This window comes from Chiloscyllium plagiosum, unplaced genomic scaffold (assembly GCF_037043375.1).
Source record: "Chiloscyllium plagiosum isolate Xiang-an unplaced genomic scaffold, Cpla_swu_hap1 HiC_scaffold_6, whole genome shotgun sequence".
In the NCBI taxonomy this organism is placed as follows: domain Eukaryota; kingdom Metazoa; phylum Chordata; class Chondrichthyes; order Orectolobiformes; family Hemiscylliidae; genus Chiloscyllium; species Chiloscyllium plagiosum.
Genome location: NW_028270144.1, coordinates 106987047 through 107131225, shown reverse-complemented (window position 1 = coordinate 107131225; position 144179 = coordinate 106987047). Strand labels below are relative to the sequence as shown.

Below are 144179 nucleotides of genomic sequence, written 5' to 3'. Positions count from 1 at the left end.
AACAACTTGTCGTAATGATTCCTTCTTTTCTTGTAAGATAGCTAAAAGAGAGTTGCCATGGAAAATATTTAACCACAACACTTTCCATTACAACTGATAAATGCAAGAAAAAGAACCATTACAGCATCTGCCATCTGCTTTGTGGAACTATTTCACTTCTTTCACTATATTTATGAGATGAATTCAACTTCTATTTTGTGTGGGAAGATGCTCACTGTGTTGCAAAAATGAGGATTATAGACATATGTTTTGGAATGGTATCTTTAATTTTTGAGGATATGAAGTAGGTCACGTGACCTGTTCCACAGGCTGCCTAACAACCGGTTTAGAGATGTGTCTGTTACTGACTAAATGGAAGTTCAGGTTGGTTCACTGGAAAGAAGGTGTAAGTGTTCCCAATGGGAGACAATTGCAGCAGCATTTATGATAACAATAGTTAAACTATTAATCTCCAAAGTTGCAGGAAGGTGTTGAGAATGCCAAGTTATAAAATTATATTTTAAACTGGCCATTTACTTCCAAATGAAAGAGGAATAGGGATTCTCATTGGTGGTTAATCAATATTTTTGTCTGGATATAAGGTTTACGTCATTCACATTACCATAGAGATGAATAGAGGAGTGGGGTTCCAAGAGTTACCTGAAATTCATGGACAAATTCATCTGCTGTGGTTCTGGACAGAGAGCAATGAGAAGCTGAAAGTCTCTAAAGTTCGCTGCACAACAGTATGGGTGGGACCTCACGTTGGGTTGAAAAAGCAAAATTCATGATGATTGAAGAGAAGGCTTGAAAATTCACCGAGCTTAGTCTCGAGTGAGGATTGCTAGGAAAAATCCTAACTGTGAAGTGAATTCTGGGCTTAAAAGTTATTAGACTGGGAAAGGAAATAAATTATTTCTATTCTGGTTAGATGTATTCTAAACTTAAAATTAATGTAGAAAGTTAAAGGATTCAACAACTATACTGAGGGAATTATCATAACTTACAAATGATCATTTCTGCTAATATTTTCCAAATGGATTGATTTTGGCTGTAGACAGATTGGCAATAAATGTGATTTACGTGAAAAATGCTTCATAGGTGAATTGAATTTTTAGCATCAAGCTAAGAGAATATGTAACTAAATGAAGTGAATGTTTCCTGACAGTCATTCTACTTTAAGCATTACTGAACAAAGACAAATTTTGTTAACATCTTTAGTCTTGCACTCATTAGGACAATTCACAGAATTTCAACTAAAGAAAAAAACCCATGTATAAAAGGAGAGTGTAATACGTAATATGGAATATGAAAGGAGAATCTGGTCTCTGACTGGTAGAGGTATTGCCATCGAGAATACACCAGGTAATAATGTTTCACTGTGAATTGTGAAGCTTTGTTTAAATTTTAATTCAGGTAAGTTGCCTTTGAGTGGTCAAGACATTGCCCTGAGAAATAAACTAATGAATAGCTGTCACTTACTTTGATGAGTTGCAACAGTTATAATGCACACACATTCTTCCTGCTACAACAACAGACCCCTGTATATTAACATATTTTTGCAGATGGCAGAGCATTTCAAACAACATAGCCCTTTAGCTGCTCTTAACAAACATGGTATTGACCATATCTAATCAGCCTACACATGTAAAACTCACAACACGGTGTCGAACGTTAGATGTGATTCTGCAATTGGACAACATTTGCTGGAAAATCCCAAGAATGCAAAGAAATATGCTGATAACCAATCTAGGAATATCAGTCAGGCCCACAGTGTGGTGCACTGCAAGTTACACATGCTTTTACACAAAGTCCTATTTAAACATGTAGACATACTGTGTCTGTGTCAACTAGGTGACAACCATTTAGAATCATAGAGATGTACAGCAGAGATGCAAACCCTTTGGTCCAACCCGTCCATGACGACCAGATATCCTAAATTAATCTAGTCCCATATGCCAGCATTTGGTCCATATTCCTCTAACCTTCCTATTAATATACACATTCAGATGCCTTTTTAAATATAATTGTATCAGCCTCCACCACTTTATTTGGCAGCTTGTTCCATACATGCACTAGCCTTGAAAAAGTTGCCTCTTAGGACCGTTTTAAATCATTCCCCTCTCACCGTAAACTTATGCCCTCTAGTTTTGGACTCCCTTACCTTGTGAAAGACTTTGGTTATTCACTCTATCGGTGCCTCTCATGATTTAATAAAACTTTATAAGGTCACCCCTCAACCTCTGATGCTCCTGGGAAAATAGCCCCAGCCTGTTCAGCCTTGCTGACTCATTTCTCAAGGTACTGCCTTGAACAATCAGAGTCAACCTGCCTGGTATAACTTTAACAAAGTCTTGCACTTAACTGTCAATTATCATTAATTGATGCATTTCACAGAATTGTTACAGTGTGGAAAGAGGCTTATCTTGTCTGCATTAGATTTTTGAGCATTTTCTGAATGCAATTTGCTGCCTTTCCTCATACTGCTGCACATTGTTTCTCTTTCAATAATCATCTAGAGCCTTCTTGAATGCCTCAATTGAACCTGCTGTCCCCACATTTCCAGACAGTGCATTTCAGAACCTAACTACTCATTGTGTGAAAGATTGTCCTCACATCACATTGCCTCTAATCTTTAAGGGTGTGCAAACCTCCAAGGTCTGTGTATGGCATCGACTTTCAGAACCATTAGTTAATGTATGCACACTCTGATTGGCATGAAGGACCTCAAAGGAAACTCAGTGCAGCCACATAACTGCACAGCTTAGAGGTGTGCTGCTTACAATCACTTTTTTTGTAAAACACTTTAAAAACCTGCCCCCTAGTTTGCAATCCTTTTACAAGTGGGAACAATTTCTCCCTATCTGCTATTTGCAGGTCCCTCCTGGTTTTGAAAGCTCATATCAAATCTCCTCTTAGCCTCCTCCTTTCCAAGGACAACAGCCTTAACTTCTCTAATGTTTCCTCCTGACTGAAGTTTCTCATTCCTGGAATTATTCTCATAAGCATTTTCTGCACTCCCTCCAATGCATTCACATCTTTCCTATATTGTCATGGCCAAACCATACATAATAATCCAGCTGAGGTCTAATCAGCGTCTTAAAGACGTTCATCATAATTTCCCTTCTCGTGTCCCTATTAATGTACTATTTAGTAACAGCTCTCTCCATCTGTCTTACCATCTTTAATGACACATGTACAGACACACCCAGGTCTCGCTGCACCTTCAAACCCTTTTGAAAGAATATTCTTTATTTTATATTGTCTCTCAATGACCTTTGTACCAAATGCATCCATACACTTTTCTTAATTGAATTTCAGCTGCAACCTATCTATCCATCCACCAACTTGTCAATGTCCTTTTGAAGTTCTACACTCTCCTACTCAGTGTTTACAATTCTCTCAGGTTTTGCCACTATGAGTCAGAGTCCACTTGCCAAACAATCACCATTCCCCTCTCATATAGTTTAAATGCTAATTTTATGCTTAAATTGATATTCTTACTAACTGTCCTGATTACTGTGAGATTATGAATTTTGAAAAATGTATCTTTTTTCAGCAATTAAGTTATTTTACTACCAACAACAATCCAATTTAATTGTAAAAGATACAGTTCCCTTTCAAGAGTTGATAAACTCATTGTCAAACAAGTATTAGTGAAGATTCTGAAAAGTCAAGGTGAAACATAGTAATTAGAGACCATGAACATTTCAAGATTAAAGTATCACATAATTGAAAAAAACAGCTGAAATTCCCATTGGCAATTGCACAGAACAAGAGAAATAGCAAAAATAAAACATCTGTGGCTTTCTCATCTCTTATATTTTCTCCCTTTACTTTAGTTCCCTGTGCTGGTTACTGACAAAGAGACAGGCGGGAATCACTGGGTTTGTGACTTGCCTGAAAGAGGGAACAACGCTCTGTGTGACTTGCTCAAAGAGTGTCTAGGTCAATAGCTGTTTCATGTTGATTTGTTAAACATTACTACCAACCCAGTCAATAATCAAACTTTCCAATGAAATCACCTGCAGCAAACCTTTCAGTTTCAAATTCTTTCTGATGAAATGTTAAATTGAGTTATTTGCATTGCCAGGAGGACATAAGCAATCATGTGGCACTATTTTGAAGATTTAGCCCTCCCTCAGTCAATATCACAAAAACAGAGCATCTGGTCATTAACATGCTGCTGCTTGCAGGTACTTGTGTGTAAATTTCTACATTATAACTGTGACTGCACTACAAACAATTGGCTGTAAAGCACCTTGGGACTCTTTTCAAACCACTTGTTAAATCTATTGGTACAACAACCCAAGTCTTGTTAATTAGACTATGGAAAATAGAACTTGTATACAGGGGTCCCTGATTTATGAACGTCTGACTTATGGGCACTCTTACTTACAAACGTGATCTCATATAGTGATGTGATTTTAAAGATCTGACATATGAACATTTCCTGCACTTATGAATGGCCACATCATAATATCCAGAATTGTGTTATAGCTTGCATACATATTGATTTACAAGTGGATTCAAGAATGGAACCTTTTTACAACCTGGGACTGCCTGTAATATGAATAGAGTCATATCTCACAAAGTTCTGAACACCTTCATTCAATGAACTGTCTACTTTTAGCTCAGCTATTTTCAGTATACAGATTTCTGGGTTCATAAATGGGTTATAGGTACGCAGAATGATTTGTGTCCTAGTCTCGTGGGTTGTAGATCTTACTCAAATTCATTTACACTACCTCTCCAGTAGATGGAAATATTTAACTTCACATCATGCCTGGAGGTTCTTATTCCTGTTTGAGTCGTCATCAATTTACACCCTAAGTACTAAACTCTTTCTGATGAAATGTTAAATTGAGTTATTTGCATTGCCAGGAGGACATAAGCAATCATGTGGCACTATTTTGAAGATTTAGCCCTCCCTCAGTCAATATCCAAGCACATAGCATGGTGTTACTGTGGAGGATCTTTCAAAGGAAGAGTCAAAGGATGGTGTGAATTGTAAATCCCCAAATGGGCTAGAACAAGGCTGCAGTTTCATCTGTAGGCATGGGATGAAACAAGTAACTATACGTTGAGACAAAATGATTATATTAAGCTGCTACTGGGAAGTCTAATGGTGAATTCATTATTGGAAATGACAAAAACAGAAATATTTTTAAGAATTCATTCTGCACAAATTTTTGGAATGCATTTTTTTTACATAGCTGTTGTAAAATAAAGATTGTTCTGACATTTGTTCATAATATCATAGAATAAATTTTTCTGAAATCGTTTATTCTTGTGTGAACAATGGGAGAGATCAGTGTCGTGGCCCCTTTATGCAAATAATCTATCTCTGGAGTTTGGGATCCGGTCAAAAGTCATACAATTTTTCTAGGAAAAATGGGATGATCTCGAATAAAGTGGGCTAAAATTTAAAAATTGTTAACATTGAAATATTGTCAATTAAAATAAAGAAATGATGAACATGTTGAACAATTACATTGTTTCAGTATTTACAGTAAAGGAAGAGGTTAGCATGCTAAGGAAAATAATAAGGACAGTAATTTGTCAAAATTAACCTAAGCAACAAAACGACAATGAAGAAAATATTGGTGCTAAAGATGGACATGACGCTGGGATCAGATGGTTTCCAACGCAGGACTTAAAAGGAAATGTGGACATTGAAGATGATCTATCCACAATATTTAAATGTTCTCTTGATTTAAAATCAGAATGTCTCCGTACTTGCCTAGGTGGGAGCAGCTCCAACATCAAGAGGTTTGGCACCGTCCGGGACAAGGCAGCCTGCTTGACTGGCTCCCCATCCATCACCTTCAACAGTCACTCCCTTCCCCACTGACACACAATGAGAGCCGGTTGGAGCATCCACGAGATACATTGCAGAAACTCACCAAGGCTCCTTCAACAGCACCTTCCAAACTCATGACTTCTACCATTTCGGACACGAGGAGCAATTGTATGGAAAAATCATCACTTACAAGTTCCTCTCCAAACCATTCACATCCTGACTTGAAAACATAACGCTGTTCCTTCAGTGTTGTTGGGGGAGTATCCTGGAACTCCCTCTCTAACAGCATTGTGAGTGTCCCTATGATTTCATGTAATTCAGTGGTTCAAGAACACAGCTTAACATCATCAATCACTACCAAGGATAATTTAGGATGGGCAAAAAAGTTGACCTAGCTATGTATGCCCCTATCCTTTGAATAAACTTCTAAAAAATATATTTCTTTGGATTGAAGAATTGAAGAAAGAGAAGTGACTAAGGAAAGCCACAAAGTTATGGACCAATGAGCCTAACAACTTTAATTACAAAATTGCTAGAGTTTGCGGATAAGGATGGCAAGCCTGAATATCTTGAACCCATTTTCAGCTGATCAACTTGGACTTCTAAGATGTTGGTCATTCTTGCAAATATATTTTAATTCAGTTAAGATACAACTGATCTAGTGAACAGTGTGATTACAGGAAGCATTTGTTAAAGACCCTCAGAAGAAGTTGGTAGTTAAGGTTGAAGTGCATGGTTTTTAAAGGCAAACTATTGTCCTGCCTGGGAATCTTGCTGAATATAGAGAGTAAGGAAAATCAGCTGGCTCTCTAGTTGTCAGGATTTAATTGGTGGTGTCCTACAGGATCTGTATTCAGGCCATTCAATAAGGACTCAGATGTCAAAACTGAAAGCCATGAATATAAATCTGTTGATGGCACAAAGATATATGGCATTCTCACCATTGCAGATGGAAGTATAACATTGCCAAGAAATATTGAAAGTTTAATTAAGTGGGCAAATTCATTTCAAGGCAGGCAAATATGAATTATTTGCCTCAAACCTAAAAGGGATTAGAACAGAGTACTTAAATGGAGATTAGGTTGAAACAGTGAAATGATAAAGTGATTTTGAAATCCACAAATCATAAAAGTACCATGAACATATGCAAAAAAATCAAAAAGGTTAAAGGAATATTGGTTTAATATCATGTGAGCTAGATTTCAAAGGAGTTGAAGTCATGATTCAGCCATAGAAAGCCATAGATTTCACATGGAATATTGTGAGCAGTTCTGGACATCACAGCTTAGGAAGGACACCTCACCCTATGAGGGAGCATAATGTAGTTTTGATGCCTCAACTCCATGGATTAAATTGTAAGAAACAATTAAACAACTGGAGTTGTATTTCCCAGAATTTAGGAGGTTGAAGGGTGATTTGATTGAAGTTTTCAAGATATTGAGGGAACAGATAAGATTGATAGAGAGAAACTCTTTGTGCTGGTTGGACAGTCTGAGGCAGTGGTAGCATGTTAAAAAAAAGGAACGCGATCTTTCGTGAGTAAAATTAGGTGACACTTCTTCACCCAAAAGACTATGGAAGTTTGAAATTCTGTTTTGCATATGTTAATTAATGCTAGATCAGTTCTGAAATCTGAAATGATTCAATTTTTGTTAACTAAAGATATTAACAGTATGGAGCAAAGGCAATTGTCTGGTGTTAGCCTGGAGATCAGCCATGATCTACTAAAGTTTGGAACACGTATGAGGGACTAAATGGCCCTCCTTCTCCTATGCCAGCACAACCTCTTCTTCAACTGTTTTACCTCTCAATACTTCCATAATTTCTTTCAATAACTCAACAAGTACAATCTGACCTTAATCTTTGGGTTCATACATGGCTGTAGTTCTCCATTAGAGAATTACTTTTTCATTTACATTTATTTTGCTGCATTGTTTAATAACCTGCAGCTACCAGACAAGCAGAGGGTGCTATAGGAATGTAAACTAGGGAGATGGTGGTGCAATGGTAATGCAATTGCACCTGTCAACCACAGGCTAGGGCTGATATAGGAACACAGGAACAGGAATAGGTTATTCAGGCATTGAGCCTGCCCAGGCATCCATTACAATCCAAACAGATCAATGGTGTTTTAGTCACCCCATCCCCATGACTCTATATACCATTGGTAATCTGTAATCTGTCAATCTCTACCTTAAACATAATCAAAGGCTAAGTTTCCACCACTCTCTCTGGTAGAGAATTCCAAAGGCTCACAAAAAACCAAATTCTCATTTCGGATCCCAATGGCATCTCCCTTGTTTTTAAATTTTGCCCCTGTATCTAGACTCCCCAACAAGGGGAAACATCTTACCTGCCTTTACCCTGCCTATCCATTTTAAATATTAAGTAAGTTTACAAAGGGTGAAATTATTAAACATTTAAGTACATTTCAATGAAATCAGCTCTCATTCTTCAAAACCCGAGAGAAAACCTGTCCATATTGCCCAATCTCTCTTCATAAGACAGTCCCAGCATCTAGGGAACAACTTTGTTGCACGCTCTCTATGGCAAAAATATCTTTTTTGAAATAAGTAGATCAAAACAGCTCTAGTCTCAATGTCATAAGTCAACCATTTTTTCATTGAGAATGACGACATTTGCTGATGACACTAAAATAGACTGTGGACAGTGAGGAAGCTTATCAGAAATTGCAGCAGGATCTTGATCAGCTGGGAAAGTGGCTAGAAATGGCAAATAGATTTTAATATAAATAAGTGTGAGGTCTTGCATTTTGGAACATCAAGTTAAGGTAGGAGTGTCATGGTGAATGTTCGGGCCTTAAGGAGTATAGTGAAACAGAGGGATCTTGGAGTTCAGGTTCACAGTTCTCTGAAAGTGGAATCACAGGTAGACATGGCAATGAAGAAGGCTTTTGGCACACTGGCTTCATCAGTCAGGGCATTGAGTTTAGAAGTTGGGAAGTTCTGTTGTAATTATACAGGACGTTGGTGAGGCTGCACTTGGAGCATTGTGTTCAGCTTTGGTCACCTTGTTATAGGAAGGATGTTATTAAACTGGAAAAAGTGCAGAAGAAATTTACAAGGATGGTGCCTGGACTCAATGATCTGTGTTATGGGGAGAGATTAACAAGCTAGGGCTTTTCTTTTTAGAGTGTATAGGCAACTGAGGGGGGAGTTTATAGAAGTGTATAAGATCATGAGAGGCATGGATAGAGTAAATCCACTCAGACTTTTTCCCAGGCTTGGGGAATTGAGGACTAGAAGGCATCAGTTTAGGGTGAGCGGGAAAACAACATAAGGGAACCAGAGGGGTAACATTTTTACATAGAGGGTGGTACGCATGCGAAATGAGCTGCCAGCAAAAATGGTTGAGGTGGGTACATTAATAACATTTAAAAGGCATTTGGACAAATATATAGATAGGAAAGGATTAGAAAGATATTGGCCAAGTGCAGGAAAATGGGGTTAGAGTGGACGGACATTTTTGATTGGCAGGGACCAGTCTAGGCCAAAGGGCCTGTTTTGGTGCTGTAGGAGTCTATCGCTCTATGACATTAAGATATATCTGGTTTGCAATGTCTTTTAAGGGATAAAATCTTGCCCAGTCTGGCCTACATGAGAATCCTGACCCACAGCAATGTGGTTAACTCTTAACTGTCTTCTGAAATGTCCAAGCAAGCTCCTCAGTTCAAGGGATAAGTAATAAGTGAAGGCCTAGCCAGCAATATTAACATAACCATGAATGAATAAAAAAAGGTTGCAACTGAAGATAGTTAAAAGCTACAAAGTGATAATGTGCTAAGTAAAAGCAATTATTCTAATAATTAATCATGTGCAGTCAAATTAAGTCATTAAACTGTAGAGAATATAAAAGGTTTAATGCATTGTTTACAAATGTCCTTGTAAAAAATATGAGTGCCAGTCATTAATGTCATATCTGTTCAGAAATCTGATCTCAGGTCTCAGTGGTTCAGACTTGTCAATGCAGAAATCCTACTGTAATTCCCAATGGTCTGGCACTGTCAGCACAGAAACAATTCATTAATTCTCAATGGTTCAGTGCTGTTGTACTGAAACCCCACTGCTATCCTCAATGGTCCAGAACTGTCAACGCTTTTAATTGTCTAGCACTGATATTAGGGAAATGTTACTGCTCAATGATTCAGCACTGTCAGTACAGAAATCCTACTGCAGCTCCCAATAGTCAGCACTGTCAGTATATAAACCCAACTGCAGCTCTCTATGGTCAGTTCAGTCAGTACAGAAATCCTACTGCAGCTCTCTATGGTCAGCACTGTCAATACAGAAATCCTACTGCAGCTCTCTATGGTGAGCACTGACAGTACAGAAATCCTAGTGCAGCTCCCTATGGCCAGCACTGTCTGTACAGAAATCCTGTTGCAGCTCTCTATGGTCAGCACTGTCAGTGCAGAAATCCTACTGCTGCTCACTGTGGTCAGCACTGTCAGTACATTAATCCTACTGTATCTCTCTATGGTCAGCACTGTATATACAGAAATCCTACTGCAGCTCTCTATGGTCAGCACTGTCAGTACAGAAATCCTTCTGCAGCTCTCTATGGTCAGCACTGTCAGTACAGAAATCCTTCTGCAGCTCTCTATGGTCAGCACTGTCAGTACAGAAATCCTACTGCAGCTCTCTATGGTCAGCACTGTCAGTACAGAAATCCTTCTGCAGCTCTCTATGGTCAGCACTGTCAGTACAGAAATCCTACTGTAGCTCTCTATGGTCAGCACTGTCAGTACAGAAATCTTATTGCAGCTCTCAATGGTTCAGTATTGTCTGTGCTGAAATCCTACTGCAATCTGAGATTTAACCACTCTGTTCAGAAACTTCATGTCTTATCTGACCCACATTGGCTTCTGAAGCTGATGTCCTCTTCTTCCCAAAGTGAGGCTATCTCCTGCTCCATAATATTACCAAGCTCTGTCATTACCAATTAATCTCAGCTCACCTGCTGCAGAAACCCTCATCATGTCTTTGTCCCTTCTAAACTAATTTCCAATACTGTCCTCAAGCTGTTCAGCTCATTCTAAAGTTCTGTTTCCTATCCATAAAGCAATCTGGATCTTACACTACTCTGATGACATGTGCTAATAAAATCTGGCCTACCGTCTCTCTCAACCACCCTGATCTTGCTGATTTTCATTTGATTTAGCCAGCAATACCTCTCATTTCAAATTTTCAGCATGTTTATATCATTTTGCCTCTTCCTATTTTTTAAAACTTCCTCCAGCCTCTCAAACTGCATCTAAACTAATCGTGTCTCAATCTGACACTTAGCTATTTTGCACTCTTCAATCTGTCCCCCTATCTACAGTTGTGTATTCAGCTACCTAGACCCCTCACACTGAAAATGCAATTATTAACACACCCATCTCTCCTTTAGTTTACCCATCCCAACAGCTACATACTGTTGGCTTGCATTGATTTTTACCTTTCGCTTATGCTTCTGTGATATACGTTGGCATGTTTCGCAATACCCATAGGCCGATGTTCTAAAAACAATCCATCAACTGTTTAAGAAGTATTTAAGAGGGAATCGGATTATTATCTGAAAGAAAAAGAATTTGCAGGGCTACGAGGAGAAGGCTGGTGAATGGCATTGAGTAAGTTAGTCCTTTAGAGAGACAGAACAGAAGTGATGGGCCAAATGGCTGCTTGTTGTGTTGTAACCATCCTGATTCTAAGCACTATAAAACAAAATGGAATGGTCAAAGTTAATAGCTTTGTATTATCTAAATCCACACATTATAATATCATTCTCATTCTGGTACAGAGGCTACCATACAGAATAAGGGATCATTCAGACCAGTACGTCTGTGCTAATGTGTTGAATAAAGCTCAACATTCTTACTCTTGTTGATATTCTGTACACGTTAAGACTTGTTTCTTGACAGGCTTTCTGAAAATGTCTCTTGTGATTGGACATTCTAGGATGGAGAAACCACTTTGAATAATTTAACAACATACAGATAAAAGAGTGTTGGAATTAAATATTTACATTACTTGCCTTAACCTAAGGTTGCAAGGCAGCTCTGTCATGCTTCTTTCAAATGCTGATAGTTTTGCATCATCTCTGCTTTAACATTGATGTGGGATCAAAAGTGAGAATCAGGATTGCTGTAAACATTATTGATGAATTCTTTGTGCTATCTTTTGACAACCAGATAATATGGAATTTCTTTTACTGTACTTATTACAAATGTCTGATCGATGCTCAAATCAACTAATCAATTTTGTGGATAAGAATACATCAAAGTAAAGTACTCATTGATTAAAAAAAACTGGAATGGATTATTGCAACAAAAGCATTGTGACAAAACTGTTAGAAACCTCACACTAAAAATACTTTGAGAACATTAGCCTTACTCTGATTAAAGACAGCACTAATGGCAGATCTCCTTCTTGAAGGCTCTATGCAAAAAGAAGTGAGCCTCTATATTAAGTTGTTATAATAACTTATTATCCACAATCCATAAAGCATATAATATGTTATTTTCCAATGTTGTTGTATCTGTGCAACTTGCTCCTCCAAAAAGACAACAATTCAAAATAATTCTGATACAGGTTAATAATGTGAAAAGAATTGGCCTTCCGAAAATAGCAGAAGTACTCAAGCTTGTCCTAACTTCATCTGCAATAGTGCACTTTCTGTGATACAAATTTAGTTTATTTTCTAAGAGGCCTACAGGGATGGTTACATTGGTGCCTGATTCACAATATCCTGATGAATCAAAGTCAACCAGCCTGGTTTAAAATTTAATAAGCCTAGCTGTCAACTCTCAAACAGTGTTAATGGGTTCATTCTCCACAGCCACTACCAGTCACAGTCCACTTGCCAACCAACTCACTCTCCCCTCATGCAGTACAAACGTTGATTTCCCTCTTGCTATTCTTGTAAAATGTCCTGATGAGTGCAATACAAAAAGCTTTGACAACATGCATCTTTTTTAAAAAATACTCATGGCTTTACATTCTTCATCTTCCCAGGAATGAATGGGAAAGTGCTGACCAGGAATGAAAATTTACACGAGCAAAATAAAGGCCAAAAATTAATCAAATAACACTTCACTCTTATTTTTTCTGGTTATTTCTACATAGTTTGTGTAGCTTCATCAGAGATAGGGGTATGTTGCTCACATCCCTACTCTGACTGCTGTGATCCACTTCAATGAGGCCTTCAACAATGACTTCTTTACTTAAACAGGGTTAAAAAATCCCACAACACCAGGTTATAGTCCAACAAGTTTAATTGGAAGCACACTAGCTTTCGGAGCGTCGCACCTTCATCAAGTGATAGTGCCGACTGATGAAGGAGCGACACTCCGAAAGCTAGTGTGCTTCCAATTAAACCTGTTGGACTATAACCTGGTGTTGCGTGATTTTTAACTTTGTACACCCCAGTCAAACACCAGCATCTCCAAATCGTACTTTAACAGGGGCAGACTTGGCCATTGGGAGGCAGACCAGCAGGTGGCATATGAACATCCTGTTCTGTTTCCAATGTTCTGTTTATTGAACAATTTGCTCTTTATTTAACAATATATCTCCTCTAGCTCATAAAAGGTATGAAAGGTCTTGTCTGGCACCCTAGCAATAATCTAGTTGCATATTCATTCTGCCTTCAATCCTTCATTAGTGCAATTCTCTGTCAGCCTATAAACATCATTAAGAAGAAATCTATGCTTTTGCCAAGTCTCTGCTTCCTTCACCGTCTGATAATGAAACTTCAATGAAATTTTTTAAACACCAATAATATCTCTTTGCACAATGCTGCGTTCTCATCAATGCCCGATCTACTAATGGGCACTATTAGCAATGCTTCCCAAAGTTTAAAGCAATGCTCTAAGCTTGACCTTCGAATCGTGAAGAGTTCTGAATCTGATAAACCTTTTCTTTCCCTTCTCCAATTCGTGAACCTGAAACAGTCCCTTAATAGCCTGGAAAGCTTGCAGGAGTAGCAGGCTGGTTTCCATGCTTAACATTATTCCTAGAGCTGTTCCTGTGTGTGTCCTGCTGCTCCTGCTTCAGGTTGATGCTCATTGCTCTCTGGTCTCTCGTTCTATATTTAAGCCTTTTCTGCTGTTTCCATGTTGTTCCAACATCCTGGTGAGTCTTCAAAATATTCTTGGATCTTCTTGACCACAAGGTTCACTACAGTTGCTGAGTTTGATGTTTCTTTTTGCTTTCTCTGGGTCCATCATGTTTGGATTTGTATTTGGGGTCTAACTTTGTTTAGTCTCCCAAAGTAATATTGTTGGAGGAACTTTCTGTGAGTACTCTGTCTTTACAGCTTGATCTTCATACAGATATGCTCTTCACACTTGAAAGTAGCTTCTGTCACCTTCCAGCTTTAGCTGTCTACTGAATCATGTGACTCATCATCACTACATCATCATGATTATTGATGATTGTGATGTTAAGTTCAATATTCTGCAGGGAGATGTGCTCAGGAATGTTGGTTAATGTGTTACTGTGTTTTCCTGCCTTGGCTGGTCTCAGTCATTAAACTATTTTCTATACAAAATCCAGGAGTGCAGCACTATATTCTTCCTACTGACCTCCTTGGTAACCACTCACCATACTGTTGAGTAAATCACCACAAGCTACAATTAATTCAGCTACCTATTAAGAAATCTCACAGATAATCATGCATTGAAACAATTATTTAAACTTTATTGGATGTAGCAACCAAAATAAACCCCTCAAGCAAGTAAGTTAAGCCTAACAGCCCAACTTGCCTCTTACCTGGTCAATAGTGGAACTTGGCCATATTCCTGCTAACAGTCATCTCTGGAAGTGTCTAGGGTTTGATCCTTACGTAAAGTTGTTCTCCAGAGTTTTGCTAATGGTGGAGTTCTGGTGTTGGATTCTTATACAAATTTTTGTCCTTCAAGTTTATGAGGTAATAGATTGATGATTTCTTAAAGTCCTTTCATCCAAATTACTGCAAGTCTGCAGCTTGCCTTATCAAAAGTAGCTTTGCTTTTCCATGTTACATTTGGCATTGACTGTCTGTTTGAATAAACAGCTTTCCTGTGATTAACTCCTTAAAATCTTCTGCAGACAGTTCTTGTCCTTCGTGGCAATAAGGCATCTAGTTTATCCAGAAGGTGTCAAAGCAGTTTTGTTTGTGTAATCTTGCAAACACGTAGCTAATTGCTTTCAGTCTCAGTGTGTCTTTGTCCCTTAACAGCTTATTCCAGACAGTTACTGCTGCTTCTTTTTGTTTATCTTTTGCTGATTCCTTCAGTCCATGAACCATTATTAAAGTTCTGAAGTCTATAATATCACATTATCTTCTGGTCTCAGCTACAAGTTTTTTCCTCTAAGAAAGACTATTTCTCTCTTACTCCTGCAGCAGCGCATCCAAGGAAGGGTCAATGCACAACCCTTGCCCATTTGGACTCAGAAATTATTCTGACACTTGTTCCTCTCTTCACCTCAACGTGAAACTCTGTCAATGTGCATTGTTCTTTTATATACTGGAGATGAGTTTTTTTTAGATTAGATTAGATTACTTACAGTGTGGAAACAGGCCTTGAATGGATGCAAAAAGTAGAAGTAAAATTATTATAAGGTGCGCTGAATGTACTTATGGGCTTCCCACATAACCATTGCATTCACCTCTGCACACCCCCACAAAGCTCCTACACCACCATTCTCAGCATGTCAGAAACCTATATCATATTAATTTTTGAATTTGTTTTATAAAATGTATACAAGTCAAAATCAACAGACTTAGAGTTGTGTTAGATCTGCCAAATCAGATTAGAAATGAAAGAAAGCTTTTGCATGAACGTACATGTTGGTGAATGCTCCTAAGTAATCTGTCCTTTTGTCACTCTGCAGTGCTTTTTATCGCAGTACCTGCGGGCACCACAAATATATCAAGCAGTCGACACAAGTAGTGAAAACTCACATCTGCAACTCGCATCACACCAAGTTGCACCTTGCAGCAATTAATCAATAGACCTGTAGGACAGTTTTAACCAAACAGAGCATTAGATTTATTTAATTTTGGTATGTTTTCATATTATACTAATTTACAAATTGATCAATACACCAGCTTTAATTGTAATGTTTTAGCACTGATGTCTAGTTGTTAGCTTTTAATTCAGCTATTTCATGCCTTGGAAAAAGGCAGAAAGGGATACATAAATTGACATTTTAATGAATAGTTTCCTATTCCCAGTGCAGTTGGAATGTTTTTTTAGTTCTGTGGCAATACATTTATGAAGACCAATATTGTTATATAAAGGAATTTGACCTCAGTATAACTGTCACAGGATTCTCCATAATATTTTGCTGGAGAAACAACTATTTGACTTAAAAATTGCATTGGAGACAAAATGGAGGCTCACTCTTTGATATGTATGGGCCTAGTGATGTAACGTAGCTTTCCTGTGTACCACCAGAAGAAGTTACTGTTATTGTATGATGTTGTTGATTTCTTAAATAGTTCTTTACTTAATGCATTTTTAGCTGTTAGCCAGATCATTCTCGAAATGATTATTTTCACGATGTTAATTTAGAGGATGACAATAAGCTGAGTGATCATGATCCTTGCATATTGTTACGTGGGCACTAGGTGGCCCTCATCAGAAGCAGGAACCTTGTATAATTAAACTCCAATGTTGTTTCTTATAATACTTGTTATTCTTTGACAGAACAAACTAGAAGATCCAGAAATAAAACAGCACCTAATTATTATCACATACAGGATTACTTGGACACACAACCCTTTGTTAAAGTGTAAAAGGTAGAAAGGTCATTTGTGAAATAATTGAAGACCCTGTAGAGTGAGAGAGATATACACCCCAATTTAATAGTAGCTTTCCAGACTGTTTGATACCTTTCCAGAGGCAAACAAGTACATTTAATGGCAACATTATTGTCAATAGCAGCTCCTGAAGCCAAAAGCTCCATTCCGATTAATCTCAGCTAATAAAACACCTTCGCCTATACTTGGCGCACAATGTAAGAGTCAAAAAGTGTAGTGCTGGAAAAGCATCTGAAGAGCAAGAGTGTCAACATTTCGGGCACAAGCTCTTCATCAGGAATGCAAGATGCTGTCAGTACCAATGCAAAGAACCTCATTTTGCAAATAGCTGGATGTTAGGGAAGATGCTGGAAATATAGTGAGGGAAGCTGTCAGGAGGGGATCCTCATGCCTTTCCACTTTCATGACACATTACCACTGGACAGAACTTGAGTGATACAGCTACCCTCTAGGCAGCCAATTGATCCAATTAACAGCCCAATTAAGCAGAACTGGCATCCCTGCCAGTATGCCTCATGGTAAACACCTTTCCAGAATCTTCCCAGTTAGGCAGTAGGGAAGAAGGGAGCTCCTCACCATGGCAATAATGGGTGATCCTGAAGCTGAGGCTGTGGGCTTAGAGCAAGCCCCCAAAAATTGATCACCAGTGCTTCTGTCAGGCTCCAACCAAGTCAAACAAATGCTGGTTGTCACCATGGAGAAACCCTCTCCTTGCTCTTGCAATCTTGGCAATAACCACCTCTATCCTCTGGTGCACTGTGGTAGGAGATATGGCTGGACCACCAACAGTGAGCAAACTGCAACAATAAATCACACAGATGAAAAACAACAAAGCCTGTGGCCCTAATAGCTCAGGTCTTCAAAGATCGTGGACATTTGCTCACATCAAAACTCTATTTACTTATCCTTTAGATTTAGGAAGAAAAATAAATCCCCTGGACTTCAGGAATGTGACAACTACAACTATCTTCAAAAAGATAAAACAGGCTGTGGAAACGTTTGTCCAAACCAGAGAAAATCCGAGCACACATTCTCCTAAATTGCCTGTGTCCTGTGATTAAGGAAATCCTGCCAGAGTTATGGTGGATTCTGTAATCAGTGGGGAGAAATTCACATTTCATTAAGGTCTGAAAATCTATTGGATCTTCTAGTAATCAGGCACCAAATTGGTCCCAGTGGGTATTGACTGGGATAAGGACCCTGATTGATGATGTACTGCATGCCAGAGGTTTTTGGCCAATTGGAGTCCAGCAGCTCTAGCACTCAGCTATGCCATCGAGGTGGCTGTGTCTGTTGCCAGGACAACATCTCCTGGTCTCCACATTGACAAGCTGCCTGCACTGCTCAACAAATTGGGTGGCTGCCTGTATTTTCAGTCACACCCGGAGCTGAGGCAATTATGGCCTAGTGGAAATAGGCCCTAAAGTGGTCATTAATTGAAAAGCTTACAAAGATACTTTGATGCTCCCCATTATTAATTAATCACTGAAAAATCTTAATTAGTGACAGGATGGGAAGCTTAAGCTTGGGCATTCCTAGCACACAATCCACTGGAAGCTGGAAGCTGGCAGTATCCTGGGATACCACCACCCAATCTAATTAAGTTACTACCCTGTCTCCAGACTTGCTGGTTGTGGGATTGGAAGATTCTGGTCACATTGCAGCTTTAGATCTTCTGGAGGAACCTCTGACATGGCCTAGGTTGCCAGGAAAATCTAAGAAAAATGTCCAGCACAACATCAGGGACTCATCATTGTATTCATTGACCTGATCAAAGCATGTGGTTTGGTAATCATAAGGCTCTGCAGACAGTTCTCCAGGGTTTTGGATGACCAACAATCTTTCTTATGATCCAGCAATATGGTGATATGAATGCAATCATCATGAGTGGGACGTCTAAAACAGATGTCTGCAAAATCCAGACAACTGTCAAGTCAGGTTGTGTGATAGCCCTTATACTATTAACAGCTGAAAATGTGTTGCTGGAGAAGCGCAGCAGGTCAGGCAGCATCCAGGGAACAGGAGAATCGACGTTTCGGGCATTTTCAGCTCTGATCTCCAGCATCTGCAGACCTCACTTTCTCCTTATACTATTTACAGTCTATCTGGCTGTACATACTCACCTCATCAATGATCAACTACCCTCTGGTGTTTTAAATAATGCTTAAATGGACAACTCTTTTACCGCAGTTGCCTCTGTGCCAAAACTAAACTGACCACCATGGTTAGACATGACCTCTGGTACCCAGGTGGCTACTGTGTCATTGCCCACTTTGCAACAGCTTTCCAAGCCACTTTTAATCTCTTCAATTCACCTGCATACAAAACACTTTGCCTGTATTGGAATGTTCTTGTAGTTGAAAAGTGTGGCGAAAGGAAAGCACAGCAGGTTAGGCAGCATCTGAGAAGCAAGAGAGTCGATGTTTCGGGCATAAGCTCTTCATCAGGAATGTGGAGGGAAGGGGGTGAGATAAATAGAGGGGTGGGGTAGGGTGGGACTTGGGAGGAGGTAGCTGGGTCTCCCGGACCTGTCCTTGAATGGTGCCGAAAGAAAGCCCATATGTCAATCCAAACCTTGTCAGCCAAATATTCTACCTCTTCTATGTGCTGAAGTAAAGACTTTGGAATATGAGGCGCACTTTTTGTAACTGCTGAGCCACCTCTCTCAAAGGGCCACCACTGATGAGGAGATCTAATAGTTACGGTGACACATGTTTGATGCCAAAGCCCTCACAAATCTATGAAAGTCCCATTAAAGAGGTGGGGTCACCATGATATCATCACTGCAATGAGACCTGGGCTTTGTATCAGCAACACATAAGAACATGAGGGAAATTCCATCAGCAGTGCCTTTGCTACATTTTCAAGTTTTGATGGAAGGACAGTCAAACAAATACTGGTGTTCATTTGAAAGCTATCACTGCAAGCATTCAGATAAAACTTGTGCAAAAACCCTTCACAATGGACTGGACAATGTTGTCTGGATGGGCAAAATGCATCCCCCAGTGAGACTCTGTTTTTTCACATTTTAAATGGCAAATGTTTCAGAAGAGGACAAAGAAAGTTAAAGACACTCTGAAGCTCCCCATTAAACATTTAGCACTGACATTAATGACTGGAAGGAATTTGCTCCCATTTGTTCAGAATGTAACAACCTGTCAATCAAGCTGTACTGTGCTTTTGAGTCCAAAAGCCGGAATGATGAAGCAGTGTGGTGGCAGAGAAGGAAAGAAAAGGAAGCAACTCCTGCTCTTCGGATCGCACTGCCCCATGCAACATCATGCCCCAAGTGTACAAAGATTTGGGGGTTGAGAATGGGCCTGTTCAGCAGAAATGCACAACCCCAAGTAGACGTCATCCTAGAATTGAAGGACAGCCATGACGACAATGATGGTCATGTCTAGTGGTGACATTGCAGAAACTGCTCTCTCTTCTGAGTAAATGACAGCCAGGAGTGTACAGTTACAAAGTGAATGCTACAAAAGGTATTTGAAGGGAAAATAAATGCATTGATTGTAAACAAATAAATTGTCTGTGATTTTGGCTGTCACTTGTAGCTCAACCCATTATTTGACCCCAGTTTAATTCTAAACGGCAGGGCCCAGGGGATCACAGTGTTAATAGTGAGTCACAAACATACTTAATAATGTAATTTATTATAACATGAATGTAAGGATGTCAGTTTGATTAGAACATGTTTTATTTAGTTTGCATTTAATGGTTTACAAAAGGGAAATCCATAATAGATTAATTTGTGTTTCTTGCAGATAATAATAGAGAATAATTTTCAGAAATAGCTCAGTCAATTAAAAGGCTGTCCTTAACTGTTACCCTTTTCACACAGAGTATAGGTGATCCACCTCACCTACTGTCAGATCTACAATTTGCTAGCAATCAGGGCTGACCTATCTTTTCATACATAATAACATGTGCATGGTGATTTAACCTCTTTCCTTCCTGAATATACAAGTTGACAGGTACCTCCCTTAGTGATTGTACATTTCTGAGATACTGAGTTTCAGTCTACAATGCCTGCGTCATAAGCACACTGCCGTATGGCAGTGAAACATGGACTACATATGCAAGACAGGAGAGAAGGCTGAACACCTTCCACTTGAGGAATGTCTGCTGTATTCTGGAAATATCCTAGCAAGATAGAGTGTCCAATGCAGCGGTCCTATCTTGCGCTGGCCTTCCCAGCATGTACACTTTGCTCAGGCAGGATGGCCACATCCCAAAGGATATCCTCCATGGAGAGCTCGCATCCGGGAAGAGACCTTCAGGGTGACTCCAGCTGCGTTACGAGGATGTCTGCATGAGGGACATGAAGGCACTTGCTATTGTTTCGGAGTCCTAGGAATGACTTGCAGCTGATTGCATGAGATGGAGAAGCACCCTGAGCCAACACCTCAAAACAGGGGAAAAGAAGCTGATGAGTGCTGCAGCAAACAAGCGGGCACGCAGGAAGGAGTGCAGCAGTTCGAGCAGCTCAACAATCACATACAGATGTGACCTCTGCGACTGGGAGTATCACTCCGGTATTAGTCTCTTCAGTCACAAGCAACATTGCTTCAGGGAAGCAGAAAGCTAGAACAATGAGGATACAACCCATGGTCAGCCATGACCGAAAGGGGCCTCACGAGTTTCGGTACCTGCAATCAACAGCCAGAGATGCTAAACTGAGGTTATTGCGCTTCTCCACAAGGAATGAAGGGAAAAGTTGGAGAGAAGCCTTATTCAAGCTCTTTTATACAAAACCAACTATGGAAATAGCCTGCAGCTGGTTACTTGCCTGACTTCTTAGCTGGAAAAATGGCATGCGGTGGGAAGGGAATTTAATCAGGAAAAAAATGAAAGGAAAATCAGGATTAATGTTATATTTTATAAATTTTATAAATTCAAATGTATAGGTCAATACAGCCCTGAGAACTTACCATCCATCACTAAGTTATATCATAATAAGGTTGAGATGCTTTACTTATAATAGACTGATAGTGCTGTCCGGTTATCTAGGATGCATAAAGATCATGGAATAGTACAATATGGAAGAAGGCAGTTTGTCTCATTGAGTCTCTTTTGAAAAGCAATCAGTTAACAGAACTTTCTGCACTTTCCCAATATCCCTGCAAATTTGGCTTCTTCAAGTATCTCAATTACCTTTCTGAGTTGGTATTAAATCTGCATCCATTACCCTATAAGGTAAGATATTCAAAATCCTAGGTGCCATCCATAGCTAAACCACATTGAGAAGACAAAAGAATCTGAGACAGCCTGACAAAAAAAATCACTCCAGGGCAACAGATCCCAGGGTTCTCTGATATCCTTCTCAGTTTATTTAGGTTGATGCAAGTAGAGACCTGAAAATGAGACTGGTACGTTGCTCTTTTACGTTGCTCTTTTACGTTGCTCCAAATGAACGGGTCAACAATTTTCTGTTGACTTGGAAGTCCTTTCATGAAATGAGTTGCCCAAACAGATTCTAGTGATATTTTTGCTGTCACTGTCCACAGTGTGGGTCATGAAAAAAAATTCACAGCAGAAATTACCTGAAAATGGTCAAACATGGGAATATAGTGGATAAGAAGTAATAATTCAGAAGAGCCAAACAGCCAAACAAGATATGTATTAGGGAACTGAAATAGCTAAAGACGAAGCTGAAAGAAACAAATATTTTACAATCCCCAATGATCAGAATCATTTGTGAAGCATTGGCACCACTCTTCTTGGATGAATTGTTTGATGAAGCTGCATCCATGGGGCTGGGAAACTATGACTTAATTTTATAGCTGTTAAATGTCTCAAGCCATGACTTCTGCTGCCATCTTGGTGGATGTCTCAATTCAGAGTGCTGGATACCAATCATTAGAAGCACTGGCCACTACTGGACTGTAGGCAGTCTCCGACAATGGATTATTCTATAGGCTGGACTCTACAAGGTTAAGAGAAGTGGTTTTGCTGAGCCCAGTCAGACAGGCCCCAGCGAAATGAGCGAGTCTGGGGTGAAGGGGAAAGAGGAGGAGGTAGTAATTATCTTTGGAGGGGAGCTTCTGAATAGAAGGGAGATCCTTTTCTGAACCCAGACCACCAAAGTTTACTAGCAGCTTCAGGAAGCAGCCCTTAAGTGGCCAGTAAATAGCCTATGGGATGGTAGACCGCTTGCCAATTGCCTCACCATTGGTAAAATTCCAATGCAGGTGAGTAGGTGATAGACATAGTGACCCTGCCCCATCTCCCACTTTTAATTCTCCCCACCGCCTGCCAACTCATTTCCAGCTTGATGATTGAGGCAGAAGCCTTCATAACATTAAAAAAAAACCTGGATGTGGACAGAGATTGCTGTAACGTGCAAGGCTATGGGCTAGGTGCTGGTAAATGGGGTTAGAATGGGCAGCTAGTTATTCAGCCTGTTGCAGACACGATGGACTGAATAGCCTCTTTTGATGCTGTAAATTCCTATGGGTCTTTCTAACAGCCCTCCTTGGTAACTGTTTTGTTATGAGGTAAATTAATATCATATTTGCAGTGTTAAACCCTGGAATGCCTAATGCAGCAGAATTGTAGGAACAGTTACAAGGTTTTTGCACACTATGTGGATATGAGTGGAGACTGGGGGAAGATGAGCAAATTGACCACAACTCCCTGCTACAGCGAGTCATTCAAATGGAAGAATAAGAATGTAGTAGTGTTGGTGATAGTAAAATTAGGGAGAATAAATGTTGTTCTCTGCACCTGTGAGCAGGAGTCCCGAAGTGCTGTGTTGTCCAGGCTAAGAAGATTTGCCTAGGGCTGAAGAGTAACTTGGAATGGGAGGAAAGGAGTCCAGTTGTTGTCCTTTATGTTGGTACCAATGACATTAGTAGGACTAGAAAGGAAGTTTTGCTGAAAGATTTTGAGCAGTTAGGAGCTAAACTAAAATGTGGAACATCCAAAGCAAGAATTTCAGGATTACTACCTGAGCCACAGGCAAACTGGTGTAGGGTAAAGCCAAGACATTAAATGCATGGCTCCAAGATTGATGTGCGTAGAATGGGTTTCTGTTCATGGGGCACTGATACTGGCATTGGGTAGGAAGGAACTGTTCTGGTTGGACAGGCTTCACATGAACTAAGCTGGGACCTGTGTCCGAGTGAATCAAATAACTAGGGCTGTAGAGAGGACTTTAAATTAATTAGATGAGTGAGCATTCGGGAGAATAGACATGCAGGCTTACAAAGCAAAAAGATATGGTAGCATTACTGGACAGCTGTTTCAATGGTGATATTCAGAGTGGGAATGTGTGAACAAACTCAGAAAAACAACAGCAAATATGGTTAAGGGAGAAGAAATGATTAAAAAGGTCAAGTAAATGGATCATTATTTGAATGCACGCAGTGTTGAGAGAAACATAAACAAGCTAACAACACAAATACAGGTTAATGTCGATGATCTTATGTGACTTTTTGAAAGGACAAACAGGGAGGAAAATGTTTTGTTTATTCATTCACAAGATGAGGGTGTTGCTGGCTCGGCTGACATTTATTGCCCATCCCTAATTGCACAGATGGCAGCTAAGAGTCAACCATATTGTTGTGAGTCTGAAGTCACATGTAGGCCAGACCAGTTAAAGATGGCAGTTTTCTTCCACTGAAGACATTAGTGAACCAGTTAGGTTTTACTGGCCAATTGGCAATGGATTCACTATTAGACTGTTAATTCAAGACTTTGTTTGAATTTAGATTCCACCATCTGCCATGACAGGATTCGAATCTGGGTCCCCAGAACATTACCTGAGTCTCTGGATAAATTGTCCAGTGACAAGTTAATTGGGTGGTATGATAGCTTTGTTAGTACAGGATGGATTACTTCTAAGAGCAAAAATAGATCTGGGATTGTTGATGTAGAATCCATACGGGTAGAGGTAAAAATAAGAAGGTGAAGGAGATACTGGTGGCAATAATGTAGGACAGAGAACAAATTAGGAGTAAATGAGGGCAAGTAAAAAACAATGGCAGTACATTAATCATGGGTGACTTTCATCTTCATGTAGATTGAAAAAGTCGAATTAACAGAGAAAGCCATAAAGAATAACTCACAGCTTATATGCAGGTCAGTTTCCGAGAAAAATATGTTGTGAATCCAACTAAAGATCTGGCTATTTTGGATCCGGTGATGTGTCAAGTTTAATGAATTATCTCAGAGTAAAGTATCCCTAGAAAATAGTGATCATAACATGTTTGAATTTAGCATTCAGTTTGAAATTGCAAAACTTGAATCAGAGCCAACTGTGCTGAGCCTAAATAAGGGTAACAAAAAGGAATGAGGGCAGAACCGTCTGGAATGAATTGGGTAAGGAGTTTAGCAGCAAATACATTTCAGGAGGAATGCCAGATATTTAAGAAAATGGTTCATTGCTCACAACAGAGATGTGAGAAAGAAGGATTCTAGGAAAGAAATAAGCCAACCACAATTAGCTAAGGAAGTTAAAGATATCATCAGATTGAGAAAAAAAAATCAGTGTACCAAAGATTAGTGAAAGCTGTAGGATTGGGAAAGTTTTAAAAAGCCAACCAAAGATAACTTATAAAAGGGGACAAAATAAACTTTGAGGATAAGCATGCAAGTAATGTCAAGATAGACAGCAAGAATTTCTTTACATATATAAAAAGGAAGACAAAAGCCAAAGTGAATATAGCTCTCTTAGAGAATGAGACTGGGACAATAATAATGGGGATGCAGAAATAGCAGAGGAGTTGAATAAATACTTTGCATCAGCATTCATGGTAGAAGACACTAATAGCATTCCAAAGTTACTAAATGTTCAAGGAGGCAAAAGGAGGAGAGGAAATAACTACAATAACCATCACTAAAAAGTCAGAGGGTTATAGAGTCATACAGCACAGAAACAGACCCTTTGGTCCAATGCTGACCAGATGTCCTATACTAAACTAATCCCATTTGCAAATAGCCCATATACTTCTTATTTATGCACCTGTTGAGATGTCTTTTAAATATGGTAATTCTACCCACTGCTACCACTTCCTCTAGTAGTTCATTCCATACACATGACCCTCTGTGTGAAAATATTACCTCTCAGGTCCCTTTTAAATCTTTCCCCTCACCTTAAACCTATGCCCTCTAGTTTTAGACTCCCTTATCTTTGGAAAAAGGCCATGGCTATTCAACTTATCTGTGCCCCTCATGAATTTATAAACCTCTATAAAGTCACCCCTTGGCCTCTGATAGTCCAGGGAATAAAGTCCCAGTCTATCCAGCCTCTCCTTACAACTCAAATCCTCCAGTACTGGCAACATTCTTGTAATTTTTTCTGTACCCTTTCTAATTAACATCATCCTTCCAATAGCAGGGCAACCCCAGAATTGTACAGAATATTTTAAAAGTGGCCTCATCAACATCTTTACAGTTGCAAGATGATGTCCCAAATCCTACACTCAGTGCTCTGACCAATGAAGACAAGCATGCCAAATGCGTTCTTCACCAACCTGTCTACCTGCAATGCTACTTTCAAGGAACTACATATCTGCACTCCTTAGGTCTCCATTAATAGACCCTACCATTAACTGAGTAAGTCCTACCCTGGTATGCCTTACCAACATGCAATACCTTGCATTTATTTAAATTAAACTCTATCTGCCACTTCTTGACCCATTGACCTATCTGGTCAAGATCTTCTTGTACTCTTAAGCCCATATACCACCAAATTTGGTGTCACCCACAAGCTTATTAACCATGCCTCCTATATTCTCATCCAAATTGTTGATATAGATGATGAACAACAGTAGACCCAAGAATCAACCCTTGCAGCATACCACTGGTTACATGTCTCCAATCCAAATAACAACCCTCTACCAACTCCCTCTGTCTTCTACCATCAAGTCAATTTTGTATCCAATTGGCTATCTTTCCCTGGATCCGATGTGACCCAACCTTACCAATCAGTCAACCATGCAGGACCTTGTTGAAAACCTTGTTAAAGTCTATATAGATAATATCTACTGCTCTGCCGTTATCTACCTTCTTGGTAACCTCTTCAAAAAACTCAAACATGTTTGTGAGACATGATTTCTACAACACAAAGCCGTGCTGACTATCCTTAATCAGTCATACCACTTCAACACGTCACCTTGTTCCCTGGCCAACTTCTCTGTCTCAGGCTTGCTGCAGTGCTCCGGCGAAGCTCAGCACATACTGGAAGGACAGCACCTCATTTTCTGCTTGGGAACACTGCAGCCTTCTGGACTCAATATCGAGTTCAATAACTTTGGGGTTGAGCTGTCCTATGTCCTTATCTCTATCCACAAATGTCAGGCCTTATTAACACATTGCCTGCTAACTCATTGTTAGCCACTAATGGTCCCCATTAACAGCCATTCACCCTCCCAGTCTGATCGTTATCCATTTCTTTGTCTGTCCAACTGTTCTTGTCTGTCTTTGGGCTCTATCTCCATCTATTGTTTACTCCTTCCCCCACCCCCCACCACCTCCACCCCCGAACTTCTGCATTAAAAATAACGTTTTCCTAGTTACCATCACTTCTGAGGAAGGGTCACTGGACCTGTTACATTAACTCTGATTTCTTTCCACAATGCTGCCAGACATGCTGAGCTCTTCCAGCAATTTCTGTTTTTGGTTCCAATCAGTCCTTGCTGTTCCAAATACATGTAAATCCTACCTTCCAAAATCTGCACCAACAACGTATCCATTAAGATGTGCTCACCGCTCTATAGCTTCCTCACTTTTCCTCACAGCCTTTCTTAAATAATGGCACAACATTAGCCACCCTAAAGTGCGAGGGAAATTACTCAATATCAGGTGCCTCATCCAGTTCCCTTTATGACTTTTAAGCCTTTTGATACATATGAGTGACTTACTGGGGCATTTCCAATGGTAGTTAAGAGTCAACAACATTGCTGAGAGACTGGAGTCACATGTAGGTGAGTCCAGGTAAATACTGGGATATTATAACAATCCTTTCATGGTCCTCATTAGACTATTAACTCCAGGTTTTTAAATTCTGTCATGGTGGGATTTGAACCCGGGACCTCTGAGCACGTCCTCAGTCTCTGATTGTTTGTAACTATGCAGTTGCCTGCCCTAGTATATTTTGATTATGGGCTTGCATCAAGTCAGTCATACTGTCAAGGTCATTTCAGACATGAGCCTTTGTCTCTAGTATATCCCATGGAACACCGGCAACACTATTCAATTTGTAGTATATAAATGTGTCAAGCAGGTGACTGATGATTTATTTGCTCGAGCCAGCAACTCGCTCACTTTCCCTGTGGCTAACTGGCAATAGCAACTTTTACAAATTACAGGTTTCCCCAGAGTATTCTTGTTGCATACATGTAGCAAGGCTCTCTTTTCACCCAAGCCAGTCCATGCCTATCCAGGACAGGATCATACAGTCATTGACAACTACATGTAAGAATAATAGAGGTCAGGGGTTATGCTTTGAAGTTGTGGAATTCAATATTGAGTCCTAGAATCTAAGTGGTTAAGCAGAAAACTAGGTGTTGTTCCTGCAGCTTACATTGTGCCTTGTTACCACATAACAGCAGGCAGGCCAAGGACAGAAATGTTACAATGGGAGCAGGATGGTTTAGTGAAATGACGAGCAACTGGAAGGTCAGAGTGATTCCTACAGAAAGCATGAGATATTCCTCAAAAGGGTCACTCAGTCTGTATTCAGTCTTGCAAATATAAAGGACATCACATTGTGACAGCAAATACATTAGACTAGGTTGAAAGAAGTACAAGTAAAAGGTTGCTTCATCTGAAAGGACTGCTTGGGCCCACTGAGGAGGGAGGAGTTAAATGTAACAATCACTTTATCTAGTTTTACCTTGTGGAATATTAAACACCTTCCATTCAGGTATTGTCTGATCAGAATTAAATTTCCTCCAAAACCACTGGACAATATTACATAATTTAATCGTAAACAGAACATTTGCTGGAATACAGACAGATCTGAAAATAATTATGATCCCTTGATATAAAACATGGAAAATACTGGCAATCTGAAAATAAGCAGAAGCTTCTGTAACTTATAAGTAGCTTTCCCAACACCTGGAAGAGAAATTCTGATTAAGCTCCAAATGTGTCCTTTTAATCAAATACATTTTATCTTAGGATAAATGTTTCATAGTTTAATTGCGTTCAGGAAATCTATGAAAACAAATGTAAACATGGCATGTATTAACAGAGCCTTGTATGCATTGAGAATTGAATTTAAAGCCTATTTGGTTGCAAGCCAAAAACACATTCAGTGTTGCCCCTATTTTGTCAATTTGAAGTAATGCCAAAGCATCCTTCCAATCGCATTTTGGATTATCTACAAATGTAAAAATTGTCTAACCTGGGATAAATAATTGGTGCTGACCATTTGGTTCTCCTTTAAGTATGAAAAATTCAAATTTTAACTTTTCAACCATTATTCAAAAATAGCAGACAGAGTATGTTTCGGAATTGCAATCGGGGAAATTTTTCAATTACTGATATGAGTTATGCTGTAAAGAAATCCATTAATGGAATCAGAAAATACAGCATAAGTCAAACTGAGGTTGATTTTTCCTTAAAAGATGTTACAAAAAATGCAACCATACAAAGGAAGATTTATTTTCTTTCCGCTGTTTCTGAAACTTGGGCTGCATTGTTGAAACAAATGCAATTTGTAGAAGATTCCTTTGAGATTTAGGTGTGGGGATACTTTTGTAGGCAGAGATTTATTTGGATGAAAGGAGTTTGGCGAAATGTAATCCTACTTAGTATACTTGCTGCCTTGCCATAGTTATATGATCGCTAACTTTGCTGTATCTACATCTATATGCAATATGTGGGAAATATTAAATACACACCATTTGAAACAAAGAGATTGGTTGAATGTAGAGTATTGAAGAAACTCAGGCGTTGGATATAATCTGATTATTTTCTGGTGATGACTGCAAAGTGACAACATGGTCACAAAGCAACATGCAATGAAGATAAAAATCACTTAACAGCAGGTTATAGTCCAATAGGTTTATTTGGAAGCACTAGCTTTTGGAGTATTGCTCCTTCATCAGGTGGTTGTGGAGTATGAAGGAGCGCCTGATGAAGGAGCAGTGCTCCGAAAGCTAGTGCTTCCAAATAAACCTGTTGGACTATAACCTGGTGTTGTGTGATTTTTAACTTTGTACACCCCAGTCCAACATAGGTACCTCCAAGTAATGAAGGTGCATTTGTTCAAAACTCCTTGTTATGTTCCCAATACAAGAAAGATTGTATCCTACAGAACAGTTTTCACTCTCGAGTTTTATCTACTCCTAGTGTGCTTACTGGGGACAATATTGATTTTTATCAAAATTTAAAATGAGTGATAGTGAACTAATGGCCTGTTTTACAGATCTCCCATTTTTAATATTACATTACAAGGACATCAAGGACAACCAGAAGCAGATGGTCAGTTTTACTTAAAAAAGAGTATTGTTGTGTTTCAAGGTTAGCAGATTTAGCATTAAAATTTTCACAAAGCTGAGGCCAGAAATTAATCCCTAGTAAACATATGACTGTAAACAGACTTCCCTTAACGACCAAGAGTATGATTGATTGTATTCCTCTGTTAACTAGAGATTGTCAAAGATATTCTTATTCCCAAATCACCAAGTCAAACGGGGGAATATTTCATCTCTCGGAACAAATTACTGCAGATGCTGGAATCTGTACTGAAAACAACCAGTGCTGGAGATCACAGTGGGTCAGACAGCACCATGGAGAGAGAACATTTCGAGTATAGATGACTCTTCATCAGAGCTGAAGTGAAGTGTAGAGGGACAGCATTTATGCTATAGCTTGAACGGGAGGGGGTGAGTGGGTGTAGGGTGCTGATGGAGAAAAAATGTTGATAGATCCGATTAAGTGATCGGAATGTGAGAATGGAAGAATAAGGGCGTATCTCCTGCAAGACAGTCCTTATAAGAATGGGGGGAGGGGAGACAGGACATGATAACAAGCTAAAAGAAAGGGAAGAAATGGGAGTTAGTTCACAATTTGAAAGCATTGAATTCAGTATTCAGAGGAGGTGTAAGGGTAGGTGTTGTACCTTCTGCATAGAGTCATAGAGATGTACAGCATGGAAACAGACCCTTTGGTCCAACCCGTCCACACTAACCAGATATCCCAACCCAATTTAGTCCCACCTGCCAGCACCCGGCCCATATCCCTCCAAACCCTCCCTATTCATATACCCATCCAAAGGCCTTTTAAATGTTGCAATTGTACCAGCCATTTCTTCTGGCAGCTCATCCCATACATGGGAAGGTGCCGTGGAGAGGGGAAGTGGTGTTGATGGTTGCGGAATGGACTAGGTTGTTCCGGAGGGAACGATCCCTGTGAAATGCAGATGAGGGATGAGGGGAAGATGTGTTGGTGGTGGTGTCCTGTTGGAGTTGTCTGAAATGGCGGAGAATGATCCTTTGAACGCGGAGGCTGGTGGGATGAAAAGTGAGGACAAGGGGAATCCTGTCACACTGTTGTGAGTGATGGGAAGGGGTAAGGGCGGAAGCACGGGTGATATGTTGAATGCAGTTGAGGGCCCTGTCAACTACAGTGTCTGTGAAACCATGGTCATGAAAGAAGCAAGCCATGTCAGCAGTTCTGTTTTGGAAGGTGGCATCATCCAACAGTTGTGAAGGAGGTGAAGGAACTGGGAGAATGAGATGGAGTCCTTGCAGGATATAGGGTGTGCCGAACTGTAGTGAAGGTAGCTATGGGAGACCATGGCTTTGTAGTGGATTGCAGTGGATAGTTTATTCCATGAAATGGAGACAGAGAGGTCAAGAAAAGGAGGCGAAGCATCGGAAATGGATGATGTGAAAGGTTATATGTGATGGAAATTGGAGGCAAATAAATGGAGCTTTCAATGTCCTGGTGAGAGCTGAAGCGGCACCGAAGCAGTCATCAATGTACTAAGAAATGTACTGTTGGAGGAGGCCAGTGTAAGACTGGAACAAGATCATTCCATATATCCCATAAAGAGGCAGGCGTTACTGGGACCCATGCAGATGCCCATCTCTATTCCACTATGAAATATGAATTCTGCATCGTCACTCTTTGGAACAGATAGAATTGATTTCACTGCATTTGAGAAATTCCGTAAGTGTAGTTAAGAGAAAAAAACTTGGGAACCAGTTAAACCAGGAGTTTGCTGTGTTTGGATTGGGTGCATGTAATTCAGGGAAGAAGAATATTCCTGCTCTCCTGCCTCATGTTCTCTGTCAATGACTATTGGCTGTCCAGAGGGGAAGCACCTTTAAAAATCTGGTGCAAAGACCTGCCACAGGACCTCTGCAGGTTGGAGGATGGGAATCAAGAAGCAGGCCAAATCTTTGCAGCATGGCAACAATTCATATAACCAACCTCTCCTATTACTAGCCTCTTCACTAACGATCATCAATCTCAGTGGTAATAGCCAGGAAAAAACTGTCCCCGGACTTTGCTTTCACTATTCTCATCAATCATACATTAGTTATTCAGTTACGGATAAAGGTGACAAGATGTCGATATTTAATACAAACACCGAAAATGCTGGAGAAACTCAGCAGATTTGGCAGCATCTGTGGATACAGACACAGAATTAATGTTTCAAGTTCAATAGGACTCTTCTTCAGTCTGAAGAAGAAATCATACCAGGGTTGAAATGTTAACTCTGTTTCTCTCTTCAAAGATGCTGTCAGGCCTGCTGAGTTTCTCCAGTATTTTCTATGTTTGTTTCAGCATCTCTAGTATTTTGTTTCTATCTCACCAATAAATAGTCAAGAGTGCTTGAAAATAGAAAATGATGCTTTGCTCAGACAGAGGAATGGTTAGTGCTGTTGACATTTTATTTTAAGGAATAGACAAAGCTAACATTAAATTTGATTTACTGTAATCAGACAAAATCCAAATAGGTTAAATGACTACTTGTGTAACAAAGTTTGCATTCACACTGGTTGAAACATACTTTACATCTGAGCTGCTTCAATCTACTTTTTTTGTCTATCAAATGACAAAATGTTTTATTGTTGTATCTTCAAGCACAGCCTTGGACACCCTCCTACAGGGACTCAGTGTGCAATAACACTGAAATTGCAACCGACTGTATTGAGGGCTGATAGTACATGCATTTATGTCTGTTGCTGCTAACATGCTGTGCTGCCCATCATTGCCATCCCGATGTGAAGAATTTCTAAGCAGAGGTCAGTTGCTTAGCAACAGAGGCAGCCAGTAGAAAAATCATTTGACTCTCTCAGCCAAAGTTGTTCCATAGCCTTCAGGAATCAAGAAATTTGGATTTGTTTGTTGAGGAGGTTTGGTGGTGGGGGGGGGGGGCGGGCGGAGTAATTAGGGAAATGGGTTGGTAAAACATTGTATGCATCTACACCAAACAATCACAGATCATCATACTTTGAAGCAGAAACTGCAACTTACATCTTAACAGAAGAAATTACTTTTGTGTATAAAGAGTACGCTTTAGCTTTCACAATTTTTTGCAATAATGCTGCACTAATACATTATGTTTAAGTGTACAATCTTTTGGTATAATTCCAAAGATAATACTCATTCTGTGCATTAAATCTTTGGTTATTCACTCAAGCTTACTTGAAACCAAAGTCTACGCTAACTATTTCACGACTAATTATACTGATGGTCTATGTCATTCTTCTAAGTAGTAAGTAGAAGCTTACACAGCAACGCCATTGTAAAGCTTAAGTAAATGTAGCAATGGGAGGGTTACTGCCTTCACAGCAACATTATTTTAGAGCCAACATGGGGACCACATCAGTGACCTCAGCAAAGTGCCTGTGACAGCCCCAGCAAACATCCCCAGTGCAATTTGTCCACCTGTGCTGCAACATGGATTCTGATGAACCCAAACTTGGCTTGTCCCTGGCCCTGAGGGAGAAGAAAAACAGAAAACTTAATGTATAATTATCACATTCGTAAGTATCTAACCATTTGTTTCATTGTTTTATTTATTTCCAGGTTTCTGGATCGAGCTGGAACCCTGGATGTTCCGGTGATAAACATTGACTCTTTATATCGCCATTGTGTAGGAAGAGGCAGAAAAGCTGCCCTACAATGCCACAGTCAGTTTCCAAAGGACTGGATAATCAGATTGTAAGGGCTTGCCTCATTTGAATACTAATTTGGCTGCTTGTTTGTTCTGCTTGTCATTTCTTGCTGTTCAGGCATGCTGGATGCCTAGTGTAAACTAATATTAAAGTTATCCATATTTGGTAATTTTGGTGATTTTAAGTTCTCTTTAAGATTTGTGCCAAAGGTAATTTTTCTCCCCAGCACTATTGCGTACACCAAAAATTTCTCAATGAGAATTCCTCAATCTGTCAAGTTTAAACAAGAAGAACTGAAGGAGAGGAATAAGGTACGTCAGAATGAATGAGAAATACTTTGGATCATCTTGTAGGTATCATCTGTGGATGGAGATGAATTTAGCCTACATTGTCAGATGATTAGGTCAGGGAAAGTTTGAAGCCATCTCTACAATGTATGACTAACCATAAGCTTAGATGCCTCCTTGGAAACACTTCAGTCATTGTCAGTGGCATGCATGAAAAATACCTGCCAAGGTACCAGCCTGTACAACTTGACTGAAACTCTCCGTGCAATTAACAAGTTCAACAACCCTGGAATCAAAATGAATTGGAAATGATCTTGTGAAACATATCTACTCTGTGTCTATGTCAACAGAGAGCATGATTTAAAACAGTACCCTTTGCTGGAAGTGTGCTTGGAGGTATCATGCAACATGAGATGGATACTCTCAATGACAACAGTCACCCAAAACTGGGCTATACATCCTCATAGAGGTAAAAACAATGACTGCAGATGCTGGAAACCAGATTCTGGATCAGTGGTGCTGGAAGAGCACAGCAATTCAGGCAGCATCCGACGAGCAGCAAAATCGACGTTTCGGGCAAAAGCCCTTTTATTCCTGATGAAGGGCTTTTGCCCGAAACATCGATTTTGCTGTTCGTCGGATGCTGTCTGAATTGCTGTGCTTTTCCAGCACCACTGATCCAGAATATACATCCTCATAGTTGTTTTGCAGTGCTAAGTGGAATGTAGCACCAAAAAGCATTATGTGGATAATACAACAAAGTTTATGTTCCCTGTTTGATATAAAGAGCTGGGTGAACATCTTGCTTGGAAGGATACTAACAATTATAGAAATTTAGCATAGATCTAGATCAGTGGTTTTTAACTTCTTTTGGGTTAAAGACTTGCATAATAAATATATTGTGAAATTCTGTGAAAGCCCGCCCAACCCTCTCTCTTTCCCCCTCTCACACTCTATGTATTACAAAGCAAAAATAAAAACAAGTGAAAATTGGATAAATGAAAATGTAGATGTTTTAATGATAATTTTTTTAAAAAAAACTAAGAATAATATATTTTGAAATTTGAAAATATTTGATACAATATTCAAATGTCCTAAAGATTGTGCAGAATCTTCAGGAGTGCTTGTAAAATCTTAGGTTCTGAACAAACGAACAAGAAGTAGGAGTTCTGGATTAGTGGTGCTGGAAGAGCACAGCAGTTCAGGCAGCATCCAAGGACCAGCGAAATCGACGTTTCGGGCAAAAGCCCTTCATCAGGAATAAAGGCAGAGAGCCTGAAGCGTGGAGAGATAAGCTAGAGGGGGGTGGGGGTGGGGAGAAAGTAGCATAAATAGGTGAGTGGGGGAGGGGATGAAGGTGATAGATCAGGGAGGAGAGGGTGGAGTGGATACGCGGAAAAGGAGATAGGCAGGTAGGACAAGTCCGGACAAGTCATGGGGACAGTGCTGAGCTGGGAGTTTGGAACCAAGGTGAGGTGGGGGAAGGGGAAATGAGGAAACTGTTGAAGTCCACATTGATGCCCTGGGGTTGAAGTGTTCTGAGGCGGAAGATAAGGCGTTCTCCCTCCAGGCGTCTGATGTGAGGGAGCAGCAGTGAAGGAGGCCCAGGACCTCCATGTCCTTGGCAGAGTGGGAGGGGGAGTTGAAATGTTGGGCCACGGGGCGGTGTGGTTGATTGGTGCGGGTGTCCCGGAGATGTTCCTAAAGTGCTCTGCTGGAGGCGCCCAGTCTCCCCAATGTAGAGGGGACTGCATCGGGAGCAACGGATACAATAAATGATATTAGTGGATGTGCAGGTAAAACTTTGATGGATGTGGAAGGCTCCTTTAGGGCCTTGGATAGAGGTGAGGGAGGAGGTGTGGGCACAGGTTTTACAGTTCCTGCGTTGGCAAGGGAAGGTGCCAGGATGGGAGGGTGGGTTGTAGGGGGGCGTGGACCTGACAAGGTAGTCACGGAGGGAATGGTCTTTGCGGAAGGTGGAAAGGGGTGGGGAGGGAAATATATCCCTGGTGGAGGGGTCTTTTTGGAGGTGGCGGAAATGTCGGCGGATGATTTGGTTTATGCGAAGGTTGGTAGGGTGGAAGTGAGCACCGGGGCGTTCTGTCCTTGTTATGGTTGGAGGGGTGGGGTTTGAGGGTGGAGTTGCGGGATGTGGACGAGATGCATTGGAGGGCATCTTTAACCACGTGGGAAGGGAAATTGCGGTCTCTAAAGAAGGAGGCCATCTGGTATGTTCTGTGGTGAACTGGTCCTCCTGGGAGCAGATATGGCAGAGGAGGAGGAATTGCGAATATGGGATGGCATTTTTGCAAGAGGTAGGGTGGGAAGAGGTGTAATCCAGTTAGCTGTGGGAATCGGTGGGTTTGTAAAAAATGTCAGTATCAAGTCAGTCGTCGTTAATGGAGACGGAGAGGTCCAGGAAGGGGAGGGAGGTGTCAGAGATGGTCCAGGTAAATTTAAGTTCAGGGTGGAATGTGTTGGTAAAGTTGATGAATTGCTCAACCTCCTCGCGGGAGCACGAGGTGGCGCCAATGCAGTCATCAATGTAGCGGAGGAAGAGGTGGGGAGTGGTGCCGGTGTAATTACGGAAGATCAACTGTTCTACGTAGCCAACAAAGATACAGACATAGCTGCGGCCCATACGTGTGCCCATGGCTACCCCTTTCGTCTGGAGGAAGTGGGAGGATTCAAAGGAGAAATTGTTAAGGGTGAGGACCAGTTCGGCCAAACGAATGAGAGTGTCGGTGGAAGGGTACTGTTGGGGACGTCTGGAGAGGAAAAAAATGGAGGGCTTGGAGGCCCTGGTCATGGCGGATGGAGGTGTAGAGGGATTGGATATCCACAGTGAAGATGAGGCGTTGGGGGCTGGGGAAACGGAAGTCTTGGAGGAGGTGGAGGGTGTGGGTGGTGTCTCGAACGTATGTGGGGAGTTCCTGGACTAGGGGGGATAGGACAGTGTTGAGGTAGGTAGAGATGAGTTCAGTGGGGCAGGAGCATGCTGAGACAATGGGTCAGCCAGGGTGGTCAGGCTTGTGGATCTTGGGAAGGAGGTAGAAGCGGGCAGTGCGGGGTTCCCGGACTATGAGGTTGGAAGCTGTGGGTGGGAAATCTCCTGAGGTGATGAGGTTCTGTGTGGTCTGGGAGATGATGGTTTGGTGATGAAGGGTGGAGTCATGGTCGAGGGGGCAGTATGAAGAGGTGTCCTCGAGTTGGCGTTTGGCTTCAGCAGTGTAGAGGTCAGTGTGCCAGACTACCACTGTGCCCCCTTTATCCGCTGGCTTGATGGTGAGGTTGGGATTGGAGCAGAGGGATTGGAGGGCTGCGCGTTGTGAGGGTGAGAGGTTGGAGTGAGGGTGGGGGTAAACAGGTTGAGGTGGTTAATGTCCCGGCGTCAGTTGGAAATGAAGAGGTCGAGGGCAGGTAATAGGCCAGCGCGGGGTGTCCAGGTGGATGCAGTGTGTTGGAGGTGGGCGACGGGGTCCTCGGAAGGTGGGCGGGAATCCTGATTGTGAAAGTAAGCTCGGAGGCAGAGGTGACGGAAGAATTGTTCGATGTCACGGCGTGTATTAAATTCATTGATGCGTGGACGGAGGGGGATGAAGGTGAGTCCTTTGCTGAGGACTCACCTTCGTTTGTCCTCAGTGAGGGGGAGGTCTGGAGGGATGGTGAAAACTCGGCAGGGCTGGGAGCTGGGATCTGGTGTGGGTGTGGAGCTGGGAGTGGGAGCGGAACCTGTAACTGGAGTTGGTGTGATGGTGGGGGAAATGTGGGTGGAGTCATGAGCAGGGGTAGTGTTCCCCTCGGGGGTTCTGGGGGGTGGAGATAGTGACAGTGGGGTCTGACCGGGGCGTGTCAGCAGAATGCAGGTGAGTGGCGCTGGTGGGGGCGGAAGTGGTAGTGACCAAGGCAGTACGGGTGTCGGAAGTCACTGAGCGTGTGGCATCAGCGATGATATGAGGGGTGGAAGTGATGTCACGTGTGATGCATGAGGAATTGTGAGGGGTGGAAGTGGTTGTGGGAGTGGCCGTGATGGGGGTGGAAGTGACGTCATCAATCAGCATCGGGGTGGCAGCTGCATCAGCCGCATGGCTAATGGCTTTTGAGTAGTTTCCGAGGCCAGGGGAATCTTCTGGAATGTATGAGGAGCGCTGGTTATGAAGTAGGAGTTGGCCATTCAAACCTATTCTGCCATTTAACATGATCATGGTTGATCTGATTGTAAATATAAGTGAACATGGCCACCTACTCCAAAATTTACACTCCCTCGCTTAAGAAGAATTTATCTACCTCCAACTTATAAATATTCAAGGCCATGGCGTCCTTGCCTTTCAGGAAGGAGCTCCAAAAACTAACTTCATCTCCCATCGTTTTATTCTCCATTATCAATTTATAGATTCACGTTCTATTAGACCAATGCTCACTTTAACTCTTTTTAAATTATTTATAGAAACACTTACTATCTGTTTTATGTTTCTATCTAGTTTTTCCATAATTTGTTAACAATTTTTCAATTATGTGCTTTTTCTTTTACTTCAGTACTATCTTTAACCTTTCTAGTTGGATGATGGATTCATCCTTTGGAAATGTTGTTACCTCTTTGAATATAATTATTGTATGTTCTGGAATATGCCCTTTAATGTCTGTTACTGCATCTCTATTGACCTATTCTTCAAAGTAATCCCATCTGAAAAATACTGATCTGAAAACACTGGATAGAAACATGTACAAACTAAACTAATTTAATGATGTACTTGGAACCTAATGTTATTGTAAAGTAATGCAAAACCTGAAATACTATACCTAAATATGGATGGCTGCAGTTCCTTGGGTTGATGTAGATGGTGTTAAAAGCATTTGGAGTAACAGCCTGATAATGATTATCAGGATTATACTGTGTTACCTTTAAAAAGAACAATAAATGAAACATTAGAAAACATTACAATGCAGGAAGAAGAGGAAGAATTTTAATTCCAGAGACAGTATGTAGTTATTTCATTAAGAATGATAAATGTTTTCCCATTGATAATTGAGATGCAAGTCATGATATATGTTTACTCAATAAAATATAAGAACTTATAAATTAGCAAGCCTAAGAAGCAAAATGGCTGAATATTCATTTGCTGACAAGCAAAGATGGCTTCTGATTGAGCAGCTGCAATGCTGTAGTATGGGTTATTTTCTGGCATTCTCTTTAACAGTTTCTCTCTTTTTTCTTATATAATAAATTTTTATTAAGAAAAAATAGATTTTTAAATATTACAACAAATACAAAACAATGCAATTCAAAACAGTATAAAAATAGTCCAAAACTAAACCCAAATAATAACCCACCCTCCTATACAAATGTATAAACATATATAGAGAAGTATAAAATTTTAAAAAAACCTAAACTAGCTATTTAACTATTTAACTAACTAACTAATTAAATACCTAACAACAAATAAATAGTAATAACTCAGCCCAGCCAAACAAAACACTCATACATTCACAGTTCCTCCTCCCTGATATTGGACACATGAAACACAATCGTTACGGCTATATAAAAGCCCTTGTTAGTGTGGCAGATAAACCTGTGTCCAGGTATTTCAAAAAGGGTTGCCATGTCTTGTAAGAATTCTCAGTTTTGTGGTGTACCATATTTGTGAGAAAATGCAGGGGAATATGCTCCATAACAATTTTCCGCCAACCCGACAGCTAGGGAATTCCTAGAGGCATGGCACTCATCCACAGATTCAATCAATAAGCACATCGACCTGGACCCAATATACTGCAGCGGACAGCTGGAACTGACAACTGGAAGCAGCAGATTCAAACCACTACAAATGCTGGAGGAAAGGTCACAGAAGCACTTCACAGGAAGCTCCCAAGCACTGAGGATGTCACCTAGACAGGGGACGAAACGTCTGCAACACAAATTCCCAGCTCGGCGAATAGAATGTAAACAAAAATGTTTTGCCAATATTACCTTCCCTTTGCGGAATTGCCCTCCATACTTTTACAATATTGATGACTAATGGGTTATGGCAATATTCCCCAACTGTCCTCACCTTGTCCAAAAACAGCAAACTGGTAAGGGGGCACCTTGCCTGGGAGACTTCGATATCTAGCCATATTGAAAGAGGGTCCCCACAAACCCAATCACTTACGTAGGTCAAAAGTGAGCTTAATTGGTAATTTTTAATGTCTGGAAGGTCTACTCCCCCAAAATCTGTGAGGCAATTGCAGTTTGGCTAATTTAATGAGGGGCCGTTTACGATGCCAGATAAAGGAGCTGAACTAACTGTTCAGTCTCCTGAGTATTTGTTTATTGAAAATCAGGGGGAGCATCCATATAGGGTATAGCAAACGAGAGAGAATATTCATCTTAATAAGCGCTATCCGACCCAACCATGAGACTGGAAGTGCCTCCCATCTTTGGAGATCTTGTTTAATTTTTTCAAATAATTGAGTTACATTGGCTTTGAACAGCCAATCCAGAACTGGAGTAATGAACATGCCCAAATACACAAAACCCCCCTGTGACCACCTAAATGGGATACTATAGTCACTCTCAAGATCCAACTCTTTCGTAAAACCACCCATAGGCATAGCCTCTGATTTAGCAAAATTAATCTTATACCCTGAAAAAGCGCCAAACGCGTGTATCAGGCAAGACACTGAGACTGCTGGATTTGTCAAGAAAATTAGAACATCATCTGCATACAGCGAGATCTTATGTAATTTTGACCCCACTTCTGGAGCTGATATATTGAGATCCCCACGAATGGCCTCTGCCAACGGTTCAATCACCAACGTAAAAAGTAATGGTGAAAGGGGACAGCCCTGCCGGCTGCTCCTAGAAATATTAAAATTGCTTGATCATACCCCGTTGGTAATGACCGCAGCGAGAGGTACACTGTAGAGAACCTTTACCCATCTTATGAAAACTTCGCCCAGACCAAACCGGTCTAGAGTATAGAAAAGGTACGGCCACTCAACTCGGTCAAATGCCTTCTCTGCATCTAAAGAAATCACCAATCCCTGTATTGACTGCTGTTGGCATGCTTGAATTACGTTAAGCAGCTTCCTAACGTTATTGGAGGATCTGCGACCCTTTATGAAGCCCGTCTGATCCTCTTTAATAATAGAAGGTAACACAGTCTCCAGCCTTAACGCAAGAGCCTTAGAGAAGAACTTAAAGTCCACATTTAAGAGCGAGATGGGCCTGTATGAAGCACAGTCTTCCAGATCCTTCCCTTTTTAAGGATAAATGAAATATTGTCCTCTCTCAGAGAGGGTGGGAGACAAACATGACTGTATGAATCATTAAATATATTCAGCATCGGGCCTGACAGTATACTTATAAATTCCTTATAGAATTCACTGGGAAGTCCATCAGGACCAGGCGCCTTTCGACTCTGAAGCTGCCTCACAGCTTCTTGCACTTCTTGCTCTGATAATGGGGCATTGAGAAAGGACTGTTGTTTGGGAGTCACACCGGGAGCTTCAGATCTCTAAAAAAGGATTCCATTTTGGCCTGCCCCTCCTCACAATTCTCAAACTGATATAACTTAGAGTAGAATCTCTGGAACGCCACATTAATCTTTTTAGAATCACATGCCCCAGAGGGCAGTGGAGGCCCAGTCTCTGGATTCATTTAAGAAAGAGTTGGATAGAGCTCTCAAAGATAGTGGAATCAAGGGTTATGGAGATAAGGCAGGAACAGGATATTGATTAGGAATGATCAGCCATGATCATATTGAATGGCGGTGCAGGCTCGAAGGGCTGAATGGCCTACTCCTGCACCTATTGTCTATTGTTAGGTTCCCAGACCCTTCCCTAATCGCTGTAATGGTTTGTGGGGCACTTCTCTTTCTGGCAAGGTATGCTAAGTATTTGCCTGGCTTGTCACCATGCTCATATAACCTCTGCTTTGCAAAAGCCAGCTCCTTCTTTGCCGTCTGTGTGAGCACAGAATTTAGTGCAGACTGCAGTGCCGTAATCCTCTATAGTTTGACCAACGAGGGTCTGTCAAAATAGGCCTTCTCGGCTGCTTTCAACTGTGCTTCAAGGAGTCATTGCTGCTCACCCTTCTGCTGCTTCCTACTTGTGGAATATGAAATAGCTAACCCTCTGGCATAAGCTTTGGCAGTTTCCCAGAGAACAGATGAGCTACCAACCGAGCCTATGTTGATGTCTAGGAATGCCCGAAATTCCCTAGAGAAATACTCCACAAACTTGCTGTCCATGAGAATAAAGGGGTCCATTCGCCAGTACCTTGAATCCCACTGTAACATCCTTAATTTTAACCATGAGGTACACTGGAGCATGATCAGAGATGGCAATATTACCAATCGTACAGGATGCCACCAGATCCAGGGTTACCGCAGGGGTCAGAAAAAAATCAATCCTCGAGTGATATCTGTGCGGATTGGAGAAAAACGTGAAATCCCTACCTGTAGGGTGGAGACATCTCCAGACGTCCACCAATCCTAATTCCCCACACAAACCCAATAACTGTTTAGTTTGTGCAGAGGGTATCGAGAGACCTTTAGGCAACATGTCTACTGTGGGGTCCATGAGACAGTTAAAATCTCCCCTTATAATGATGTGCCAAGACTTGAGACTTATCAGTTTAAAAAAAACATCTACCAAGAATTTAAGAGGATGAGCTGGGGGACAATAAACATTTAAAATGCCATATTCTTCCCCATTTATCAAGGCTTTAAGAATTACAAACCTCCTGTATGTGTCTGTAACACATTCCAACAATTTAAATGAGAGATTCTTCCTAACCAATATAGCCACTCCCCTACTTCTGGTATTAAATGATGAAAAATAAACTCGGTCAAAGCCATTCTGCTGTAATTTCAGATGCTCCTTATCATCCAAATGTGTCTCCTGTAACAAAGCAATATCCACCTTCTCCTTTCTAAGACTCAAGAGTACCTTCTTCCTCTTAATTGGTGAGTGACTTCCCTTGATATTCCAGTACACCATTTAATCAAATCATTAGCCATAATCTTCTGCAATTACATTTAAATTCCAGAGAGGAGGAACCCGAATCACAAATTGCTGAGCCTTAGTGTCGCATGGTCCACCAAATATAAGAAACTACATAAACTAAAACCACTACATTTAACAAATATAAAAAATTATTAAAAATAAAAAACAACAAAAACCAGAAAACAAACCAACATATAAAGAGCCAATAGCGCTGAGTAGGGGAACTCATCCCCTGCCCGGAGGGGGCAACTACCCATCCCAAACTGCCCATAAATAGGCATCTAACTATCTCAACCATCTTCACTTCTCCCAGCAAGAGCCGCATCGCAAGCACAAGCTAAAAAGAATAAACACCCCATAGAATATCAATATGAATAAAAAAACATTATTTTATAAAAAAAGGGGGAATAAATACCCCACCCATCCTTTGGTATGTCCTAACTTAGAAATTTAAAATGTACATCTTAATAACCGTCAGACATAGTTTGAACCAAATTATTATCAATAGAGGAAAAATAAGGAGAAAAACAAAGATCCAACCGGATTTCCTCCATTTCTTTTGCAGAATGATAAACGCATACCCAAGCAACAATATTTATACATACTACAATTGTTTAAATTAGGTTAGTTTGTCCACAAAGTCTCTTGCCTTCTCTGGTGTGTCAAAGAGATGCATGGATCCATCTAAGGTGATCCGAAGCACTGCTGGATATCTCAGGGAGTACTGAATCCCAAGCTACTTCAGTCTTCTACTGACACCATCGTACGATTTTCATTTCTGGATCACCGCCGCTGAAAAGTCCTGAAAAAACATGATCTTAGACCCCTCATAAATTAGGGCCTTTGGATCCTTCCCCTGGAGTCTGGAAGCCTCCACGACTCTCTCCTTATCCCGGTAATGATGGAACCACACCAGGAAAGGACGAGAGTGTTGACCCAGACCCGACCTCCGTGCTGCGACCCGGTGAGCCCTCTCTATCTTCAATCCTCTCATGCCAGTCTCCAAGTCAAGGAATTTTGGAAGCCAATCTTCAACAAATTCCGCAGGCCGCTCACCTTCCTTACCCTCAGGCAGATCGATGATCCGAATGTTTTTTCTCCTGCCCCTGTTTTCAAGATTATCCATTTGGTCACGCAAATTACGAACCTGCGTCTTCAGGGGTTGGATCTCTTCCTTGAATGAACTGGCATCAGCTTCCACCACTGTGACCCTGTGCTCCACCTCATCCGTCCTCTTCTCCAGGTCTCCCAGCTGCTGCTCATGCTTCTGTAGCATGAGAGAGACTGGAGCCAGTTTCTCTTCAATCTGTTTCCCCAACATCTCGTGAGATTTCGAGAGCTGGTTCACCAGGTCCTGGAGAGTAATCGGTTCTGAGGCTGCTGCAGGCTGAGCTGCAGGCCCGGCCTCAGATGTTCCTCCTCCCTTTTTAGGCATTTCTGGACAGCTGAAAATGCAGGTAAGTCAATTTTTAAATGTTTCTTGGGGCTCCACAATCTTTCCAACGCCCCAAGAAATCCTGATGACCTGGGTTGGGTGGGTTAAAGGACCGTCCTGCTCCTGCTGCGATGCGAAGCTCTGCAGTGTGATCTTCTCAGATCGCCGCCATCTTAGATCCCCCAACAGTTTCTCTCTTTAACGTTACTTTCATTTCTGAGATTTTTGGACCTCTGGCTTGCAGAATATCTTCATTGGCAATAAAACTTAGGTATGTTTCACTGATGTGGCCAAAGACCAAAAATCAAACCATGGAAATCAAGCTTCGCTGAAGCAGTATATCAACACCTTCGCTATAACAATGATTATAACAGTAGGGGAGAAGGTAGATGTTCTGCAATGAGTGGCTCATGTCCTGTCCTGCTCATCCATAAGGTTCAGATAGAGTCTGATGGAATACTTGCTTAGATGATTACAGCTGCAACAGTATTCAAGAAGTTCAACATTATCTCGAACAAATCAATTATCCTTGCCACTGGACAAAATACTCACTTTCTCCACCACTGGTGCTGTGCATTTGATCTAAATAATGTACTGAGGAATGATATTGAGAATTATAATATCAGCAATGTCATTGGCACTGAAGTGGGAATCGACATAGGGCATGTTTTCAGCTCTGATCTCCAGCATCTGCAGACCTCACTTTCTCCATGCTGACACAGGGCACACAGGCATAAGATGGCCGCTGAGCAATAAATTGGTCTCTTCAAACACAAGATGGCTGCTGAGCCATTACATTGAAAAATACAGTAAACCATACACAGATACTGCCTCAGGCTAACAGGATACCAGCATAATAGACACAGGGCACAGATGATTAGTTTAAGGCGGGTGGGAGAGAGAATACACTCTGTTACGTCTGCTGCCCGCCGAAGTGTCTGAGTCCAGCCACCACCTTCAATAGAAATGTTAACTACCTGAGACTGCTTGTATACAGTGTTAATGCTTCAGATCTGCAGTAATGGAAAATGATCTTCCTTCTCAGGAAGAACGATCACCATCACTCAAACTGACAATGATTTGGCAATGTTTTGTGTAAACAAACCATGCTGTACAAACAAAGACTCGATACTTGAACTATTGTACCACAAAATGTATAAAATATCATGACGTGCTCTGAGAGTGAGAGGAGGCTCGCAGCTGACAGCTGTGCTCACGAACGGCTCTCTCTCCCCGGAGCCCCAGTTTCTTTGAACAATAAACTCTATCGTTGAATCCCGATTCTGACTCTGAGACTGGTTATTTTCCCACAACAGCACTCTACCATCTTCAGGCCATGTATATCCTACTTGGACATGTTTTACCATTTCGTCATTAATGTCAGTCAATAGCCAGAAATTTTCCACTGTTGAGTCAGCATCAGAATAGTAGCTGTTTAAAAAGACACATCACCATCTTTTCAAGTAAACAAGAGATGGATAGTAAATGCAATAATTATGAATTGCACGTTCCAATAAATAATAAAGAAAACAAAATTCTTTTCTTTAGCTATTAGAAATATGCAACTTCTCACATCTTTGAAAAAATTCTGGACATCACAATGTTGTTTTACACTTTAAACCAAAATTAATTAATTGAACATTAAATGGACATGCAAATATACAGCAATAATCTAACTGTAATAGTTGACAATCTCTAACTATATTGCTGTAAAGAAACTTTTGCATAACATCTATTAAAAATACTACAATTAGCTAAATTCAAAGAACATAAGGTCTCAGAGATTAGCATTACAACTGAGATGAAATAATTGAACACTGTGGTGGGGACAATGGAAGATAATTAAGCATTCCAGTAATTATTCCAATGTCTGGTCATCCACCTTTATTCATTTGAACTAAACAGGTCATCAGTTCGACTGAAAACTCACATTGTAAATTGGCTGCTGGAAGAAATTGAGCAACATCCATTTCTATAGTACAGTTTATGATTTCAGGAGACCTTACTGCATCATCCAGTTAATGAACAAAAATGAAAGACAGTAGAGAAAGGACATGCTGCACTGAGTTAAAAATAAAAATGGGTTTCTTGCATTGCATGAAACTATAAGATCATTTTGAAATAACAAGCAAGGTAATCTACCAGCAAGGAACATAGTGTTGTGTATTCATTATTTTCTGTACCTAAGGGAAAGAAAGTGAAATTGGGTGGAATAAATGGGTTTGGATTACAACTGGTGCTCTGTGACCTACTTGTTTTGTGGAAAATAAAGCAGGTAAAATTATTTAAACTTGGCTTCACCTTCCCAAGTGGGAAAAATTGGAGGGCTATTCGAGGGCACATTTAAATGATATAAATCTTGAGCTCTGGTCACAAAGGGATATAACTGTTATATTTCAGGATTATATTATTGTCACCGTATATATTAGGTGGGGCAATTCTTTTAAATTAAAACCTGTTCAGTGCTTATGGTAGTGACTGAACTCAAGACATACCAATGCCTGATCAGAATTTGCAACAATAATAGCCAAAATGTTGCAGTTCTCAAGATAGAAAAGCACTCACCATTAGCTGTCATTACTCTGTGGAAGTGTCAACAACTTCTGGTATCAACAAATATGCAGGTAAATATAAAAATCCAGAAAGTGCTGTTCATGAGTTCCTGTTCCTCCACTAGGATGCTGCTGAGCTTGTAAAAATGGAAATCAGCTAACTTTCATTGAATTGATATGAACGGATACTTTTGATGCAATTACTCTCATTGTAAAAATGTTTAAAGAAGTTGTGCTCTGTTGAATGAGGTGTAACTACAATTTTAACAGTGTATAAAGTTATAATTACTGAAAAACATCTTATCTGACCTTGAAATCTAATTGTATATTTGTCAATGTAAAATTTCTCCATTTCATGATTAACAAAACTCACCTTCCTTAAATTAGTGAAAAACATTAGTTTTTAATACTTTATCAAAGTTAACAATAATTCAATATCCACCTTAATCCCATGTATATATCCCATTCTTCCATTTGCTTTGTGTAAAATGATATAAAAGAATTGAAAGAAAAGATTTATTTATAAATTCTTGGTTGTGTCTGTGAGACACAATGTGATAACTGGCAACAATTAGCAATCTAGCTGTGTGAAGTCCCTTGGAGAAAGGTCACCATATTTATGCACATTTCTGTGTGGCACACGTTTAATGGGAAAAGTTGCCTGCCCATGGCTAACAAGAGTTAGAGACAGGTTAGATCCAAGGAAGAGGCATATAAATTGATCAAAAATGCAGCAGATCTGAGGATTGAGAGCAATTTAGACTTCAGTAAAAAACAGAGGGATTGATTAAAGGGGGGATGAATAGAGTACAAGAATAAACTTGCATGGAGTGTACGAACTGATATGATAACCTTCACCAGTTTCCTCATTTCCCCTTCCCCCACCTTATCTCAGTACCTTATCCCAACTCAGCACCGGCCTCAGCATCCTAACTGTCCTACCTGTCCATCTTCCTTCCCACCTATCCACTCCACCCCCCCTTTCCGACCTATCACCTTCACCCCCCACCTACATCTACCTATCGCATTCCCAGCCACCTTGCCCCAGCTCCACCCCCCTCCCATTTATCTCTCAGCCCCCTTGGGTAACAAGCCTCATTCCTAATGAAGAGCTTATGCATGAAACATTGACTGTCCTGCTTCTTGGATGCTGCCTGACTGGCTGTGCTTTTCCAGCACCACACTCTTCGACTCCTTCCATTGATACATGAAGAGAAAAAGATTATCGAAGACAAATGTAGGTTCGTTACAGAAAGAAACAGTGGAAATTCTAATGGGGAAAAAACTGGATAGAAAATGAATTAAATACATATTTTGGTTCTGTCTTCACAAAGGAGCTTATAAATACACCTCAACAATGTTGGTGAACACAGCATCCAGTGTGTGTTGGAAATAAATATTATAGCCAGGGAAATAGTGATGGGGAAATTGATGGGATGAAAGGTAGTTAAATCCCCAGCGTACTTCAGGAAGTGGCCTTAGAAGTAGTGAGTGCATTGCTGGTCACCTTTCAAAATGATATAGATTCTAGAGTTCCTACAGATTAGAGGGTAGCTAATGTGATGCCACTATTAAAAAGGGTACATAGAGAGAAAACAGAGAATTGGGGGATGATTAACCTGACATCAGTATTAAGGAACAAGCTAGAGACCATTATAATAGTTGAGCACTTGGAAACAGAATTGGACAGCATCAGTATGGATTTATGAATGGGAAATCATGCTTGACAATTCTACTAGAATTCTTCAAGGATTTAACTGGGAAAATTCATAAGAAGAAGCTAGCGGATGTGATTTACTTGGATTATCAGAAGGCTTTTGACAAAAATCTACATAAGAGAATAGAAATTAAAATGTGTGGGATTGGGGTAGACAGACAGGAAACAAAGAGCAGGAATAAACTAGTCTTTTTCTGAGGAGTAGGCAGTGATTAGTGGGATATCACTGGAATCAGTGCTTGGATCTCAGGTATTTAAAATATATATTAATCACTGAGATGAGGGAACTAAATGTGATATCTCCAAATTTGCAGACAACACAAAGTTGGATGGGAGGGTGAGCTGCGAGGAGGATGCAGGAATGTAATTTAGACAAGTTCAGTGAGTAGGCAAATGCATGGCAGATGATGTATAATGCAAGTAAATGTGACATTATCCGTTTTAGAAGCAAAAGCAGGAAGGCAAATTATTATCTGAATGACAATAGATTGGGAAAGGGAAGATGCAACAAGATCTGTGTGTCCTTCTACACCAGTATCTAAAAGTAAGCATTAAGATAAAGCATGCAGTGAAGAAGATAAATGGTATGTTGGTCTCATAGCAAGAAAATTCAAGTACGGGAACAGGGATCTCTTGCTGTAGGGACACATGGGATATTGTATGCAGATTTCATCTCCTTACCTGAGAAAGGATGTTCTGGCTATGGAAAGAGTCCAACAAAGGGATCTCATAGAAACTTATAAAATTCTAACATAACTAAACAGGGTAAACACAACAAGGGTGTTACTGATGACCAGGGAGTCCAGAACTGGAGGCCACAGTCTAAGGTGACAGGGTAAGCAATTTAGGACAGAGATGAGAAGAAAAATCTTCATTCAGAGAGTGGTGAGTCCGGCGAATTCTCTGTCCAGAAAGCAATTGAGGCCAAATCATGAAATGTTTTCACGAAGGATTTTGATGTAGTTCTTAGGGCTGAAAGGATCGAAGCTTACAGAGAGAAAGTGGGAGTAGAGTACTGAGTGGATAATTAACCATCGTCATATTGAATAGCGAAGTGTGCTCAAAGGGCTGAATGGCCTGCTCCTACTCCTATTTTCTATGTTTCTATGTGATTGATCACTTTAGCCTGTTTGATGACGTGCTGTTGTCAGATATACCCTAGAGCTTGTGTCAGAATTAAATTAATATTTGAGGTCAGCAGCAAACACCATTACTTCACCAGTGACCACAAAATCCAGGGTAATGTATACATATTTGCTGCAGATACATAAATTAACTTTCCAAACAGGAACATGTGCTCAAAGAATTGATACTAAGCTCGTATCAATACTAAGCTAGTGGATCTATCAACATAATTAGCCTCAACATAAAAAGTAACTCTTCATATAATTTTGTGAACTGTGAAAATAAAGTACCTCAATCCATCTCCAAAAGATTCAAGTTGATTGAGTGTTTGAACAGCCTTTGCAATTAAATGTGGTTATAAATTTTAATCATCCAATTAAGTTTATGAGGAATTGCTGGTTACCCACATTATCATATGGTGCCTTTTTCCTGCAGCATTGATTAGTTCTTTGGGTTAGGTTTTCTGGTCTAACACTAAGTTATATGCATTCAACACTGAACACAATTTTCCTGCAGGCTTTAAGGCCCTGACATTCAGACTAAATTGGGCTCCAGAATCCACATTTGTCAGGAGCTAGATACAGCAAAATATTTTGTCCATAGTGGCACTGTAATTGGCTGTTTCCAGGTTCGTCATTCAATTAAGGAATGCAGGTAGGTTTCATACGTGTTTGTGCAATCACTAAGCTATAGATTGTTGGCAGCCCTAGCAGGAGGGGTAGGCGCTACTGTGACAACTGGGAAAGTGCATAGATACATCAAAATGGGGTTGCCCTGAAAAGAGTGAACCTTAATATAATCTCTAGAAGGCTGACATAGGTATGTCCCTCCAATTTGGTGACGGACTTGAGGCAATGAGTGTGGTGTTTTCTGTCAGTGGCACTCTCTTTGGAGTGCTCTGATGGCCCATTGAGCTGCTGCAGGAAAGCTGCCTTCACCAAGCCGGTGGTGACACCACAACTGACTGTTCAAAATGACGCTAACTGGAGCCTTATATGAATATGCAGACTCAATGTCCACTCACTGGCAGTGGTCAGTCAATCCACACGCTACCTGTACCGATTGTAACAAGGTCAGCCAGGTGGACCTCATCGAATATGAGTTCCCTGACTGGGGCAGTTAATCTGGAACATCCTTTTCACTGTGAGAGCTGGCTTTGAGGGAGTGCATCAGTGTAAATCTCTCCACATGTAACTAAAGGGTGACATGGTGATGGTACTCTCCACATGTAAATAAAGGGTGACTTGGCCTCTGTGGAGTAACTACCCACCCTCAGAAAGCTTTTCCAGTGGCAGCAATGCAGTGGGGAGCTGCCCTACAAGGCTGTCTGCTATTCTCCCAGCACCTTCAACTCTACTCTCATGATCGCAGGGAAAGATTTGTCTATTCCAACACAGAAACCTGGAGTCATGATTTGAATGCAACTGTTCCTTCTAAAGTTTCCAGTATTAAAACTGAATTCAAAGTGATTGCTCTCAGATGAAAACTATATATAAATGCTCATTTTTGTCACATGCGTTGTCTGGTACATGACCAATGAGCACTTGTATTTTCAGTACTGTATAAGCTCTAAAGCTCTGCAGCACAACAGATTGTGAGAATGAAAACCACTTGACAGATATGAAAATTGTAAGCAGCTGTTTCACATAATATGTATAATTTTTCAGCATTTAGTTTCATTCTGTGCAATGAATTGCCAGACAAGGTCATTTAATCCATAGTTGGTATTAAGGATGACTGATCTGTGTTGTCCAACACTAATTAAATACAAGAGGAACCTCGATTATCCGAAGGACATAGGCGGGCAGTATTTCACGGGCTGGATAACATAGTTTAGCCGAGCATCGGGACCTTGTGATTTTGCCAGATAATCCGATATTCGGATAATCAAATGCTGGATAATCGAGGTTCCTCTATAGTTCCAATTGTGCTAACAATGACACAAACAACCAGTTTAAGATTATGTGACTCAGAGGCATATTCTTGAAGAACAGAAAAAATATGTCTACACATTGAGATCTTTCAACTAAGCAGAAGTTTGGGAAAAACTATTCCCAGAGCACTTCCCATGCCTTGCCTCATCAGGATTGACTGGCTTTAAGCAAATGCTCAGGGGCAAATCATTCTTTGGTTCAGTCTTCATGGCAAAGTATGACCAATCAGAGTCCACTTGCCAACCAAGGAGTACTCTCTTCTCATGTAGTATGAATTGTTGTTCTCATTGAATTTGATATTTTTGTGATTCTGTTCTATTGAATGCAATATGCATACTTCTGGAGCATGATTCTTTTTAAGCAATACTCAAATATATATTGCATTGGAAAACAAAAAATCAGCAAGAAAGATGCATCTATAACTTACTCAAGAGGTTAAAGATAATATTAGTTTAAAATAAGAGACTTATGATCTGTCAAAATATTAAGTCCGAAGATTAGAAGTGTTTAGAAATAGCAAAAGATAACCAAAAGATACTAAAATGGAAAAGAAATAGATCATAAGACCACAGGAAATCAGAACAGGATTAATCTATTCAGCCCCTCACATCTGCTTCTCCACCTTCGCTAATCCAACATGCCTCATGTCGATTCACCTGCCCTTTCCACTTGTCAGCTCAAGCCTGGATATTTTTTAGGTCTTGCTACATTTGAACGTGTGCTACTTCAGTTTCTGAGGAGTCATGAATGTTATTGAACATTGTGCAATCATCGGCAAACATCCCCAGATCTGACCTTATGAGGTCATTGATAAAGCAGATTAAGATGGTTGGGTGTAGATGCTAAACTGAGAAAGGTCTTCAGAGGCGTCCTGGAGCTGAGGTGACTCACTTTTAATAATCACAACCACATTCTTTTCTGCCAGGTATGACTTCATCCAGGGGAGAGTTTTACCCAGATTCCACTGGCTCCAGTTTTGTTGTGGCCGTTATGAATGCTCCTAATGAGTCCACAGCATATATTTCTTTTGAATGAACATGTGGGCATGAGATGAAAGGACAAATTAAATTGATTAAAGAAACATTGATAAATTAAAGCTCAAAATCTGTGAATTTCTGAGAGAAACTAAGCAAAATATGCAAACTGACTGAAAAGCGTTTTAATGGCACACAATGAACAATGAAAATTGGCATAGATAAAAAGACCAAAGTTCAAAATTGTTGTTGCTGCAGACAATATATTAATATAGTTACTTGTTTCTGATGAACCAATGTATGCAAGGTATGCTGGGCCTTATCAAATCAAAAAAAAATCTCAGTGATTTAAATTATGTGGTAAGGAATCCAGACAGGAGAAGGTATCATCAAGTGTGTTATAAGTGATTAAAGTGATTATTATCACAGGGTGATAGTCAGAAGAGAGGTGAAATTACAGTAGTGAAAATGTGGAGGTGCTGGTGTTTGACTGGGATGGACAAAGTTAGAAGTCACACAACACCAGGTTATAGTCCAACAGGTTTATTTGAAATCACAAGCTTTTGGAGTGCTATTCCTTAATCAAAATCACCTGACGATGGGGCAACACTCTGGAAGCTTGTGATTTAGAATAAACCTGTTAGACTATAATCTTCATCAGGGCTTTTGCCTGAAACGTCGATTTTCCTGCTCCTCAGATGTTGCTTGACCTGCTGTGCTTTTCTAGCACCACTCTAATCTAGACTCTGATTTCCAGCATCTGCAGTCCTCACTTTTGCCTATGATCTGGTGTCCTCTGACTACAGTAGTGAAAGAAGTAGGGAGTGAAAAAGAAATATCAGAACAATATGAAATTGGGACTAGTTCAGTTTAGACGAGTTGGACCGAAGGGTCTGTTTTCGTTCTCGATGACTCTAAAAGTTGACTCTTCAGCAGTCAAACTGGATAATGTGGAAGTGCTTAAAATGTGATGTAAAATCATATTTTATCTTCGTGAAAAATAAAGACCTGTCTTATGGAAGACTGTTACAGAATCATGAATGGAATCTTATAGATGCCTGAACAATGAGGCTAGAGATGAGAAATGTGTCAGAATTGCACGAGAATGAGGACTGTCTTGAAGTCAGGATCAGTCACTGAATCTTTTACGTTCTGTATGTCGAGGTGAGATTCTTGTTAGGCTGGGTCAAGTTGCCCATTAAATGGGATTATGGCTTGTAGCAACTTTAGCAACTACACATCTCACCATATTTAACTTTAGATTAGATTACTTACAGTGTGGAAACAGGCCCTTCGGCCCAACAAGTCCACACCGCCCCGCCGAAGCGCAACCCACCCATACCCCTACATTTACCCCTTACCTAACACTACGGGCAATTTACAATGGTCAATTCACCTGACCTGCGCATCTTTGGACTGTGGGAGGAAACCGGAGCACCCGGAGGAAACCCACGCAGACACGGGGAGAACGTGCAAATTCCACACAGTCAGTCGCCTGAGGCGGGAATTGAACCCGGGTCTCTGGCACAGTGAGGCAACAGTGCCACCGTGCTGCCCAATGAGGCTAGAAACTTGCAGCTTACCATGACTAAACTAGGCATAGAATTCTCAACATGGAGATCAGAATGGGTATTTGGAAACTTCAGCTCAACCTCTGGCTGCCAATAGCCTCCATGTTTCTCACCACAAGCACCTCAGTACCTGATTCATAAGCACTACTTTCATGGACATTGGTATCCAATCATTGTCAATACCTCAAGATCCATCTTAGGGGCTTGCATTGCAGGGCACAGTGGCAACCAGCAATGAAAGCCTACTACAAAGACTCCTTCCACATAAGGATGACCCCTCAGCTTTATTCAGGCTGTGTTTCATGGATGCTAGCTTGCTGTCTTGGTTCTCAATCAATTAGTGCTTGCTCATAGTATCTATTACCTTGCCTTGCTGTACATGGCCTTGCTGTGCCCTGCCTGTTAGTCTGTTAGAGCTTGGAGTGAAAGACTAAATGCTATCTGTACTGCCATACTGACGTGTTCTTTTATACAGATGCTCAACCAGGCTGCTTGTCAGTAAGGATCTGTTGGTGGGGGTGAAGGGGATTGCTGTACAGTGCACTGAGATGTTATTCTCATACCTCCAGTGTGAGCCAGCTGCCTGCATGGCCAACACTGCATTTTCATTCAATCAATTGGCCATGTTAGAAGGTAGATGGAGGCTAGTCCTCAGTCCAGCTGTTGTCAGTCGCAGGTATAGTCCACATACTATTCAGGGCTTACCCACAGTCAGTCTACCACTTGGGTCCATCACAATCAGATATATCAAAGAATCATAGAATCATAGAATCCCTACAGTTTGGAAGCAGGCCATTTAGCCCACCGAGTGCACACTGACCCTCTGAAGGGCTTACCTCCAAAACCTACCCTACCTACCCTATCCCTGTAACACTACATTTCCCATGGCTAATCCATCTAGCCTGAATATCCCTGGACACAATGGGAAATTTAGCATGGTCAATCCACCTAACCTGTACATCTTTGGACTGTGGGAAAAAACTAGAGCACCTAGAGGAAATCCACTCAGACATGGGGAAAATGTGCAAACTCCACTCAGACAGTTGCCTGAGGCTGGAATTGAACCAGGCCCCTGATGCTGTGGGGCAGCAGATTAACCATATGTTTATCTATAGTCCAGAGAGTGGGCTATGGTCAGTTCTGGAGGGTCATCACAAACAGTAAGGGCAATCCTGTATCATCAGTCAGGGAGCTGTGGACACAGCCGTCAGGGATCTAGTCAGCCAGTAATGGCTGCTGTTGAAGTTGGTCAAAGGTCTAGGGTGAATACAGCCCTTTTGATTTGTGAGGAGGGTACAAGGGGATACTGTAGAGGCAAAGTGGGCTAAATAACAAAGGGGTGGGAGGCAGTCAAGGCTGAGAGGTGAAGCAGAGGCAAGTGTTGAGGTGGGGACAAGAGCAGTGACAGGAAGAAAGTCAAGGTTGGGGTGGTAGGTGGAACAGCACTGGAGGGCATGGTAGGCTACATGAAGAGGGATTATTGGCAGTGACCACCACTGTGACCTCCAGAGAGAAAGGACATGTAGAAGATCAAGGTAGGCATTACTAAGGTATAATGTCAAGGTTTGGGGCAAGGATAAATGATAGAGACAAAGTTCAGTGAAGTAGATCTCCACATTGTGAGGTCTGGGTGGAAATGAACTGTTGGTAGTGCAAGATTAAACAGGACTTGGAGGTTCAGGGTGCAGAAGGTATTTGGAAAATGACAAGATGACGATGTCCAGAGGGCTTTGGGGATAGAATACCTGTGATCTAGAAAGCGTGTTTGGACATGTTTTAGCTAAGTTTAGATAAACTGTGTGACCTAGTGTTTAAACAACAATTAGGGTGAGAGATTGGGGTTGTACGTGCAAGGGAGTGTCAACCATGGACTATGTCATGAAAAGTGTGACTTTATAGCTGCTGTGCTGTTACATGGCCAGGGGAATTGTCAGATTGCCAACACTTGTCCTTGTGGATGGTAGTTTTTAAAAGATGGCCTGGACACCATGGCTTCAAAAAACAAGCAACTGTAGATCAATTAGCCTAATGTCTATCATTGGAAAAGTATTGGAATCAATTATTAAGGAAGTAGTAACAGATCATTTGGAAAATCATAATCTAGTCAAGCAAAGTCAGCATGACTTCATGAAAGGGAAATTGTGTCTGATTGATATATCAGAGTTTTTTGAGGAAGTCTCAAAAAGTGTGGATAGAGGGGAACTGTTAGATGTGTTGTATTTAGACTTCCAGAAGGTGTACAACAAAGTAACTCACAAAAGGTTAAGTCATAAGATAAGAGCCCATGTTGTTGACAGTAGTATATTGGCATAGGTAGAGAATTGGCTCAGAAGCGGGGAACAGGAAGTGGGAATAACGTGTTTTTTTTTTCAGTTTGGTGGCCCATGACCAGTAGGGTTCCACAGGAAACAGTGTTAGACTGCAACTGTTCACAATATATATTAATGACTTAGAGAAGGAAGTGGATGCATTGTAGTCAAATTTGTAGATGACACTAAAATAGGTGGACAGGCAAGTTGTGAGAGGGAACGACAGTTTACAAAGAGATATTGATAGTTTAGATAAGTGGGTGAAAAGTTGACAAATGGAATATAACATGGGAAAATGTTAAGTCGTTAATTTTGAAAGAGAGAACTAAAGAACGGAATATTATTTAAATGGAGAAAAACTGCAGAAAGCTGCAAAACAAATGGACTTGGGGTACCTGTGCATGAAACACAGAAAGCTAGCACACAGATGTAGCAGGTTATCAGGAAGGCGAATATAATGTTGGCCCTTATTTCAAAGGGGTTGGAGTATAAAAGTAGGGAAGTCTTGCTGAAACTGTGCAAGGCACTGGTGAGACCACATCTGAAGTGCTGAGAGCAATTTTGGTCCCTTATTTAAGGAATTATATCATTTCATTGGATGCAGTTCAGAGAAGGTTCATTAGGATAATCCCTCTTATGGGGGAGGATTGTCTTATGAGCAAAGTAATAAACTGGTTGGGACTCTACTCATTGAAGGTTAGAAGAATGAGAGGTGATCTCATTGAAATATATAGCATTCTTGAGAAGCTTGAGAGGGTAAGTGCTGAGATAATGGTCCCCATTATAGGACAGGAGAAAGTGAGGACTGCAGATGCTGGAGATCAGAGCTGAAAATGTGTTGCTGGAAAAGCGCAGCAGGTCAGGCAGCATCCAAGGAGCAGGAGAATTGACGTTTCGGGCATGAGCCCTTCTTCATTCCTGACCTGCTGCGCTTTTCCAGCAACACATTTTCAGCCCTTTATAGGACAGTCTAGGACCAGATTGCATAATGTCAGAATTAAGGATGCCAATTTAAAATGGAGATGAGGAGGATTTTTTTCTCAGAAGGTTCTGAGTATTTGGAACTTCTTGCCTCAGAGAGCTGTGGGGGCTGATTCTTTGTGTATATCTAAGGCTGAGATAGATAGATAGATAGATAGATAGATAGATAGATAGATAGATAGATAGATAGATAGATAGATAGATAGATAGATAGATAGATAGATAGATAGATAGATAGATAGATAGATAGATAGATAGATAGATTCTTGGTCAGGAGCGGAATCAAGGGATTCAGGGAAAGGGCAGGAAAGTGAATGTGAATAATGTTGGATCAGCATGACCCTATTGAATGGCAGAGCAGGCTTGAGGAGCTCAATGGCTGACTCCTGCTCTTAGTTCCTATGGCCTCATGGTTGCTTGTCATTTGGAGAATATCTGAATGAGTGGACAGTTGCCCTAGGACAGGCAGGATAGCCTAGAATCTTTGGCAGAGAAGTGGTAGGCAGTTAATGAGACAGGTTCAGTAAGATACAGAAATCTTGCTAGATATTGCAGAGACAAACACTCCATAAAACTCAATGAAATGGGAAGATTCAGTGTATAAATTAATTTGTGGGAATGGATCAGGAAAATCAATTTTGACTCGTGATGCCAACGTGGGAAATGCATTACCTATAAAACACCCTTACAGACTCAGTCCAAAGAGATTAGCTCAAGTAAGGGATGAGATTATGTTCATGATGGTCAATGATGTTATTGAATATTGACATTAATAATCAGGGGAGGTCACCTGTTATGGCAGTGCCAAAACTGCATGAGTCACAAAGATTGTGGATTGACTATCACAAAATCAACATTGTAACAAAAGTGGACTCATGTCCGATTCTGAGATTGGAGAATTGCATTAAACAAATTGGGTTTGTGTGATTTGTCACAAAAAAATGGCTTGTTAACAGGATATTGGCAAGTTGCGTTGACAGACAGAGGTGAAAAATGTATCAGCATTTGTAATACCAGGCTGTATTCAAGGCTGAGTTAGACAGCTTTTTAGTAAGGAGATCTTGGATAATCTGGATAAGGCAGGAGAGTAAAGTTGAGCATCTCATTGAATAGTGGAGCAGGTTCAAAGGGTTGAATAGCCTACTTCTGCTCCTACTTCTTATAGTCTTATAGATGGACTGACTTAGATGAAAAGACAAGGAATAAATGCATCTTAAGTGTACTGATGACACAACAATGTGTAGTAGTGTTAACTTTGTGGGGAGATAAGAGACTGACTTAAAGATATATAGTTTAATTTTTTTTTCTTAACCTCCACACTACCGCCTAAGTGCGGTAGTGCTTATTTTTCCCCAGCACCCATGGTGTGTGTGTGTGTCGGTGTGAGACACAGTGAGAGATACAAGGTGCACAAATCTTTATTCAAATTCCACCACCAGGAAGATAGGAAAACACCCGGGTGGCCAGTGACAAACACTGCCCTTCACATAAAAGGGCAGTGCTGTGTGATCAAAACAGTGAAGGGGAGGGTAGGGACTAAATCAAAATAGAGTTGGAGGGAGAAATGATGCACTCCACTCCCTGCGGCGCCCACCTCTCCCTGAACAACTCCAGGGTGTTGGTGGACACCGCATGCTCCTTCTCCAAGGACACCCGGGCTCTAACGTAACCGCGGAAGAGGGGCAGGCAGTCGGCCCTAACGACCCCCTCCACGGCCCGCTGCGTGGACCTGTTAATGGCCAGTTTGGCCAGGCCCAGGAGCAGACCCACGAGGAGGTCTTCAGACCTGCCCTCCCTCCTCCGTACCGGGTGCCCGAAGATCAGGAGCGTGGGACTGATGTGCAGCCAAAAGCAGAGGAGGAGGTTTCTAAGAAAATCAAAGAGGGAGTGCAAACGCCCACACCCAATATATACATGGTCCACGGACTCCACAGCGCCACAGAACAAGCAGCTGAGCTGGGAGTCCGTGAACCACCGCAATCTGCGGTTACAGGGGACTGCTTCGTGCAGCACCCTCCACCTCAGGTCCCCGAGAAAAAGGGGGAGCACTCCCGCGTAGAGAGCCCTCCACTGGGGATCCCCACTGTCCGGTGGCAAATGGGCACGCCAAGGCGTGTCCGGACGGTGGATGAGGGAGAAGAGGTGGACGGTGTGCAGCAGCAGTCTATAAAGGGCTCTTCTTTTCACATCCCTAAATGGGACAAAATTAAAATTTCGGAGGCGGTTCAGGTTGTGGGGCACAGGCTCCCGCGGGACGTACGGGACCTTGGGGCCAATGTGAAATTCCACCCGGGCTGGGGTGAGCGCGGACGGGATCCCACTCCACACTTGAGCGTCCTCCAACTGGTGCACTACGTCGGGTCCGAGCACCGCCGTTTTAAGGCGTCGGATGGCGGTGGCCACGTTCTGGACGTCTACCGCTGCCCTGCTCGCTATGCCCTGTGGCAGCGTCCAGCCCAGGCCCCCGGCACCCAGCACGTCCCCAACCCTGGTCACCCTCGCCGCCACGCCCTCCCCTCCGACAGCCACTTGAACCCGCGAGTACGGAGGTGCAGATTCCTGAGCAACGGCTCCCTGACGACAGCCGCTAATCCAGCTGGAGGGTAGGCGCGACGTGATTCGACCACGTTCCAGACAGTGATCAGGTCCTGGTAAAAGACAGGCAGCGTCTTGAGGGCGACCTCCAAACCGTCACGGTCGACGAACAGGAGCTGCGTGTCGTAGTTGAGGTTACGCACCTGGCGGAAAAAATACGTCGCCAGAGCGCACCACCTAGGAAGAGGCTCGACGTAAAGGTATTGCCGCAAGGTCTGAAGACGGAAGGTCGCGACCTGGGTGCGGACGCACACCAGTGACTGACCGCCCTCCTCAATAGGGAGACTCAGAACCTGCACGGCGACCCAGTGCATCTTTTTGTCCCAGAAGAAATCGACCAACGTTCTCTGGATGTCAGCGACAAAGCCAGGAGGAAGGACCAAAGTGACCAGCCGGTACCACAGTATGGCGGCCACCAGCTGGTTTATGACCAGCACTCGACTCCTGTAAGATAGCACTCGGAGCAGTCCTGTCCAGCGGCCTAGGCAAGCCGAGACTTTGGCCTCCAGCTCCTGCCAGTTGGCCGGCCAGGATTCCTCAGCCGGGCTGAGGTAGACCCCCAGGTAGAGGAGATGGGTGGTACTCCAGCTGAACCCCCGTAAGATATAAAGTTTAATTATGTGGGCAACAAATTAGCAGATGGTGTATAATGTGGAGATCTCTGGGATTATTCAACTTGTTCCTAAGAATGATATGAATAGAACATTTTTTAAAGGCTTGTAAATGTTGATAGTCAGAGGAACTTGGATGTACATGAACAAAGAACCCAGAAAGTCAGCATGCTGGTGCAGCAAGCAAAATACTGTACTGAAAGAAGTCTTACTACAATTGTACTGAAGTTTAGAAAGACCACACCAAGAATATCATGTGCATTTTAGTCACTATATTTAAGGAAGGATATACTTGTATTTGAGGTAATACAATAAAGGAATGGAAGGGTTACTCAGTGATGAGAGACAGAGTAATCGGGTGTATATCCTCTGGACTTCAGAAGAATTGAGAGATGATCTGATTGAAACAACAAGATTTTTTTTTCTTTTTCTTTTTTTTTTCCTTTTTTTTTAGTGCTGTGTGAATCCCTATTTATTTATTTTTTTCTTTTAGGGCAGTGCTGTGTGAATCCCTATTTTGTTTTTTGTTCTTTTAACCCCCACACTACCACCTAAGTGCGGTAGTGCTTATTTTTTCCCCCAGCACCCATGGTGTGTGTGTGCAGGTGTGAGACACAGTGGAAGACACAAAGTGCACCAATCTTTATTCAATTTCCACCACCAGGAAGATAGGAAAACACCCGGGTGGCCAGTGACAAACACTGCCCTTCACATCAAAGGGCAATGCTGTGTGATCAAAACAGTGAGGGGGAGGGTAGGGACTAAATCAAAATAGAATTGGAGGGAGAAATGATGCACTCCACTCCCTGCGGCGCCCACCTCTCCCTGAACAACTCCAGGGTGTTGGTCGACACCGCGTGCTCCTTCTCCAAGGACACCCGGGCTCTAACATAACCGCAGAAGAGGGGCAGGCAGTCGGCCCTAACGACCCCCTCCACGGCCCGCTGCCTGGACCTGTTGATGGCCAGTTTGGCCAGGCCCAGGAGCAGACCCACGAGGAGATCTTCAGACCTGCCCTCCTTCCTCCGTACCGGGTGCCCAAAGATCAGGAGCGTGGGACTGAAGTGCAGCCAAAAACAGAGAAGGTTTTTCAGGAAATCAAAAAGGGAGTGCAAACGCCCACACCCAATATATACGTGGCCCACGGACTCCACAGCGCCACAGAACAAGCAGTTGGGCTGGGAGTCCGTGAACCACCGCAACCTGCGGTTGCAGGGGACTGCTGCATGCAGCACCCTCCACCCCAGATCCCCGAGAGAAAGGGGGAGGACTCCCACGTAGAGAGCCCTCCACTGGGGATCCCCACCGCCCGGTGGCAAATGGGCACGCCAAGGCGTGTCCGGACGGTGGATGAGGGAGAAGAGGTGGATGGTGTGCAGCAGCAGTCGATACAGGGCCTTTCTCTTCACCTCCCTAAACAAAACAAAATTAAAATTTCGGAGGCGGCTCAGGTTGTGGGGCACAGGCTCCCGCAGGAAGTACGGGACCTTGGGGCCAATGTAAAATTCCGTCCGGGCTGGGGTGAGCGCGGACGGGATCCCACCGCACACCTGAGCGTCCTCCAACTGGTGCACTACGTCGGGTCCGAGCACCGCCGTTTTAAGGCGTCGGATGGCGGTGGCCACGTACTGGACGTCTACCGCTGCCCTGCCTGCTATGTCCTGCGGCAGCGTCCAGCCCAGGCCCCCGGCACCCAGCACGTCCCCGACCCTGGTCACCCTCGCCGCCGCGGCCCTCCCCTCCGACAGCCACTCGAACCCGCGAGTACGGAGGTGCGGATTCCTGAGCAACAGCTCCCTGACGACAGCCGCTACTCCAGCTGGAGGGTAGGCACGACGCGATTCGACCATGTTCCAGACAGTGATCAGGTCCTGGTAAAAGACAGGCAGCGTCTTGAGGGCGACCTCCAAACCGTCACGGTCGACGAACAGGAGCTGCGTGTCGTAGTTGAGGTTACGCACCTGGCGGAAAAAATACATCGCCAGGGCGCACCACCTAGGAGGAGGCTCGACGTAAAGGTATCGCCGCAAGGTCTGAAGGCGGAACGTCGCGACCTGGGTGCGGACGCACACCAGCGACTGACCGCCCTCCTCAATAGGGAGACTCAGAACCTGCGCGGCGACCCAGTGCATCTTTTTGTCCCAGAAGAAATCGACCAACGTTCTCTGGATGTCAGCGACAAAGCCAGGAGGAAGGACCAAAGTGACCAGCCGGTACCACAGTATGGCGGCCACCAGCTGGTTTATGACCAGCACTCGACTCCTGTAAGATAGCACTCGGAGCAGTCCTGTCCAGCGGCCTAGGCAAGCCGAGACTTTGGCCTCCAGCTCCTGCCAGTTGGCCGGCCAGGATTCCTCAGCCGGGCTGAGGTAGACCCCCAGGTAGAGGAGATGGGTGGTACTCCAGCTGAACCCCCGTAAGATATATAGTTTAATTATGTGGGCAACAAATTAGCAGATGGTGTATAATGTGGAGATCTCTGGGATTATTCAACTTGTTCCTAAGAATGATATGAATAGAACATTTTTTAAAGGCTTGTAAATGTTGATAGTCAGAGGAACTTGGATGTACATGAACAAAGAACCCAGAAAGTCAGCATGCTGGTGCAGCAAGCAAAATACTGTACTGAAAGAAGTCTTACTACAATTGTACTGAAGTTTAGAAAGACCACACCAAGAATATCATGTGCATTTTAGTCACTATATTTAAGGAAGGATATACTTGTATTTGAGGTAATACAATAAAGGAATGGAAGGGTTACTCAGTGATGAGAGACAGAGTAATCGGGTGTATATTCTCTGGACTTCAGAAGAATTGAGAGATGATCTGATTGAAACAACAAGATTCTTAAGGAGTTTAATAAACGAGACACTATTATCCCTGGAAATCTGGGTAACCTAGAACATAAGGCACAAACTTAAGATTGCACTCAGAAAATAATAATTTTTCCTCAAAGAGTTGTGAACATTTGGAATTCTCTACAACAGAAGGTTGTGAATGCAGTTTTATTGAATATACTTAGGACTGAGAGAGACAGAGTAAGGGACATGGAGAACATACATTTAAATATACGATTAAGAGCAGGTAATTAAGGGACATGGAGAACATACATTTAAATATACGATTAAGAGCAGGAGTAGGCCATTTGACCCCTCGTGCCTACTCTCCCATTCAATGTTGATCTGATTGTGTCCTCATTCTACATTCCTGTCTATCCCCAATAAGCTCTGACTCTCTTGTCAAGAATCTGTCTACCTCTGCCTTAAAATATTCAATGATTCTGCCTCCACTGCTCCCTGTGGAATGAAGTTACAAAGACTCACAATCTTCTGAAGGATAAAGTTTCTCCTCATCTCAATCTGAAGTAAAAGACTTCTGATTTTTCAACTATGTCTCCTCGTTCCGGCATCCTTTCAGTATCTATCCTGTCAAATACTCTCAGGATCTAATACATCTCAATAAGATCATCTCTATTCATCTAAATGCCAATGGATGCAAACTTAGCCTGTCAATAGATAACACTCCCATCATGTACCATTCAAGTGAACCTTCAACCAACAACTTCTAATTCAAACATATTCATTGCATCTGAGCATGTGGGAAGCATTGCTTTTCAAAGAGAATTTCCATTAACAGACAACCTCGGTTATCCGAATGTTTCGGGCGGGGAATATTTTGTTCAGATAACTGATTGTTCAGATAACTGAACTGTGTTCCCATGGTGGCAGAAAGAGCAGGAACAGGATTCCCATGGCGGCGGCTATAGCAGGGACGGGGTTCCTGTGGCGTGATAATAGCAGGAACAGGGTTCTTGTGGCTGTGGCAATTGCAGGAACAATAGACAATAGACAATAGACAATAGGTGCAGGAGTAGGCCATTCTGCCCTTCGAGCCTGCACCACCATTCATTATGATCCTGGCTGATCATCCTCAATCAGTATCCTGTTCCTGCCTTATCTCCATAACCCTTGAGTCCACTATCCTTGAGAGCTCTATCCAACTCTTTCTTAAACGAATCCAGAGACTGGGCCTCCACTGCCTTCTGGGGCAGAGCATTCCACAAACCCACCACTCTCTGGGTGAAGAAGTTTCTCCTCATCTCTGTCCTAAATGGCCTACCCCTTATTTTTAAGCTGTGTCCTCTGGTTCGGGACTCACCCATCAGCAGAAACATGTTTCCTGCCTCCAGAGTGTCCAATCCTTTAATAATCTAAAACGTCTCAATCAGATCCCCTCTCACTCTTCTAAACTCAAGAGTATACAAGCCCAGTCGCTCCAACCTTTCAACATAAGATAGTCCCGCCATTCCAGGAATTGACCTCGTGAACCTACGCTGCAGTCCCTCAATAGCCAGAATGTCTTTCCTCAAATTTGGAGACCAGAACTGCACACAATATTCCAGGTGCGGTCTCACCAGTGCTCTGTACAGCTGCAGAAGAACCTCTTTGCTTCTATACTCAATCCCTCTTGTTATGAAGGCCAGCATGCTATTAGCTTTCTTCACTACCTGCTGTACCTCCATGCTTGCCTTCATTAACTGGTGTACAAGAACACCCAGATCTCTTTGTACTGCCCCTTTACCTAACTTGACTCCATTTAGATAGTATTGGGGAGACAGGCCGGCTACTTGCGGAGCGTTTCAGAGAACACCTCTGGGACACCCGAACCAACCAACCCAACCACCCCGTGGCTCAACACTTCAACTCCCCCTCCCACTCCACCAAGGATATGCAGGTCTTTGGACTCCTCCATCGCCAGACCACAACAACACGACGGTTGGAGGAAGAGCGCCTCATCTTCCGCCTAGGAACCCTCCAACCACAAGGGATGAACTCGGATTTCACCAGTTTCCTCATTTCCCCTCCCCCCACCTTGTCTCAGTCAAATCCATCGAATTCAGCACCGCCTACCTAACCTGCAATCTTCTTCCTGACCTCTCCGCCCCCACCCCAGTCTGACCTAGCACCCTCACCTTGACCTCTTTCCACCTATCACATTTCCGATGCCCCTCCCCCAAGTCCCTCCTCCCTACCTTTTATCTTAGCCTGCTGGACAAACCTTCCTCATTCCTGAAGAAGGGCTTATGCCCGAAACGTCGATTCTCCTGTTCCCTGGATGCTGCCTGACCTGCTGCGCTTTTCCAGCAACACATTTTCAGCTCCATTTAGATAGTAATCTGCCTTCCTGTTCTTGCCACCAAAGTGGATAACCATACATTTATCCACATTAAAATGCATCTGCCATGCATCTGTCCACTCACCTAACCTGTCCAGGTCACCCTGTAATCTCCTAACATCTCCTCTCATTTCACCTGCCACCCAGCTTTGTATCATCAGCAAATTTGCTAATGTTACTATTAATACAGGGTCCCGTGGTGGTTGCGGCAATAGAAGGAGCAGGGTCCCATGGCGGTGGCAATAATAGGAACAGGGCCCCTGTGGCGGTGGCAATAGCAGGAGCAGGGTTCTGTGGTGGTGGCAATAGCAGGAACAGGGTCCCGTGGCCGTGGCATTAGCAGGAACAGGGTTCCCGTGCGCGGCGACATTAGCAGGAACAGTGTTCCTGTGGGCGGCAGCAATAGCAGGAACAGTTCCTGTGGCGGAGGCAATAGCAGGAACAGTGTTCCCTTGGGCGGCGGCAATAGCAGGAACAGGGTCCCGTGGTGGTGGCAAAAGCAGGAACAGTTCCTGTAGCAGAGGCAATAGCAGGAACAGGGTTCCCTTGGCGGTGGCAATAGCAGGAACAGGGTCCTGTGGCGGAGGCAATAGCAGGAACAGGGTCCCGTGGTGGTGGCAAAAGCAGGAACAGTTCCTGTAGCAGAGGCAATAGCAGGAACAGGGTTCGCTTGGCGGTGGCAATAGCAGGAACAGGGTCCTGTGGCGGAGGCAATAGCAGGAACAGTGTTCCGGTGGGCGGCGGCAATAGCAGGAACAGTATTCCCGTGGCAGTGGCAATAGCAGGAATATGGTCCTGTGGTGGTGGCAATAGCAGGAACAGGGTTTCGTGGCAGTGGCAAAAGCAGGAACAGGGTCCTGTGGTGACGGCAATAGCAGGAACAGGGTCCTGTGGTGACATGAATAGCTGGAACAGGGCCCCGTGGCGGCAGAGGTAGGAGGAACAGGGCCCCGTGACAGCGGCAATAGCAGGAACAGGGTTCCCTTGGCGGTGGCAATAGCAGGAACAGGGTCCTGTGGCGGTGGCAATAGCAGGAACAGGGTTCGCTTGGCGGTGGCAATAGCAGGAACAGGGTCCCGTGGCGGTGGCAATAGCAGGAACAGGGTTCCCTTGGCGGTGGCAATAGCAGGAACAGGGTCCCGTGGTGGCGGCAATAGCAGGAACAGTATTCCCGTGGCAGTGGCAATAGTAGGAACAGGGTTCCGTGGCAGTGGCAAAAGCAGGAACAGGGTCCTGTGGTGACGGCAATAGCAGGAACAGGGTCCTGTGGTGACATGAATAGCTAGAACAGGGCCCCGTGGCGGCAGAGGTAGGAGGAACAGGGCCCCGTGGCAGCGGCAATAGCAGGAACAGGGTTCCCTTGGCGGTGGCAATAGCAGGAACAGGGTCCTGTGGCGAGTCAATAGCAGGAACAGGGTCCCGTGGTGGCGGCAATAGCAGGAACAGTATTCCCGTGGCAGTGGCAATAGCAGGAACAGGGTCCCGTGGTGACGGCAATAGCAGGAACAGGGTCCTGTGGTGACATGAATAGCTGGAACAGGGCCCCGTGGCGGCAGAGGTAGGAGGAACAGGGCCCCGTGGCAGCGGCAATAGCAGGAACAGGGTTCCCTTGGCGGTGGCAATAGCAGGAACAGGGTCCCGTGGCGGTGGCAATAACAGGAACAGGGTTCGCTTGGCGGTGGCAATAGCAGGAACAGGGTCCTGTGGCGGAGTCAATAGCAGGAACAGTGTTCCCGTGGGCAGCGGCAATTGCAGGAACAGGGTCCCGTGGTGGCAGCAATAGCAGGAACAGTATTCCCGTGGCAGTGGCAATAGCGGGAACAGGGTTCCGTGGCGGTGGCAAAAGCAGGAACAGGGTCCCGTGATGACGGCAATAGCAGGAACAGGGTCCCGTGGTGACATGACTAGCTGGAACAGGGCCCCGTGGCGGCAGCAGTCGCAGGAACAGGGTCCCTGTGGCGGTGGCAATAGCAGGAATAGGGTCCCATGGTGATGGCAATAGCAGGAACAGGGTTCCCTTGACGGTGACAATAGTAGACACAGGGTTCCGTTGTGTCGGCAATAGCAGGAATAGTGACCCATGGCGGTGGCCATAGCAGGGACAGGGTCCCGTGACGGTGGCAATAGCAGGAACAGGGTCCCGTGGTGACATGAATAGCTGGAACAGGGCCCCGTGGTGGTGGCAACAGCAGGAACAGGGACCCGTGGTGGTGGCAATGGCAGGAACTGGGTCCCGTGGCGGTGGTAATAGCAGGAACAGGGTCCCGTGGCGGTGGCAATAGCAGAAGCAGGGACCCTGTGGCGGTGGCAATGACAGGAACAGGGTCCCATGGCGGTGGCAATAGCAGGAACAGGGACCCATGGTGGTGGCAATGGCAGGAACAGGGTCCCGTGGTGACATGAATAGCTGGAACAGGGTCCCATGGCGGTGGCAATAGCAGGAACAGGGACCCGTGGCGGTGGCAATGGCAGGAATAGGGTCCCTGTGGTGATGGCAATAGCAGGAACAGGGTCCCGTGTTGTCAGCAATAGCAGGAACAGGGTCCCTGTGGCGGTGGCAATAGAAGGAACAGGGTCCCCGTGGCGGCCGCAATAGCAGGAACAGGGTCTCCGTGGCTGCGACAACAGCAGGAACAGGGTCTCCATGGCTGCGACAACAGCAGGAACAGGGTCCCTGTGGCGGAGACAATAGCAGGAACAGGGTCCTGTGGCGGAGACAATAGCAGGAACAGGGTCCCGTGGCGGCGACAATAGCAGGAACAGTGTCCCATGGCGGCGGCAATAGCAGGAACAGGGCCACGTGGCGGCGTCAATAGCAGGGACAGGGTCCCGTGGCGGTGGCAATAGCAGGAACAGGGTCCCCGTGGCGGCGGCAATAGCAGGAACAGGGTCCCGTGGCGCAGGCAATAGCAGGAACAGTGTTCCTGTGGCGGTGGCAATAGCAGGAACAGGGTCCTGTGGTGGTGGCAATAGTAGGAACAGGGTCTTGGTGGTGGCAGCAGTAGCAGGAACAGAGTCCTTTGGTGGTGGCAATAGCAGAAACAGGGTCCCATGGCAGTGGCAATAGCAGGAACAGTGTCCCTGTGGCGGTGGCAATAGCAGGAACAGGGTCCCTTGGCGGCGTCAATGGCAGGAACAGGGTTCCCATGGTGATGGCAATAGCAGGAACAGCGTCCCGTGGTGTAGGCAATAGCAAGAACAGGGACCCGTGGGTGGTGTCAATAACAGGAACAGGGTCCCGTGGTGACGGCAATAGCAGGGACAGTGTCCCCTGGCAGTAGTGGAAATAGCAGGAACAGGGTTCCCTTGGTGACTGCAATAGCAGGAACAGGGTCCCGTGGCGGAGGCAATAGTAGGAACAGGGTCCTGTGGTGGCGGAAATAGCAGGAACAGGGTCCCGTGGGCGGTGGCAATAGCAGTTACAGGGTCCCGTGGTGACGTCATTACAGGAATATGGGCCTGTGGCGGCAGAAATAGCAGGTACAGGGTCCCCTGGCAGCAGCAATAGCAGGGACATGGTCCCCTGGCGGCGGCAATAGCAGGAACAGGGTCCCATGGTGACAGCAATAGCAGACATAGGGTCCCGTGGTGTTGACAATAGCAGGAACAGGGACCCGTGGCGGCAGCAATAGCAGGAGCAGGATCCCTGTGGCGGTGGCAATAGCAGGAACAGGGTCCCATGGTGACGGCAATAATAGGAACAGGGTCCCTGTGGTGGTGGCAATAGCAGGGACAGGGTCCCATGGCGGCGGCAATAGCAGGAACAGGGTCCCGTGGTGACGGCAATAATAGGAACAGGGTCCCTGTGGTGGTGGCAATAGCAGGGGCAGGGTCCCCGTGACGGCGGCAATAGTAGGAACAGGGTCCCCGTGGCGGCGGCAATGGCAGGAACAGGGTCCCGTGGTGACGGCAATAATAGGAACAGGGTCCCTGTGGTGGTGGCAATAGCAGGGACAGGGTCTTGGTGGTGGCAGCAGTAGCAGGAACAGAGTCCTTTGGTGGTGGCAATAGCAGAAACAGGGTCCCGTGGTGACGGCAATAGCAGGGACAGGGTCCCGTGGCGGCGGCAATAGCAGGAACAGGGTCCCGTGGTGACGGCAATAATAGGAACAGGGTCCCTGTGGTGGTGGCAATAGCAGAAACAGGGTCCCGTGGCGGCGGCAATAGCAGGAACAGGGTCCCGTGGTGACGGCAATAATAGGAACAGGGTCCCTGTGCTGGTGGCAATAGCAGGGACAGGGTCCCCGTGACGGCGGCAATAGTAGGAACATGGTCCCCGTGGCGGCGGCAATGGCAGGAACAGGGTCCAGTGGTGATAGCAAAAGCAGGAACAGGGTCCTGTGGGCAGCGGCAATAGCAGGAACAGGGTCCCATGGTGACAGCAATAGCAGGAACAGGGTCCCGTGGTGACAGCAATAGCAGGAACAGGGACCCGTGGTAGCAGCAATAGCAGGAGCAGAATCCCTGTGGCGGTGGCAATAGCAGGAACAGGGTCCCATGGTGACGGCAATAGTAGGAACAGGGTCCTGTGGTGGCAGCAATAGTAGGAACAGGGTCTTGGTGGTGGCAGCAGTAGCAGGAACAGAGTCCTTTGGTGGTGACAATAGCAGAAGCAGGGTCCCCTGGTGATGGCAATATCAGGAACAGGGTCTCATGGTGACGGCAATAGCAGGGACAGGGTCCCCGTGGCGGTGGTAATAGTAGGAACAGGGTCCCTGTGGCGGCGGCAATGGCAGGAACAGGGTCCAGTGGTGATAGCAATAGCAGGAACAGGGTCCTGTGGGCAGCGGCAATAGCAGGAACAGGGTCCCATGGTGACAGCAATAGCAGGAACAGGGTCCCGTGGTGACGGCAATAATAGGAACAGGGTCCCGTGGTGGTGGCAATGGCAGGAACAGGGTCCAGTGGTGATAGCAATAGCAGGAACAGGGTCCTGTGGGCAGCGGCAATAGCAGGAACAGGGTCCCATGGTGACAGCAATAGCACTAACAGGGTCCCGTGGTGACAGTAATAGCAGGAACAGGGTCCCTGTGGTGACAGCAATAGCAGGAACAGGGTCCCTGTGGTGACAGTAATAGCAGGAACAGGGTCCCTGTGGTGACAGCAATAGCACTAACAGGGTCCCGTGGTGACAGTAATAGCAGGAACATGGTCCCTGTGGTGACAGCAATAGCAGGAACAGGGTCCCTGTGGTGACAGCAATAGCACTAACAGGGTCCCGTGGTGACAGTAATAGCAGGAACAGGGTCCCTGTGGTGACAGCAATTGCAGGAACAGGGTTCCTGTGGTGACAGCAATAGCAGGAACAGGGTCCCGTGTTTACAGCAATAGCAGGAACAAGGTCCCATGGTGACAGCAATAGCAGGAACAGGGTCCCGTGGTGACAGCAATAGCACTAACAGGCTCCTGTGGTGATGTGAATAGCAGGAACAAGATCCCATGGTGACGGCAATAGCAGGTACAGAGTCCCGTGGTGACAGCAATAGCACTAACAGGGTCCCGTGGTGATGTGAATAGCAGGAACAAGGTCCCATGGTGACGGCAATAGCAGGAACAGTGTCCCGTGGTGCCGGCAATAGCAGGAACAAGTCCCGTGGTGACGGCAATAATAGGAACAGGGTCCCATGGTGACGGCAATAGCAGGACCAGAGTTCCCGTGGGTGGCAGCAATAGCAGAAACAAGGTCCCGTGCTCTCACTGTGCTTTTATTTAAATTTAATAACATTTTTACGGGACCTTGAGATTTTGTTTGGTCAATCTGAATTTCGGTAGATTGATGTTTGGATAACCGAGGTTGTTCTGCACAGCCAGTCTTTTAAACAAAAATTCTTTATGTGTGTCTTTTGTTAGAAATCGTGTCACCGCTGCTTAACAATTGATTGGAGAATCCCTGAGTTATGATACCCTGTACAGGTATTAATTGTCACATTATCCCAGAAAATTCCCGGTTTGTGATAATAGCAGTGCTGCTTTTGCTGCTCCTCTCCCTTGTAAAATTGCTGTTGTACACAGCTGTAAATGTTAACTATTTTTTGTAAACTGTTTTGTAATTATTTAATAAAACCAAAAAAGAAAAAACAAGTAGCAGTGCTGCTTATAAAATTCATTGTAGTGGCTATTTTTCTGTGCATTATTCTGGAATTTTTCTAAAGGAGACCAAATCTGTATATAGTACCCTGCAAGTGATCTCATCCATGCTCTGTACGACTGGAGCAAAACATAACATTCTTTTATTTTCCTAATCACATGCTTTACCTGCATACAAACCTTATGTGATTTATATACCAGGCCACCCAGCTTCCTTTATATCTCAGAGATCGACAGGAAAGTGGAGTGGAACTCATGAAGATCAGCCATGGTCATATTGAATAGCAGAGCAGGCTTAATAAGCTGTACTGTCAACTTCTACTTCTATTTCTTATGTACAGATACACTCAACTGCTCACTACTGCCAGTGATATGCACAGCCTGAGAAAGAATTTTTAAAAATGCTGTTTAAAAGTAAATTCATTTATTGTCACTGTTTCAAAGGGGAGGAATTTTCATTTTTAAGTTCGATATCAATTTAAAATAATTAGTCCCATATTGTAACCACGACCATACATAGCAAGCATGCAGCCAATAAGCACAGAACAGAGGGCAGGTCTGTCAAAAGACTTCATGTTACCATAGCAATAGATGCCTGCTGTTTTTGGGCAGGCTGCCAGAGTAATGCACAGAGAGATAGTCACTGAAATGAATTTTATAAGCAGTGCTGATATTATTCCAAATTGGGAATTTTCTGAGATAATGTGACAATTAATACCTGTGTAGGGTATCATAACCCTGGGATGCTTTATTCAAGTGTTAAGCAGTAGTGACAAGTTTTGTGACAGGAGACACCCACACAGAGTTGTTATTTAAAAGGCTAGATCTTCATGGAAAACCTTTTTGAAAAGCTTTGTTTTCCACATGCTCAGATACAATGAAGGTGCTTGAATCAAAACACCTCATTGTGTCTCAATAAGGTAATTGTGCTGCTTATGCATGAAATCAGTATTCCTCCTACTCAATGCTCTTCTGAAGGAGATTTCTAAAAGAAGTGCCACAAAATGAGTTATAAATAAATAGTATTTTGAAATTGTGAGCCTTCATTTCAGACATGATTTTAATTTAAAGGTTCACACGTTTTTCTGTTGACTCATTATTGCAAATTTCATTTATTTTTTTTCCCCAGCATAACCTCTTCTACTTAGGCAACACCTTGGGATCAAGACTGATTTGCTAGCATTTTGGATCGATGGGTTCTGAGATGGCTGACAAGTTGAATGCACAATCTGCAGATTCTCCCACATACAGGGCAGGTGTTGCTTCAAGGTCAGGTAAATTGGTTGTTTGGAAAGTTGGATGCTCTTCTTTATTTAATTTTTCACAGGATGTGGGTATTACTGGCTAGACCAGTATTTATTGTCCATTCCTAATAACCCTGGAGGAGGTGATGGTAAGCTGTGTTCTTGGCCTGCTGCTCTGACTAATTCCTTGATTTTGCCTCTACACATATCCATTGAAATTGCTTAATGGAACTTTTTTCATATCGATAGGGAGGCAAGGGACTCTCATGAGTTGGTGTGTATGTTTGACTTCTTTAGGGATGCTTTTAAGATATCCCTAAAGTTATCTTCTGAGAATTTCCTGCTACAAAATGTCCTGAGTAGACAAAGTGTTTTGGCAGTGTAGTGCCAGGATTATAGATGACCTGCTTTGCTGTTCCTATGGTAATGCAAAACTGTCAGCTTTAGTTAAGGGGTTAGAGACCAAAAAACATTTTGACCAGCTCAAACTAATGTGATTCAGTCAAAGTTTTTGATGTAACTTCTTTCTCTAGGAAGATGGGATGTATTTTGCAGAACACCTCTGTTCATTCTGGAAGTACTACCTAGAATCTCTAGCCACTTACCATTTTAATTCTCCACCCACCTCCATTCTGACCTCAGCCCACTACACCATTGCAATGACATTCCACACAAGCTTGAGGAATATGGGCTCTTGCGGTGCATTGTTAGTGTCCCTATCTCTGGGCCAGAAGGTTTGTATTTGAGTCCCACATGCCCCAGACAAATATCATTACATGCCTGAATAGGCTGATTAAAAATATCTAAGCCTGAGGCATAACATCTCATCTTTCGATGAGACTTAATAGTCCTCCAGAGTCAAAATTAAGTTCAACAATGTTGGATCAAAAACTGTCCCCCATTTTTATCTTCTAGTTACTTCTGTAATTGGTTAGGATGAAAACTAGAGATGATTCTGCTTTTCATATTCATATCTTCTCTACAGCCATCTTTTGTTTATAAAATTACCACATTGTTATTTGCTTTTGTCTTGAACCCTCATTACTTTTGTCATTTGGTCTTTCCAGTCTTTCTCCCTATCACCGAATATCCTTTTTGTCCTATCTCCCATTTGTTCATTTCCTCCCTCTCTATTCTTGCCTAAAACCTGTTTCACATTTAATGTAAGATCATTGATGTAAAAAGTTAACTTTATTTCTCTCTGTACCGACATTGTCAGACTTGAAGACTATTTCATACATCTTTCTCTTATTTCAGATTTCTAGCACCCAGAATAGTTTTCTTTCATACATTCTGTTTATATTTTCAGCACATATTTCCATACACACATTTGCACAGCATGTCTGCTGCAGGGACGCTGTAATTATAACATGAAAGTTCAAATGGGCATTCAAATCCATTATAAATGTGGTCATAAAAATGCAAAATGAAGCAAGTTAACAGAAAGCGTACACTGTGAAGATTTTAGCAACATTATTGTTAGCAATGTCTATCCAGCAATATTTATTTTAACATCAATAGAAAAGACAATTAATGAATGGTGGTCAAAACAATTCTATGTTTCATGTTGAAATGCACTTATTTTTTGTATGCATTATCATTAGATAATTATTTAAACAGCACAAGCTTTAGAGCAATCAGTATTTGGCTGTGATCATTTCTGTTTTGAATGATAATGGAAACAAGTTCACTGAGTTACATTCAGCAGTATTTTAGCAGTACTAACCACCCTGAATTTAATGAGACTGGCTACTGAAATACTTCTACAATTATTACATGAACTGTCAGGCTTCAGGAATTTGAATGGCAAGTTCATGTCAGATAATCTTTAAATTATTTACAGCTTGGGAAAAAAAATCAATAAAATAATCATCAATATTGAAACTGGGAGAAATGAACAATTCATATAATTTTTTTATAGCCTTCAGGAATCATTGTACAGCAAAAGCACAGATTTATAAATTATCCATTGCAATGATTTAATTAGAGCCCCAGCTGGAGTTAAAAAGGATAAGTTACAACTTGCATGATTTTTTTTACAGATCCTCACTTGTCAAGTTTATAACCATATCTAAATGAATTAACTCTTTCATCTGAAATAACTTTGTCAAGGTAGGGTAAGGACAACAAGCACTGAAAATAATTACTCTAAATTATTGGTCAACATTGAATGGCTATTTATAATTTTAATCAAAATTCCGGTACGTAGGCGACAGTTAGGTCAACTTGTTTTTGGTAAATGTCTGGTGATATCCTAAGTTCATGATTTCTATTCAAAACTACAGAAACACATTAATAAAATGCAGTTCAATTAGGTCCCATCTATTCCTGAAACAGATCGAAAATACTGGAAAGGCCGAGGAGGGCAGATAACAGCCGCAGAGAGAGAAAAACATAGTTAACATTTCAAGTTTCTCATTGGAATCCACAATTTGAGTGCAGGACAAACAATGCAATTTGTTATCTCAAGTCTGCAAGAAGGATGAAAAATTTGAGTTGTAGGGTTCCCAGTCTTTGTTACTGCTTATGGCACTTTCAAGATCCATACAGGTAGCCTGACCATTGTAATCTTTCTAGGTGGCATCAATTGAGTTGCTGTTTACTTTAACTATGGCTACCAGAGTAGAAAATAAAGCAGCACCTTCACCCTCAATCCTGAACTGCCACTTATCCTGATTGAAGCTTCGCAAAGTGAGCAGAATTAGACAGGTTGAGCAAAACGTTGGTGAAGGAAATTCTTACTCCCTAATGACATCACTGATGCTTTGTGCTGTGGAACAAAGTTGGGACCTCAATCTACCAAAATTGGTGATTCAAATCAGGCCTGCAATCATCTGGAAATTCAGATCCCTTAAAAATTTCAATGATACAGCCATCAATGATTCATTTAAATATTGCAGAGAAAACAATACTGCCAACATTAAAAGGTTAAGGAAGCTGAAAGTTTTAAGGGAGGTCAAAGGATTCTTTAAAAAACAAGCACAACAACTCCCAAATTAGACTGCCTACTTCCTGATGGAATTGACTGTGATTTATGGCTGAAACTGTGCTTGCCTTGCCTTCATGACTGAAATAGTATACATGCCCTGGAATGTTTGAAGGGACCTCTATTCAGCAATTATTTGGTTGAGTTATTTGCTGCAACCTTATTTGAGTCTTCAGGAAAGCGATTTGGTTAGTACTTTAGAGAGAAGTAAACTTCAAATGGATGATGACCAAAACTATGCAATTTAAATTGTGACCTTTTCAGTGCATATCCTTTTCTATACTTTAGCATTTAAGAATCAAAGTCACATTTTGCATCAACTCAGTACATCTTAAAGCAATTTAGTTGAGCAAAGTTGAAGATGCAATCACCCATAATACAGGGTCATTTGCTCAACTATTAAACAATGTGAGCCAAACCCCTCCACCTGAAGAGATTTGATGTTCATAGAAAATGTATACGTTATTTGGTTCAAAGCTGGTTATCTGGGAAAGTCACCCATTCAGAAGAAATTGTCTGCAATAGTTCCGCTGAAGACTGAAAGAACTAATGGGGTTAGTAGCATTACATGTAAAATAATGTGAGCATCCAAGAGTCCCCCTTCCTATAATGAGATGTTGCAGCAGTGAGTGTGGTGAAGATTTATCTTGCCTGGTGCCACAGGGCACTTGCCTGTTAAAAACTTGGTGCAAGCAGCATGAATAGAGACAACTGTCAAAATGAACATGATTTTGCAGATCCAATGTACTGGGGTGTGAGGAAGTTCACAAAAGAGCCAACATGTAGCAATTTCTGGACACATGTCTACACCTCCTTTAAGGCATGAACTGGCTGAAACACCCTTACGAAGATAATCTGTGTTGTATGTCCAGAACATTTACTCTCTTTTCCAATCCCCCTTCATCCAAGACAAACCGCATGCAATCATGACACTTGGAGACCATAAGATTGTGGACTTAATTCACCTCACAGTACCAGCAAAGGAATAATGACAGAAGAAAAAAAAATGCAGCTCTCAAAGAAATCCTGGTGAGTTGCTGCAATGCATTTTGTAGATAGTACTTACTACTGCCACTGTATGCCAATGGTGGAGGGGACACCAATCAAACAGCTCCTTTGCCTTAATGTGTCATTAACCCATTACTTGGAGAGTACACCTTCTGAAACTCCTACCAGGCACAAGGCAGGAGCATGAAGATGGTGGATAAGCTCTAAGGACTCAGGAGATAAATTCCTCACCTTTTCCCCATAGCACTGCAAAATGTTTTCTGCTCAGATAATTAAATAATACTCTTTTGAAATCCATGAATGAGTGTGCTGCCAGTATATTCTGAGGTGAATTCTGTGCTAACCGCGAGCTGTGTACATACGTTTGTTTCTCATGCTGTTCTTGTTTGTTGATCTTAAATCAAGGTCTGTAGACCCTCCAGCCTTTTGCTAATGGGAACAGTTCCTCCCTGTCTACTCTGTATAGACCATTCCTGACTTTGAACACCTCTATTCAATCACTTTTCGATGGAAAACAATCCCAAGTTCTTCCATCTATTCACATAATGGAAGTTCCTCATCCCTGGAACTGGTCTTGTACATTTTCCAATAGTCTCTCTAATGTCTTCACATCCTTCCTAAAGTGTTGCACCCAACATTGGAAACAATGCTCTAATTGAGTTCAGATCAGTGCTTTATAAAGATTCATCATAATCTCCTTGCTTTTATTCTCTATTTGTTTATTTATCAGTATCCTTACTAACTGATTTCTCAAATAACCATTTGCAATGATTTGTGCACTTTTATGGCTGGTCCAGTTAACTTTCTGGCTAATATTGAACTTCCCAGGCGATTGATGAAGTTGTTGAATGAGATAGGAAGATAATAGATTTTTTAGATGATCATTTCTGGGCACCTGTGTGAAAGGAAAGTGACTAATTGCTTCTCAAACTAAATCCAAATGTCGAACAGGTCTTTTTGCATGTAGTCACAGATGTTTCAATGCTAAACATGTAGATTTTGTCCTGTCATTAATATGTTCTCTTAATTCATACATATCAATATTGATCAATGTACCTTAACTTTGCAACTGGTTCATCCACCGTCTATTCACTCAATCGTGGAATGGATTAGCCTCGATTTTAGCTTTTTAGAAGACACCCAGCTTGGTTGGATTATGGTAATGTTTCAAAAATAATGTGGTCTCATATCTTTAACTGGAAAAATGAAACTATTTATATTAGTTCAAAAATAGCTTGGTTCCAGTTTTGCAAGCTTCAAAGAAGTTTGAATTCAGTTTATGATAAATATATTAAATTCAGTTGTAAGATTATTTTACTACATCTGGTCATTATGAATAGATCCAAAGAAAGAAACCAGCTAATAAAAAGCTAGAGAGAAAATAAAACACAGCTTCACAATAATAGCGTTGTCTTCAAGATGATGGGATGTATATTCTTGTTTATGTGAAATGCTCCCAGAAGTGGGGAGCAATGGTTTTACTGGATTAGCAACAAATAATCCTGCTTTGTTGGATGTTAGCATTTGAATTCAATAGAAATCAGGAATTAAATGCATGTTCCTGTGTCGTATTGTTCTATAACAATTGTCATAAGCACCAATCTTGTTCACTAAAGGAAAGCCTAAAAGTTTTACCTAAAATAACTGCTCATCTGAAGCAATGTGATTGACCCTTGACTGGCATGTGAAATGACCTAGGAAGTCACTCAGTTGTGTCAATCATCATTCTCAAAAAAGGAATGAAATCAGACTGACCACTTGGCATTGACTAAGGCACTGGAAATGACAATGCCCCAGCCCCAGCCCGAGCCCCAGCCCCAGCCCCAGCCCCAGCCCCAGTGTTGAAGCTGTAAAGTCCTTCTTATCAATATCTGAAGTCAAGTGCCATAATTGGGAGAGCTGTCTCACAGGAACGTTTCAGAGAACACCTCTGGGACACCCGAACCAACCAACCCAACCACCCCGTGGCTCAACACTTCAACTCCCCCTCCCACTCCACCAAGGACATGCAGGTCCTTGGACTCCTCCATCGCCAGACCATAGCAGCACGACGGTTGGAGGAAGAGCGCCTCATCTTCCGCCTAGGAACCCTCCAACCACAAGGGATGAACTCAGATTTCTCCAGTTTCCTCATTTCCCCTCCCCCCACCTTGTCTCAGTCAAATCCCTCGAACTCAGCACCGCCTTCCTAACCTGCAATCTTCTTCCTGACCTCTCCGCCCCCACCCCGCTCCGGCCTATCACCCTCACCTTGACCTCCTTCCACCTATCGCATTTCCAACGCCCCTCCCCCAAGTCCCTCCTCCCTACCTTTTATCTTAGCCTGCTGGACACACTTCCCTCATTCCTGAAGAAGGGTTTATGCCCGAAACATCGATTCTCCTGTTCCTTGGATGCTGCCTGACCTGCTGCGCTTTTCCAGCAACACATTTTCAGAGCTGTCTCACAGTCTGATGTAGTCATATTCATGGAATCATAGCTTACACTCAATGTCCTACGTACTATCATCAGTTCTGAACCCCCGGCAAGAAACATCCAGCAGAAGTGGTAGTACAGCAGTATTCAGTCAGTAGAGACTTGCTTTTGGAGTTCTCAACATTGACCATAGTCCCCATGAAGTCTCATGGCATCAGATCATTAAGTCAGGGATAGATAATGTTCTGATGATTAGCAAGTAATGCCCCACCACTCTTTGAAGTAACAAGACAAGGGAATACTCAATGAATGGCAGGACATTAAGAAGCTCAGAGGACCAGAGAGACCTTGGAATGTTTGTCCTCACACCCCTGAAGATGTCTGGCAATGTTCATAGGATGGTTAAAAAGGGACACTTGCCCCTATTAATCCTGGCACAGATTATAAGAGCCAGGAGGTTATGTTGGAGCTGTAGAGAACTTTGGTTTGGCCCCAGCTGGAGTACTGCATGTAGTTCTGGTCACTACACTATAGGAAGGATGCCATTGCACAGGAATGGATGCAGAGGAGATTTAACAGGATGCTGCCTGGATTGCATGCATTTAACAATGAAGAGAGGTTGAATGGGCCTGAATTGTTTCTCTGCAATAGAGAGGGATGAATTGAGGACTTGACTGAGGTGTATAAGTTTATGAGAGGTATGGACAAAGTGTCAACGAAGTGTTCCACTTAGTTGAAGGGTCAAGAGCAAGGAGATATAATTTTAAGGGGAAGGACGGGAGGTTTAGAAGTGGATTGAGGAAAGCTTTTTCACAGAGGGTGGTGGAAATCTGAAATATATTGCCTTGGAGGGTAGTTGAGGCTGGCTCACAATCTGTAGAATACACCAGTTCTCCCTTGTCTTGTTACTTTTTTCAAAGTGTGGTGAAACATTACTTGCTAATCAGTAGGATGTTATCTTGCCCTGACCTAATGATCTGATGCCATGAGACTTCATGAGCATTTGAAATGACATAATGTTCAAAGCTACGGGCCAATAGCTGGAAAGTAGGAGCTTAGTACAGATAGGTTGCTGCAGACTTGATGGGCTGAAGGGTATCTTCTATGACCTCCCCCCTTGGCTGATGAGTCAGTGCTCCTCTTGTTGAACACAATTTGGAGAAAGCATTGAAGATGGTAAGGGTGCAGAATGTGCTTCTTTAAAATCCTTTCCAAAAAATAACTTTTTGACATGATTAAAATCATTCTCCTGGCTTTTCCTTCTGCAGATTATTTTCTACTCCTTTATGTGTGACATACCTAGTAATGTTATTAGCATTCCTGGTAACATATGGACATAAATAAATATAATGGGCCTTCTCAAAACTGGAAGTCACAGCATAGATCCACAAGTATTTTTTAATTGAGATTATTAAGGTAGTTTAGTAAACGAACAAAGCCTATAGTGCAAAAGATCAAAGACTGAAAAGAGCTCAAGGCATCAGATAAGAAATGAAGTAATAATTTAGCAATGCTACACTCACGTTTAAAGTGCACTGCAATCACAAGCATAGGATATAGATTAAAGACCATTTAAAAATAAACATAGCTACTTAAAACAGTACATTTTGCTTTTTAATTGGAAAATTATAAGAATCTGCTCAATTAAATCCCTTTTTATGAGGACATAACATAGAAGCACAAGGTAAATTCAATATTCCTAACAGCAGCTCTTACTCAATACACAGCAGCTCCTCCTTAGAATTGTCAGCCATTCTTTGCTTCACACATCCTGATAGACAGACACATAACAATCATTGCTCATTTCATCATTATTCCTGTTTGATATTTAATTTGATTTCTTTCTGACAAACTAGAAGGGATGTCCAAAAAGCAGTGAAAATGTGAGATAATTCCAGATTATCTCATTTTGTTATTTATTAGCTGTGATTTAGGGCATTATCGCTTCTAATTTATCACTGTCATTAAAGTTTAGCCATGCATATATTTCAGTTGACTGAGGATGCGAGTCAAGATTTATTAGAACACACAGGAAGCAGATAAGGTTCTGAAAAGACATTTACAATGTGATTTATATGAGGTGTTAATTAATTACATGTCTCTTCAAAGAATGGAAATGGTTTTAATATGTCATGTGTGACAACTAATTTATAGTGCTAGTTAGATTACAAACCTTAGATTGAAATCTGCTAAACTACTTTCAAGAACTAAATGCAGTCATTAATATCATGAAAGTACAGCTCCTGTTCCTTTCCACTGCAGGTTAATAGTAAATGCCTTGAATAGAGTTGCTAGGACGAGTTAATTCAGAACACATTTTTTATACCAGAATAGGAAAGATCTAATATTTTCTGAGTTGCATTGGAGCCAGATGTAGACCAAACCAGGTAGTGGTAATAGGTTCCTTCCTTGGAGTGGTTGTGATTTTTCATAATAATCAGTTTTCATTATCATTTTTCTGGTGCCAGTGCATTATCAGATTTATTAATTGCATCTCTATCCCTGCTAGATTGATAGACAAGTACATATTCCACTACACTACCATATCATCTATTAAAGAGCCAACTTGAGAGATACAATTGGCCATATTAGTGAATGTCTATTTATTATGACACTTTTCTGTTCAGTATTTTAACAGTGACTTTTGCTTTGGCATAATTTGTTGCGTCAATTGTGTATGTGAGGAAAGTGTCGTGTGTGAAATTGCTTATGGTATGGTCACCACTGATTAAGCCAGCAGTTATTTCCCAGCCATAACTGTTCAGAGGATAATTAAGAGCTAGCCACATTGTTGTAGAGTTAGGGTCACACTTAGGCCAGAACAGATGAAGATGACAAATTTCCTGTCCTAAAGGATATTAATAAACCAGAATGCTGACATGGTTGTCATTAGGCTTGCTTTTTATTCTAGATTTTTACTGAACTCATATTTCACCATCTGCAATGGTGGGATTTGGTCTGATATCCAGAACATTAGCAGAGGAACTTTGCCATCAATTCACCAGTATGAAGTATGTATGAAGTTGGAAGGTGCTAAAGAATTTTAAGAAGTTTGTTACAGGAACTGTAAAAGATTTATAAAATATGTCCACCAACGTTTTTAGTTTCCTACCTCCTTTTATGGATGAATTTTCCTGGTTGATTATACTTATTGTTCAAGGATGTCCAGTATGGGTCTGCCAGGTCCACTCAGCTCCTGATCTTATTACAGTCCTGGTTCAAATATGGGCAAAAGAGCTGAATTCCAGGGATGAGATGAGATTGATGTCAAGACTGCATTCGACCATGTATGTCATCAAGGAGCCCTAGTGAAACTGGAATATTTAGGAATTGAGGGAAAACTCTGCTGGCACAACGTGGTTGTGCTTATTGAAGGTCAGTCATCTCAGCTCCAGGCCATCTCTGCAGGAGTTCCTTAGAGTAGTGTCCTGGGTCCAAAAATCTTCTGCAGCTTCATCATTGATCTCCTTCTAAAAGGTCAGAAGTAGGCATGTTCGCTGATGATTACACAATATTCAGCACTACTCATAACTCCTCAAGTACTGAAATGATCTATGTTCAAATGCAGCAAGACTTGGACAATCTCCAGGCTTGGGCTAAAAGTGGCAAGCGCATTTGCACCACACAAATGCCAGACAATATCCATCCCTGACAAGAGATAATCTAATTATCGCCCCTTCACATTCAGTGCTTCAATCACTGAATCTTCAGATATCAAAATCCTTGAGTTTACCATTGACTAGAAATTAAATTGGACAAGTCATATAAATTTAGCAGCTAAAAGACAAGGACAGAGACTAGGAATACTGCAGTGAGTAACTCATCTCTTGACTCCCCAGAGCCTGTCCATCTACAAGGCATAAGTCAGGAGTGTGATGGAAATGCTCATCACTTGCCTGGGTGAGTGCAGTTCCAACAACACTGTCCAGGACAAAGCAGCCCGCTTGATGGGCAACAGATCCATAAGCATCCATTCCCTTTACCACCAGTACTCATTAGCAGCAATGTGTACTATCTACAAGACACACTGTAGAAATTTACCAAAGATCTTCAGACAGCACATTTCAAATGTGACCACTATCCATTTGGAAGGACAAGGGCAGCAGACTGGGAATACCACCTGCAAGCTCTCCTCCAAGGCTCTCACCATTCTGACATGGAAATATAATGCTGTTCCTTCAGTGTCATTGAATCAACATCCTGGAATTCCCTCCGAAACAGCATTGTGTTTCTACCTACAGCATTTGGTCTGCAGAGGTTCGAGAAAGTAGCTCGCCACCACCTTGTCAAGGCCAATGAGGTTAGGCAATAAATGTTGGCCTATTCAGTGACACCCACGTCCCATAAATTAATTTTAAAAATGCTACTATTAGATTTTTTCCTAATTGGCTTCTGTCTAGTCACTTTATTCCATCTTGATTTATACATTTGTGGTTTTTAAGTTGTGGATTTATTGTATTTTACAGACACAAAGTTTGAGTCAATTGGCTGCAACAGTGTCTGTTGGTTAATGTTAAAGAAGTAATACTAGAAATGTGATCGGCAATGCACATTTTGGAAATGAGTTGATAAAAAAAGGTTTGGAATTCATTTCCACATTCATTGCTCTGAATGACTCATTCATTTCCATTATACTATGTTCCCTATGTAAAAACATACTAGTACCTATATATTATACAGTTCCAACAATACTCAAAAAGCTTACACCACCCAGGACAAAGCAGTCCACATGATTGACACCACAGCAACAGACATCCATTCTTTCCATCGTCAATGGTGAGTAGCAGCAGTGTATACTATCTACAAGATGCAGTACAGGAATTAACTTAGCCAGCACCTTCCAAATCCACAATCATTTCCATCTAGAGGGACATGGGCAGCAGATACAGAGGAACCTCAATTATCCAAACAACACGGGCAGAGAGTATTTTGTTTGGATAATTGAATGTTCAGATAATTGAATTCTGGATAATATAGTTTAGCCAAGCATCGGGACCTTGCGATCTTGTCCGGATAATCTGAAATTCAGATCATCGAATGCCGGATAATTGAGGTTACTCTGTATGTGGGATCACCACTACTTGCAAGTTCCTCTCAAAGCCACTCACCATCCTGATTTGAAAATATATTGTCGTTCTTTCACAGTTGCTGGGTCAAAATCCTGGAATTCCTTCCAAAACGGCATAGTGAGTCAACCTACATCGCATGGAGTGCAGCGGTTCAAGAAGGTAGCACGCTACCATATTCTCAAGGACAACTAAGGCAGGGTGATAAATGACCGCCAGCAGGGACAGGCGATAAATGCTGGGCAGCCAGTGATACCTACGTCACAGGAATAAATAAAAAGAAACATACCTAAGATTGAATCCTCTCCTCTCAAACTCTAAGACGTGAAAATCTTAAAGGAAAAAATTAGGACTACAGATACTGGAGATCAGAGTCGAGAAGTGTGGTGCTGGAAAAGCACAGCAGGTCATTGCATTTGTCTGACCAGATTTGCTGCAGATCAAGCCATGGTTACTGTGCCCAATGAGGCGTGTGGGCACATAGTCTGATTATAAGATTAAAGTTGCTAACTTGCATCCAACAAGCATATTGATTGCCCAACCATTCTCAACATCAGCCCCCAAAATCAAAACAGTTCATCAATCAATGTGCAAAGATGAAGTTCCCTTGGATCTGAACCAGTTTGCCCACAGCACTGGTCTCAAAACATTAACTTTGTTTTCTCCCCACAGATGCTGCCAGACCTGCTATGTTTCTCCAGCATTTTCAGTTTTTGTTTGTTTCAGATCTTCAGCATCCACAGTTCTTTGTTTTCTTTTTTCTTTAAGTTACTGCCTCATCTCGCAGCCTGCAACACATTATCGATAAGGATGAGCACCTCACCAGGATCTTCCCTACACCTCCACTTCTCGCCTTTAAACAACTGCCAAACCTTAGACAGATCATTGTTTGCAGCAAACTGCCCAGCCTTCAGGACAACATGGACCACAACACTCTACAACCCTGTCATGGAAACTACTCCAGGACATGTCAGTGTGGACATGGATACTACCATTACACATGGGGACACCACCCACCATGTGTGTGGCAAGTACTCATGTGGCTCGGCTAACGTTGTCTATCTCATACACTGCAAGCAAGGATGGCCCAATGCATGGTACATTGGCAAGACCAAGCAGACGGTATGACAATGGATGAATGGACACCATGCAACAATCGCCAAATAGGGAATTTCCTTCCCAGTTGGAGAACGCTTCAGTGGTCAAGGACATTCAGCCATGGATCTTTGGGTGACTGTCCTCCAAGGCGGACTTCAGGATACGCAACAAAGCAGTGTCGCTGAGCAGAGGCTGATAGTTAAGTTTGGTACCCATGAGGATGGCCTCAACCGGGATCTTGGGTTCATGTCACACTACAGGTGACCCCATTTTACTGTACATTCTCTCTCACAAAAACACACACTCACACACACAGGTACACATATATACACACACATACAGTTATGCATGATCACACTCACACCGTCTCTCTCAGACACACACCCATACACACTCACACTCTCACTGCCTCTCACTCTCTCTTCCTTGCGTGCATATGCACACACACATATAAGTCTATGGGGTGAATTTGCATTTGCAAATACATTCTATTTTGTTTAAAAAACACACAATCTGTAGGCAGTCAGTCCATGTGACATTTTATAAATTCCCACTTTGGAAACAGAACCAGTCTAACTCAAGCTTGGAATACAGACAGACTCTAACCTCACACCTTTAACGCATTGTTTGAACTGTGATGTCACCTTTTGTTTAATAAAACCTTAAGTTATCTTGGGAATGTGACTTGAAAGAAGTTCTGGGATTTAATGGATCAAAGCCTGCAACCCATTGCAAGTGATTAAAGACTAAACAGCAATCTAGGTTTGTTCAAAATATCCCATCTGTTGTATGACACTTTGATCTTTTACTATAAATTCTGTGTCCTATGATCCTGCTCCACTAACTACCTGACAAAGAAGCAGCGATCCAAAGCCAGTGCTTCCAAATAAACCTGTTTGACTATAACCTGGTGTCATGTGATTTTTAATTCTTTCACATTGAAGAAGTTTTGCTCCTTTCTCCAACTGGATTCTGTTTAAAACTTTCTTCTTGTTCTCCTCCATGACTTTTGTTTTCCTTCCAACTGTTCGACAAAATATTTGCTGAACAGATATTGTCCTCTCTTGGCAGACTTCTGTAGGGACTGTTTCCTCTGGAACACCATGTTCCACTCCTCCTTCACTCCCAAAACCTCCTCACACCCTCATGGTACCTTCCCATAATCACAGAAGGTACAACACTTGCCCATTTATCTCCCCACTCCTCACAATACAGATACACTTTCCGTGAAGCATTCCTGCTCTTCATTCAACCCAGTCTTTTGCATTTACTACTCACAATATGGTCTGCGCTCCACTGGTGGGACAAAATACAGACCAGGTTACCACTCTGTTGAGCAACTCTGCTCTACCCATAAAATGGCCCTAATCCATTGCCTGCCATTTCAACACGCCACCCTGTTGCAGTGTTAACATTTCTGTCTCAGTCCTGCTGCAGTGCTCCAGCGCTCCAGCAAGGTTCAATGCAAGACCAACTACAGATAGATTTGTATTGATTCAGTTCACTGTTCATTATTTTCCGATTACAAATATTTTGTTTTGTTTCATAACTTAACCAGCATATATTTGCTTGCAGTTGGTTCCAATTAATCCAAATTAAAGAAATAATACTTAATAATGTCAAATAATCTGATTTATCATATTTTCATTCAGCAACTGCAGTGTGTTGCAAATAATATATATTATACAGTCATTTACTTGCAGCAAAATATCTAATACAAAAACTGGCCTAATTAAACAAATCTACAGAACCATTTAAAAGTCATTATGAATGTAGGAACAATTTAAAACACAAAAGGGAACAGCAGAATGATGGAATTCTTTATAAGGAAGACTCACAGTTATATAAGCCCTTTTATAACCTCAGGTCATCCAAAAGCAGTTTAAAATCAATGAAGTAATTCCAATTATAGCCCTCACATACAGTCAAAGAGTCATAGAGATATACAGCTTGGGAACAGACCCTTCGGGCCAACCCGTCCATGCTGACCAGATATCCCAACCCAATCTAGTCCCACCTGTCAGCACCCGGCCCATATCCCTCCAAACCCTTCCTATTCATTTACCCATCCAAATGCCTTTAAATGTTGCAATTGTACCAGCCTCCACCACTTTCTCTGACAGCTCATTCCATACCCGTACCACCTTCTGTGTGAAAACGTTGCCCCTTAGGTCTCTTTTATATCTTTCCCCTCGCACCCTAAACCTATGCCCTCTAGTTCTGGACTCTCTGACCCCAGGGAAAAGACTTTGCCTATTTACCCTATCCATGCCCCTCATAATTTTGTAAACCTCTATAAGGTCATCCCTCAGCTTCTGACGCTCCAGGGAAAACAGCCCCAGCCTGTTCAGCCTCTCCCTATAGCTCAAATCTTTCAACCCTGGCAACATCCTTGTAAATCTTTTCTGAACCCTTTCATGTTTCACAACATCTTTCCAAGAGGAAGGAGACCACAATGGCACGCAATATTCCAATAGTGGCCTAACCAATGTCCTGTACAGCCGCAACATGACCCCCCAACTCCTGTACTCAATACTCTCAATAAAAGAAAGCATACCAAACGCCTTCTTCACTATCCTATCTACCTGCGACTCCACTTTCAAGGAGCTATGAACCTGCACTCCAAGGTCTCTTTGTTCAGCAACACTCCCTCGGACCTTACCATTAAGTGTATAAGTCCTGCTAAGATTTGCTTTCCCAAAATGCAGCACCTTGCATTTATCTGAATTAAACTCCATCTGCCACTTCTCAGCCCATTGGCCCATCTGGCCAAGATCCTGTTGTAATCTGAGGTAACCCTCTTCGCTGTCCACTACACCTCCGATTTTGGTGTCATCTGCAAACTTACTAACTGTACCTCTTATGCTCGCATCCAAATCATTTATTTAAATGACAAAAGGTAGAAGACCCAGCATCGATCCTTGTGGCACTCCACTGGTCACAGACCTCCAGTCTGAAAAACAACCCTCCACCACCACCCTCTGTCTTCTACCTTTGAGCCAGTTCTGTATCCAAATGGCTAGTTCTCCCTTTATTCCATGAGGTCTAACCTTGCTAATCAGTCTCCCATGGGGAGCCTTGTCGATTGCCTTACTGAAGTCACATCTACCACTGTCCTCATCAATCCTCTTTGTTACTTTTTCAAAAAACTCAATCAAGTTTGTGAGACTTGATATCCCACGCACAAAGCCATGTTAACTATCCCTAGTCAGTCCTTGCCTTTCCAAATACATGTACATGCTGTCCCTCAGGATTCCCTCCAACAACTTGCCCACCACTGAGGTCAGGCTCACTGGTCTATAGTTCTCTGGCTTGTCCTTACTACTCTTCTTAAATAGTGGCACCACGTTAGCCAACCTCCAGTCTTCCGGCACCTCACCTGTGACTATCGATGATACAAATATCTAAGCAAGAGGCCCAGCAAACACTTCTCTTGCTTCCCACAGAGTTCTCGGGTACACCTGATCAGGTCCTGGGGATTTATCCACCTTTACCCATTTCAAGACATCCAGCACTTCCTCCTCTGTAATCTGGACATTTTGCAAGATGTCACCATCTATTTCCCTACAGTCTATATCTTCCATATCCTTTTAGTATAGGAAACACGGCAGACAATTTGAAAACTTCAATATCACAAATTTCACATATGACAATGAAATCATTTTTGGAATCTTGGGTGCGTTATAAATATCAGTCAGATCATGTAAAGAACTTCCCAGCTCTTCTTCAAATAGTGAAACCAAATCTTTTCAGTCCACTTGAGGCATCTCATTGAAAAGTTGGAATCTCTGACTGGGCTCTATACTCTCAATATCACACTGGAGTGTGAGCCAGGATTATTGCTCAGGTTTCTGGATGAAGGTATAATGTAAAACATAGAACATAGAACATAGAACATTACAGCGCAGTACAGGCTCTTCGGTCCTCTGTTGCACCAACCTGTAAAGCAATCTGAAGCCCATCTAACCTACAGTATTCCATTCTCATCCACTTGCCTATCCAATGACCATTTAAATGCCGTTAGAGTTGGCGGGTCTACTACTGTTGCAGGCAGTGCATTCCATGCCCCTACTACTCTCTGAATAAAAAACTACCTCTGATATCTGTCCTCAGTTTAAAGCTATGTCCCCTCATGCTAACCGTCGCCATCCTAGTAAAAAGGCTCTCATTGTCCAACCTATCTAACCCACTGATTATCTTATATATCTCAATTAAGTCACTCTCAACCTTCTTCTCTCTCAGGAAAACAGCCTCAGGTCCCTCAGCTTTCCCTTGTAAGACCTTCCTTCCATACTAGGCAAAATCCTAGTAAATCTCCTCTGAACCCTTTCCAAAGCTTCCACATCCTTCCTATAATGTGGTGACCAGAACAATATGCAAAATTCCAGAGTTTTGTACAGCTACAGCATGATCTCGTGGTTCCGAAATTCAATCCCTCTACGAATAAAAGTTAACATACTATATACTTTCTTAACAACCCTATCAACCTGGGTGGCAACTTTCAAGGATCTATGTACCTGGACATCGAGATCTCTCTGTTCATCTACACTACCAAGAATCTTACCATTAGCCCACTACTCTTTATTCTTATTCTTCTTCCAAAGTGAATCACCTCACACTTTTCCACATTAAACTCCATTTGCCACCTCTCAGCCCAGCTCTGCAGCTTATCTATGTCCCTGTAACGTACAATATCCTTCAGCACTATCCACAACTGTACCAACCTTAGCGTCATCTGCAAAGTTACTAACTTATCCTTCTCTGACCTCATCCAGGTCATTTATAAAAATGACAAACAGTAATCAAGTCAAAACAGAACCATGCAGTACACCACTAGTAACTGAACTCCAGGATGAATATATCCCATCAACCACCACACTGTCTTCTTTCAGCTTGCCAATTTCTGATCCAAAATGCTAAATCTCCCTCAATCCCATGCCTCCGTATTTTGTGCAATTGTCTACTGTGGGGAATCTTATCAAACGCCATACTGAAATCCATATACACCACATCAAAAGCTTTAGCCTCATCCACCTGTTTGGTCACCTTCTCAATAAGGTTTGTGAGGCATGATCTACCCTTCACAAAACCGTGTTGACTACCACAATCAAACTATTCCTTTCTAGATGATTATAAATCCTATCTCTTATAACCCTTTCCAACATTTTACCCACAGATGAAGTAAGGCTCACTGGTCTATAATTACTAGGGTTATTTCTACTCCCCTTCTTGAACAAGGGGACAACATTTGCTATCCTCCAGTCTTCTGGCACTATTCCTGTAGACAATGATTACATGAAGATCAAAGCCAAAGGCTTGGCAATCTCCTCCCTGGCGTCCCAGAGAATCCTAGGATAAATCCCATCTGGGGTTGAAAAATGTGGTGCTGTAAAAACACAGCAGGCCAGGCAGCATCTGAAGAGCAGGAGAATCGACGTTTCTACCCCTCATTCCTGAAGAAGGGCTTATGCCCGAAACGTCGATTCTCCTGCTCCTCGGATGCTGCCTGGCCTGCTGTGTTTTTCCAGCACCACATTTTTCAACTCTAGTCTCCAGCATCTGCAGTCCTCACTTTCTCCTTGTAAATCCCATCTGGCCCAGGGGACTTATCTATTTTTACACTTTTCAGAATTGTTAACACCTCCTTCTTGTGAACCTCAATCCCATCTAGTCTAGTAGCCTGTATCTCAGTATTCTCCTCGACAATATTGTCTTTTTCTATTATGAATATTGACGAAAAGTATTCATTTAGCGCTTCCCCATCTCCTCTGATTCCATGCATAACTTCCCACTACTATCCTTGATTGGCCCGAATCTTATTCGTCATTCTTTTATTCCTGATATACCTATAGAAATCCTTAGGGTTTTCCATGATCCTATCCGCCAATAGCTTCTCATGTCCCAAACTTATCAAGGACCCACAGTAGCTGTTCCTTGAAGAAGGCAAAAGTGAGGACTGTAGATGCTGGAAATCAGAGTCTAGATTAGAGTAGTGCTGGAAAAGCAGAGCAGGTCAGGCAGCATCTGAGGAGCAAGAAAATTGACGTTTCAGGCAATAGCAATTGTACCCATCTCCTGCAGTTTCCTTCCCATCCTATGCATCCTAGATCTTGCCTATTTGCATTGTAATTGCCTTTCCCCCAGCTATAAGTTTTGCCCTGTGGTATATACCTATCGCTTTCCATCACTAACGTAAATATAACCGAATTGTGGTCACTATCACCAAAGTGCTCACCTACCTCCAAATTTAATACTTGACTTGGTTCATTACCCAGTATCAAATCTAATGTGGCCTCGCCCCTTGTTGGCCTGTCAGGAAACACTCCTGTACACATTGGACAAAAACTGACCCATCTAAAGTACTTGAACTACAGTATTCCCAGTCAATATTTGGAAAGCTAAATGCCCCGATAACAACTACCCTGTCACTCTCGCTCCTATCGAGGATCATCTTTGCTATCCTATCCTCTACATTTCTGGAAGTATTCAGGGGCCTATAGAAAACTCCCAACAGGGTGACCTCTCCTTTCTGATTCTAACCTTAGCCCATATTACCTCAGTAGACAAGTTCTCAAAAGTCCTTTCTGCAACCGTAATACTGTCCTTGACGAACAATGCCACACCACTCTCCTTTTACCATTTTCGCTGTTCTTACTGAAACATCTAAATCCCGGAAACTGCAATTACCATTACTCTAACTTGCTCTACTCATATCTCCGAAATGGCCACAACACCGAAGTCCCAAGTACCAACCCATGCTGCATGTTCACCCACATGTAGTTGCCACTGTTTCCAAAACCGCTGAGAAAATAAATCTCTGCTTAATACTGAGCAGTTATAACAATTTGGAACTATTGTTGGTAAAACTTTCAGAGAGATATTATATAATCAGTAATTTTATTAACCAATTACCACCACATGTGAGGGAATACTTGTATGATTTTAACCATAAAATTAGGTGAATGTTTAACACATCAGGAAATGATTAAAAGGAAATCGAAAGGCTAATTTACACATACACGCATATGAGGCCAACCAAATTCAATTAGTTTAAGTAATTCTTCAGATTCAGGTCTGTTAAAAGGTCTACTACAATAGCACTGAATTGTGATTGCTCTAGGTTTTAATAATTCTGGCAAAATAAATGTGGTGCTACACATTGCTGTAATGCCACTGAATTCTCAGCAGCTTTTCTGCTGTTTGAGGAATGGAATAAAACATCATATCGATACACAGAGGGAGACAGCAGCAAGGGGACAACCATATTTACTGGCCTAACCTACAGATATCAAATGAGCAGCCTAGTTTTGTCAGACTAGTGAATTTAGAGATTAATGGCCACCGGGGAGATAATTACTGAGATATGTGAAATTCTGGCTGCAGATCTGGGGATAGCTTCAGTGAGTTACTGCTCTGTCCGTGGCTCTATTATCATTTTGTTTTAGCTACTAGTTCTTGTCATGCACCAGCAGGAAATAGTAACACTGCTCAAGGCAACATATCCATCCACTCACTGATTCCTTGTTTCAGAAAGCTTGCAAATTTCATTCAGTTAGAAAGGAACAGACATCAAAGTTGTACCCCATTCCTAACTTTCCAGACTGAATCTTAAAGGGTGCCTGGCTGGTGTACCTGTTTGCCAGCATGTTCCTTGGATCCTTTTTGGAACTGCCAGTTTGTTAGTAGGTAGACACTTTGGCATCATTATGGGTCTGTTCAGGCCAACTGCCAATGCCAAATGGAATATTCCAGAGGTAACATGTGAGACCCCAGTGAGGCTGAAACACAGCTCAGATGTGCAGGCAGAGCTTCAGGTAAATTTGAGGGCAATATACCAACAACAATTTTTAAAACCCCTCCCCCACCACTAAAATCCGAAGCCATTATTGAAAGATGGACTTAGCAATAGCTATAGACTGCAATGTAAAGGGTCTTGCTTTACACAGCACTTCAGTGTTTTTTTAAAAATCCTCCTGGGGGCATCACAGTCTTGATTCAGCCTTTGCACCATGTAAATCAGCAGCTCCCACTCTGATGGCGGCACTATTCATTTCTCACAGCTGGAGAACCTCTTAGCCCTCCAGTCTCAGGAGGCCACCTGCAGTGCTGAATTGAACAGCAAATGAAATACCTCACTCATAAAAAGAAGATCTTCGTGGCTTTCCATAAATATGTCAAATATCAGACCTGAGCACTAAAACTCAGAGTACTTCCAGATATTAAGACCATAAGACCATAAGAAATAGGAGTGGAAGTAAGGCCCTTCGGCCCATCGAGTCCACTCCGCCATTCAATCATGGCTGATGGGCATTTCAACATCACTTACCTGCAATCTCCCTGCATACATTAATTCCTTGTGAGATTAAGAATTTATCAATCTCTGCCTTGAATACATTTAACGTTGAATGAGAAAAAGCTGCCCAATAACTCAACCATTTTCCAGTTATGGATTTAGGCCCATAGCACCTGAAATGCCTGAGTTGGTTGAATTGCTTAAATATACAATTCTGGGACTTTAAGTCAGTTGCTGTTTGATGGAGGGCAGAACTCCAGGCTGAGGTGGCAATCTATCTCAGAACCTTTATCTCTTTCTCCAAGTCACTGGTGGAAAGTAGCCTACAATTTGCCATCAAGAAGAAAAATTGTAACTCACAACTCAAAGAGGTAACTATTATTGAACATGTATCTCTGGGAAGCTGTAACTCATATGAACTTATTGTTTAATACTTCTGGATTTACCAAAACTGCAAATCTATCTCCTCTTCTTTCCTGTCTTACTTAATCTTCTGAGTATAAGCATGTGAATGGAAAAGTGAAGCAATTTCCCTGTATTTGAATATTTGTGAATAAACACTATTGATTTTGTCTTAAAATATTTTTGCTGTGGGTTTTTTTTCAGTAATTAGAATCCAAAAACCAGGACTTAGGGAATACCATCCTGTTGTGCAACTATATCTTCATTCCTTCACAGTCTTTGGTCAAACTCCTGGAATTCCCTATCCAGCACTAATATGAGTGTACCTGCAGCCTAGGCAACTGGAGCAGTTCAAGTAGGCAGCTGTCTCTGAAAAATAGGTAAGAAATGCTGACTTAGCCAACAACATCAAATCCCATTTATGATTAAAAGAAAACTTTTTGGGACTTTAACTCTTTATCAATACCTGAACCACTGCATCCTCTACTCCCAATATTGGCAGTTAAAATTCTGCTCATTGTGTCAGTAAACAAAGTTTGGTTTATATAAACCGTGATGATGGCTTCAAACATACCACACTATTACATCAAAACTCAACATTTCTACAATCAGAATTGGGATGATTTAACTTATGATTACTTTCATAGAATCTCTACGGTGTGGAAACAGGTCCAACACTGACTCACTGACTCACTGAAGAGTAACCCACCCAGACGTACCCCTCATTAAAGGACCTCACCTATGCATCTCTGAACACTATGGACAATTTAGCACAGCCAATTCACCTAACCTGCACATCTTTGGATTGTGGGAAGAAATTGGAGCACCTGGAGGAAACCCATGCAGACACAGGGAGGATGTGCAAACTCCACACAGACAGTCGCTTGGGCTGGAATTGAAGCCGGGTCCCTGGTGCTGTGAGGCAGCAGTGCTAACCACTGAGCCACCATGCTACCCCCACTGAGCCGCTGTGCCACCCTCTTAAGCTTCAGAAATCAAAGTTTTGTTTTATTTCTACGTTTCCCTTTTTTTGACTCCTTCCCTTACTGGTTCGACCAAATGATGTTCCCCAAACTCTGGTTTCTGGAATCTAATTTTTGTAGTAAAATACCACACTCAAGCCTTTCACAGTCAAGTTGATTTCAAATCAGCCAAAAACACCAGATTTCATGTGGAGAGGTCTGGGTAAGATGTGGGTTCAGGGACACAGTATATCATCTCTTCCATGTCCAATCTTTTCTTGTTTTATTGGTTAGAGATTCATGCCATTTCTGAATATTAAGAGCCTTGCATCAGTGACGTCCTTTATGTCTTGATCCATCTGTTGCCTTCTAAATCTGAGTTTTGGCCAGCTGCCTCATATCTGCCATCTCCATCACAACCCACTGTTATTCTGGTCACACTTGAAAGTGTCACATATGCAAACTATAAGTAACATTTGAACACGATTGGATTAGCTCTGGTGCTTATGAAGCAGCAATAAATTACAAATGAACAACCTTAAAATAAAGCGTTTCTTAAAAACTTTTTCCTGTATATTTCTACTAGCCTTGATAAAATGGGTTCTCTTTAAATGGAGGGGAAATGGTTATATGAACAGATACTAATCTAGAGTATCATTAGGCCAATGAACTAATACTTTTAAGTGACTTGACAAAGGGTTTTTAAGTTCCCTTAATCCTCAATTAACCTCAGAATAGATTTATTTAGCAGTTGAGCAGATAGAAGAGCTATTTAATGTTGCAAAGCATTTACATTTTTCTTAAATCTTAGATTGAGGCAAAAATATTTACCAGTTACAGCCAGGAATGTGTCATAAACAGCAATGACATAAATAACCAGATTATTATTATTGCTGTTGGTTGAGGATGAATGATGGCCAGGGTGCAAACCAACAGGATCATGGTTCAATTATAATCCATCTGAACAGGTTGAAGGGGTCCAACTTTAAGATCTCATTGATAAGCTAGGATTTGTCTGCAATGTATTGAATTGTGTGGACAAACCTTTGGGGAAATGGCAGCATAATGGCAATGCCACTGGGCTCATCATCCAGAGGTCCAGGCTAATGTTCTCAGTAGATGAGCTCAAAGCCCACTGCAGCTGGTGGAATTTAAATCTGAAAAGAAAACTAGAATTAACTGCTCCACTCAGTAAGGATGGCCAGGTCATTGATCGTCGTTAAAAGCCCTTTTTCTTAATAAATGTCCTTTCGGGAAGGAAATCTGCCATTTTTACCTGTTTGGCTTACATTTGATTCTAAATCCATAGTAATCCAACAAGTCATTCAGTCCAAAGGCAATTCGGGATGGGAAATAAATGCTAGCCTTACCAGTGACACCCACATCCCATCAAAGAATACATTCAAAGGAAAGATCTGGAGCAATGCTCACCTCTGACCCAGAGCTGTCAGTGTTAGTTACAAACCAGTTATATTTTCTGATCTTAGCACTTCAAGCCACATTAAACAGAACTTCATCTTAGTTTCAGTATTTCTTGAATGGTTTTGGTTATCCTTCTCCTAAAGTCCAATTAAGAAGTCAACAGTGCCCATATTATAAATATATCATGTACTACATGTCACAGAATTCTGACAGCTTTTTTAAAACTCATAGGATGTGGACATCACTGTCTAGGCCAGGAATTATTATCCAGACCGCAGTTAAGAGTCAATCACACTTTGCTGTGGACCTGCAGTCACATGTAGACTAGACTAGATAAGGATGACAGATTTCCTTTCCTAAAGGAAATTAGTGAACCAGTTGTGTTTTCATGACAAACAACATGGTCACTTTTTAAAATTGAATTCAAAATTCACCATCTGCCATGGTTGGATATGAAACCATATCCCCAAGGTAGCCTGGGTTTCTGGTTTACTAGTCCAGTGACATACCGCTGTAATGCTCCTTGTAACTCACTGTAAACGATGCCCCTAAAAATCCATTAGATTTTTAAAAGTACAACATTCTAATGGGATTACTGACAATGTCAATGATTCTGTAATTTTAACCCACCGATACAACTACCAAATAAAGTTCACATGGTTCCTTACAAAAGCAAAACAAAACAAAAAAATTATAGCTTAATTCTGAGTGATTTGGAGGTGCCAGTGTTAGACTGGGGTGGATAACATTAAAAATCACGCAAGGCGGACTTCAGGACAGGCAACAATGCAAAGTTGATAGCCAAGCTTGGTACCCATGGGGATGGTCTCAACCAGGACCTTGGGTTTGTGTTACACTATAGGTGATCCCACTGCACTATACACACACACACACACACACACACACACACACACACACACACACACACACACACACTCTCTCTCTCACAGACTTATACCCCATTACACTCACACACATACACATGTATGTGCACACTCACTTGGTCTCCCCTGCATGCACACTCATAATATACGTTTGTGGGGTGAACTTGCACTTGCAGAATTACATTTTATTTTGCTCAAAGACTGCATAAATCCACGTAAGATTCTGTAATTCCCACGTTAGAAATAGAATCAGTCTGACCTAACATTGGGACACAGACAGACTTTAACCTCACACTTATTATGTAACTTTAAAAATGTTCTTGGATTTACATATGAAAGAACCAAAACTAACATGATCATTCTAAAAGCTGAAAGACTTAAGCTAAATTTGTTTAATAATACATTCCATGACGCTGCAATCCTGTTGTTATAAATTCTGTGTCTTGTGAATCTGCTCCACAACCACCTGATGAAGAAGCAGCGCTTCGAAAGATAGTGCCTCCAAATAAACCTGTTGGACTATAACCTGATGTGTGATTTTTAACTTAATTCTGAGTGGTCAAAAGGAAAACCAAAATAGACCTATGAATGTTTATTTCCCTAGAGCTAATGACAGAAAGTGGGACATACACTGATTTGCCTAATAGCAGCGATATCTTGCATCCTGAATTGCTTATGCTGTATTGCAGGACGTGAGGATTGCAGTCAGCAAGTTAAGAAAGGCTGAAAAGCTAACTGCTGCCATTCCAAACAGTTCTTTGTCTTTGAGAATAGCAGCTAGAAAGCTCCAAGACTTGTAGTCAGTCATATAGTTATATCTAATCTCTCAAGATCACAGTTAGGTTTCTGCTTTCACTATCATTTGGCACTGGATGATCTTACCAGGAATGAGCCAGGTTAGTGGCTTGATCCACCAAATGGAGACACACTGAGGCCTGGAAAGAGTTATCATAACTTAGCTATGCTTTGTCCAATGCTTGGCATAGGGTAAAGAGCTTGGAAATTCCAAACAATTCCAAAGAGGTGGGCACCCATAACATGGTGTTAATTTTCTCAACAATCAAAACTTCTTCTGCTACGTCCAGTCTTGTCAGTTAACACTGTTCATTAATTAATTTACTAGCAATATGTGGGGCAGCATGGTGGCTCAGTGGTTAGCACTACTGCCTCACAGTGCCAGGGACCTGGGTTCAGTTGCACTCTCAGATGATTGTCTGTGTGGAGTCTGCCCAATCTCCCTGTGTGCTTGGTACTGTCTTAGAGTCATCGAGTCATAGAGATGTACAGCATGGAAACATACCCTTTGGTCCAACTCATCTATGCCAATCAGATATCCTAAATTAATCTAGTCCCATTTGCCAGCACTTGGCCCGCATCCTTCTAAACCTTTCCTATTCCTATAACCATCCAGATGTCTTTTAAATGTTGCAATTGTACCAGTTGTCACCACTTTGCCTGGCAGCTCATTCTATACACGCACCACCTTCTGGCTGCTCTGGTTTCCTCACACGGTTCAATGATGTGCAGGTTAGGTGGATTGGCAATCTAAATTGCCCATGGTGTCCAGGGATGCACAGTCTAGGTGGATTAGCCATGGGATTTACAGGTATAGGGTAGGGGTTTGGGTCTGGATAGGATGATCTTTGGAGGATCAGTGCGGTCTTGATGGGCTGAATGGCCTGCATCCATGCTGTTATGATTCTATTGCACAATTAGGATTTTAAGATGTGCAAAGAAAATTGAGAAAGAAAGGTGACTTGACAGCATCTGAAATTAAAGGTAGTGGTGTCTGATAGCATTACAATGCAATTAACCAAACTATAAACACAATTTCTTTTCCTATAGCAAGTGTCCAAACAGGTTTGTATATCCTTGATACAGTCGAGTGGAAAGAATGCACTAGTGACATTTTATACTCTATAGTCAAGTCTTCACAATTCTAAAAATTTATGAATGAATCATGGCTTATCAAATTTCCCAGCTTGCAATCCTCTGAAGTAAAAGTCTTAAGCAGCTCAATTCTTCCTTTTGTTACTTGAATGAATAACATTTAAAAACAATTCTTTTGTGAACTGTGTGTCCCTGTCAAGTTGAGCATTTATTGCACGTCCCTAATTAGCCTTGAATTGAGAGGCTCATCAAGCCTTTTCAGACTGCAGACAGAGCCAGCGGACAGAGCTGTGAGTCTGAAGTCACATGTAGGCCACGCAGGTAAAAACAGCAGATTTATTTCCATAAATGGCAATAGTGACCCAAATGAAGTTTTACAACATTTGAGGATAATTTCATGGCCACAATCACTGCGACAGGCTTTCAATTCCAGATTTATTAATTGAAGTTACGTTTCATCAACTACTATGGTGATTTGAAACTCGCATTTGTCTGGTCTATGGATTATTAGTCTAGAGACATTACCACACCATCACAATCTCCTTTGAATTTATTTTGAATTAAACAGGAGCTTCAGACAGCAGCCTTTAGTGTTTGGAGCATAATGGCGCAACACACCTCATTCCCAGGTGGAAAATGATGGTGATGATTTTCCAATACCCAGACAGTCATTATTTCAATGTAGATGGGAACTGAGCATAATGCCCTGTAGATTACCCAGGGGAAGGCATTACTCTGGAAATCCACTGGGGAGTTCCTTATGCTTGGTACCATCTTAGAGTCATCAAGACATAGAGATGTACAGCACGGAAACAGACCCTTTGGTCTAACTCATCCATGCCAATCAGATATCCTAAATTAATCTAGTCCCATTTGCCAGCACTTGGCCCATATCCCTCTAAATGCTTCCTATTCATATACCCACCCAATGCCTTATAAATGTTGTAATTGTATCTGCCTCCACCACTTCCCGTGGCAGCTAATTCCATACACGCACCACATTCTGCATCAAAAAGTTTCCCCTTAGGTCCCTTTTAAATCTTTCTCCTCTCACCTTAAACCTATGCCCTCTAGTTCTGGATTTCCTCACCCCAGGGAAAAGACCTTATTTATTTACCCTTTCCATGCCCCTCATGATTTCATAAACCTCTATAAGGTCACCACTCAGCCTCTGACACTCCAGGGAAAACAGCCCAGCCTATTCAGCCTCTCCTTAAAAGCTCAAACCCTCCAACCCTGGCAACATCTTTGTAAATTTTTTCTGAACCCTTTCAAGTTTCACATCTTTCCGATCGGAGGGAAACCAGAATTGCACATAATTTTCCAAAAGTGGGCTAACCAAAGTCCTGTACAGTCATAATATGATCTCCCAATTCCTATACTCAATGCTCTGACCAATAAAGGAAAGCATGCCAAACATCTTCTTACGAACTTATCTACTTGTGACCCTGCATTCAAGGAACTATGAACCTGTACTCCAAGGTCTCTTTGTTCAGCAACACTCCCCAGGACCATACCATTAAGTGCATAAGTCGTGCCCTGATTTCCTTTCCACTGGGTGGCATGGTGGCTCAGTGCCTCACAGCACGAAGGACCCAGGTTTGATTCTAGCCTTGGGCGACTGTCTATATGGAGTTTGCACATTCTCCCTGTGTCTGTGTGAGTTTCCTTGGCTGCTCTGGCTTCCTCCTACAGTCCAAAGATGTGCAGTTCAGGTGAATTGGCCATTCTAAATTGACTGTCGTGTTAGGTGCATTAGTCAGAGGGAAATGGGTCTGGGTGGGTTACTCTCTGGAGGGTCGGTATGAAATTGTTGGGCTGAAGAGCCTGTTTCCACACTGTAGGGAATCTAATCTATTAAGAAAATCTAATCAAATATGCAGAACCTCACATTCATCTCCTTGGCCCATTGGCCATCTTAAAGCATCCATCTAAACCATGGAGCTTGGAATGTTCTGATGAAGTTAACTAAATAGTTACTCAGGAGATGTTAGACTATTAAATGCATAGTACAATTCCTGATTGACGATTCAACTAATTCCATACTTAACTTACAAATACCAAATGAACATTCTCCAGAAATTACCCAGACCCTAAACTAACACCCCCATTGAGACCCAACACCCCACCAATCTCTGGAGCTGCTGACCCCAATCACCATTCTGGACCTGACTCCACCCCCTCTGTGCTCCAGATCTAATTTGCTCCCCTTCTTGTACATGGACCTGACTCCCCCTTCCCTTGCTCTGGTACTGAACCCCACTTTACCAACCATTGGACCTGACCATCTCTCACTCTAGACCTGATCTCTCCACCTGTGCTCCCCCCTCCCCACCTTCTCCCAGTGTGGTTCACATCTCCACCCCTCCTAGACCCACACACCCTCCCTCCCTGGGACCTGGTCCCATCATCCACTCCAGACCCTATCTGACTCTGTTTGCCACCTTCTCCAATGCCAGACCCCAATCTCCTCTGCTCCTGACCCATCTGCATCATATCCTAAAGCATCCTAACACCTACTTGATGTATTTACCATTTGACAGCAGCTGTCACAGTTGCTGTCTGAGATTTTGGGCTATTATTTTCCTGAATACAGTAGCTGACTGCAGTGAAAATTCGCTGTGGTTTGCCTTTTTCCAACAGTTTGACACCATGAAAGAACTGTCAGAATGGAAAACATGGTTCCAAATTTCTGAAGGAGCCTTGATTGGAATCTCCTGACAGAAAGGCAGAGTTCGCTCCTCTACTTCTGCAAAAAAGGGTCAGAGTGACAATTTGCATTAGATTGCTGCTACTCAGAAAATCTGGCCCTGTATGTTTTGAGATATGTTATAATGGGGAAGCAATGAGAAAAAGGGAAAATTCAGAGGCCAGGTGACTTCTCTGTTCTTGTGGAAGTCAGAGCAACCAGTTAGTGTTTCGAAAAAAACTAAATAGCATATCCCTTATAGAAGATGTGACAAAGTGCCAAAAGGGAAATACAAGGAGAGGACGAAATTATGTTAATGATCATTTCAGCATTAAAATTTTATCACCTGGGCTACTTGTTATAGTTGTTCCAAAACTGTTAAGCTTCATACAGTTTTTCATTAAAGATGATGTATAAATCTTTGGTTTTCAGGTTTACATTAATTCAGATTAAATTCCTCAAGGTAATCAAACATAGAGCCACTGATTATATTATCTTGGCTTTCAATGCTTTCATATCAACATGACTTTTATTTCAGGGGACTTCCTCGCCAAGGTATAGTTCTACAATTATTAATAATTCACCAGCTCTTCACCCAAAAAGCCAGCCTTTTATGAGCATTGACGAGGAGCACCCATTAGGCTCCTTGACCTCATAAGCCAAAATAAAAGTTGCCTCAGTCCATACAAGTATACATCAAAGTTGGTTCCCTATAGTGATTATGAGCAAATGTCTTGTTTGTTTGCCTTCTTTAGCAGAGGGGCTGTGCAGCTAATTATTCTTCCCTGCTGTTGCTCTAGCTGTGAACAATAATCTCACTCAGCAAAGAACAAGCTGAACAAGACTTTCATAAGCTGCAAGACAAAGATAATTTTGATCTGGTATGATGTAAAATGACCAACACTAAAGTGGCAGATTTTCACATCCTAACTGATTTTATTTTCATGCACTTCAATGGAAACAAATCCAGACATACATAAGTGGGCAACCAGGAGTCAAAATTACCTTGAAACCTTTGGGTCAGACAATAGTTCAATGAGAATGGCAGGGATGATTTCTGATAGGAAACCTGGAAGGAAAAGTCCCCTGCAGGCTCTGCTAAATGGAAATGACAGGACCTATTTTAAATGATATCGATATAGGTTAATCAGATTGACACCTGACTGGGTCAGAAAGTAACCTGAAAGTGGATGGTATGTATGTCTGACATTGTAGGGAGGATTTGGGTGATGGTGTTGGGGGAGGGGGAGGAGGAGGTCAGAGGGGTTTTGTGTTGGCATGTTCTAGTAAAGCAAGGCCTGCTCCGACTTTCAAACTGCTTAGAAATGGCATTTAGATCAATAATCTATCACTTGGGGTTAGTGAAGGACAGTGAGCTATCAAATTTTCACCTTTAACACTGAGCTACTCAATGTGTCTCCCCCTACCCATGTGACTCTGTCTTAAATTACCTTTGAGCAAATGAGAAACAATCATGTGATCTCTAAGGTTAGACAGTTTGAGCCAGGGTTTTAGCAGGGTGAGGAAGATTCTGTGAACCCTTATAAATAGTGGGCAGGATCTGGATTCAGAAGTTAAATCCTCATTTCTAATAAATGCAACTGTTGCCAGGAGCGGTAATCATCTTGGGGGGAAACCCACAATCAGCAGGGCCATTTGAATTTACCATGAGTTCAAACATTTTGGCCGTTCCAAGTGTCTTAACCTACAATCTGGTAATCATAATTTAATGAAATTTCCAAAAACACACTTGAAGGGCAGATCACATCTGGATTACTGTCATGTTCCACTGCTCTTATATCTTTAAAAAGAAAACAGAATCACAGAATTAGAATTTGGACTGCCTTGTTTCGCAGCCATAGATTAGAAAATAAAACCAGAACTCTTTGTTACATTTTCCCATGGGATATCATTATAGTATTGTGAATAGTCAGCTGAGTTTAAGAAGTCATGATTATCTCAGTAATGAGGTTATAAGTTCACAGTTTGATTAATAACTTAAAGAAACTATTAAAAAATTAGCTGATTTTGATATAGTGTCAGAGTAGAAGCCTGTTTGCTCTTAAAAGGGATTAACCATTTGAGGAGACTTAAAAACTTTGAATGAGTTTTATGAATTGAAGATTTTTCACTTGGTACAGAGATGTCTCATAACATGTCTGAAAAATATCTATGTAGAATGATGGGTGGGATCTTGTTGACAGTTCAAGCCCATGTCTAAGTCCCAAATACTTCAGCGATGTCATAACACATCTGAACATTATGCTTACAAATATCTATGTTTACTGATCGGCACAACATAATATCTTATGATGAGATCTTGGGAAGAAATACCAATTAGTTGAGATGATTAAGAGCATGGCGCTTAATAATGCTGATTGCACAGGTTCAATCACAATGCAGACTGAAGTGGTTCTTGGGGGCTGTCTCCTCAATTCGCTCAACTGTGCTATTTTGGTATGAGCGATTGAGAGAGAGAAGGAGAGAGAGAACATACCACTTTTATTTTACATTTCCATCGTTGTTTGTATAAGCTGCAAAACAGCAGACATGCTCATTATTTGTCACATTTTGGAGAAACAAATTATGAAGCAGACCGTGAGACAGAAAGATGAGCAATCCAATCTATTCCACAATTCAAAAAGTGATGTAAAACAAGGTACATATATTTCAAAATTGTAGGCTGACCTGAAACACACCTTATGAGTTAACAATAATGTACTTTTAATCTTAAAAATAATTACCCTTCCAGCAGCCGTCTGTAAGTTTGAAAAATTAGCTGCTGGTGAGCAAAATTGAGTGTACAGGACACAGACGTCCTTTATTTCTAACTTTAGTTTAATCCACAAGAATGGAAATTAGCAGTAGAATTCGGATCTGGGGTTGTGCATCAAACACCACAAAAAAAACGACTAGCTGCAACCATGATCCCAATATCATGAAGGGCTCTACCTATCAAAAATGACTGCATGTGACTGGAATGTAGCTCTTAAAAACCATCCAGTTTCAACCAGAGTGAGCCATATTTTGCTGTTTGCCTTCCTGATCAGGTGATCTAAATTTGAATTCACTCACCACTCACATGTTCATTCACCTCTGTTTGACTAATGAATAACATAACTTTCAGTGCAATCTGGAAAAGAAAACTAACTTTGGAAAATAGCAAATTAGTTTTTTACAAACAAATATTCTTACCAGGTTGCATTTGGTTTCCAGGAATGCCAGTTTCCATGCCCTGCCAAACACAAGAACAAATTAATTTCTGAAAGTTGTTTAACTGATTTGGTTGTGAGCCTTTTCCATACTTTAACAAAAAGATACGCACAATTTCTGAAGATGTTATATTGAAATTTTCAGTCTACTGGTTGTAACCACAAAAGAGCACTTTTGTGTCAGTTAAATGATAACGTCAATTAAAAATATCATACACACATACACACAAAAAGTTTGGTACTGTTTTTGAGGTATTGTGCCCACTTTTCAAAGGAATGACATTTGATAATTGGAAGCACGGTGGGCGGGTGTCAGTTCAATAGACCAAGGGCTGGCAACTAACAGTTCAAAAACAATATCTGCATCAGACGGAATGATGCTGTTGTTTGTTTTTGTTCATTGGATGGTGAACATCACTAACTGACCAACATTTATTGCCCATTTCTAATGTCTCTTGAGAAAGTGGTGGTGACTGCCTTCTTGAATTGCTGCTGTCCATTTGTTTTAGAGAAGGTCCTACAGAACGTCCAGAATTTGACCCAGCATCAGTGAATGAATAGTGATACATTTCTAATAACATAGATAGGAAGAGGGATGAGGTCCTGAAATCAGATTTCAGGAAGTTCAGAAAGAAATTAAAAAGCAGGACTTCAAGAGCAGTACTAAGAACATAAGAAATGGGAGCAAGAATAGCCAAATTGCCTCCTCAAATCTGCCTCATTAGTCATTACGTTCATCTTCATTCCTCTATCTAATAACTATCCATCTTCTGAACGGACATCCTGCTCCCTTCTGGTCCCACCAAAAGCACATTCACTTTTGTAACAAGAATTTTGCCCAGGATATTCTGAAATTCCTAATGTTCCAGCAATAATTGTTGCAATATTACACTTAATGCAAATTATATTGCACTGTTATAATATAATTTCTGAACAAATTGTACTGGCTAAATATCAGCACTGCTTATTCTGTAAGTACAGGAAATTTAGGGGAGATTTGGCAGAATTTTTATTCACATATCATATGTACAATGGAAAAAGCCAGCCTGAATGAAATGAAACCATGGTTGCCTTTTGAACCACTTTTCAATAACAACTTGCCCTGGTTGAATAGCTTCTATTTATTTTGTATCACCAGAGATTGCAGAGTGAATAATGACCTTGAAGATCAAGCTTGGACATGTTATTTTTCAGGCGACTATATAAAAGATAGTTAATGCATAATTAACCTAGATCACTGATGGAATACACCATGTAACTGACTAGAACATGAAAGTCCCTTCATTGGATTTAATTCCCAGTTGGTTTTCCATCACCAGTACAAATTACCTATTGCTGTTATGGCACTACTGAAATTCAGGAATCAAAGTCAGAGAATCACAGAATTGAAATAGCACAAAAGGAGGCCTTCCACTCTGTTGTGTTTGCACCAGTTCTCTGAACGAGCTATTAACTTAGTATCACTCTCCTTCCTTCTTCATGTAAATCTACACATTCTTCCATTTCAGATAACAGTCTAATTTGCTTTTGAACAATTCTATTGAACCTGTTTCCACTTCAGTCTTAGGCAGTACATTCCAAGCCATAACTAAAAGCTTCTGTTTCCTCCAAAAATCCATTCCATTCAGCAGCAGGTCACAGAAACTCATTATCCCTGTTCAGACTAATCGACAGTGGAAGTGAGAATTCCTTGATCACAATATTATGAACATCCCTTTCCATTCCCATTTCTTTTCCATAGGCCCTGCTTATTGTGAAGTCTGTAAAAGGAACACCGTGGGACTTCATCTATTTTCTTTTTTTTCTCCTCTCTGCCAAGGATGAATATTCCTTCAACACTAAGCCAATAAATACCGGACTGTACAGTTGTTTTAAATATTGGGAGACAAAGTATAAAAGATACACAGCCACACAGGTTTCCAATCTATGGCTCAACTTCCTCTTCCAACTTTTGGAAATTTCTGTTGGACTCGCAAAGTTGTAGGAGAAATAAATAATCAATAATAATTTTATTGAAATCCCACATATATCATACACTGAAACATTTGGTGGCTAATGGTAAGGAAGCTGGAACTGATGATGTCCCAATATTGGGTTGGGCCATTTTTCAAGTGTCCTGGACAGCAATCTGAAGGAGTGTTAGGTACTTTACATGTATGAGTGAAGTACATGTCTTTGATCCCAGACTCAATAGCAAAGAGTAGAAGCTGTGCCTACTTCACTTCCAATTCTTGGACACAATGTATTTTTTAAACAATCTTGAAAATTATCTGTGTAAGCAGGAGGGGCAGCAGAAGCAGGACACCCTCAGCTAAATAGTACCACTCAATGGTTCTCCCGCTTATTATTGGTCCACCCCTCCTCCTGGGATGTACTTTTGGGCAAGGCCAGTAAGCCACATGGTGCTATATTGACTTCTTAAAATGGGACAGCTTCCTGTGGAGTTACTGGCAGTTTACCCAAATAATAATAAGGCCCACGACCTATATTCAATCAGCTTTGGATGTATGCTTTGTGTTATTTCAGCCCCAAACATAGTCCTACATCTGTAGAATCACAAAATGATTACAGCACAGAAGGAGGTTAATTGGCCCCTTCTGCCAGCTCTTTGCAAGAGCAACTCACCCAGTCCACCTTCCTCCTTTGTAGTTGTGCAATGTATCCTTTTCAGATAATTGTCCAATTCTCCTTTGAAGGCCTTGAATGTGTACACCTCCACCAGATTGTATCTATCTTTAGTCCTATCATTAGATTTCAGATCCCAATCACTTGTTGCATAATAAAATGTTTCCTCATGTCATCTTTTCCATGCAAATCAGCCTCAGCAACAATACCAGCCTCACTCCTGCTCTCACACAAACTCAAACACCAGTTCAACTCCACAATGCTTTACTTTGGAGCTCAGCGACACCTTAAATTTGCATCCTTCTGCCAAGTCATTGTGCACTCAAATACATACATCTCAAGCGTCTACACCTTATGGAATGAAAGACAACTGTGCAATAGCTACACAAAATGGTTGACAGCACATGCAGAGTGGATGAAGTAAGTATTTTTATTCTTTAACAGGCCCTAGCACAAAGTTTTCTTCAGTGTTGTTCACATTAAAGTTTAAGGATCCCTGACACCTCAGGTTATCTGCAGTCAAGGCATTGGCTGCTCAAGAGAGCTGGGCAATACTTAACCATCACAATTTCTTTCACCCTTGGATGTCTGAAGAGGCCGCTCATCTCTCATTGGTGTGACTTAACAGGTCTGACCATGAAAATTAATCCAGAGTAGACATTTTAACAATGCAAGAGAACATATACTTACAAAGTGAAAGGCTATTTCCAATGATGTTTCACCCATGTCACCTACGTGCTTCCCACTATGGCTAAGTGCAGTCCTGAATTCCACACCTGGAGTGGAGGGAGCCAGCTATTTTGATGTCAAAGACTTGGATAGCCTTCCCCTGGACCTACAGGGCCCAGACCCACTGAGTCTCCTCCCCAGATACAGATTCACCCTCCTCATCTAGAACTGCTGAAGCTTTGGAACCACAGGCAGGTGGCAGTCGAAGCGGGATGGCACCTCTCGTGTGTCCTAAGAAGCAGCTTCTGAGGGTTATGTGTGTCACTCTTCCTCCTTCTGGATGCCTGTTGTCAACAGTCAGTGTCCCTGAAAGGATGGGTCACGGTCCCTCAACCTCCTTTCATCTTGCCACTGATCCTGAGTATCTGTGGCTGGAGCAATGAGTGCAGGTCTGTGCACACATCCGGCAGGCACTCAACATGCTGGGCTTCACTCCAGACATACAGAGCCAGTACCATTACTTATCAATTGATGGATTCCTCCATCCTTCCATCCAGTTTACTGAGTACGTCTGACAAACTTGCCTACTTTTTCTGTGCTTGACTGTGCATTTTGATAGAGTAATAAATGGCCAAGAACAAGGGATCATCTGCTTGGTGCTGAGAAGGTGTCTGACCTCTGGCAGTCCTCAGTGACACCAGCCATTTTGTCTCAACCAGAGACATGTCAGTGATGTGCTCACCAGTGGCTGCTCCTGAGTCTAATCTAGCAAGATTACCCACTGAAATGAAGACCTGAGTTAGTAGGAGGTGCAGGGGAAAGTTTGACAGTGCATCCTCTGCACTGTTTCCTCCTTAGACTTAGAGTTGGAGCTTAGGTGCTCCAACACTGGCCTCTTTGTGGCGATTCACTTGGTGCCTGCATAAGAGAGAGGGAGTTCATTGTCTTAGAATAATAAAAGCTGGTGTGGGTTAAAAATATTTTAGCACTGGAGAATTTGGGATAGTAGTGCAACATAGCACAATAATATTTACCGCGCTGGTCGGGCAATGAGGTCTCTGTGTCCACAGATGGTCAATCATTCTCTTCTATGGCCAAATCCAGTTGTTCTCCTCTTTAGGAATGAGGAGTCTGATGTCTATTACTCCCACTACAGGTCTTTGACCTCTTTGTCTGGTTGTGGAACAGTGTTTCCTACAATGAGATAAAGGGAAGGATTGATTGAGTAGAATGGAAATGGATGGAAGAGCAGCTAGAGGAGGGGATGTGGTGATATATTTTTAGTGACAGTGTAGGAAGAACAGACGACAGGAAGGGTTCATAGTTTGGAAGGATGAAGTAGTGTGAGAACTGTTGAATGGACAAGATGTATACAATAATGAGAGTTGTAGTCTATGAGCCTAGTGTGAGACATGTACAGTATCAGATTTAAAGTCCATGATGGTCAATGAGAGGTAGCAGAGAGAAATTTGTGGCACTTACCTTGTGGTGTGCCTTGTCATTGTATTTTGTCATACATTGCTGGGTATCCTGCTTTACCTAAGATATACACTGACCTTGCAATCTGGATCCAGACATGTTTATTCTGGTGGTGTAGCCACCTGAAGCTGTTTTTGGAAAAAAGGACTGTCCTCTTCTCCATCACTTCATTCACTGTGACGTCCTGGTCCCTGCCCATGAAACAGAAAGCAAGCTTTCTTTTCTTCTAAGTCATGTCCGTAGTATTACCCATTGAGCATCATGGTGTGAGGGGCAGTTCCTGTTAGTATCTGACATGTAACTGGGCTTTGAATGTGGCGCCAGTGTGATTTTTGGACTTTCCCAGTAGTGGCAAGCAGTTTCACTCCTCTTGCCGTGCAATTATATGAGAAGGATGTGCAGGATCCCAGTTGCATAATTATTAACATGAAGACAAAGATTGTCCAAGAAAAGTCACTCCAAGCCATGGCAGATCAGGATCTGTGAATCGCATTTGACAAAATACACTGTCTGATTCTGAGAAAATTCCAAATAATCTTTCAGGTAGATACAAAAGGAAAGGAAATGAACTGTATATCCCTTGGTGACTCTGCTCATATCTATAATTTCTAGTGCAAAAACCCAACCCACAATAAAATTCTGAACAAATAACAGAGATTTATAAAAATTCTTCAAAAAGAATAGAAGGCAAAAAGCACTAAATCACTCTTCAAAATGGGGATTTCAGGTTTTATATTCTGACATGTGGAGCTGTCATGTTTGCTTAGTTTGGTTAAATATTATTCTTTGCTCCCACAGCAAAGGTTTGACATTTTACTGCATCAAACATTATGACCAAACCTCACTTAAATAGCAGTCAGTTTGACCAAAGTCATTTCCACAGCTCGCAAGCATTTATGCATACTCCCGTAGTAATTGGAAAAAAGTTTTGGTTGTATTCTACTAAGGTGAATTCCAAATTAAATATATGCATTCAATATCAGTTTCAAAATAATTAATTTTAAGTGCTAATATGGCCAATATATATTGAGTGCAACACAGGAGAATGGGGTTCTCCTGTTAGAATGTGAAAAAAAAGGAATATGTCAATATAACATTTGAAAACTGCTATACTTGTATGAATAAAGTTAGTGTAGACTTTAAAACATACCAACACCAGTCTGGTGTCTCCATTTGATCAACAGAAGACAGCTAACTAACCAGATATCCAACTAAGTGAGATATAACAACAAAAACAGAATTTGCTGGAGAAACTCAGCAGGTCTGATAGCATCTGTGGAGAGAAATCAGAGTCAAAATTTTGGGTTCAGTGACCCTTCTTCAGACTTTGTTCAGTGGTTTCTTTTTCTTGTGAGCAATAACATCTTTTGCATTATTTCTATTACAGTTGCTCAAGCCATGACACAGCAATGTCCCACTTTCAGAACCAAACAACAAATGAAAACAAAGGAGAATACAACATAGCTTTTCAGGCCCACTCAACCTTTCAATAAAATCCTGGCTCATCTTGGGTTTCCAACTCCACTTTCCCACCTGTTCCCTACTTCCCTTTATTCCCTGACATTTCAAAACTTCCTCTCAGGTTTAAATTTATTTAATGAAGTCACATCCACAACCCTGTGGGGTTGTGAATACTTAAAGGAATTTCAAAGATTCACAATCCATTGAAGTGAAGAATTTTCTTCTTGTCTTAGCCCTAAATGCTCAGTCCCTTATCCTGAAATCTTTTCCTAGATACCCCAAGTGGGGAAACATCTCAGTATCTACCTTTCAAAACCTATGTTTTATTGAGTCCATCTTTCATTCTCCTAAATTCAGAGAATATAGACTTCCCAACTTTGCTCAGTCTCTCTTTATAGAATAACTCTTGAATTCAAGATGGCGGCGGAATAGCAGAGCTGTGAGGGCTGCTGAGCGAGCCTAGGGCTTGTCCAATCCAGTCTGCTTTTTCCTTCCTGTTACTTTTGTTCTTTTACTTTCATTTTTCATTTTACTTTTCTATAAAGCCTGGTGTGGTGAGTTAATCAGCAGCATTGGCACAGTAGCAGCCTCCCAGTGGTTTGAGGTGGTGGCAGCGTTAGACGCGGTAGTAGCAGCAGCACGAACGCATCTCCTCCTGGCGTTCGGGGCCAGCAATGGTGGCTGCAATAGCAAAGATCTTCCAGCAACTGGAGGTGGCAATGACAACAGGAACATGGCTCCTTCCCGGCGAATGATGCGAGGCTCACAGGCTAATTGAGAGTCCAGGCCATGGCTAGGGCCAGGTGCCGGCATTGATGGTTCCAAACACCTTTATGGAGATATGACTTAGACTTTAAGTTCTGGATGTTTTTCTTACCTTTTGGTATTCTTTTTTTCTGCTGTTGTTTTCTTTTTAAAATTCAGGTTGTGTAACCATGGTGGTACCAGAGAATGGTGACTTTGCACACTTTTTACAGTCCTCATATATTCTTACACTTAATACTAATTATAATTCTAATTTTCATTCTAATCCTCTCATTACAGGGACTAAACTAGTGAACACTTGCTAAACTGACTCCAGTGCGAGTATATCCTTCATTTAATATGGCAACGAAAATTCCAAACAGGGACTCACTAACTCCCCATATAACTATGCCTAGACCTCTTTATTCTTGTAACCAGACTATGCTACGTTATACTCCATCTGCTACCTTGTTGGCTACTCCCTTAATCTGCCTATAATTCTTTGCTGGCTCTTTGTGTCTTCTTCAATGCTTGCATTTCCACCTTGCTTTGTATTACAAGAAAACTTAGGTACATTACTTTCTATCTCTTCATCTAATATAGATTATAAATGGTTAAGGCCTCAGCACTGATCCTTTCAATGTTGAACTAGTCACAACCTGCCAACTTCAAGTGGCCCCACGTGTAAGAACATTAAAAATACATTAGGGTGGCACGGTGGCTCAGTGGTTAGCACTGCAGCCTCACAGCACCAGGGTCCCAGGTTCAATTCCAGCCTTGGGCAACTGTCTGTGTGGAGTTTGCACATTTTCCCTGTGTCTGTGTGGGTTTCCTCCCACAGTCCAAAGATGTGTAGGCCAGGTGAATTGGCCATACTAAATTGCCCATCGTGCTAGGTGCATTAGTCAGAGGGAAATGGGTCTGGGTGGGTTGCTCTTCGGATGGTTGGTGTGGACTGGTTGGGCCGAAGGGCCTGTTTCCACACTGTAGGGAATCTAATCAAATCATACAGGATGAGGCCATTTAGCCCTTCAATGAGATCATGAGTTCAGCCATATATGTTTCTAATTCAACATCATTTTGCTGCACAATTCCCCATATCCTTTGATGTTTTCAAATCTGCAGTAATTTGTTTTTAATCATATTCCCATCTTGTTTTTGACATATGCAAACTTGGAAATCTTACATTTAATTCTCAGATTCAAATCATTGATGTAGACTGTGAATAGCGAAGGCTTAAGCACTGGTCCTGCAGTCCCACTGGTCATAGCCTCCAAACCTGAAAATTACCTATTTATGCCAACACCATTCTCTGTCCATCAACTCGTTCTAATCCATGCTAGTTTATTGTCCCTACTTCCTTTGCTTCAATTTTGTTTACTAACTTCCTGTGTGGGACCTTTTCAAAAGCTCTCTGAAATCTAGATATACCACATCCATCAGTCCTCCTTTATCTATGCTGCTAGTTACATCCTCAAAAGATTTCAACATTCTGCTAAACATATTTTCCTTTCATAATATATTCCAGTACTTTCCCAAATACTGACAACAGACCAGTGTCATATGTGCTAATTGCCAACTTACGGGGACTGTTCCTCACTATCTTTTTAAGGACATCTAGGGATGGGCAATGAATGCTGGCCAAGCCAATTAAGCCTATATCCAATCACTGAATTTTTTAAAAAGAATACGCAGAATTTTGGAAAATCATAGCCAATGCATCCTTTATCTCGGCAGTTATCTCGTTTAGAACCCTAGAATGTAGACCATCATGTCCTGGGGATGTCAGACTTTAGTTTAGGCCTACTAATTTACTTTTGTTACTCTCTGTCTTTCATACCCTTCTAAAAACTCTTACAATTGTTTATAATATTTTGAGAAGTTTACTTTCATACTCCAATCTTTCACCTTTCATCAATACCTTTGTGGCCATTTGTTGGTTTCTAAAATATTTCAAATTCTCAATTTTATTACTGTTCTTTTCCAGATTATATCTTTTTACTTTAATGCTATCTCAGTAATCTTTGGACATATCTTTCTTGCTTTAGTTTTTAATTTTAATTTTTCAGTGAGATATTTTTGCTGGATATTTGGAATTGTTTCTTTAAATGTTTACAACCATAGTTTTTGCCTATTTTAGCTAGCTCTTCCTTCAGACTTCTGCAATTGGCTCTGTTTAATTTTTAGATTCTTGTTTGTGATTGGAATATGCTGATTTCAAACATAATGGAATTCAATCATATTATATTCACTATTTTTCAGTGGATTTTTGTGATGACTTGATAATTCTGTCTCATTTCACAATGAATAGATTTAATAACTTAACTTAGTTGGTTTATTAAATATTGTTCCAGTAAACTTGCAAAAGCATTTTACAAACTCATTGTCCGGACCACTTTTACCAATTTCACTGTCTGTGAAAAAGATTGAAGGCTGCCACAACTAGTATATTGCCTTTGTTGCAAACTGCAGTACTTTCTTGTTTGATGCCGTGTCCCATGGTATAACCACTGTTAGTTGTCCTATAAGTTCATCCCACCAGCACTTTCTGATCCTTGCTAATTCTAATCTACACACATGCTGATTTACAACCAAGATATTTGACACTAACGTCCTTATATCATACTTTATTATCAGGGTTATCTCTCTTTCTTTTCCATTCTGGTATGCCTTTTCAAAATGTTGCATACTCCCTGAAATATTAATTTCCCAACTTTAGCCTCCTTTTAACCATAGGTAGAGTCATTTGTTCTTGCTGGTGACAAGTCTGGTGTCAGGAAGATCATGTAATGCACAAATGGTGGTGTGCCAGAATCTCACTGCCTTCTCATCTCCATCAGGAATAAGTTCTGGGTGGGAAGGTCTACAGTTGGCCTTCATGTTCTGCTAGCATTTAATAAACACTTAAGGATTTTATACTACTGCCACTGGTATTAACCCAGCTAAAGGCAGTCCTGCTGCTATGCAGCTAAAATCTTTCAGCATTTGCTACCTCCAGTGGGGGAGGAGATCCCTTGAGTAAAGGCACTCAGTGCCTCAATGAAGGTCTCAAGATTCGGTAGGAGTAAGGCTGGCAGCAATCATGCCCACACCTTTGTTGCCAACCTCTGCCACTCTCTCTCTGTGACTGGCACCTCAGCCTACTATTACCCACTTGTCTGTTGGCTCACTCTATTATCCTGAGGCTCTAAAGCTTGTCTTCTCTGCAGCACACACTACTGAGCACCAGAGTTGCCTGTCGCTGACTGATTGGCAGGCGACTACGGGTAGTTGTGACTTCCACCCTGGTGTTTTGAATCAAGGGGAAGGTGGCCTTACTGTTACCTGATTGGTTTGTGATTTCATGAAAAGAGGCAACCCTAGTGAGAGCCTGATGCTGCAACAAGAAGCTGCCCAATGTCTCTGTAAGAGCGTTCTCATCCATTTATCTCTTTTTGACCTATTGTTCATCTATATTATTGAGGACATTCCTTGTGTAAATATGACTTCAATTTTTGTTTATTATTATTCCTTACATGCAGTTCTACCATTAAAAACTATCCACAACTGTCAACACTGGCCTTCATTATTCAGACATTGAGTATAGAAGTTGAGAAGTTATGTTGCAGTTATACAAGATTTGGTGAGGCCGTACTTGAAGTATTGTGTTTAGTTTTGATCATCTTGCTATGGGAAGGATGTTATTAAACTGGAAAGAGAGCAGAAGAAGTTTACAAGGATGTTGCCAGTTCTCAAGGGTCTGAGTTACAGTGAGAGGTTCGTCAAGCTAGGACTTTATTGTTTAGAGAGGAGTAGACTGAGGGAGAATCTTATAGAACTGCTTAAGATCATGACAGGCATGGATAAGGTTAATGCACTCAGTTTTTTTTCCCATGGTTGGGGAATCAAGGACTAGAGGGCATCAGTTTAAGGCTTGAGGAGAAGGGAACTGGAGAGGCTACTTTTTTACACAGAGGGTGGTACGCATATGGAATGAGCTACCAGCAGAAGTGGTTGAGGTGGGCACGTTAACAACATTTCAAAGGCATTTGAACAAATATTTGGATATGAAAGGTTTAGAAGGATATGGGCCAAGTGCAGGGAAATGGGGTTAGCGTGGATGGACGTTTTGGTTGGCATGGACCAGTTTGAGCTGAAGAGCCTGTCTCTGTGCTGTGGGACTTTAATTGTTCCACTCAGCTATTCTTCATTAATATTGATTTTATTGCCACAGTTAATATCTATGAATTTATAACTTGCCTTTCAGCCCATCTTGCCTCCTTCTCTGTTAGCTTGAAAGCCATATTACCTTAACCTGACTGTGTTTGTTGGTGCATTTTATTCATAAGCTCTATTCCTTCTGTCACACTCTGGTTACAATTACCTATACAACTAGGCAGAACTTGCTTTGTCCTGTTTCTTTAACATTCCAAACCTCCCCTCATATGAACCCTTCTCTTATTGTTTACTATACTACCTACAGCCTTGGTTATACAACTTGCCTGGACTGTGGTCCAGGTGCATTTGAAGGTTGCACTGAAATAAGAACAAATGATTGCAGACGCTTGCAAATACAGATAATTATAATAACTGGATGTTTCTAAAAAGTGCAGACTTTACTCAGTGAAATGTTAACACAGGGACAAATCGAGTTATAAATTAAAAATCTGAATAGAATATGTATAATAATCATTCTGAAATAGGTAAAGGAACAGGTTCAGGTGTCAAAAAGACCAGGTTTTAATTGACATTTTGTTGGTTCCTTAAAAGGATAATGATTTTAAATGATGCAAGTACATTCCAGAGCTCAAATCTTCTGGACACTATTTTAAAATCTTTTATTGTTTGTATTTGTTAGTCAGGAAAATGCTAAAAACATATTTGACATTTTTTGCTTCTAATGTTAGAAAACATATCCTGAACAGTTAAACAATGAATGAGATATTTGTACACCAGATTTAACAAATTTGCATTCCTGACACAGACCATTCTAATGCTGGTATGCACATGAAGAATTTGTATGTGGAAATCAGCATACGCCACAAGATTTGATGTTTTTAATTCTTGTTTTTTCTTGGAATTGGGTGACACCAAATATGTCACATGTGGTTAAGGAATTTCATTATTAGACATCAGCAGCAATCAAAATGATGTTAGCTGCCCTTGAAGTTGAAACATTTATGAAGGGAGAAAAATTGCTCAGGCCAGAACAAACCATTTGTCAGTCAACCTCTGGTAACCAAGTAAGAGGATGTCTTTGTAAAAAGGTTGTCCTCATTTCAAAGAAGATCACCCAGAAGGGAAAGGAAATAAAATTATTTGTACAGTGCTCTGTTGATGCATATATTTGATACCGGCATTGAGTGATTGAGGCAATTTTTCACACAATCCTGCTGCATAAATTGAGTTCCTTAAACATAAACATGCAACCTTGGTGAGGCTTAAACAGTCGATGCACAGGCTCCATATCTTAAAAGTATTTGCATACCATGAGGTTTTGTGTCTATCAGGAGCTGAATAAACCTCAGCACGTGTCTGCAAGACTAACATGGTCCACAATGCTGCATTGTTTCTGTCAGAAATGATCACTGTGCTTTTTAATTTGTCTAAATTTTATATTTTAAGCCTTTTTTTAGGAAATGATGCAAACAATCAGCTTCCTTGACAGCTCACCAAGTTAAGTAAGTAAGTAGGTGAGTCAGACACATCGTGAAGATCCCAGGCTTGATGGGCCAGCTATCTTAGAGATTTTAAAATTGGCAAAATCTCTGGGATATGGAGGAGAAAATGGGCAAGGTCTGGCTTTTAAAATCTTAGCAGTGGCTCCTGTTGGAAATGTGTATGAACCGAGATGAAGATCAGATTTAATCACAATGGCCTTGCTGTTAACTTCCACAAAACAAAGAACTCTGGAGATATGGGAATCATACAACAAAGGGACTGAATTTAATGCTGAGGAGTGGTGCATTCCTTGCACTAGTGATAGAAAATTAGTATTGAGCTTGCTGATATAAGAATGATCTATCTCATGTTGATAATATCCGGGTACAACTTTAACAATGTCAAAGTGGGATTCCTGCCCTGGAGAGCTGATCTGATTGACTGACAGTCAAATATTTCCAGCAGCACCATACGACAGTCATGGACAGTGCCAGGATACAAGGGAGTACCCAGAAGAAGATCCATAGAAACTTGATTTCAAAGTAACTTTAGAAGGATGAGGGGGAATCTAATTGAAACATCCAGAATACTGAATGGCCTGGACAGAATAGATGTTGGGAAGATGTTTCCATTAGTGGGACAGACTAGGATATGAGGGTGTAGCCTTAGAGTAAAGGGAAGACCTTTTAGAACAGAGATAAGGAGAAACGTCTTCAGCCAGAGAATGGTGAATCTATGGAATTCACTGCCACAGAAGGCTGTGGAGGCCAGGTCATTGAGTATATTTATGACTGAGATAGGCAGGTTCTTGAGTATCAAGAGGATCAAGGGTTATGGGGAGAAAGTGGGAGAATGGGGTTGAGAAACTTATCAGCCATGATTGAATGGCGGAACGGACTCAATGGGCTGAATGGCCTAAATCTTACTCCTATGTCTTATGGTCTTGTGATCTTATGGGATTTAATTTAGGGAGGGATCGGAGATCCTAATAAGGTATGTGGGGTTTAGCGAAATAAAGGATCACTTTCCTTTCACTCCTGCCTTTTTTCCTGGAGTTGAGCATGTAGTTGTCCACTTCCATTCTATCTCCCCCTTCCACCTTATTATTTATGGTGGCAGAGATGGAATTAAAACTTTGAAGAGGACAATAATTGACAATTTAAGAGCCTTAACAGACTTGAACACAGGCAGGCTGGCCCTTATTCTATTTTACATTACATCTCTCTCAACACAGCCTCCCTCTCCTCCCACTCAAATATGCCTGCTGAGGGGTCATAACATTTCCACAAGAAATCAGTGTTTTGAGGAAAATGAGAAGGAAGACTTGAATCTAAAAACATACTTCCCACTGAAAGAAAATGCTAACGCATTTTGTGGTCATTAAAGTACTTATTTTGAATTGCTATTGCTGTTTTAGGAAATGTGTCAACCTATTTGCACATAGAAAACGATGTGAGTAGGATCTTAGGATGAACAGGGAAAATAATACCAAGCAAAATTCCAGGCTACAAAAATCATCACTCAAAAAATTTTGCTCAGTTGTAAATTTTTGCTCCACTTGTCCAAGTGGAAGTTTAGTGCATAGCTCACAAGCAACATCTTCTCACTATGCATAGATTTTCATTAACAATATGGGACCTTAATCAGATGGGCCAAAGGTCTGCGGAGTGGCAGATAGAGTTTAATTTAGATAAATGTCAGGTGTTGCATTTGGTAGGGCAAATCAGGACAGGGCTTATACAGCTAATGATAGGGTCCTGGGGAGTGTTGTCAAAGAAAGAGACCTTGGGGTGCAGGTGTATAGTTCCTTGGAAATGGAGTCACAGGTGGATAGGGTGGTGAAGATGGCCTTTGGCATGCTGACATTCATTGGTCAGTGCGTTGAGTATAGGAATTGGGATGTCATGTTGTGACTGTACAGGACATTGGTTCGACCACTTTTAGAATACTGCATTTAGAATTCTGGTCTCCCTGTTATAGAAAAGATGTTGTCAAACTTGAAAGGGTTCAGAGAAGATATACAGGGATTTTGCTGGGATTGAAGGATTTGAGCTACAGGAAGAGACTGAATAGGCTGGTTGTTTTCTCCTGGAATGTTGGAGACACAGGAGGGCCCTTATAGAGGTTTATAAAATCATGATGAGCATGGAAAGGGTGAATAGCCATGTCCTTTTCCCAGGATAGGGGAGTCCAAAACTAGGACACGGGCTTAAAGTGAGATGGCAAAGATTTAAAAGGCATTTGAGTGACAACTTTTTCACACAGAGGAATGTGTGTGTATGGAACGAGTGCCAGAGGAAGTGGTGGAGGCGGATACAATTACAACATTTAAAAATTACTTGGAGATGCCGGTGTTGGACTCGGGTGTACAAAGTTAAAAATCACACAACACCAGGTTATAGTCCAACAGGTTTAATTGGAAGCACACTAGCTTTTGGAGCGACGCTCCACAATCACCTGATGAAGGAGCGTCGCTCCGAAAGCTAGTGTGCTTCCAATTAAACCTGTTGGGCTATAACCTGGTGTTGTGTGATTTTAAACATTTAAAAAGCATCTGGATGGGTATGTGAATAGGAAGGGTTTGGAGCGATATGGGCTAAATGCTGGCAAATGGGAATATATCAGTTTAGGATATCTGGTCAGCATGGACTAATTGGACTAAAGAGTCTGTTTCTGCACTGTTTAACTCTATGACTCTATAACAGGTAAGCAGCAGCTCTGTTAGGGGTGAGGTAGGTTCATAAAGTGCACTTTTGCTGATAGCTAAATAAATCAATGGTGAACGGCAGGGTTTTCCCAAGTGTCACATATGAAATGGATATCAAGTGTCAAGTGGGTTGTAACTTCTATTGTTGCTGCATATTGCTTTGCAGCTGCAGCCACTGATCATTATGGTAGTGCACATCCTCCAAAAGCCGATGTATCCATGAAACTTTGGAACTACTGTTCTTCTACCTCTGGCTACCTTATCATGCAGAAAATCCCTGGATTTACAATCATCTTTCAACATGTAATATGCTTGAGCCAGCGAAGTTGCCTCTGTTTGATGAACGTCAACATACATTGCAGGTTTGCCTTTGAGAGGATTGCTTCATTCAGAATTCTGCCCTTACAGGTGATGCCAAGAATATGCACCATACATTAAAGTTAAAAATAGATGTCAGGCTATTCAGCTGTGTAAGCATCACAGCCAAACCTAATTTTGCTATTCTGATATTCAGATAGGTACAGGTTCTAACAAAGGTCAGAATACAGTAATGTGGGAACTGTGGTAGTTTTTTAAAAAAAGTCTTCCTAGCTTGGGAAACAAAGGATAGTTTTTCATTACAGAAGTTAAAAGCTACGGGATAACATATTGACATAAATAGAGATTGGTACCTAACAAGGAACAAAGTACTCATAAATTGATTAGTTTCTGTTTGGCATGATGTTATGTGGAGGGCTACAGCTGTAATTTTTTATAATTTACATAAATAACTTGAATGAAGGGACAGAAGCTATGAGTGCTATATTTGCTGATGATGCAAAATGAGTGGGAAAGTAAGTTGTGGAGAGGACATAGGAAGTCTATAAATGAATACAGATGGTTGTATACATGGGAAAAACTATGGCAAATGGAGCACTACATGGAAGAATGTGAAACTATCCATTTTGGCAGAAAAAATATCTAATATTAACTCCCTATTCTCATTCTCTGAAGTACCAACACTCACTTTACTGAAGGCTGCATTTGCTGACACTGACACATGACCACTGTGTGCCGCTTTGAATCAGGCGTGTGTAGATTTCAGGAGGGATGTGACTGGAGTTGGGGGCAAATTGGCCTAAGTTGAGATGGGGGGGTGAAATCAGGACTGTGGATGGGGCTGATGAAGAGAGAGGGGGCGTGACTGAGAGAACTGGGGAAGATCGAGATCTGATAGAAAACTGGGGTTGGAGAGGGGGTGGTAAGGAGGGCCCAGGTACTGGGGAAAGCCAGGAAAGGAGACAGAGGGAATATGGGCTCCTGGCTCCAGCGTTCTCCTCATCATCATTCATTCTCCTCCAATGTCCTGAGTCCTCCTCATCCCATGCTTCCCCCCACCCGCCCCTCCCAGTTTCTGAGCCTCTTTCACTTCTTACCATCTGCTTTTACATTCCTAGCTAGTTTCTTCCAAACTCTAATTTTCCCTCCAAATTAATTTTTTGGTCATCCCTGCCATTTCTAATATTCTGACCGGTCACTTTTCTTTGCACAGTTATATGCATTTTCCTTAAGATTTATGCTTACCCCACGCTTTTAGTTAACTATGGATGGGTCCTCTCTTTAGATATTTTTTTATGGCATGAATAGATATACTAAGTATTCAGAAACATCCCCTGAAATGTTTGCTACTGCATCATTATTGATCTCATGGTCTTAAATGCCAATCACTTCTGCCAGCTTTGCTTTCATGCCATGAAATGTACTAGCAAGATAAAAATAGTGGCTACATCAGCAGTCAGAGTTGAGGAATCCTGCAGCAAGCAAATCAACTCCTGACTCATCAACATCTGTTCGCCAGCTAAAAGACACAAGTCAGGAGTGTGTTAGAATATTCCTCACTTGCCTGGTTGAGTGCAGCTCCAGCAACACTTAAGAAACTGTCCAGGACAAATCAGCCCACTTGATTGTTACAACATCCACAACCATTCATTCCCTTGGTCAGTAGCAGCACTGTATACATCTATAAATGAACTGCAAAAATTTACAAATGCTCCTGAGACAGCACCTTTCAAATCCACAACCATTACCACCTAGACAGACAAAGACAGCAGATATATGGGAGCACCAGTGCCAGCAATCTCCCCTCCAAGCTCCTCAGCACCTGCCCTGAAAATATTTGGTGCTCCTTTAGTATCTGCATTAAAATTCTGGGGCTCAATCACTAATAGCATTGTGGAGGTAGCTACTCCAAAGGGATTGAAGCATTTCAAGAAGGCAGCTCACTAACACTTTCTCAAAAGGTAATTAGGAATGGGCAATAATTGCTAACCCAGCATTGATTACCACGTTCTATAACTAAAAATGAGAAATTAGATTGCTGCCCAGATTTAGGTTTGAAATACTAGTCTTAGACCCAATATTCCCCCTTTCAAATGCATTGTAAAGTTCAATCACATTATGTTAGTTGCTATCAAGGGTGCATTTAATTTGAGTTATTAAATAATCCTGTCACATTACATAGTAACAAGTGAAATACAAGCTGCTCTCTGGTTGGTTCCACAGTGTGTTGCTCTAAGGAACTGTCTTGAAAGCATTCTATAAACTCTGCATCCAGATTGCTACTGTCAACCTGACTTTTCCAGCTTATAATGTAGATTAAAATCATTCATAATTATTGCTGTCCCTTTCTCACAAGAACTCAATATTTCTTCTTATATACTTTATCCCACGTTGAAGTTACTATTTGGGGGCCTGTAGGCCATTCCCACTCTGACTGCCTGTCAAAGTGCCCTTTTCTTGCCTGTTCCATTAGGTGATGTTTGAAGCCTTCCTCTCACTCTCAAACTGAAATTCATTACCTATCGCAAGATACTCTTTTCTCCTTCTCTGGAAGATGATGACTCCCTGTCTGGAGGGTCTGTTTCTCACCTGCTCTTCTAGCCGATGCTGCGTGCCTATCTTGGGGTCATACGGGTCTGCTCCTGTTATTGAGTCATAGAGATGTACAGCAAGGAAACAGACCCTTCGATCCAGCCCATCCATGCCAACCAGATATCTCAAACTGATCTAGTCCCATTTGCCTGCATTTGAGCCATATCCCTCTAAACCCTTTCTATTCACGTAACCATCCAGGTGAATTTTAAATGTTGAAATTGTACCCACCTCCATGACTTCCTCTGGCAGCTCATTCCATACATGCACCACCCTCTGTGTGAAAAAGTTGCCCCTTAGGTCCCTTTTAAATCTTTGCCCTCTCACCTTAAACCTGCACCCTCTAGTTTTGGACTCCCCTATCCTGGGAAAAAGACCTTGGCTATTCACCCTATCTATGCCCCTCATGATTTCATAAACCTCTAGAAGGCCACTCTGCAGCTTTCGACAATCCAGGGAAATCAGCCCAAGCCTATTCAGCCTCTCCTACAGCTCAAACCCTCCAACCCTGGCAACCTCTTTGTAAATCTTCTCTGAACCCTTTCAAATTTAACAACATCTTTCTATAGCAGAGAGACCAGAATTGAATGAAATATTCTGAAAGTGGCCTCATAATGTCCTGCAACATGACATCCCAACTCTTACACTCAATGCCCTGACCAAAAAAGGCAAGTATACCTTTACCTTTACTTCTACCTTTACCTTTACTACCTTTACTTCTTTACGACCCTGTTTAACCTGTGACTCCACCTTCAAGGAAATTTGAACTGCCATACTCCCCAGGACCCTACCCTTAAGTACATAATCCCTGCCCTGATTGTTTTGGGGAAGTCATTTATTACTTTGAAGAGATTATGAGAAAACTTCTCTTACCAGGCAATATCAAGATTTATAAGGAAATCATGAGTCTCTACACCAAATGTGGTTTGAAAATCAAAGTTTATATTATATACTAGTTTTTGTTTTGGATGTCAGTTTGCATTGTAGTGTAGGAGGTAACCAACTTAAAGGAATCATTTAGCATAATGTGGTAAATTATTTTACTTTTAATTTCTTTTTAAAGCAACCTTGTCTTCAGTCTTGCACTCAGAACTTAAGTCTCATAATCAGAACCACCTCCTTTAAAATGCAGATGAACTCTTCACTATTGCACCCAACATTTTTTTGAAAATCTATATTTTAGCAGCATTATGGCAACTACATGATTTAATACTATTATTATAACCCCTTGATTTCATGCAATTTCAATCATCAAACATAGTGGGCGGCACGGTGGCACAGTGGTTAGCACTGCTGCCTCACAGCGCCAGAGACCCGGGTTCAATTCCCGCCTCAGGCAACTGACTGTGTGGAGTTTGCACGTTCTCCCCGTGTCTGCATGGGTTTCCTCCGGGTGCTGCGGTTTCCTCGTGCTCCGGTTTCCTCCCACAGTCCAAAGATGTGCAGGTCAGGTGAATTGGCCATGCTAAATTTAACACTAACCTAGTGTTAGGTAAGGGGTAAATGTAGGGGTATGGGTGGGTTGCGCTTCGGTGGGTCGGTGTGGACTTGTTGGGCCGAAGGGCCTGTTTCCACACTGTAATGTAATCTAATCTAATCTAATGTAATATTGTCTACTGACAATTAATATTGAAACTGTGAGACCAAAAGAGGGGTGCAAGGTAGTTTAGTTGACTAGGAACTTTACGTGGTTCACTAAAATGCCAACAGCATGGGGTTTGATCCCTGTTCTGCCTGAGATCGCTTTGAGGCCAATCTCCTTGTCCTGCCCTGTAGTACTATCATGGCATAAACTGTGGTTTGGTGATACACAAAAAATTCAAGGAAGCTATCTGGAAAATAGGAAGGAAACCAATTTGTTTGCTTTCTGCCCTTGTTGTAGCTACATGACAGAACATGACAGAACGTGACAGAACAATAACGAGAGTTGTTGATTAACTCAAGCAATCAAACTTTATAAATTAATGATCAGCAGAACAAGATGTGAGACAAGAAAACCTCCAGTGGTAAAAAGTTTTGAGAAGTAGAAATACATAGTCACCTGCTCCTGCCAAATACACTGAACTTATCATATCTCGTCTCAAATACTGTATTGCAAAATATAATTTTCTAAAATTAATCTAATCCATATTTGAGTGAATCAATGCTAAGTGATTCATGCTTCCCTCAGCGGCTGACTTAATAGATTTACAACATGTTCACAATAACACTCATTGGACACATTATTTTATTAAGTTTGATACATAAATCTTCTGTATGGAGAATGAGATCGGGAGTGATATACTTACAATGCATCATCAGCACTGTCTGCACTAAGTGCCAGTTTTGAACCATCTCTTAGGTAAATCATCAGCATACATTCCCTACTGCTCTGTTCTGGTGGCAAGCCCTCTGTGAAAGAAGTATAATAATGGTAAAAAGAAAACATAATCAGGGCAGAAACAGAATTGTTATTCCTTTGCTATTAGGATATCAGTTTGTAAAATGATGCAGAGATGCCGGTGTTGCCTTGAAATAAAATTTCCTTTGAAATAAAGGCCAATATTCCATTTGCCTTCCCTATTGCCTACTGAACTTGCATGCTAGCTTTTTGCTTTATGCATGAAGATTCCAAAATCCCTCTGTTCTGTAGCTTTCCATTGTCTTTCTCAATTTAATTCATATTCAGCTCCTCTATTCTTCCTGCCAAAGTGCATAACCTCACACTTTCCCATATCGTGTTCAATCTGCCAAGTTTTCGCCCGCTCAATTAACTTGTCTAGATCCTTCTGCAGACTTTGTGTTATCTTGAAACTTGGCTATAGTACATTCATTTACCACATCCAAAGTTTTATATATGCTGTAAATAATTGTGGCCCCTGCATCGATCCTTCTTGTATTCCACTTGTCACAAAGCTAGTCCCCTTTTTCCTAAAAACTGTTCCTTGGCTCAAGGAGACTCTGTCCTTGATGTTTTTCAGAGGGGCAATAAACTGGGCTGAACTCCGATCAGTCTAGTTTGGTGCAGAGGTGAAAAGGATTTTGAGAGGCCTTTTGTTTATATGTAAACAGGTGAGACTTCAGGCCAAAGTGGTCATGCTTTAGAAGTGACCTGTATAAACTGCTGAGCTGAGCTGAGCAGTTTTTATTTCAGTCTTGAACTGGGCAGGTCAACAGGGAGCTGTGAGGAAACTCTCTCTCTTTTCTGCCCTTCAATTTCAATCTGTAAGCAGGTGTTCCATTTGTATTGGTTTTTAAAGAGAGTTTGCTTATTTGGATTGTTGTGTGCATTTAGAACAGCATAATTAAGTCTAGCTGGATAGGTTGAGTTCTGTAGGAGTTCTTTATTCTGTTCTTTATGTAATTGTGTTAATAAATTTTTTTATCTCTTTTAAAATCTAGTAGTCAACCTAGCTATCTTAGTCTAGGTAATTTTCATTGTACACAGACTGAAACAAACTGCAAAGTTAAGTCGAGGGCTGCCTACTTAAGAACGTTTAGAGTGGTCTGGCCTCGTCCATAACACACTACTTGCAGGTTACCACCCTGAAAATGATCCCCTTCTCCCAACTCATTGTCTTCTATACAGGAGGAAACTGTATCACCAGAATCATTCAGAGTTAGTAATGAAGATCTCTTGGATGATTGTTGCCACTCACTGTTCAGAAGGTGCTGGGACTGGATGGAATGTATCCAATGATTTTGAAGGAAATGAGGGTAGAAATTGAAGGTACGCTATCCATAATCTTTTAGTCTTCACTGGACTCAGGGGAGATGCTTGAAGACTGGAAAATTACAAACATTGTGGCCTTGATCAAAAACGATTGCAAGGACAATCCCAGCAATTACAGACCAGTCAGTCTAACTTCAGTGATGGGGAAACTTCTAGAAACAATTACTCAAACTAGAATTAGTAATCTCATGGAAAAAAATGTGGGTTGATTAAGATTCAGCATGGATGTCTAAAGGGGGATTTGTATTTAATTAAATTGCTGCAGTGTTTTGAAGTAACAGAAAAGATCAAGTGTGTAATGCAGTTGATGTGTTATACATGGATTTACAGAGAATGTTTGATACGGTGCCACATGACAGACTAAGGAAACTTATAGGTCATGACGTAAAGGGACAATTGCAATATAAATACAACATTGTCCAATTTATAGGAAATAGAGAGTGACAAAAACAGAAATTGCTGGAAAAGCTCAGCATCTGTGAAGAGAAATCAGAGTTAACTTTTTGGTTTTGGTGAACAATCCTCATAACCATTAACTCTGATTTCCCTTAGACCATTAGACCATCAAACATAGGAGCAGAAGTTAGGCCATTCAGCCCATTGAGTCCGCTCCACCATTTCAATCATGGCTGATATGTTTCTCAACCCCATTCACCCGCTTTCTTCCCGTAACCCTTGGTCCGCTTGATACTCAAGAACCTATCATCTGTCTTAAATATACTCAATGACCTGGCCTCCACAGCCTTATGTGGCAATAAATTCTGTAGATTCACCACTCTCTGGCTGAAGAAGTTGCTCTTTGTCTCCGCTCTAAAATTTCTTTCCTTTACTCGAAGGCTATGCCCTTGAGCCCTAGTCTCTCCTAGCAGTGGAAACTTCTTCGCAACATCTACTGTGTCCAGGCCATTCAGTATTCTGTATGTTTCAATTAGATCCCCCCTCATCTTGCTAAACTTCATTGGGTTTAGACCCAGAGTCCTCAAAGTGTTCTTCATATGTTAGGCTTTTCATTCCTGGGACCATTCTCGTGAACAAGTTCTAGGGCCAGTACATCCTTCCTGAGAAATGGGGCCCATAACTGTGCACAATATTCCAAAGATTTCACAGTAATTTTCAGTAATTTTTGTTTTTGTTTCTGATTTACAGCATCAGCAGTTCTTTCGTTTTTTATTTAGGAAATAGAGAGTAATGGTCAAAAGATTTTGTTTGGGCTATTTCTTCTTGAGTTCCCCAGGGGTTGATGTTGGGATTTTTGTTTTTCCTGATATATATTAATTCTCTTGATCTTTATTTACAGGGGACAACTTCAAAGTTTGACATTTTAATTTAGTAGAAATCTGGAATGAAAAACCAGTTGAATGGCAATCAAATACCCACTGTTAATTGTCATAAAACCCATCTGGTTCATTAATGTCCTTTCAGAAAGAAAACTGCTGCCTGCCCTGCTGTACTTTTCTGACCTCCAACATCTGCAGTGCTCACTTTTTTCTGCTTTATGCAGTTGGTCCTACATGCAGCTTCAGGCCCATAGAATGTGATTGACTCTTAATTGCCCTCTTGGCATAAATGCTGGTCTAGATCCATGAATGACTTTTTTTAAAAAAATTGGCCCTGCCAGTGATACAGATATCTTGATAAAGAGTTTTCAATATGCATTTTAAATTGTATGAATACTTATCCTTACGTCCTTTTTTCCCTTTAAAAGGCTGAGATACTGTGAGTATTTAATAAGTAAAAAGTGAAAGTGCTAAGAGACCAAGCTAAGAGGCCTATGGTGGTACCCTATTCATAGAATCATACAGTACAGAAGAGGCCCTTAGGCCTATTGAGTTTGGACCACTAAACACACTATTACCTATACTAGTTTAATTTACCAGCACTAGGGCCATTGTCTTGAATGTTATGACACTTGAAGTGTTCAATCAAGTATGTTTTAAATGTTGTGAGACTACCCACCTCACCTAAACTCCCAGGCAACACATTCCAGACCCCCATCATCCTCTAGGTAAAATAAAATGCCCTCAAAGCTCCCCTAAACCTCCTGCCTTTCACTTTCAAAGTGTGCCCCATTGTTCTTGACCCTTCAAGTATTTATTATGAGATGGGTGCCTGTCCCAGTGTGCAAAGTCACCTGTTAGGAGCATTACAATGTAACATGTTGGTACGCTGTAAAGTGAAGAGGTGAACTGTACTCTAACTGAATATGAGATGTGACATGATGACATAATGAGGCTGGTGCTTGTGTAATACTAATATTTATGGGCGGAGGGTGCCTACACATTCGGACTTTTAATTCAGGAATTGTTGCTGTTTAGTTTCTCTCCATTACCAGGGAAAATAGCAATTTGAGTATAAATGCAACTAAATTAGGCAATAATGGAAAATCAATGCATTCAAATAGGCCCCTTGCCACTTTCTAGTGAGATTCTCATCTAGCCATTAAAACCTTGGGTGGAAAATCAATGTTGGGAATCTTAATTTTCCATTCTTATCGTACTTTAACAACTGATCCACTGTCACACATGTCATTCAGTTGGGAAAGGCACAACAATGTCTCTTCTTCCTCAGGAGGTTAAAGAAATTCAGAATTTCCATAAGGACCCTCACCAGCTTTCACAGATGCACCAAAGGAAGCATTCTATCCAGATGCATCACAGTATGGTATGGCATCTGTTCAGTCCAGGACCATAAGAAACTGCAGAAAGTTGTGAACACAGCCCAGACCATCATGCAAGCCAACCTTCCATCCGTTGACTCCATTGATATTTCTTGTTGCTGCAGAAAGGTAGTCAACATCATCAAAGACTGCTTCCATCTCGGTCATAATCTCTTCCAACTCTTCCATCAAGCAGAAGATACAAATGCTTAAACACATGTACCAACAGATTCAAGAACAGCTTCTTCCCCACTGTTCTTAAACTTCTGAATTGACTTTTCAAATTTCAAATCTAATGTTGATCTTGCTTTTTGTACACCTTCTTTGCAGTCGCAACTTTGTATTCCTCGTTCTGTTCAATCACCCTACAATATTTGTGTCTTTGCATCTGTCGTACTGCACGCAAAACAAAACTTTTCAATGTACTTAGGTGCATGTGACGATAATAAATCAAATCAAATCAAAATTCCACCCTCTCATAATTCAATTCTAAATCCACTGACAATGACTTATTGCTGCAGAGAGCTGTGGAGGCCAAGTCATTGAGTATATTTAAGAAAGAGATACATAGGCTCTTGATTCGTAAGGGGATCAAAGATTATGGGGAGAAGGCAGGAGAATGGGGCTGAGAAACATCTTAGATGGAAATGTGTTGCTGGAAAAGCGCAGCAGGTCAGGCAGCATCTAGGGAACAGGAGAATCGACGTTTCGGGCATTAGCCCTTCTTTTTTTTTTTGTTCAGGGTGAGGACCAGTTCAGTCAGTCGAAGGAGGGTGTCAGTGGAAGGGTACTGGTCGGTACGGCGGGAAAGAAAGAAGCGGAGGGCTTTGAGTCCTTCGTGATGGGGGATGGAGATGTACAGGGACTGGATGTCCATGGTGAAAATAAGGCGTTGGGGACCGGGGAAGCGAAAATCATGGAGCAGGTGGAGGGCATGGGTGGTGTCCCGAACGTAGGTGGGGAGTTCTTGGACTAAGGGCGACAGGACGGTGTCAAGGTATGCGGAGATGAGTTCGGTGGGGCAGGAGCAGGCGGAGACAATGGGTCGGCCGGGGCAGTCAGGTTTGTGGATTTTGGGCAGGAGGTAGGAGCGGGAGGTGCGGGGTTGTGGGACTATGAGGTTGGAGGCGGTGGATGGGAGATCCTCCGAGGTGATGAGGTTATGGACGGTCTGGGAGATGATGGTTTGGTGGTGGGCGGTGGGGTCATGGTCAAGGGGGCAGTAGGAGGAGGTATCTGCGAGCTGGCGTTTGGCCTCAGCGGTGTAGAGGTCGGTGCGCCAAACTACTACCTCGCCTCCCTTGTCTGCTGGTTTGATAGTGAGGTTGGGGTTGCAACGGAGTGAGTGGAGGGCTGCGCGTTCCGAGGGTGAGAGGTTGGAGTGGGTGAGAGGGGTGGGGGAGTTCAGGTGGCGGTTAATATCCCGGCGGCAGTTGGCTATGAAGAGGCCGAGGGCAGGTAGGAGGCCAGCACGGGGTGTCCAGGTGGATGGGGTGTGTTGGAGGCGGGAGAAGGGGTCGTCAGAGGGTGGGCGGGAGTCTTGGTTAAAGAAGTAGGCACGGAGGCGAAGGCGGCGCTTCTACCTCCTGCCCAAAATCCACAAACCTGACTGCCCCGGCCGACCCATTGTCTCCGCCTGCTCCTGCCCCACCGAACTCATCTCCGCATACCTTGACACCGTCCTGTCCCCCTTAGTCCAAGAACTCCCCACCTACGTTCGGGACACCACCCATGCCCTCCACCTGCTCCATGATTTTCGCTTCCCCGGTCCCCAACGCCTTATTTTCACCATGGACATCCAGTCCCTGTACACCTCCATCCCCCATCACGAAGGACTCAAAGCCCTCCGCTTCTTTCTTTCCCGCCGTACCGACCAGTACCCTTCCACTGACACCCTCCTTCGACTGACTGAACTGGTCCTCACCCTGAACAAAAAAAAAAGGGCTAATGCCCGAAACGTCGGTTCTCCTGTTCCCTAGATGCTGCCTGACCTGCTGCGCTTTTCCAGCAACACATTTCCATCTCTGATCTCCAGCATCTGCAGACCTCACTCTCTCCCCTGAGAAACATCTTAGCCATGGTCAAATGACAGAGCAGACTTGAAGAGTTGATTGGCCTAATTCTGTTCCTATATCTTATGGAGTTATAGTCTAACTTTTCACAATTCTGATACCTTGAATTTTTTCTGTTCTTTTAAAAATTCGCTCATGGAACGTGAATATCATTAGCTAAACCAGCATTTATTGCCTGTTCTTAATTGTCCTGGTGTTGTTGAGCTGCCTTTTTGAATGACAGCAATCCATGTCCCGTAGGAGTGAATTCCAGGATTTTGACCCAATGACACTGAAGGAACTGTGATATATTTCCATGTCAGGATGGGTGAGTGGCTTGTAGAGGAACTTGGTGCTTTTCCCATGTGTCTGCTGTCCATTTCCTTCGAAATAGAAGTGGCGATGGGTTTGAAGGTGCTGTCTTTGGTTCTAAAATGTTTATGAGCAAACTGAGTGCATATTGTGCCCAAAACTATGCGACTATCTGTGCGGAGTTTGCACATTCTCCTCATGTCTGTGTGGGTTTCCTTCGGGTGCTCCTTCAGTCCAGAGATGTGCAGGTCAGTGAATTAGCTATGCTAAAATGCCCATAATGTTAGGTGCATTAGTCAGAGGGAAACGGGTCTAGGTAGGTTATTCTTCAGAGGGTCGGTGTGGACTTGTTGGGCTGAAGGGCCTGTTTCCACACTGTAGGGAATCTAATCAAGTATTTTCAAGTCTTCTATAGCCACATCAATAATAAGAGGGCAATAAAAGGTGGAGTAAAACTGATTAGGGACCAAAGAGGGGGTTTACACATGGAATCAAGAGGCATAATTAAATTGCTAATGATTACTCTGTATCCACCTTTAGCCATGAGGCAGATCTGTTCAGGCATAGTGACAGAGGAGGAAACAGTCATTAGAACATAGAACATAGAACATAGAATAATACAGTACAGGCCTTTTGGCCCTCGATGTTGTGCTGACCTTTTATCCTACTCTATGATAAAGCTAACTTACATACCCTTCATTGTACTATCATCCATGTGCTTATCCAAGAGTCGCATAAATGTCCCTAATGTATCTGATTCTACTACCGCCACTGGCAGTGCTTTCCACGCACCCACCACTCTGTGTAAAGAACACACCTCTGACATCTCCCCAAAACCTTCCTCCAATCACCTTAAAATTAAGGCCCCTTATGACAGCCATTTCTGTCCTGGGAAAAATTCTCTGGCTATCCACTCAATCTGTGCCTCTCAACATCTTGTACACTTCTATTAAGTCACCTGTCTTCCTTCTTCGCTCTAGTGAGAAAAACCCCTACCTCCCTCAACCTTTCTTCATAAGACATGCCCTCCAATCCAGACAGCATTCTGGTAAACCTCCTCTGCACCCTCTCTAAAGCTTCACATTCCTCCCATTAGGAGGGTTTAAAATTGATAAGGAGAGGGTTATTAGAGAAGCTGTCAGTACGTAAAGTTAATCGGGTTCTGGGAACAAATGAGATGCATTCCAGGCTTTTGAAGGAGTGAGAGTGAAAATTGGAGAGGCACTTACAAAAACTTATCAATCTTTCCTGAATTTACGGGTGGTTTTAGAGGACTGGAGCATCACAAACATTATGCCTTTATTCGGAAAATGTTGTAAAAATGGCTTAGCAAATACGGATCAGCCAGTTTAATTTTAGTGGTGGGGAAACCTAAAAACAATTATTTGGGATAGAATTAATAATCACATTTGTCCAAATTCCAAACTTTTAGTTCTGAAGAAGAGAGTCATTTGGATTCAAAACATTGTTTTTCTCTCTCTACAGTTGCTGCTGGACCTGCTGTGTTTCTCTGGCACTTTCTGCTTCATTTCAGATTTCCAGCATCTGTAAAACTTGGGAATTTTTAGGTGTAGAGGAAGGTTTGAAGTAGAGGTTCACAGAGGTCAGTCCATGGACTTGTGTTTTCTCACATATATAAAAATAATTTAGATCTTGGAGTGCAACATATTCCAGAGTATCTCCTGCCACAATATTTAGCCAATGAGATTGACAATATTCAAAAGCATATGCCAGGTTTCTTGTTTGAAGAATTGAGGAGTTTGACAGTAGCTGGTAAACCTTGTGCATGGTGAGCAATGACACTAAAGACATCCACAAGCTATAGATCATTTATGTCTATAGTTGTCAATTTAGTTTTAGCAAGGAGCCAAGTAAGACAAAAGAGTTTACATTCCATGTGGTATTTAATACACTAAAAGGCAGTTGATTATTAAAATAAAACAAGGAACTGAGGATGCTGGATATGTGAAATAAAAACAGAAATTGCTGGAGAGATTTAGCAGGTCTGGCTACAAGTGTGACGAGGACGCAGAGTGCAGTGACCCTTCTTCTGTTGATCATTAATGAGAGAAGCAGTCACCATCAGGTAGATTGTAAATATTATGGGAGTTGTCACACGGCCTTGCTTAATGCAATTTCAAATTTTGACCTTCTTCTGAAGACTGGAGCAGTCATACTATAGTGAAGGAGTTACTTGATTTCAACAAACATGCAAATTAGGATGAATAGACTATATGGTCCCTTGAGCTCTGCTCTGCCATTCAATAAGAATCATGGCTGATCTGATTGTTACCTCAAATCTTCATTCCCACCTACCCTTGATAATTTTTTTACCCCTTTGAATCAAGAATCTTCCTATCTCTGCCTTCAAAATATTCAAGAACTCTGTTGCCATTATCTTCTCAGGAAAAAGAGTCCCAAAGACCCTTCATTAAATGACAGAGGAAAAAAAATGCCTCATCTCCGTTTAACTGAGTTAACCCCTGATTTTTAAAAGTCACCCCTAGACTTACCCATAAGAGAAAGCATTCTTTCCATGTCTCCCCTCTGAACAGTGCTCAGGAGCAGGGTGAGGCAATGGCCTAGTGGCATTGTCACTAGACAGTTAATCCAGCATCCCCAATAATGTTCTGGGGACCCAGGTTTGAATCCACCTGTAGCAGCTGGCAGAATTTGGATTCAATTGAAAAATCTAGAATTACGAATCTGCTGATGATCATGAAACCAAAGTAGAGCCAATTGGGGATGCTGGAAAAGCGCAGCAGGTCAGGCAGCATCCAGGGAACAGGAGAATCGACGTTTCGGGCATAAGCCCTTCTTCAGGCTTTTGCCCGAAATGTCGATTCTCCTGTTCCCTGGATGCTGCCTGACCTGCTGCGCTTTTCCAGTAACACATCTTCAGCTCTGATCTCCAGCATCTGCAGATCTCACTTTCTCCCCAATTGGGGATGAGCAATAAATGCTGGCCTAGCCAGCAACATCCATAGCCTGTGAATGAATAGAAATATGCTTCAATCATGTCAACTTCTACTCTTCTTAATTCCAGTAAATACAATACAAAGCTGTCAACTTGCCCTCACAAGAAAACTTCCACATTTCAGGTGTTAGTCTGATAAGACTTTTCTGAACTTCCTCCAATGCAGTTATATCCTCCCTTAAATAAGGTTACCAACATTGTGCACAGTACTCCAGATGTGGTCTCACTACTACCCTGCATAACTGAAGCATTATTTTTGTGTTTTTGTATTCAATTTGACTTGCAATAATTAAGAACATTCTAGTAGCTTTCTTAAGTACTTGTATCTGTAGGCTAACGTTTTGTGATTCATGCAGGAGGACAACCAGATCCCTCTGCATCTCAGAGTCATAGTCATAGTATCATAGAGATGTACAGCATGGAAACAGACCCTTTGGTCTAACTCGTCCATGCCGACCAGATATCCAACCTAATCTAGTCCCACTTGCCAGCACTCGGTCTGTTTCCCTCTAAGCCATTCCTTTTCATATACCCATCCAGATGCCTTTCAAATGTTGCAATTGTACTAGTCTCCATCACTTCCTCTGGCAGCTCTTTCCATACACGTACCATCCTCTGCATGAAAAAGTTGCCCCTTCGGTCTATTTTACGTCTTTCCCCTCTCACCCTAAACCTTTGCCCTCTAGTTTTGGACTCCACCACCCCAGGAAAAAGATTTTGTCTATTTATCCTATCCATGTCCTTCATGATTTTATAAATCTCTATAAGGTCACCTCAGCCTCTGACGCTCCAGAGAAAACAGCCCCAGCCTATTCAACCTCTCCCTATAGCTCAAATCCTCCAACTCTGGCAAAATCCTTATAAACCTTTTCTGAACCCTTTCAAGTTTCATAACATCCTTCCGATTCAATCATCACTATTTACATAAGAATTGCTTTTATTCTTCCTGCCAAAATGAATAATGTCACATTTGCCCACATTCTGTTCCAGTTGTCACATCTTTGCTCACTCAATTTTAACCTATCAGTATAAATTTTTGTAGCTTCCTTATGTGCTCTGCATAACTTAATTTCTGACCTCTCTTTGTTCTGTCAGCAAATTTGACAACCATACCTCCTATCTCTTCATCCAAATCATTTGTACAAATTGTCAACAGTTGAGGTCCCAACACAAATCCTTGTGGCACTCCACACATTACATTATCCCATGCTGACATACTACCCTCTACACCATCGGATTTTGTTTTAGTTCCAATGATACACAAACTCAAACCTCAGGAAATCAACCAGAGGAGAAATGCGCCCTTCAATTCCACAGAAGAAAACTTGTCACACTAGGCAAGTTTAATGGGTTGTTGGTCACCATGGCAGGTAAGTATACAATTATTACTGCATCAGCATAAACCTAATCAGTTTTCACGTCAACTATTCCAATAGTCAGAAAGTGCCCAAACTTCACTTGGGAGATTTTCACTCACAGCACCATATAAATGTCAATTGTCCTCAATCTTAAAAGTGTACAGTTAGCTCATTGCTGACTTTTGAAACAAGACATTGTGCAAATGACAGTAAATGCTTACCTATGCATTCATATCCTATCTTTATATTTATGCAGTTTACTTTTACATGGATACAGTCTTCCAATTGACGACGATTTTCATCTTCATAATACACAAGGGTACCATCCAGCCACAAATCAAACCAATTCTTCTTCCATCTCCGAAGAATTGAGCCTGCACACACACAAAGTTACATATTTTCTTCATGTATTTTATCTGCCCTTTATGACATTTACATATTAGTGAATAATTCAAGAAAACCATTGTATAGACTGCATTAAAATCTATGGCTAATTATAAATAATTGCAGACTAAATGGGTTGAAGGGCGTTTATTTCCTTACTTTGGATCTCTATGACTCAAAACTATAACCTTTCTCCCTTAAGAAAAAACTGTAGTAGGAGCGGAGATATTATGTTTCTCAAAACAAATCATTTGAAATTATGGCAAAACTTTGAATATTAGCAGACCTACTGATTGAATTACTTAAAACATTTGTTATAAACTTGGATGTGAATTTAATTTTAATAAAATTAATGTAATGCTGTATATTCTAAATCCTTTTCAGAATTCCCTCTCCAAAAAACATTATACTTTAAAAACACTCACTTTGTCTCCATAGCGAGCCACTCTTCACCAGGGCCATTTCTGCACAAACTCAGAAAGCATTCAATCCCACGTTTTGCCCAGTTTAGAACTGAATTCACTTTTGTCTGCAAGTTTATGAGACAAATGGTATCTGGACTCAGTCTCTCCTCTTAATCTACGTGATCTGATTAGGGATTTATTGTCACTGGTTACTGATCCTTCTCTTAATACCAAAGAAGGTTCTAGAAAACAGGTCAAAGTTACTTTTCAGCAACGCACACTGCACATTAAGCAGCGAAACAATTTTCAACACCTCATTAAAAAAAATTGTTTGAATTTGCTTTTAATTTCAACTTAATGCATGTTGTTTATCATAGTACTCCTCTCCGAATTCATGAACAGTGGCCCAACTATATAAATATAACTTTTTTATTTTTAACATGGAATGAATTTAATTCTAAACATACTTAATACTCAAAATTCTAAAAGTCGACATATGATGCAGTAGTAGCGTCCCTACTCTAGGTTCAAATCCTATCTGCTCCAAAGGTGTGTTATAACGTCTCTAAATGTGTTGATGAGGATCAATAGGTTAAATAAAAACATAAATGTCTACAATTTAAGGTAGACGCATAATAAAGCCATATAACATTTCCAACATTTTAAAGAAAGCTACAAATGTTAGTATATTCAACATCCAATTCCAAAACACCAAACCAGGTGATGAATTGCTACAGTGTATCAGAATTTCCTGAATTTGGTGTTTTTCTTTAATATGTATTTCCTATCAGCTCTGTTGCAGCTTTTCCTAAAATTTACTCCGGAGTTGTAGTCTTTCTTCACTGATTGTCCCCTGTTCTTCCATATGGTCAGAACTAAATTTCCCAAGGAATTAGCCATGATGAAGTTAAGTTGAAGTTCTGAGGCAGAAAGCATTATAAGCAACTCTTTAGCTTGCTTGCTTCCTCTGCACTGACTGAGGTGTTACTGGATCACACAGCTCGTATTTGGTTAGAAGAACACTTTGCCATCCTCAGAAAAGATTCAATTCCCTGACAGCTTGCATGCATTACAATATCTCTTTTCTCATCTCTTTGGGGATAATAACACTATTTTGTTTGTATAAGATGCTATTTTAGGCTCAGAATTTCCTCTTATTGTCTTTCCATCTGCACAGGCATCCCAGGTCCATGCACGGTAGCAACCTCTGTAACCAGAAGTCAATGCTACAATTGACATGCCAATGCCAGTCGCTGTGTACAGAAGCAGTTTAGAGGGAACATTGCTTAGGGTATTAATTCATTTCAATAAGCCCAATACTCTGCAATATCAATGTTGGGCCCTTGATGCTTTTAGGACAAGCTTTCTTCACTACTTCTTGCAGCACTTTGGAGAATTGCTCAATTTATAAAACCATAAGGTAGAACATAAAGGGTGGCGCAGCGGCACAGTGTTTAGCACTGCTTCTTCATAGCACCAGGGACTCAGGTTCAATTCCCACCTTGGGTGACTGTGTGGAGTTTGCACATTCTCCTCGTGTCTGTGTGGATTTTCTTAGAAACAGGAAAGGAGGTCATCCTGTTTGGAGTTTTCTATTGGCCTCTGAATAGTTCCAGAGATGTAGAGGAAAGGATAGCAAAGATGATTCTCGAGAGGAATGAGAGAGACAGGGTAGTTGTTATGGGGGACTTCAACTTTCCAAATATTGACTGGGAACACTATACTACGAGTACTGTAGATGGGTCAGTTTTTGTCCAGTGTGTGCAGGAGGGCTTCCTGACACAGTATGTAGACAGGCCAACAAAGAGATGAAGCCACATTAGATTTGGTACTGGGTAATGAGCCCGGCCAGGTGTTAGATTTGGAAGTAGGTGAGCACTTTGGTGATAGTGATCACAATTCTGTTATGTTTACTTTAGTGATAGAAAGGGATAGGTGTATACCACTGGGCAAGAGTTACAGCTGGGGGAAAGGCAATTACGATGCGATTAGGCAAGATTTAGGAAGCATAGGATGGGGAAGGAAACTGCAGGGGATAGGCACATTAGAAATGTGGAGCTTATTCAAGGAAAAGCTACTGTGTGTCCTAGATAAGTATGTACCTGTCAGGCAGGGAGGAAGCTGTAGAGCGCGGGAGCCGTGGTTTACGAAGGAAGTGGAATCTCTGGTCAAGAGGAAGAAGAAGGCTTATGTTAGGATGAGATATGAAAGCTCAGTTAGGGCGCTTGAGGGTTACAAGGTAGCCAGGAAAGACCTAAAGAGAAAGCTCAGAAGAGCCAGGAGGAGACATGAGAAGTTGTTGGTGGATAGGATCAGGGTAAACCATAAGGCTTTCTCTCGGTATTTAAGGAATAAAAGAATGACGAGAGTAAGATAGGGCCAATCAAGGATAGTAGTGAGAAGTTGTGTGTGGAGTCAGAGGAGATAGGGGAAGCACTAAATGAATATTTTTCAACAGCATTCACTCTAGAAAATGACAATGTTGCCGAGGAGATTACTGAGATACAGCCTACTAGACTAGGTGTGATTGAGGTTCACAAGGAAGAGGTATTAGAAATCCTGCAGAGTGTGAAAATAGATAAGTCCCCTTGGCCAGATGGGATTTATCTTAGGATCCTCTGGGAAGCCAGGGAGGAGATTGCCGAGCCTTAAATCGTCATTGTCTATAGGAATAGTGCCAGAAGACTGAAGGATAGCAAATGTGGTTCCCCTGTTCAAGAAGGGGAGTAGAGACAATCCTGGTAATTATAGACCAGTGAGCCTTACTTCAGTTGTTGGTAACGTGTTGGAAAAGATTATAAGAGGTAGAATTTATAATCATCTAGAAAAGAATAATTTGATTAGGGATAGTCAGCACGGTTTTGTGAAGGGTGGATCGTGCCTCACAAACCTTATTGAGTTCTTTGAGAAGGTGACCAAACAGAGAGTAAACCGGTTGATGTGGTGTATATGGATTTCAGCAAGGCGTTCGATAAGATTCCCCACAGTAGGCTATTACAAAATGCGGAGGAATGGGATTGTGGGAGATATAGCAGTTTGGATCAGTAATTGGCTTGCTGAAAGAAGACAGAGGGTGGTGGTTGATGGGAAATGTTCATCCTGGAGTCCAGTTACCAGTGGTGTACCACAAGGGTCAGTGTTGGGTCCACTGCTGTTCGTCATTTTTATAAACGACCTGAATGAGGGCGTAGAAGGGTCGGTTAGTAAACTTGCAGGTGACACTAAGGTTGGTGGAGTTGTGGATAGTGACGAAGGATGTTGTAGGTTACAGAGAGACATAGATAAGCTGCAGAGCTGGGCTGCGAGGTGGCAAATGGAGTTTAATGTGGACAAGAGTGAGGTGATTCACTTTGGTCAGAGTAACCAGAATACAAAGTACTGGGCTAATGGTAAGATTCTTGGTAGTGTAGATGAGCAGAGAGATCTTGGTGTCCAGATACACAGATCCTTGAAAGTTGCCACCTAGGTTGACAAGGTTGTTAAGAAGGCATACAGTGTTTTAGCTTTTATTAATAGAGGGATCGAGTTCCAGAACCATAAGGTTATGCTACAGCTGTACAAAACTTGGAGTATTGTGTACAGTTCTGGTCACTGCATATAAGAAGGATGTGGAAGCTTTGGAAAGGGTGCAGAGGAGATTTACTAGGATGTTGCTAGGGTCTTACGAGGAAAGGTTGAGGGACTTGAGGCTGTTTTCGTTAGAGAGAAGAAGGTTGAGAGGTGACTTAATAGAGCCATATAATGTAATCAGAGGGTTAGATAGGGTGGACAGGGAGAACCTTTTTCTAAGAATGGTGATGGTGAGCACAAGGGGGCATAGCTTTAAATTGAGGGGTGATAGACATAGGACAGATGTCAGAGGTGGTTTCTTTATTCAGAGAGTAGTAAGGGTATGGAATGCTTTGCCTGCAACGGTAGTAGATTCATCAACTTTAAGTACATTTAAGTCATCATTGGACAAGCATATAGAGTCATAGAGTCATAGAGATGTACAGCATGGAAACAGACCCTTGGTCCAACCCGTCCATGCCGACCAGATATCCCAACCCAATCTAGACCCACCTGCCAGCACCCGGCCCATATCCCTCCAAACCCTTCCTATTCATATACACATCAAATGCTTCTTAAATGTTGCTATTGTACCAGCCTCCACCACTTCCTCTGGCAGTTCATTCCATACATGTACCACCCTCTGCGTGAAAAAGTTGCCCCTTAGGTCTCTTTTATATCTTTCCCCTCTCACCCTAAACCTATGCCCTCTAGTTCTGGACTCCCCGACCCTAGGGAAAAGACTTTGCCTATTTATCCTATCCATGCCCCTCATAATTTTGTAAACCTCTATAAGGTCACCCCTCAGCCTCTGACGCTCCAGGGAAAACAGCCCCAGCCTGTTCAGCCTCTCCCTGTAGCTCAGATCCTCCAACCCTGGCAACATCCTTGTAAATCTGAACCCTTTCAAGTTTCACAACATCTTTCCAATAGGAAAGAGACCAGAATTGCACGCAATATTCCAACAGTGGCCTAACCAATGTCCTGTACAGTCGCAACATGAACTCCCAAGTCCTGTACTCAATACTCTGACCAATAAAGGAAAGCATACCAAACGCCTTCTTCACTATCCTATCTACCTGCGACTCCACTTTCAAGGAGCTATGAATCTGCACTCCAAGGTCTCTTTGTTCAGCAACACTCCCTCAGACCTTACCATTAAGTGTATAAGTCCTGCTAAGATTTGTTTTCCCAAAATGCAGCACCTTGCATTTATCTGAATTAAACTCCATCTGCCACTTCTCAGCCCATTGGCCCATCTGGTCCAGATCCTGTTGTAATCTGAGGTAACCCTCTTCGTTGTCCACTACTCCTCCAATTTTGGTGTCATCTGCAAACTTACTAACTACCTCTTATGCTCGCATCCAAATCATTTATGTAAATGACAAAAAGTAGAGGACCCAGCACCAATCCTTGTGGCACTCCACTGGTCACAGGCCTCCAGTCTGAAAAACAACCCTCCACCACCACCCTCCGTCTTCTACCTTTGAGCTAGTTCTGTATCCAAATGGCTAGTTCTCCCTGTATACCATGAGATCTAACCTTGCTAATCAGTCTCCCATGGGGAACCTTGTCGAACGCCTTACTGAAGTCCATATAGATCACATCTACTGCTCTGCTCTCATCAATCTTCTTTGTTAGTTCATCAAAAAACTCAATCAAGTTTGTGAGACATGATTTCCCACGCACAAAGCCATGTTGACTATCCCGAATCAGTCCTTGCCTTTCCAAATACATGTACATCCTATACCTCAGGATTCCCTCCAACAACTTGCCCACCACCGAGGTCAGGCTCACTGGTCTATAATTCCCTGGCTTGTCCTTACCACCCTTCTTAAACAATGGCACCACGTTTGCCAACCTCCAGTCTTCCGGCAGCTCACTTGTGACTATCGATGATACAAATATCTTAGCAAGAGGCCCAGCAATCACTTCTCTAGCTTCCCACAGAGTTCTTGGTACACCTGATCAGGTCCTGGGGATTTATCCACCTTTACCCGTTTCAAGACATATGGATGTACATTGAATAGTGTAGGTGAAATGGGCTTCAGATTGATTACTCTTTGGAGGGTCGGTGTGGACTTGTCGGGAATCTAATCTAGAACAGAATTAGGTCTTTCAGTCCATCGAGTCAGCTCTGCCAATCAATCATGGCTGATATGTTTCTCAACCCTATTTTCCTAACTTCTCCCTGTAATCTGTGATGCTCTTATTACTCAGGAACCTATCTATCCATCAAAGACTTGACTTCCACATCCTTCTGCAGCAATGAGTTCCACAGATTGACTACCCTTTGACTGAAGAAATTCCTCCTCATCTCAGTTCCAAAGGATCCTGCCTTCACTCTATGGCTGTGGCCCCAGGTCCTCACCTCTCCTATTAATGGAAACATCTTCTCAACATCTTCTCAGGTATTCCAACTGTCACTTCTTTATTCATTCTCCTAGCCAGTCCAAATCCTCCTGCAGTCTTCTCACTTCCTTAACACTACCTGTCCATCCATCTATCTTTGTGTTATCTGCACACTTAGCAATATGCCCTCAGTTCCTTCATCCAGATCCTTAATGTACAATGTGAATAGTTGTGGTCCAAAAACTGATCCCTGTGGAACTCTATTGGTAGTCAGTGCCATCCTGAAAAGACACTTTATCCCTACTGTCTGCCTTCTGCCAGTCAGCTGACCCACTATCCATGCCATCACCTTGCCCTTAATACCATTAAATATTATCTTATTTAACAGTCTTCTGTGCAGCACCCTGTCAAAGGCCTTCTGGAAATCCAAATAGATCACATCCACTGGTTCTCTTTGTCTAATTTGTTGATTGCCTACTCAAAGAATTCTAATAGATTTGTCAGGCATGACCTCCCTTTAATGAAGCTTTGCCTGACTCAGTCCTATTTTATCATGCACTCCAAGTATTGTACAATCTCATCCTGAATAATGGACTATAAAA

At 41.9% G+C, this 144179-nt stretch overlaps 1 protein-coding gene across 1 annotated transcript; it reads right to left on the bottom strand.

Moving 5' to 3' along the window:
- Positions 1 to 32425: 32425 nt before the first annotated feature.
- On the bottom strand, positions 32426 to 137821 carry plekhb1 (pleckstrin homology domain containing B1). Its single transcript, XM_087988322.1, has 6 exons — positions 137698 to 137821; positions 137110 to 137262; positions 126111 to 126213; positions 105571 to 105610; positions 38766 to 38865; positions 32426 to 33499 (listed from the first exon to the last, which is right to left on the bottom strand). The coding sequence occupies exons 1-6, from the start codon at positions 137732 to 137734 to the stop codon at positions 33363 to 33365; spliced, it is 570 nt and encodes a 189-aa protein (XP_087844448.1). The 5' UTR covers positions 137735 to 137821; the 3' UTR covers positions 32426 to 33362.
- Between the last annotated feature and the right edge of the window lie 6358 nt (positions 137822 to 144179).

Coding starts and splice junctions, on each gene's coding strand:
- plekhb1 (XM_087988322.1), bottom strand. CDS start 137,734: ATGGCCCTGGTGAAGAGTGGCTCGCTATGGAGACAAA. Junction 137,263..137,697: donor TGGCTCGCTATGGAGACAAA/GTGAGTGTTTTT, acceptor GTGTGTGTGCAG/GCTCAATTCTTCGGAGATGG. Junction 105,611..126,110: donor GACAGTGCTGATGATGCATT/GTAAGTATATCA, acceptor TGTGTTTGGCAG/GGCATGGAAACTGGCATTCC.